The sequence below is a fragment of the Brassica napus genome, chromosome C9, assembly GCF_020379485.1.
Source record: "Brassica napus cultivar Da-Ae chromosome C9, Da-Ae, whole genome shotgun sequence".
Lineage (NCBI taxonomy): Eukaryota > Viridiplantae > Streptophyta > Magnoliopsida > Brassicales > Brassicaceae > Brassica > Brassica napus.
In genome coordinates, this window is record NC_063452.1 from 50,649,434 (window position 1) to 50,768,014 (window position 118,581).

The 118,581-nt window shown below is 38.8% G+C and overlaps 15 protein-coding genes, 1 long non-coding RNA gene, 2 other non-coding genes and 2 pseudogenes across 31 annotated transcripts; 15 read left to right on the forward strand and 5 right to left on the reverse strand.

Moving 5' to 3' along the window:
• The first annotated feature begins 4,045 nt into the window (after positions 1–4,045).
• Positions 4,046–6,640, forward strand: LOC106417394 (annotated as a pseudogene).
• Positions 6,641–6,735: 95 nt separating this feature from the next.
• LOC106416667 lies at positions 6,736–9,610 on the forward strand. Its single transcript, XM_022707764.2, has 5 exons — positions 6,736–6,884; positions 6,988–7,862; positions 7,946–8,586; positions 8,710–9,037; positions 9,111–9,610. The coding sequence occupies exons 2-5, from the start codon at positions 7,074–7,076 to the stop codon at positions 9,459–9,461; spliced, it is 2,109 nt and encodes a 702-aa protein (XP_022563485.1). The 5' UTR covers positions 6,736–6,884; positions 6,988–7,073; the 3' UTR covers positions 9,462–9,610.
• A 2,109-nt stretch (positions 9,611–11,719) lies between these two features.
• LOC106417393 (methyl-CpG-binding domain-containing protein 6-like) lies at positions 11,720–12,864 on the forward strand. The gene is made up of 3 exons (XM_022708581.2): positions 11,720–12,029; positions 12,163–12,285; positions 12,379–12,864. The coding sequence occupies exons 1-3, from the start codon at positions 11,904–11,906 to the stop codon at positions 12,646–12,648; spliced, it is 519 nt and encodes a 172-aa protein (XP_022564302.2). The 5' UTR covers positions 11,720–11,903; the 3' UTR covers positions 12,649–12,864.
• Positions 12,865–13,660: 796 nt separating this feature from the next.
• Positions 13,661–16,615, forward strand: LOC106418074 (protein INVOLVED IN DE NOVO 2). Of its 2 annotated transcripts, none has more exons than XM_013858751.3 (8): positions 13,661–13,851; positions 14,331–14,682; positions 14,785–15,075; positions 15,159–15,328; positions 15,413–15,481; positions 15,561–15,842; positions 15,907–16,131; positions 16,218–16,615. In XM_013858751.3, exons 2-8 carry the CDS (start codon positions 14,331–14,333, stop codon positions 16,461–16,463), a joined length of 1,635 nt encoding a protein of 544 aa, XP_013714205.2. In that variant the 5' UTR covers positions 13,661–13,851; the 3' UTR covers positions 16,464–16,615. The 2 variants fall into 2 exon arrangements, with proteins under 2 accessions (XP_013714205.2, XP_022563526.2); XM_022707805.2 differs by lacking the exon at positions 13,661–13,851 and adding an exon at positions 13,898–14,084.
• A 128-nt stretch (positions 16,616–16,743) lies between these two features.
• On the forward strand, positions 16,744–16,815 carry TRNAG-UCC. Its single transcript has one exon. It is a non-coding gene; the product is annotated as a tRNA-Gly (tRNA).
• Positions 16,816–16,990: 175 nt separating this feature from the next.
• On the forward strand, positions 16,991–18,898 carry LOC106416507 (PGR5-like protein 1B, chloroplastic). Its single transcript, XM_013857402.3, has 7 exons — positions 16,991–17,388; positions 17,463–17,525; positions 17,602–17,688; positions 17,951–18,188; positions 18,275–18,348; positions 18,448–18,546; positions 18,641–18,898. The coding sequence occupies exons 1-7, from the start codon at positions 17,134–17,136 to the stop codon at positions 18,731–18,733; spliced, it is 909 nt and encodes a 302-aa protein (XP_013712856.2). The 5' UTR covers positions 16,991–17,133; the 3' UTR covers positions 18,734–18,898.
• Positions 18,899–19,287: 389 nt separating this feature from the next.
• LOC106418381 (oxysterol-binding protein-related protein 3C) lies at positions 19,288–22,108 on the forward strand. The gene is made up of 10 exons (XM_048768962.1): positions 19,288–19,519; positions 19,845–19,938; positions 20,025–20,141; positions 20,227–20,299; positions 20,370–20,488; positions 20,602–20,723; positions 20,886–21,062; positions 21,149–21,293; positions 21,380–21,558; positions 21,644–22,108. Exons 1-10 carry the CDS (start codon positions 19,422–19,424, stop codon positions 21,894–21,896), a joined length of 1,377 nt encoding a protein of 458 aa, XP_048624919.1. The 5' UTR covers positions 19,288–19,421; the 3' UTR covers positions 21,897–22,108.
• A 7,515-nt stretch (positions 22,109–29,623) lies between these two features.
• On the forward strand, positions 29,624–31,099 carry LOC106417711. Its single transcript, XM_013858486.3, has 3 exons — positions 29,624–29,766; positions 30,054–30,425; positions 30,506–31,099. The coding sequence occupies exons 1-3, from the start codon at positions 29,724–29,726 to the stop codon at positions 30,880–30,882; spliced, it is 792 nt and encodes a 263-aa protein (XP_013713940.1). The 5' UTR covers positions 29,624–29,723; the 3' UTR covers positions 30,883–31,099.
• A 1,474-nt stretch (positions 31,100–32,573) lies between these two features.
• On the forward strand, positions 32,574–33,554 carry LOC106417389. Its single transcript, XM_013858201.1, has one exon. The coding sequence runs from the start codon at positions 32,574–32,576 to the stop codon at positions 33,552–33,554; it is 981 nt and encodes a 326-aa protein (XP_013713655.1).
• A 17,112-nt stretch (positions 33,555–50,666) lies between these two features.
• On the forward strand, positions 50,667–54,171 carry LOC106418468 (telomere repeat-binding protein 1). Of its 6 annotated transcripts, none has more exons than XM_013859186.3 (10): positions 50,667–50,896; positions 51,397–51,588; positions 51,682–52,306; positions 52,371–52,499; positions 52,586–52,648; positions 52,734–52,813; positions 52,907–53,097; positions 53,185–53,496; positions 53,586–53,649; positions 53,743–54,171. In XM_013859186.3, the coding sequence occupies exons 2-10, from the start codon at positions 51,514–51,516 to the stop codon at positions 53,911–53,913; spliced, it is 1,710 nt and encodes a 569-aa protein (XP_013714640.1). In that variant the 5' UTR covers positions 50,667–50,896; positions 51,397–51,513; the 3' UTR covers positions 53,914–54,171. The 6 variants fall into 6 exon arrangements, with proteins under 6 accessions (XP_013714640.1, XP_013714643.1, XP_048624920.1 ...); XM_013859189.3 differs by having other exon boundaries at positions 51,685–52,306; XM_048768963.1 differs by having other exon boundaries at positions 50,678–51,022.
• Positions 54,172–54,553: 382 nt separating this feature from the next.
• LOC106416590 lies at positions 54,554–55,987 on the forward strand (annotated as a pseudogene).
• A 5,926-nt stretch (positions 55,988–61,913) lies between these two features.
• Positions 61,914–64,150, forward strand: LOC106418387 (scarecrow-like protein 11). Its single transcript, XM_013859083.3, has one exon. It carries the CDS (start codon positions 62,258–62,260, stop codon positions 64,049–64,051), a length of 1,794 nt encoding a protein of 597 aa, XP_013714537.2. The 5' UTR covers positions 61,914–62,257; the 3' UTR covers positions 64,052–64,150.
• Positions 64,151–64,223: 73 nt separating this feature from the next.
• Positions 64,224–65,685, reverse strand: LOC106418388. Its single transcript, XM_048768968.1, has 5 exons — positions 65,538–65,685; positions 65,133–65,233; positions 64,975–65,056; positions 64,782–64,873; positions 64,224–64,566 (listed from the first exon to the last, which is right to left on the reverse strand). The coding sequence occupies exons 1-5, from the start codon at positions 65,577–65,579 to the stop codon at positions 64,443–64,445; spliced, it is 441 nt and encodes a 146-aa protein (XP_048624925.1). The 5' UTR covers positions 65,580–65,685; the 3' UTR covers positions 64,224–64,442.
• Positions 65,686–68,484: 2,799 nt separating this feature from the next.
• On the reverse strand, positions 68,485–70,894 carry LOC106416665. The gene is made up of 9 exons (XR_007328967.1): positions 70,758–70,894; positions 70,371–70,455; positions 70,183–70,248; positions 69,987–70,084; positions 69,845–69,882; positions 69,464–69,551; positions 69,079–69,360; positions 68,932–68,997; positions 68,485–68,831 (listed from the first exon to the last, which is right to left on the reverse strand). It is a non-coding gene; the product is annotated as an uncharacterized protein C24B11.05 (transcript).
• Positions 70,895–72,383: 1,489 nt separating this feature from the next.
• LOC106417842 (suppressor of disruption of TFIIS) lies at positions 72,384–74,620 on the reverse strand. Of its 2 annotated transcripts, XM_013858576.3 has the most exons (7): positions 74,369–74,613; positions 74,156–74,221; positions 73,957–74,054; positions 73,289–73,414; positions 72,968–73,192; positions 72,815–72,880; positions 72,384–72,685 (listed from the first exon to the last, which is right to left on the reverse strand). In XM_013858576.3, the coding sequence occupies exons 1-7, from the start codon at positions 74,415–74,417 to the stop codon at positions 72,524–72,526; spliced, it is 792 nt and encodes a 263-aa protein (XP_013714030.1). In that variant the 5' UTR covers positions 74,418–74,613; the 3' UTR covers positions 72,384–72,523. The 2 variants fall into 2 exon arrangements, with proteins under 2 accessions (XP_013714030.1, XP_022563499.1); XM_022707778.2 differs by lacking the exon at positions 73,289–73,414 and having other exon boundaries at positions 74,369–74,620.
• A 4,242-nt stretch (positions 74,621–78,862) lies between these two features.
• Positions 78,863–80,188, forward strand: LOC125593045. Its single transcript, XR_007328968.1, has 2 exons — positions 78,863–79,170; positions 79,259–80,188. It is a non-coding gene; the product is annotated as an uncharacterized LOC125593045 (long non-coding RNA).
• Positions 80,189–80,726: 538 nt separating this feature from the next.
• On the forward strand, positions 80,727–82,173 carry BNAC09G34810D. The gene has a single exon (XM_013859299.3). The coding sequence runs from the start codon at positions 80,837–80,839 to the stop codon at positions 82,010–82,012; it is 1,176 nt and encodes a 391-aa protein (XP_013714753.1). The 5' UTR covers positions 80,727–80,836; the 3' UTR covers positions 82,013–82,173.
• A 980-nt stretch (positions 82,174–83,153) lies between these two features.
• Positions 83,154–86,251, forward strand: BNAA10G12510D (small polypeptide DEVIL 18). Its single transcript, XM_013858643.3, has one exon. The coding sequence runs from the start codon at positions 85,582–85,584 to the stop codon at positions 86,011–86,013; it is 432 nt and encodes a 143-aa protein (XP_013714097.1). The 5' UTR covers positions 83,154–85,581; the 3' UTR covers positions 86,014–86,251.
• Positions 86,252–94,236: 7,985 nt separating this feature from the next.
• LOC106418507 (E3 ubiquitin-protein ligase RDUF2-like) lies at positions 94,237–96,194 on the reverse strand. Its single transcript, XM_013859228.3, has one exon. The coding sequence runs from the start codon at positions 95,584–95,586 to the stop codon at positions 94,393–94,395; it is 1,194 nt and encodes a 397-aa protein (XP_013714682.1). The 5' UTR covers positions 95,587–96,194; the 3' UTR covers positions 94,237–94,392.
• A 9,330-nt stretch (positions 96,195–105,524) lies between these two features.
• On the reverse strand, positions 105,525–113,474 carry LOC106366662 (protein SENSITIVITY TO RED LIGHT REDUCED 1). Of its 7 annotated transcripts, none has more exons than XM_048768969.1 (2): positions 113,267–113,474; positions 105,525–107,829 (listed from the first exon to the last, which is right to left on the reverse strand). In XM_048768969.1, exon 2 carries the CDS (start codon positions 107,527–107,529, stop codon positions 105,646–105,648), a length of 1,884 nt encoding a protein of 627 aa, XP_048624926.1. In that variant the 5' UTR covers positions 107,530–107,829; positions 113,267–113,474; the 3' UTR covers positions 105,525–105,645. The 7 variants fall into 7 exon arrangements, with proteins under 7 accessions (XP_048624926.1, XP_048624927.1, XP_013661774.1 ...); XM_048768970.1 differs by having other exon boundaries at positions 113,304–113,459; XM_013806320.3 differs by lacking the exon at positions 105,525–107,829 and adding an exon at positions 112,100–113,010 and having other exon boundaries at positions 113,304–113,464.
• Between the last annotated feature and the right edge of the window lie 5,107 nt (positions 113,475–118,581).

Genomic DNA, 118,581 nt, shown 5'->3' on the forward strand with positions numbered 1-118,581 from the left:
GGCATTTTGAGCCACTAATATCCTTTGGGATTCCTAAGTAAGAGCCCATTCCTCCTTCGTTTTGAATACCAAGTGTATCTTTAATCTGCTGTCGATCATTCGCTGGAATCCTTTTACCAAAGAGTAAAGAGGATTTATCAAAATTGATGCATTGACCTGATGTTTTCCCATATATCCTGACCACTTTCATAACTTCTTCACATTCACGGGGCTCCGCCTTACAGAAGAAAAGGCTATCATCAGCAAAGAGAAGGTGAGATACCGAGGGGCTAGCGCGTGCAACACGCATCCCTGTTATCTTCCCTTGATTCTCTGCGTGATTAAGAAGGCTAACGAGCGCTTCCGTGCATAGAATAAATATGAAAGGAGACAAAGGATCTCCTTGACGTAAACCCCTCCCAGGGATAATGTTTCCCCTAGGTTCACCATTCATGAGAACTTTATACTTGACCGAAGTGATACCGCATAATCCATTCAATCCATATCTCCGAAAATCCCATCTTTCTCATGACCGCTTCAATGAATGACCATTCCATCCTATCGTATGTCTTACTCATATCGGTTTTTATGGCCATTCTCTTAACTCTTCCCCCTGGTTTTGTTCGCAGAACATGAAACATCTCTTGCGCAATCATGATATTATCTGTGATCTGTCTACCAGCAACAAAAGCTGACTGAGTCTCAGATATCCTCTGTGGCAGAACCTTCTTCAATCTTTGGCATAAGACCTTAGATATTATCTTGTAGCTGACATTGCATAGGCTAATAGGTCTAAACTTTGTCATCTCATTCGGCTTTGATGTCTTAGGGATCAGACATATATTCGTGTCATTCAGACCCTGGGCCATATTCCCTTCGAAGAGAAATTGGTTAACCATACGAGTTAAATCCTCCTTGACAATATCCCAAAACTTTTGGTAGAAGAGGGCTGTCATCCCATCAGGTCCTGGAGCTTTCTCTGGATGCATAGCGAACAAAGCTAATTTGACCTCCCACTCAGTTACCTGGGCTGTAAGTTTGTCATTTACATCCCCAGTAATCGTCGTCGAAACCTCTGTTAACGCATCAGCTATGTCCTCTGGGTTAGAGGACTCAAATATTTGCCTAAAATAGCTAGTAGCAATGGCTACTAATCCTTCCTCATCCTCCACCACGTTTCCATTTTCATCGAGGAGCTGAGTTATCCTATTACGTGCTCTTCTTTGCTTTACTAGGGCATGAAAGAATTTTGAGTTCCTATCTCCTTCCCTTAGCCATAAGACCCTGCTTTTCTGTCTCCAGAACTGTTCCTCTGCCTTAAGAGCAGTGGATAATTCCTTTAGAGCCTCTGATATCTCCTCAGAAGTAGCATTATCGTCCTCGTAAAGACCTTCTACCTTCTCCTTAAGCTCTTCTACTAACTTTTCAGAGTTCACATTATTTTGCCTCCTCCAATGACTCAAAGCTTTCCGGCAGCTAGCAATATGTTCCATTATATTCGCATCAGGAGGGAGATCATTCGACTTCCATCCCTCTAGAATAACTTGCCTTAGCTCCTCGTTATCCAACCAACGCTTATCAAACTTAAATTTCTTTTTTCTCTTTGTTGGTTTTGTGAGTATATCTGCAAGGATCGGACGATGATCCGAGCCCCAGAGCCTCAGATACTTGACAGCTGAATGTGGGAATTTATCGTGCCAATCCTCATTACCCACTGCTCTGTCAAGTCTGCATCTAACAGTTGCTCCACTCGATCTTTTTCCAATCCAGGACAGCTTGTTCCCAGTAAATGGAAATTCTAACATTCCACAATCACTCAACATCTGCTTGAAAGGCAAGAAAGTGCTATCAGAGCGTTTTCTGCCTCCCTCTTTCTCGCTATGATCAGTAATCTCATTAAAGTCTCCAATCATGAACCAAGGTCCATTTCGTGTTGTTGAGAAACGCGTAAGACGTTCCCAAACCTGTTCTCTATGTTCTACAACAGGGTCCCCATAAACAAACGTCATAAAGACTTTTATTCCATCAATGACTGCCTCAATGTCAATCATTCTGTTATTTGAAAATAAAACATTAACTTGAAATTCATCCATAAACAAAAGAGCTAAACCTCCGTTGAGACCAAGTGGCTCAACGGTAAACAAATGATCAAATCCTAAGTCGGCCTGAATGTTTTGCAACAACCACCTCCTATTCTTCGTCTCAGAAAGAAACACAAGTCCTGAGTGATGCTTCTGACACATCTCCGTAAGGCGTCGAACTGTGAGGTCGTTTCCAATCCCTCGACAGTTCCAACTGAGTGTCTTCATTAATAACGGTGTGATGAGTTTTTTGAACTCATCAAACCATTACCTTTGTAACATTCAGCATCTTTCTTCTGTCCAGATCGATGTCGTCTCGACTTCACAGCTCTTTCCGGCGCAAGTGATCCTGAACGAGCACTACGCTTGCTTGGAGAACCTCGACGGAGGATCTCAAACTTTCGACTTGAGCTACCCAATGAGGCAACTCGTTTGACCCCTAGCTTCTTGTGTCTTACGGGTTTGTTCTCAACATTTACCCCCTTGTCCTTCATGGTTTCACCACTAAGCCGAGCATTGCCTTCCATCTCCATAAGATCCGGTCCCAATAGATCATCATCATGATCCTCCGCATCCAGTATACCTTTATCATGATGTTCAACTATATCCATGTCACTTAGGGCGCCAATAATCTGGTCATCGGAGATCTCCTTACCCTTATGGGGAGAGAACGTGAGAGCCTTTCCATCCCCGCTTCCCACAGACCTGCTCCGTACCGTCACGTTATCCTCCATTACACGATCCAGTCGCGATGGAGTGACAATGGCGCTTGCAAGCTTCCTAGAGGAACCAGCATCTGCATCCTTAGAATGAGTTAGCGAGTCAAGAGACCCTGCCCCAGAGATGTGTTCATAGGGAACAATCGCATTCTTCGAAACATTTGAACCATCACCCATCTGCTCGTTGCCATTTACCTCGGGGAGCCTTTGTTTTGGCCTCCATGAAACCTCCTTTCTGCGATCATATGGACCTGCACGAGCACGTCCTCCACCATATCTGTCACTCTGCTTATAGTCGTCTTTGCGTCTGATGATTCTATCAGCATGTGTCCCCATGCGGCGATCTGCCTGTGACCCCAAGCGGCGATTATCATCCCATGATCGAGACTGACGATCGTTCCCCTCTCGGAGATTGATACGCAAATCACGCCGTGGCATATACTCAGCATAGGTGCGTGAGTGGGGCTCTCTTATCTCCAGCGAAGGCTGGTGATGTCTGCAATCATTATTCTGATTGTCACGGCCGTTGTGTCGCACCGGTAACTGCATACGTGTGAACACATCAGCTCGTTCCAGAGTGGGCTGTCTAGCACCGATGGAGGGGCAGTATCCTTTCTCATGAGACAACATTCCACAGGTAGTACAATGCTTGAAGAGCAGATCATACTTTATCTCGATCGTAACCTCATCACCTTCGTATTCTACCTTCCGAGAGAACTTCAGAGGACGTCTTGAGTCCACATCTATAAGCATACGTCCCTCCGTGAGCTCCATAGTGTCAATGTGCCCGATTCGACCTCCTATGTTTCTTAGGTTTGCGTCAGTCCACAGATGGAGAGGAAAGCCGATCAAGTGTACCCAAAATGGTATGATCCACGGGTAATCATCATGCATAATGGGTTCTCAACGAACCAATACGAACATATGCAATTTAAAGTAGCTCAAATATACATGTTTAGATTAGTCGTTTCTTGGGAAATTTACATAATCGAAAAAAATAACAACTTGAGAGTTGTGAAGCAAGCAATAAAATGCATACATTCACCACTAGGATGAATTGTTGTGTTTATGTTTGATGTCTCGCGTTCTAATTCTTAAGAACATATAACATTTCAAATATGTAAAACCACACATAATAATGAAATACGTCACATGACATATGAATGTAGTTGAAAAGGTACTCACAATTATCATCTTTAAAATACTGCCATTACTCAATGATCCATATTTTGAAAAGCCCAATTTAATAACAAGTTTTCACTGACCCGATTCTTCCGGTGAACCAGGACCAAAAACCATAGTTTTCGTTCAGGTTGGGCTGTTCACCCAAAAATAGGTGGCCATGTGTCGTCACACTCTTAGATATAGGTTCCAGCGAAATACTAACGGCCAAGATCTGTTTGCATTCGAGCGATATAAAGGAAAGTTTCTTTGGCCTTTTCAGAAATTTTGAACCCATTCAGGGCTGGTGCATTTCAGGATCCAGTTTCTCTTTTTGTTCTTCGTTAAAAAAACTCACCAGGTGAGACTACCGTTTATTATTTGTATGTTTTAACCATTGATTTCGGTTTACTTCTATTGAAATTGCTAAGAAAAATTGAATGTATCGAAGAGTTTACCTAGAATGATCAGCTTATACGCGTAAGGTTAATTTTATGTAGTATGGCTCGTCAAATGAAGAATTATCATGCTGCATTGCGGCTGTCATGGTGTAAAATGATTAGTAAATATTAAAGATCATTGAATACTGTGGATTAGGAATAGTTTAATGAGATTTATAATAAAAATGTACTGGACGTGGCCACATGAACGTTCATTAGGAATTAACGTGACCATTGATTAGGCCGTTGATTCCATTATACAAAAAAATGTTTTGTTTCTAGTCTTGATTTATTATATACAGAGAGATTGGAGAATGGCCAACGGTGAAGACATCCAACCGCTTGTTTGTGATAATGGTACTCGAATGGTTAAGGTAAAGGTTCTCTAAATTCTATGTGTCACATGACTATATATACCATAAAATACTGAAGTAAAATCTGAGTTTAGGCTGGATTTGCGGGTGATGATGCTCCACGAGCGGTTTTTCCGAGCATTGTAGGCCGTCCTCGTCACACGGGAGTGATGGTTGGGATGGGACAAAAAGATGCCTATGTTGGTGACGAGGCTCAGTCAAAACGTGGTATCTTGACTCTCAAATACCCAATTGAGCATGGAATTGTTAACAATTGGGATGACATGGAGAAGATTTGGCATCACACTTTCTACAACGAGCTACGTGTTGCCCCTGAAGAACATCCGGTTCTCTTAACCGAAGCTCCACTCAATCCCAAGGCGAACCGTGAGAAGATGACTCAGATCATGTTTGAGACATTCAACACTCCGGCTATGTATGTTGCCATTCAAACTGTTCTATCACTCTATGCCAGTGGCCGTACAACTGGTTAGTATCAAACACTTCATTCTTTTTTTCGAACATTCATAATGGTTGATTAGTTTTGTGCTCGAGTGATTCACTTTTTTTATTGCTACTAGACCTAAGCATTCCGTTCTTAGGTTTGGTTTGTTTTTTTTTGGTTTTATGAAAACTTTTTTGCGCTAGAACCAAATTTGTTTTTGGATTTGGTTTAAATAAACATAATGTAAAATATAAATAATTATATATATATATATATATATATATATATATATATATATATATCTTCAAGATACCTAAATGTATCTTCGATATATACTTAACTACGTAGAAGTATAATGATTTACTTACCTGCCTTGAACAAAATTCTGTTCAGCTCGGGTAAAACATTGTGTTACTACTAGATTTTAACAAAATTTGGTGTGATCTTGATTTGAAAGTTTCATAATCTTTTTGCAATTGTTGGTTTAGGTATTGTTCTGGCCTCTGGAGATGGTGTGAGTCACACTGTACCAATCTATGAGGGTTATGCTCTTCCACACGCAATCTTCTTGACCTAGCGGGTAGTGACCTAACTGACTACCTCATGAAAATACTGACAGAGCGTGGCTACTCCTTCACCACAACTGCTGAGCGTGAGATTGTTAGAGACATGAAAGAAAAGCTTTCTTACATTGCTCTAGACTACGAACAAGAACTCGAGACTTCCAACACAAGCTCATCCGTTGAGAAAAGCTTCGAGCTTCCGGACGGACAAGTGATAACCATTGGAGCAGAGAGATTCCGGTGCCCAGAAGTTCTGTTTCAGCCATCAATGATCGGAATGGAAAATCCAGGAATCCATGAAACAACATATAACTCTATCATGAAATGTGATGTGGATATTAGAAAAGATTTGTACGGAAAAATCGTGCTAAGTGGTGGAACCACAATGTTTGGTGGGATTGGTGATCGAATGAGCAAAGAGATTACGGCTTTGGCACCTAGTAGCATGAAGATTAAGGTTGTAGCTCCACCTGAGAGGAAGTATAGTGTTTGGATCGGTGGCTCTATATTGGCTTCACTCGGCACTTTCCAACAGGTGAAAGCATAACATAACTAACATTTTCTTTTTTTTTTTGGATCTTAGTATACACACTTATCACATTTTGATTTATGTATTTGAAATATTACAGATGTGGATTGCGAAAGCAGAGTACGATGAATCTGGACCGTCAATAGTGCATAGAAAATGTTTCTAATTACAGTTCATGAAAAAGAAGATCATGGGAGTTAAATTTAAGGGAAAATTCCATGTAAATACACAAACTATTTATCTATTACCGTTTTAATACACCACATATTTGCGTTACCATAAATATACACCAATTATTTTAGATGCTCATTTCAATACTATAACCATTACCCGTGTGCCCACTCTACCATCCTTCTTTGACTTTGACTAACGACACATATTACGGTGTTAAAATATGGTTAAAAACTAATTATGGTTAATTATACTTAACTACACTTACTATTATCCTAGTAACCATTGAGTCTCGACAGTCTTGAGATAATTACAAAATCCCCAGTTCAAAAACCCTAAAAGATTTCCAATTCGTAAACCTAAATCAAAGAAGATTAATGAAGCAAATTTTGTCGTGTGAAGGAGGTTTGTAGTTTAATATCAAACAAATCAAACGAAATGAGGTAAGAATCTTAATCTCTTTTTCTTTCTCTTTTTTCAATGTTCTTGTTGTCGTCTCTCTTGTACGAAACGACTCCGACTTTCATTTTTTTCTCATGATTGCAGTCACAGTGAACCTTTCATGAAGATGCACATTACTTATGGAGGGTTGATGTCGCTTGAAGAGAATAAGTTCTCTTATTCTGTGGCTAATGCAGACGTTTAACAACGGAGACGAGTTCAAAGATCAATTGTTGAGGTATGTTCTGAAAACTCAGTATGATGTGAAGCTTAATAGGTGGGAGTCTACAAAACAAGCAGCAATATGCACTGAGCCAAAATGTGATTGGAGAATATATTGCTCTGTGGAGAAACCTATCAGAAAATGGATGGTTAAAGTCTATGAAGACAAGCACAATCACGTGCCTACGGGAAGAGCAAGGATGCTAAAACAAGGAACTATTGCCAAGTTGTTTAAAGAGGAAGCAAGAAGAAGACCTGACATAAGAAGTACAGACATTAAGGATGAGTTGATGCACATGTACAACGTATCGGTTTCAATTTATAAGTGCAGAAAAGCAAGAAGGATTGCATTAGATATGGTGTTGGAAACTCAGAAGCTACAATTTTCGAAGTTGTGGGACTATGAAGCCGAGTTATTGCGATCTAACAAGGACACTACTACAGAGATTGTGACTGTCGAGAAGGATGGTAAACAAGTATTTGATCGCTTCTATGTCTGTTTTGAACCTCTTAGAAGAACTTGGAAGAGATCTTGTCGTCCTTTGATAGGTTTAGATGGTGCTTTTTTAAAGTGGGAATTGAAGGGAGAGATATTATCAGCAGTTGGTAGGGATGCAGAAAATAGAATTTATCCTATAGCTTGGGCTGTTGTAAGGGGCGAAGACAAGGATTCATGGGAATGGTTCATTACAAAATTGAAAAACGACTTGGATTTAGGCTTAGGAGATGGATACTCTTTTCACTCAGACAAGCAAAAGGTATGGATATTAACTCCTAGTACATCTTGTAAAGTATGCTAGTAAACTGTTTTAAGCACCATGAAATGTATATTTGTTTGCAGGGTTTACAAATTGCTCTTGCTACTGTTCTCCCAAATGCTGAGCATAGGGTATGTGCAAGGCATGTGTATGGAAATTGGAAGAAAAAGTTTGGGGATCTTGACTATAAGCCTTTCTTCTGGAAAGTGGCATATAGTTACACTAAAGGAGAGTATAAACTGCACATGGACGAGCTGCTTTTATATGACAGAGAGGCATATGAAGCATTGTTGGCTGCAGAACCAGAACATTGGTGTCGAGCTTTCTTCTCAAAAACAGGAAGGTCGGCTAATGTTTGCAACAACCTTTCAGAAAGCTTCAACCGGACCATCAAAAAGGCTAGAGAATTGCCTTTGATTAATATGTTGGAAACCATCAGAAGACAAGCCATGATGCGTATTTCTCGTAGGTTTAAGAGGGCAGCCAAGTGTATAATGCAATTCCCGCAAAGAATAGCAGATGTGTTGGAGGTGAATAGAAAAAACAGCAAAGACTGCCAAATCATGGTAAGTAGTGATAACTTGTATGAGGTTTTAGTGCATGATTTAAGTCATGAGGTCAGCCTGAGAATGGGAACGTGTGCTTGTGGGCGTTGGGACCTGGTTGGTATACCTTGCAACCATGCAATTTGTGTCATCAATGACATTCGTCGAAAACCAGAAGAGTAAGTCAAATTTGCTTTCAAAACTCTGATAAATTAGCGTATGATGTTAAGTACTATAAAACTTTGATGTATGTTGTCAGTTACTAGAAAATCTGAATTGTGTTTGGTTTTCCATATTTGCAGGTATGTTGTTAACTACTATAAAACTCCAGTGTGGATAGACACATATAGGGACAACATCAAACCAGTCAATGGGGAGCTCTATTGGAATAAAACTGGTAAGGGATCCATTGGTGTTCCTGGATTTAGAAAGATGCCAGGACGTCCTAAGAAAAAGAGAATTGCACCAGCTCATGAGTCCCCATCAAAGCCCAATAGAACAACTCGTGGTAGGAGGACTATCACTTGTAGTAATTGCAAACAGGTTGGACATAACAAAGGGACTTGTAAGAATCAATCTTTTGTGGTTGAAGGTCCAAAACGAAAACGTGGAAGACCTCAGAAGATACCTGTGAGTGTAACTATTTCCCTTAACTACTTAGAATTGTTATGTTATCTTACGTTTTTTTTCTCAAACATTTAAGGTTGATGGTGAAAGCTACCCATCTCCTCCACCTAAAAGACAAAGAAAAACTAAGTCTCAAGCTTCCATTTCAGTGCCTCAATCCCAATCTGCATCATCTACTGCATCTGGTGCGACCTCTGGTGCGACCTCTACGTTTCCAACATCATCTAGTGCACCACCTGCTTCAGCTACGGGACCTCGACGTGGCCGACCACCAGGACGAGGTCAAGGTCGTCCACCAGTCCGAAGACAGCCATCGATCCCTAGGGGAGTTGGTATTTACACATGTCCTTTCACAAATCGAGTATTTGATGTGAGAGGAAGCAGGGCACGAGATCTTGGACAATCTCAGGGACCACACCAACTCTAGTTTATTATCGTGCTATCTTTTGGATCCTTCTAGTTTTTAGACTTTGACTATCTAAATTATGATTTTCTTTTTTTTGTTTGCGTTAAGATTTTTTTCGGTTCGTAGACTGAATTTACCATTTCTTTCATCTATGTATTTTGTTTATATAATATCAATAGCTAACACCACTTGTTAAATTTAAATTAAATATTCTCATAAGAATAATAAAGTTAATTTTGATTCGAGAAAGTTTTTTTCAGATTTATAAGTTTAACCATAGTTAGAAAGTTAACCACACTACTAACAGTGTGAATAGTGCTGTTAGTCAAAGTCAATGATAGGTTGTATACTGGATACACGATCAACATATAGAGTATTGAAATGGGTAAACAAATTAGTTGGTGTATATTTGTGGTAACTCTAAAAGTTGGTGTATTAAAGTGGAAATAGATAAATAGTTGGTGTATTTTTATGGAATTTTCCCTAAATTTAATGCCTTTCTTTGAGTTCGGTTGCTCTAAATCAAAATTATAAAGAAAAATTTTAATGGAAAATTGAGAAATCGGTTATTTCACACTTCAACACATTTCAACGGTCCCAATCAAATTACAACATGTGCATAAACAATCTTCAACATTTGTTAATTTAAAATTTCATGTTCTAACTCTCGCTTAAATTATTCATTGTATTTTTATGTTTTTTTATTTGGGAAATTCCCATAAAAAATACATCAATTAAGTTTCATTAAGTTATTTAATACCCAAATTTTTTTGCTATTCAATTTAATACTTCAAATAATTATTTTGTCCATTTTAATATATTAACTTTTAAAACTGTGTTTATTTTAATATACAAACTAAGCTTATTTTTATCAAAAATATTAAATAAGTTTCAAACGAAACTTATAAAATCTCTCAAATTTCAAAAGAAATCTTAAAACAATTTGGGGGAATTTTATGTTTACCACTTTCATGGTACCACTTTTCATCTTTATCACCACTAAAAGGACATTTTCAAAAATATTTTATTCATTAAGGGTGTAACTGGTGACAAATAAAAGGAATATATGGAATGATAGGAATCATTATTTATGGAATTTTGTGGAATGGAATCAGCATTCCATTTGTTCATGAACATTTTTGATTTGGAATGATTTTTCAAATGATAGTTAAAATTTTATTTGGAATAATATGGAATGTTGTGGAATTGAATGAAATACCCTTTCCATTTTTCTTTTGTAAATGGTGAACAATTTTTGGAATGCATAGGAATTAAGCATTCCGGAAGTTTTTATTCCAAAAACATTCATTCCAGTTGGAGCCTAAGTGGTAAAAGACTCTTATACTCTTGTTATCTATATATATAATAAATTATTATTTAAATAAATAATAATAAAAAACTAAAAAAATATATTTTTTTTTATGTTTTCGAATTATACTTTTTCAAATTTGAACTTTTTTATAAATTTTTTTTTTGAATTTTTCTTTTTTAGAATTTTTTTTAACTTTTTCATATTTTTTTTTTGAAAATCAAAAATTATGTTTGAAACTATTTTTTCAAAAAAAAATTATATTTTTTAAGTATTTATTTATATATTTATTATAATCTTAAATTTCACATTCCAAAAATCATACCCCACCCCTCATCTCTAAACCCTCAGTCTATATTAATTAATCATATGGGTATAAGTGTATTTTACTCTTCATTAAAAGTGATGGTAAAAGTGATTAGTGCAAACATGAAAAGTGGTACTATAAATGTGGTATTTGTGGCAATTTCCCAAACAATTTTTAAGTTAATTATACTTTTTTGAATAAAATAAAATAAAGTGTGGATAATCTTAAATTTTTAATTATATTTTTGATTTCAATATCAAATTTAATTTGTTTACTAGAATTTAAAACGAAGTTGTTCATTTTGATTCAAAGTAAAGGTTTTGAAAATTTTAAATTTTCATCTAAATTTTAGTTAATTTTATTCCTAAAATTTAAAATTAGCTTAAAATTTTAAAATATTTTTCTGAATTTGAGAGATTAAGTTTGAAACTTAATAATAATTTTGACTAAAATAAAAAATATTTTAGATATTAGAATAAATATAAAAATTAGTGTATTAAAATAGACAAATTAATCATTTGAAATATTATAAATTAAATAGAAAAAAAGTTAATATTAAACAGTTAAACGAAATTTAGTTTGAATTCTATGGATACAGATATGGTCGTGATAACCGGTCCTTAAATTCTCAAACTTGACGTTTAATTTAGGTTTACCTAAAACCGAATTGAAACCGGTGGGAAACAGAAAAAACCAAACAACAATTTTGAAGCATCACAAAGATCCTTCCTCGAAATCGCTGCCGACAAAATCTGCAAATCTCATTGGTGACGAGCAAGAATCCCTAATTCAGGGGAGGAAGCGGAGAAGCAACTGGTTGAGGGGGAGTGAGAGCGTACGAATCGGGATGTCGAACGGTACGGAACAGACGCGGAAGCGTGCGGCGCCGGGAGACAGCAATTGGTTGCCACCTGGCTGGAGAGTTGAAGATAAAGTTCGAACCTCCGGTGCTACTGCTGGTTCCGTCGATAAGGTCTGCATCTCTTTACTGCTTCGTTTTGTAGCTATAACATTCACTCACTGCTGCTACAGTGTGTTCGTAGATAAGAAAGATCTTGCCTTTACATATGTTTAGAAGGAAGATCAATTGATCCTGTGTTTTGCAGTACTATTACGAGCCAATCACAGGACGTAAGTTTCGATCCAGGACCGAAGTACTCTACTACTTGGAACATGGCACTTCTAAGAAAGGAAGCAAGAAACCAGACAACACTGATTCCACTTCTGACGTGAGTTAAAACAGTTTGAACCTTTCCACCGTCGTTTTTTTTTTTTTTTAATTCAAATTCGTTATTACAATATGGGAATCTTGTGTGTTGCAGCATGTCGAAGGGCAAGGAAGCAATAAATCCAGCAGGAAAGCTAAAGAGCCAACACCGCCGCCACGGCCACGATCCCCGCCTTTGAAGTTTGATTTTGAGAATCCGCCAGAGAAGGTAAGCTGGTCTTCGGCAAACGCGGGAGAGGAACAAGGTTGGACACCTTTTGTTGGGGACGACAAGGTTCAAGATTCATTGAGACGAGAATGGTGCACTGCGTTTACCGTCATCACGACCAAGAACCCTACTAAACTGTCGTCGTTGAGACGATGATAGACAAGGTGGCGATGATTTTTTGGGTTGTTGCGTCTGTTGTAACATAGACGGGGATATTAGTTATTTAACTGGGCGGTGTTTGCTTAGTTTTCACATAAGTTAAGTTAGTTTGCACTCTAATTTTCCTAGCTTGTTTTTTTTTGAGGAATGTGATAATGGGATACACATAACCTGCGTTTGCGTTTGACACACTATGGACATCGCTTTTTGACACACATTGATTGATATGAAAAATGTGTAAGCTTGAAGTAAGACTACGGTGAAGAAGTTTTACATGGAAGTGGTAAGACTAGATGATCACAGTTCAGGCTGTAGCTATGTTGTTAGAGAGCTAATGGAACGATGAGGTAAAGCAAAAGGCGAAGATGGAGGAAGCAAACGAGCTTGATGATGAAGCTACTGTTGAGTAAGCTGTTGAGATTCAACAGTTGCACTACACTTGATTGATATGCGAGGATGGTTTTGCTTGCTCTTTCGACTTCAAAAGTGTAAGATTCCTCCACATATGAGAGGATTTACTCCAAAAAGTTTGGGTGTGCACAAGGAAAATGAATATTACAAGCATCATTCCATCTCCAAGGCAAGCAAGATAGATAACAGAATGTTGACAATAAAAATGATAGACAAGAAGCGTCTGTAGTCCAACGGTTAGGATAATTGCCTTCCAAGCAATAGACCCGGGTTCTTATTTTTAACCAATTCTTTCAATTAGTTTTTCAAATTTGAAAATTGAAACTGTGCCACGGAGGATTTTTATACACCGTTTTGGTAGTGAAAAACAGTCAGAAATGCGTGTTTTTGTGGATGTAAGCAATAAAATCTGGTGGATGTTAAGCTTAAATTTGAATGGTGCTACTTATGCTTTTTTTGACCTTAACGCTGTATAATAAATTAGTACAGAGACATCTGAGTACCAATTTAGCAATTCTTGGACTCTAAACCTTCTCCATGCAGCAGAGGCTTCCGTTTTAGTCTTGTGCCCCAAGTTTTTTGAAAAAGTTAAAACAAAGGTTTCTGCTTCGTGTTGGTCTTGGCTAATCTTTTACCCTCTCTGTTTGTCCGAATTTACAGGATTGCCACTGAGGTTGCTTGCATTGTCTTTATCTACAACGTCCCAACAATTTACTGAGGGAAGAGGAAGAGACTTAGCAATACACACAGTTTCTGTGATTCACTAGCAATAGTACATCGGAGAAAAAGGTATTTGCTTTTTATGTAGTAATGCCTCCTTCTCTTTCACATCCTCAAGTTAGTTTTCTGATAAAATCTTGAAAATAAAAAGAGGGTTTTTTCTTCACAACAAGTCATTTCCTTTTGTTCTCTACTCAGCTTTCATGTTCGTTGATGTGATAAAACAAGACTGTGGATCATACATTTCTTCAGTTTTTTTTTGTCCTGATCTAGAGAATAAGAAAGGTCACAGCTTTAATTAGGTCTTTGTTGCCCTAAAGAACCTGACTTTTGTCTTTTGAGTAGTTAAAATCTTTGGATTATCTATTTCTGCAAAGCTTTTTCCTAATGAAACCCAAAAGATTTGTCATTTACTCATAGTTGATGCAAAAATCAAAACTTTGATGCTCTAAAAACATGATATTTCTTTAGGGAAAGTAACCAAGTCTTTTCATTTTTGGTTGTATCTTGCGTTCTCATATGGGTTCTGTCTTTGTTGAACCTCTAAGATGGAGAAGCAGCAATTTTCAGTGGGAGATTCGTCCGGAGAGACCTCGGAGACGAAGAAAAGTGAGTGTACTGAAGAGAAGTTTGTGTGGCCATGGGTTGGTCTTGTAGCTAACATACAAACGGAGGTTGATAAAACTGGTCGGAGAGTGGGCAGAAGCGGTTCAACGTTCCGTGATGAGCTCATCGAGAAGGGGTTCGATCCAACAAGAGTCCAACCCATCTGGAACTTCAAGGGACACTCTGGTTTCGCCTTGGTGGAGTTCACCCGAGACATTAAAGGGTTCGAGAACGCCATGAACTTCGAGAGGAGTTACAAATCAGACGGCCATGGCAAGAAAGATTGGGAGAAAGGTATAACAAACTGGGGCTTCTTCTTCTTCTTCTGATGTTTTCAAGTGTTTCTTTTGTTTGCTATATGACAATGAAAGTGTCTTTTTCTTTTTTTTGGAAAAGGTGTTCACTTGAGAGATGATAAGCCCTACGGATGGGTTTGTAGAGAGGAAGACTACAACCGAGGTGGGATTGTTGGCAAGAATGTTAAGAAGAAGAGAGACTTGAAAACTTTATCACAGCTTCAAGAAGAGGAGGAAAGGAAGATGGTTCAGCTTGTTGAAAACATGTCTCAGTCCATTGAGATGAAGATAATAAGCAAGCAAGAGCTCGAACACAAAGTGGATGAGACTTCTCGTGTTCTGGAGAGTGTGGAGTTGCATAACTATCAGCTAAACGAAACGTACAAACAAGGTATGAAAACACCTGAACTAGTCTTACAACATAATGTACTTGTTTGGTTGTTGACATAGTTATTTTGTATTCTTGATGAGAAGAGGTTGATAAGATGCACGCGAACTTGCAAGGGCTGTATCAGCAGATTCTGGTAGGACATGACAAGTCTATGTCTGACCTGGAGACAGAGAGGGAGAAGCTGGAGAATCGTGCGAGGCAGATCTACATTAACGAAGCTGAGATGGAAAAATCCAGACTCGAAATAGAAATGGTGAATGATTCTTTCCTTGTAACTTAAAACAAAAAAGAATCATATAACACAATGAAAATCTGTTACCTTTTTTTGTTCTTACAGAATCAAAAGGCTATGATGGAGCAGAATGAAGCGAACATGGAAGCCATGAAGCTTGCAGAGAAGCACCAGGCAAGTACTTCTTTAGTTTGACTGAACATACTCCATGTACAACCTTTGAGTGTCTCTAAAACATGAAAACTTTTTGCAGAAAGAGAAGGAGAAGCTTCACGAGAAGATAATGGAAATGGAAGCGAAACTAAACGAAACACAAGAGCTGGAGCTGGAGATAGAGAAGCTGAAAGGCAGCACCAATGTGATGAAGCATATGGCTGGGAGTGATGGAGATGCAGAGTTGATGGAGAAGATGGTTAAGACTCAGATGGAGCTTGAGGCTAGAGAAACAGCTCTGCATGATAAGATAATGGCTGTAACACAAAAAGAACGTATGGCCAACGACGAGTATCAAGAGGCTAGGAAAGAGATGATTCAGGTAACAAACACACACAAAAGCAGTCTAAATTTGTATGACCTAAACTAATTAATTCAATGAACAGTTGTGGAAGGAGAACGAAGATTTGGTGAGTGGGGAGAAGATAAGAGTGAAGACGATGGGGCACTTAGACACGAAGCCGTTTGTGCTAGCAGTGAAGAAGAAACTTAGATGTTCAGAAGCAAGAGCAGGGCTAAAAGCTATGGAGTTGTGTTCATTTTGGGAAGGACAAATTGGAAATGTGCATTGGCATCCGTTTAAAGTGGATGAATCTGATGGAATCGCAAAGGTATGGATGGACTTAAAACATATTAGAAGCTGGTTATTATTACAAAGTATTATTATCTCAAGATCTCTTACATGTGAAAATTGCAGCTAGTGGTTCATAAAAACGATTTGAAGCTGGTTATGCTGAAGAGTGACTACGGTGAGGAGCTTTACAATGAGGTGGTGAGAGCGAAAGTGGAGATAGTGGAATACAACCCGAGTGGTGGATATGTGGTTTCGGAGATGTGGAACCTTGAGAAGAACCGAAAGGCCACGATGGAGGAAGGAACGGATGTGATGCTGAAGATGAGGAAGAAGCTCGTGGCTATGAAGAACAAGCGAAAGAGGCGTTGAGAAAAGATGCGCAAGATCTATCTACTTAAGCAAAATAAGACTGAACTTAACGAACTACGTGAAGTGGTTTTGGCTTTTGGATATTGCTATGCTCCTTCTTTTCTTACAGACAAGTTTAAATTAATGTGCTAGTACTGTGATTGATTTTGCCAGTTTATCTCCCAATTATTCTCTCTGTTTATAACTTGAAGCACAAGGAATGTTTAGAAGCTGTGTGCTCGTTCTTCCGACTCTTTGTTTTTAGTAAACAATTACGTAAGTAGACAATTGTAAACAAGAAGCGTCTGTAGTCCAACGGTTAGGATAATTGCCTTCCAAGCAATAGACCCGGGTTCGACTCCCGGCAGACGCACTTTTTTAATATCAATAACTTGACGTCGAATAAAACGATGTCGTATAACTTTGGTAAGAGATATATTTAAAAACCCGACAAAATCGAATCACACCGCTCTAAGGGTATTATCGTCCAACTAGAAATGTTATCCATGGTTAAGACAATCATCATAGGCCGCACATAATAGTAAACGCATGTTGCGTGCACGCGCCGAATCGTATCGTGTGGCCACCATTTCTCGAACCGAACAGCCTCCCACCACACGCTTCTTCTTCTTCTTCTGTTTTGTCTTTTCGGTTTTCTTTCCCCGGCGAGGGATAGATATTTTTGTTTATCATGGCGGGCACTTGCAGCTCGATAAGGCCACCACGCCTCACTGGTTCTTGTTCGAGTGTTGAGCTTTCCAGGTTGATTGATCGAGCTGGAGTTCCTTTCTCCGTTCGGATCTCTACCAGAAGAAATTCCATAACAAGAAGCCAAGGAGGTGGTTTCACCGCACCTGTCTCCTCGCGTGAGGAAGGTCCTTCTTGTATCTTCGTCGGTCCGATTGATTCCGCTAGAAAAGAAACTCTAGAAGCTCTTTACCGCCAAGTACGCCTACTCAACTCTCTTCTTCTTGAAGTTTGTCTCTGTGATTGTTTAGTGAAGTGAGTTTTTTGAATTAGGCGAAGAATGCTTACTACAATGGCAAGCCTTTGATAGTTGATGACATGTTTGACAGAGTCGAGGTAAGACAACAGTTTGGTGTTATGTAGTTTCAAGCAAAGATATGGTTTATGTAAATGTTATTATGTTCTCTTGCAGCTGAAGCTTCGGTGGTATGGTTCGAAGTCTGTTGTCAAGTACCCTCGGTGCAGCCTCCTGCGACAGTCAACTTATGCTGATGCAGAGGTACACTTTTGGGAGTTCATGTTTCAATTTACTTCTCTTGAAACATATATTTTGTGAGATTTGGGATTCGTTTAATTATAATTAGCTTTTCGGTTTTAAGAAGGTCATCCATGAAACAAAATCATTTTAATAATATAGATGTGAAAGCATCAACTTCATTGTTTACCAGGATTAATATTATGATAAAAAAAAAAAATTTCTTTGTGGTGAAGAATGATTTTGTCAAGGGTTGATATTGAGTGGAATCCTTTTTGTAGGACAGGATGATGCATCACAAGTTCTCCTGTTAGCTACCATATGGATCTTGATTCTCTTGTTTGGTAGCTCAGCATGTGTTTTGCCCACCATTTATGGCCTCGGCTTAGTCTATGGAGGAGATCCTTTCAACTCAGGGCTTGTCTATAGCAGCTCGTCTTCTGTGCCTCTTCTGTCAAAGTTGAACGGCATCCTCCTCACCGTGCTTGGACCTGCTTTTGGATATCCTATTGCATCTTCTGCAGGTACCTTATAAAGTTTGCACTTTCTATTCAAAATATGGTAAGCTATCATCATCTACTTGTACTGAGAGAAAGAATGGTGTTGGCAGTAAGGGTTCTTAAAGGGCTATGGAGAAATGACTTAACCGCTCTAAAAGGAGACTGTCCAAATTGTGGGGAGGAGGTCAAACTCTTTACTTGTCAACAAAAATTACGACACCGTCTTCTTTTCTTTTTTTTTTCAGTTTTAGTCACGTTTTAGCTTTGATGGACCTTGGTGTAGGTTTTTGCATTTGTGAGATCCGACCAATCAAACAAGTCAGCTCACAAAGCCGAGTGTCATGTCTGTGAGTGCACACTGGAGTTCCGTACCAAAGTGGAGGTAAAAGAATGACATGAACCAATCACTGCCTTGGATAGTCCAATGTAGCTCTGTTTCTAATGGCTGTTTGGATTTTTTTGTGTTGCTGCTTCAGAAATCTGCGTCACTATTGGGTAGAAAATGGGTATACGGCAGGATATACCTTGTTTCACGTCCTAGGAGAGGTCGGCGTTCCAAGTATACATAGTTCTGATCAAAGACGAGAGAATTTTTGGGGATGGTCTCTCTACTCAATTGTCTATTTTATTTAAAAGAAGCTAGAAAGCTTTTGTAACATTCAAAAAGTTCAATATTATCTGTAACTATAAACGTTTCTACACACTTGAAAGTATAGTGTTTCTTGAAAATTTTATTGATCATCATCATAATTTTAGGAATGAGCTGTATCACATTTTAGATCTGATGCCCTCAAAATATTATTTTTATATTTTGCACCTTTTCGTAGAAAATTCAAAAAGTATTCCTTACTACTAAAAGAAAATGATAGAGTCCATTCTGGCGACTAGGATAATTCTAATTTAACTCAAATGATCCCAAATATTAGTGACCAACATAAGAAAAGGTTTATCAATTGGTAAGCTTAAGAAAATAAAATAATTACCATTCGCTCCCCCTAATTAATAAGACTTAAGTCTTAAGCCAGGAAGTTAATTTACTCCCAAGAATTTACAATATCTTTTTTTCTAAAAAGAATTTACAATATCAAGTCCCCAATATTTACGTAAATTACAGATCAAACCCGTTTCTCCTTCCCTTTTATTTTTTTTTATTTTTAAGTCTCCCCCTTCCTGTAAAGCTTGTCCAAGGCTTATTTTTTATTCATCGAATTCTCTGGAAATCAAACAAGTCAGAGATCGGATTTGAAAAAAAAAAAGATGGGGAGTCCAGAGAAGAACGAGAACAAGGGTTTCTTCGCCGCCATGACTTCCGGTTTCTCCATGTTCGGCAGCGCCATGTCCAGATCCGTCAACGGGTCTGTTTCCTCTGTGTCTTCATAGAAACCTTATCTGATGATTGATATGGGCTACACCTTATTTGTCTGCTATATAAACTATATTTGATCCTTCAGGTGTTTTATTTTGTTTTTAGTTGTATTTATTACAAAACATGGGGGTGGGGGGATATGATACTATAATTAATTCTTTCACAAGTCAACAAAACAGATCAAGTTGTCTGAAATTTTCTGCATGTTCCTTTCAGTCTCATAAGTGAATTATGTTTGTGTTATAGATCCTTGTGATTCAAGTTGTTTTTTTTTTGGCTAATGGGCTGTTGTTTCGATACAATTTATTTTTCAGGTTGCTTGCTTATGAAGGAGTTGAGGTTATCAATCCAGATGGTGGTAAGGAAGATGCAGAAGAGGAAGCTCAGAGAGGAAGGTGGAAAGACGAGGTTTACTACTACTTGTACTTTTCCTTAAGTTTCTCTGTCTTGCTTTTTGCGGAAACTTTTTTTTTTTTTTTTGTGCGCTTTAACAGGAACGTGATAGTTACTGGAAGATGATGCAGAAGTATATAGGCTCGGATATTACCTCAATGGTCACACTTCCTGTTATTATTTTTGAGCCAATGACTATGCTCCAGAAGATGGCTGAGGTTACTAGTCTTAATATCTTATTCTTGTAAGTTTTTGTTATTTCTAGTGGCAAGATTTAAGATTTCTATAAACATCTCTTTGCAGTTAATGGAATATTCCTACTTGCTGGATCAAGCTGATGAATGCGAGGATCCTTACTTGCGTTTAGTATATGCTTGTAAGTATATATATACTCTACATCATGTTTTCACTTCCGACTTTGTTAAGACTTCTTTTTCTGTGTTCAGCATCATGGGCTATATCTGTTTACTTTGCGTACCAACGAACGTGGAAGCCATTCAATCCTATTCTTGGAGAGACATATGAGATGGCCAACCATGGTGGCATTTCATTTCTTTCTGAGCAGGTGCAGCTGCTACACACTTCATAGTGTATAATACAGCTAGGTTGCAATTTAGTTGTCTATCTTGACTCAATTATAATGATGTAATTTTGTTTTTTGTTTTTTTTTAATTTCAGGTTAGCCATCATCCCCCAATGAGTGCAGGTCACGCCGAGAACGAGCACTTCACCTACGACGTCACCTCAAAGTTGAAAACTAAGCTTTTGGGTAACTCTGTTGATGTCTACCCTGTTGGCAGGTAATTTTGTTACTATTTATCATCCGCTTGGCCCTCTCTTCATCAAGAAGAAATTAAACTTCTTGCTGCATGTACTCTTCTGACTTAAAAACATCAGAACACTCAATATTCTGTTTATGTTTTCACCTAAGCTCATGATGCGGCCTATCTATGGTCTTGCAGAACGCGTGTAACCCTCAAAAAAGATGGCGTGGTTCTTGATCTGGTTCCGCCTCTCACTAAGGTTCACAACCTGATATTTGGACGAACTTGGGTTGACTCACCAGGAGAAATGGTCATGACAAATATAACCACTGGAGACAAAGTTGTTCTTTATTTCCAGCCATGTGGTTGGTTCGGGTAAATTGACAACCACATATACTCTTATTGTTCATGTGATCCCGACATGTTTTATTGATAAAAGTGTGTACGTCCTTTGTTCTCAGGTCTGGTCGCTATGAAGTGGATGGATATGTTTACAGCGCAGACGAAGAACCTAAAATCATGATGACAGGAAAATGGAATGAGAAAATCAGCTACCAACCTTGTGATGCTGAGGGTGAACCTCTTCCAGGGACAGAGCTTAAAGAGGTCGCCTGTTTGTTTCCCTCTTACCACATAGAACCTGATAGTATTTTCTTATGTTTTTTTTTTCTATTCTTTATTGCTTCCTTCAGGTGTGGCATGTGGCTGATGTTCCCAAGAATGACAAGTTTCAGTACACCCACTTTGCTCACAAGATAAACAGCTTCGACACAGCTCCTTCTAAGCTCTTGGCTTCAGACTCACGTCTCCGTCCTGATAGATATGCCCTTGAGCAGGGTGACCTTTCTAAAGCTGGTTCCGAGAAACACAGGTTCTTCTTCTTTACTCACTTCCTACTCGCTTGTTTGTCACAAAGTTCAAGTCCTTTATTCCGTGGTGTCTTCTTTTACTCTCAGCCTTGAGGAGAGACAAAGGGCCGAAAAGAGGACACGAGAAACAAAGGGACAGACGTTCACACCAAGATGGTTCGATCTAACGGATGAGATCACATCTACTCCGTGGGGAGATATTGAAATATACCAATACAACGGGAAGTACTCGGAACACCGAGATGCTGCAGCGAGCTCGAGCGGTGGTGCCTCCAGTGATGTGGACCTCAAATCGATCGAATTTTATCCTTGGCAATATGGTAATGTATCAACTGAATGAGGCAAACGTTTCGTGATTTTAATGTATGACATCGACATACTCAATGGTGTGGTTCATGGGACTCGTGAAGATGAGTTCAAAGTTGTTTTATACTTTTGTTCGAGGGTGAAAAAGTGTTGCTTACGTAGTTTGAGTGGTGAAACGTAAGATTGTGTTTATGTCTTATTGTATCTTTGTTTCCATCTCGATTCAAAAGTAATTGTGTTTTGTTATGCTTATACTTTTTAGAGATACTAGTGGTATTCCGGCGCAGCGCTGGGTTCATGCGACCGTAATGTATTACTTTGTTTTGATTAGTTCAAGGTGGAATATCATAAGTGGTTATGACTAATCGATTCGATAAATATAGAATAAAAAACTGATAGTCGTAACAAAGTTAATTTAATTAGAATTTAAACATAAAGTAAAGTTGATGTTTTATTTAGAGAACATAATTATACTCTTTAGTACCATATTGACAATATATGGAAGGAACGGCATTTGAAATTCTATTTTAGAGACTAATTTGAATTAAAACGTGTGTAATAAGCATATGTGTTACCTGCGGGAAGGAACTGTTGTCAAAATGTTGATGTTTATATTTTTGTACGCCGGTTTGATTTGAGCGGCCTTGACTAAAACTGTTGATGATTTCGTAATATTATAGATGTTGCCCCCTCGAATATTGGCTAGCACATGCGATGATATTTTTTTTGATTTTAAGAAGTTTTTTTAATGATTGATAGTTGATGATTTGAATTCATTTTTTGAATTTTAATGAAGATAGTGATATTGAATTGATATTACCAGTTAGGCCTGGGACGGATCGGGTATCCGGGCAATTTTAAGATATCCGGATCCGGATCCTTATCCGGCGGATCCATAATTTTACTATCCTTATCCGGATCCGGGGTTCGCGGATATCCGGGTGTCGGATATCCTTCTAAAAATTATAATATCCGGCGGATATCCGGATCCGGATTTGGATCCTTAAAATAAATAAAAAATAGTATTAATATATATAAAATATTAACAATAATTTAAAAATAAAAAAATATTTAATGTTTTTAATTATTTCTATGCATAATATTATAAAATTTACATAAAATTTATATATACTATTATAAAAATGAAAATATATTAAATAAAATTAGTTTTTATATATAGATATTACTATTTTTGAAATAGTTATTAATAAAATTTACGGATCCGGATATCCGGACTAAAAAATTAAGATATCCGGATCCGGATTTGACGGATCCAACATTTTACTATCCGGATCCGGATTCGGCCTCTCCGGATATCCGGATTTTCGGATCGGATCCGGATCGGATCACGGATCGAATCCGGATCTCGGATAAAAGTTCCAGGCCTATTACCAGTGACTAATTATGCTAAAAAATTATAAGTAAAGTCTGAATTTCTAAATTTTATTATTTGTTAAGGTGGACCCATTAAGTCTAAAAATGATATTTTTCCAACTCAACTCATTAGGGTAGAATGTGTAAAGTCTTAAACATTCTTAAAAATTTTCTTACAAAATTCATTTATACATTGAGACAAAAAGAAGATAAATAATGTTATTCTAAAAATTATTGTGTAACTCTTATGAAAATTGCATCATGCTGTAATTTTGCTTACTTGTAATTGATATAATTTTGCTAAGTCAGAAATTTATTTGATATATTAGTTAAGGAAATCTTTTATAATAATTCTGAAATGACAAAGACGAAAATTATCAATCAAATTATTAAATTATATTATTTTTATTCAGCTGATTAGACCATTATAATAACACAAAATTAATTTTTATTTCTAAGTACTATAGAAAAAAATTGATTACATATTCATATATAATCATTTGTTTTATAGTTTATCTCCAACTGTAATACATATAATAATGTTCATTTCCTTAATGCGTTGGAATTTTACACATAAGTCTTAAAATCAATATTTAAATTTTCTTAATAATTAAAATTAATATATACAATTTAATTTAACTGGGAGGAGACAGAGCCAACACCAATATACATCACATTTCCCCTTGATTGTATAATTCCTAATACTTCCTAGAACTTGTACTCAGACCGGGGTGACTTGGTAGGATGACTCCACCTTTCACGGCCATCGCCTTTGTATTTGCCACCTTTCAGGAGTAGTAGCGTCAATAATTTGGATGGACAAAGCCATCTCAGGCGATTAGTCATGTATGCTAAGTGCTAACCAGCTGATATACTATTTTATATTGAAAAATGTGAATAATATTGGAACAAATTACTTCTTTTTGTATGAGTGTGTCCTGTAACCAATAGCTTTCAGAATTTGGAGGTCGTATCATAAGAAATGAAGTGAAGATAATAGAAGATCCATGAGACCATCCCAGACATTTGGGATGAATTGATCACCAAGTTAAGTGTCTGACACTGTGTGTTAAACCAGCAAGTGATGGTTGCTCCACTGGTGTTGCATGATTATGGTTAAACTCTTATTCAAATGTATATTTCTTTTATTTTTGTTTCTTTAAACTTTGAAGCCTTTCCTGTAGTTCAGTATGTTTGGATTACCTAAATAGTTAGTAAACTAAACTAACATTTATGCACTTGGATTTTACATTTAATTCCCACATAACTTTTGGATCCATTTGTAAGGCTCATTAAGACTGTCCAATTGACAAGCAGCCACAAAGTTTTGTAACCACAAAATCGTGCGTTACATAAAATGCTCATGCAATCCCAAAAGCCTTAGAACATCAAAGTCGCACTAACACAAAAACTTAATCGGCATCTACGTCTATAGTATCTGAAGACTAATTTGAGTTTTTAAGCGTTTCTCCTGCTCTCTGTAAACGTAGAGGAACTCAGCGGGTGCTCATAAACTCACCAGGTTCAACACCAGAAAGAAAAAAAACAGGTCGAGAAGGTAGCCTTGATTTACATCATTATCATTCAACAGTACTGGAATCAGTTCTCATCTCTTTAGTTCACCTTATACTTTCCAGTTTGACATTAGGAAACTACAGACTCACAAATCCAAATGTACAGCTGAAACATTTAATCACACTGTCAACTCGCTAAAGAGATTGTCTACCAAAGATTCCCAAATACTCTTTATGCAAATGTTGTGGAGTACCCTGCTACATATGTAAGAGGTGAAGGTATGGTTTCAGTTTCTGTATCATAAATATAAAAAAAACTTGGTGAACTGTCGGCATCCATCTGTTGCAAATGAAAAGAATTTTGAGTCAAAAAGCTTTGTCTTCCAAGATAATTTGAAAACCATTTTCTCTTCTCTCTCATCAAACGCAGAGCCAGACCATTCCGCATCGACACACCTTTTGCCACAGAACTCAGTTTAGACAATAGAATCTTTAACAGACTCATACCAGGAGCTCTTACCACTGCAAAATGAAAGAATCAAGACAACAATTCAAGTCTCGTCTCGACAAAAGTTTATGTAATTACTAACATAATATATTTATACCCAAAAATTAGTCTTTTGGCTCCCAAATCCCAATCTTTCAAGATGGAGTGGTAAGAGAAAGAGGAATTAGGAAGATGGTTGAGTGTATGAGTTTAGTCCACGTAAATAATATTTGTAAAACACACAGAAACAAACCATTCTTTTTGTCTGACTGTGGTTGTATGATTAAGGAGGACGTCGATGGACTGGTGCCGGAAAATAAACCGTAAACGTAGATCCACCGTACTACTCTGTTTTCTGTCTCTTTTACATGACCTCGATAGATGTTGCTTCTGTTCCGGTCTTCTCCTCCGTTTTCCAATCTCTTCCTCCACCTTCAGTTTTTGTCGTCGCAAGAGCTTGTCTGAATCTAGCATGTCCAGTTTTAGATCTACCGAGAAGAGATATAACCTTGACGACGTCAGTGACCGCCGTTATCTAAGAGGCTGAGCTTTATATAGAAGACCTTCCACCGGTTAGATATGAAGAGGTTGAGCTGGAATTAATGCTACGGAGTGGGGCGAGTGAGATGAAGCATGTTAATGGTCGGATTAAAGAAGTAAATAAATGGAAACAGAAGGCGTTACAGAAAGTGAATCGGCGTCTGCTTCGTCGGAATGCAAAGAGCTCAGATCAAATAACCTACACTAAGTTTTGTGCTTAGAGACAATAAAAACAATTGGGCCTGGACAAAATAACCTAATATAAACCCAAATAGACATTAATTTTGGAATAAACTATACGAAGCTCATAATGGTTGCGGAAGGATTATTGAGAATGGAAAAAAAATTGGGTTGTTGCTTTTTTTGAAGTGCCAGGTGTCCAAAAACCCTCCTAGGTGATTGATGAGGTGGATGCCTAAGAAGGCATATAGTTTAACTTTATTATTAAAGATATGGTCTTCTCTTTGTATACTTGTGTTCTCGTAACATCTCCATAAGAACTAGATTATATACAAGTTGTCTTATAAAATCATAATTTGTATGTCCTCTTTGAAGCATTTGATGATCGCACTTAAAATAGTAGTAGACATTGTTGCATGTGGTTTGTGTTTATTTTTATCTTTTATGGTTAATAAGTGTGTTTTTTCAATTTCTTCTACGTAAATGTCACCAAAAACATATAAGGTTGTATCAAAACTGTTGAGCAAGCGTTTAAAAAAGATCCTACCTAGCATCATTACGGAAACGCAAGCGGCTTTTGTTGAGGAGAGACTAATATCCGACAATATACTGATTGCTCATGAACTCCTACACGCACTAAACTCCAACAACAGATGCTCCAGGGAGCACATTGCCATCAAGACGGGCCTCTCCAAAGCTTTTGATAGAGTAGAGTGGGTCTTCCTCGAGAAAGCTATGAAAACACTAGGTTTTTCTGAAGACTGGTGCAATCTTATAATGGAGTGCGTAACCTCAGTGGAGTACCAGGTGCTGATCAACGGCAATCCATACGGTGATATCCGCCCAACGAGAGGTATAAGGCAAGGGAATCCCCTCTCGCCTTACCTGTTCGTGATATGTACAGAAATGCTAGTGCAAAGGTTAATGCAGGCAGAGCGCAGAGGTGAAATCACAGGACTTGAGATAGCTAGAGGAGCACCTTCTGTTTCTCACCTCCTCTATGCCGATGATAGTATGTTCTACTGCAAAAACACTGATGAGGAACTCAACAGCATTAGATCAATACTCCACGAATATAGCCTTGCTTCAGGCCAGAGGATCAACTATCAGAAGTCGAGTATCTACTTCGGTAAAAACATTCCCGAAGAGAGCAGAGAAGACATCAAACGCAAGCTTGGCATAGAACACTCTGGAGGAGATGATATGTATTTGGGGCTGCCAGAGTCTTTTGGAGGATCCAAGGTATCAATCATGAGCTTCCTCAAAGAAAGGATCGAGCATAAGGTCGACGGATGGCAAAACAAGTTTCTCTCCGCAAGAGGGAAAGAGGTGTTGCTGAAAGCAGTCGCCCTTTCTCTATCCACTTACACTATGGCATGCTTCCTTCTACCAAAGACAATCTGTAGGCAAGTAGTGTCACTTCTGTCTAACTTCTGGTGGAAGAACAATAAGGACTCAAGGGGAATGCACTGGAAAAGTTGGAGTGAGCTCACCAAGTCCAAAAGCGAAGATGGACTAGGATTCAGAGATCTGGAAGACTTTAATGTGGCCCTCCTTGGAAAACAGCTATGGAGGATCATCACATGTCCCAACTCACTGTTGGGAATAATATATAAGAGCCGATACTTCAGATCCTCCACCCCGCTAGATGCTCCTCTCGGATCTCGCCCTTCATATGCATGGAGAAGCTTATTAGCAGCTCAAAAGTTGATCAGGCAGGGAGCTAGAAGATTGGTAATGGTGAGTCCACAAAAGTGTGGGAAGACCGTTGGATTGGAAGCAGCCCTGCAATCAAACCCACCTCAACCAGGATAGTCCCCATCAGATACAGGCAGTTAGTGAAGCCCGACATGTGTGTTAGTGAACTAATGACAATCCCAGGAAAGGAATGGAACAGAGAAGCAGTTGAAGCAATTTTTACTGCAGAAACCTCAGATAAAATACTTGCAATAAACCCTCAAGGGAGCGCAGGCAACGATATATACGCATGGGACTACACACACACATGTTTCTACACAGCGAAGTCAGGCTACTGGGTCCAAAGAAACTCCATCAATACAGATCAAGCAGCTAAAAAAGTGAACCATCCGAGTCTGGATGAACTCTATCAACAAATCTGGAAGCTGCAAACTAGCCCAAAATCAGACATTTCCTATGGAAATGCATCAGCGACTCTCTACCAGCTGCAGCAAATATGCATTACAGACACATTGCTAAAGATGGCAGTTGCGGGAGATGTTGAACGGGCAGCGAGACAGTGAACCACATCCTATTCACTTGTCCTTATGCTCGCTTGATCTGGGCGGTATCTCCTATCCAAGCCCCTTCAAGTGGTGAGATGTCAGACTCATTGTATGCTAATATCTACCGAGTCCTGAACTTAAAACATCACAGTCCTCATCTCAAGATCTATGATGATCTAGTGCCTTGGTTGGTTTGGAGAATCTGGAAAAACAGAAACGATTTCATCTTCAAAGGAATAGACTACTCAGCACCAAGCTCGATCGCAAAAGCAACTGAGGACATGGAGGAATGGAAAAGGAGACAAGAGGAGGAACACACGATGACCAGATCACCCCCCATTAGCAACACCCGAACCAAATGGAAAGCGCCCCCTCCCCAATGGATCAAATGTAATACAGATGGTGCCTGGAGAACGGACCATCATCGCAGTGGGGTTCGCTGGATCGCTCGCAACAACAGCGGACAAATGCTTTGGGCAGGGGCAAAAAATCTCCAGAGAATGAATTCACCTATAGAGACGGAAGCAGAAGGTATTAAATGGGCAATGCAATTTTGTGTAGCCTTAGATATAAACAGGTGATCTTTGAAACCGATTCACAAATTCTTGCAAGAATGGTCGTTGGAAAGGAGAGTACATGGCCAAAGCTGAAGCCGATCTTGCAAGAAATACAACACATTCTCTCTGGAAATCATGGTCTCAGAGTGACTTTCTACCCTAGAAAAGGTAATAAGGCAGCTGATAGAGTAGCGAAGGAAGCTTTTTCTTTAGAGAATCATGTTCTTAAGTTGTATTCTATCTTGCCAATTTGGTTAAAATCTGTTTGTGAGGCTGATATGCCTGTTGTAAACATGAACTCAGTTGGAAAATGAAAGTAGTAGTTGAGCCAAAAAAAAAAAAAAAATGTCACCAAAAACATGTCTTAAAACGATGAACTTTAAATTGTGGTCAGATGAAATTAATAAAACTTTATAATAATACCAAGAAACCATGCAAAACATCTTTTTTTTTTGTTTTGTGTGTTCAACTCATGCAAAAACATCTAAAAACGGTTGTTACAAGAGAGAAAGTTAGATTCAAAAACAAAGAAAGGACGTTGCATTGCATTGTTAACTTTTGTTTGTCGTGTGTGGAAAGTAGATAAGGAGGGAGTAAAAAAAAAGATTAACAGCTCTGTTTTAAGAATCATTGACGTCAGCGACTTCTTGCATGCAATAAAGAGTGAGAGACGAGGTTGCCTCATTTCTCTATTTTGTCGCATTCAAAAAGATATTGAAGGAGAGAGCTATAGGACCTGGACAGCTATCGTACTATTTGGGTTATTACCACGGTAACAATTCAAAGAAGGAAGGCAATTCTTTTAACAGTGGTTAAAATGTTTAAAAGATAGAAGTAACATTAAGCAAGTGGATGACCAGTCAAAGAGCCTCCTGTTTCGTCTTATATCAAACAACAAAATCATAATCCATTGATTCTAAGCAACCGAGAGAGAGAGAGAACACAGAGAAAGAAGACGAAAGAGAGATGGCTGCATACATTGACATGTCGAGGATTCCTTACATCCCTGGTACGTCTCTTTCTTTCTTTATTTCTCCTTGTCTCTTCCATTTAGTCTCCCTTAATAACATTTGTTCATGTTCATGTTTCAAAGTTATAAACAAATGAAACGTCTCTTAACATGAAAACTTGTTGCAAAGATTTAATCTTTTCATGGAAATAAAGTTTCATTCTTTATTGATCTGAGTCTTACTACTCTCTTCTTTGGCTCTATTTAACATGAAACTTGTTACATAGCTCATCCATGAAGAATAAAGTTTCCTACTTTCTTTGACTCTCTCTGTCTACGTTCTACAGGGAGGTTGCACGCGACCAACAACCCGTACCAGAGATACGGTCCGAAGGGTTTCATGGAAATCAAGGTCCTTAACAACGACAACCTCTACGTCCGCGTCGACTTGCCCGGTGTTCCAGACGACGCTATCCGCTACAGAGTCGACGCCGTGAGACAAAAGGTTGTCTTTTTCTCCGGCGAAGAAACCCACCGCGACGGCTACAAGGCTGAAGACGTGCGCGAGTACTCCGGGACAGCTGGTCTGGGCTGCGACTGCTGCGAGATCACCGGCGTGGATGCCAAGATGAAAGATGGAGTCTTGAGGATGATTCTCGCAAGGGTCAAAGTGAAGGACCACGACAACAAGTGTACTCACTTTCTGCCTCCTAACACAGGTTCGAATTCCTTCAAAATCACACCTTTTTGCGTATTATCCATTATTGTAATACTCTTCGTTGGTTGTCGTTTTTTATAGGCAAATCTGGGAGATACGATGTGAATTCATTTAACTGGGTTGAAGTGGAGGGTCATCCGTTTGTGGTGAAAGGTCGCAAGGACACGTTGGCTTCCCAACGAACATCTGATGGATGTTTTCACTTCTCGGTGGATATGCCTGGTGTTTGCGGCGATGACATGTTCGTGCTTCCCAACGAGAACGAGATCAAGTTCTATGGTGAGAACAAGGAGGTGCATGAGCACGATGAGAGTTGCCGTATTTTCCTTGGAGCCGTCAGCAATCGTCAATGCTGTTCCTATGGGATTCCGCTTTTGAACCACAACATCTCTTGGGATGCAGAGTTTGGTGTTCTCAAAGTGCGTGTTTCACCACCTCCTCGCAACAACAATGAGTAATCAATCATCACTCTTTAAGATATCTACTACGTACGTTTCGTTTTTCATATATGTCATGTCTGTTTTTATATTTTGGAGACCTTATGATTTTTGAACTACTAAGTGTTGTGTTTTTTAAGTTGAGACTATTGTTATGTTTGTGTCCTGCTTTTGTGTTTCTTACTGTGACCAGTCATGTTCATTGCGTTCACAATTTCTAATTTTTTTGTTCCCTTAAGCTGATGACTCAAATCGATTAGAACTTGAATTTTCTAAAGATAGGAAGATGAAACACAGACAAATCTTAGAAGGAAAGGTTATAGGAACCTTATGAAGCATTTCTCTTCGAAAACATGGGCAGTTCAATCCTCATTCTAGGCTCCTCGAATTTTTGTGAAAACTCAAACCACTATAAAATTCCACACGTCTAACCTCACAAGTCATTTGCTCAGTGTTCTATGGTGGTTGAACACCATTCCTCCCTAAAGGAAGAGCAAGTCCAGACCTAATAAATGTACAATAAAACAAAAAATGTCCCAAACAGACTTAGAATGAAAATATGTGGTATCAACGCAGCAGCCAATGAGAGCATGTGACATGAATATAGCCTTTCATATTCAAAATTGCTGAACAATGTGCGACAAAAGTAGCCACGGATTAATATTATATCATTTGATCCATAGTAAAAGTAGAACAGAGAAGTTCGAATATGCTAATGGCAAAGCTTATCATTGGGAAAACACACCAGCTTTAGACTAGGCCTAGGTGTTCGGGTCTTTGGCTCGGGATGAATGCGAGGATCCTTACTTGCGTTTAGTTTATGCTTGTAAGTATAACTCATCTCTACTGCTTATATCGACTTCCGACTTTGTTAGACTTTTATATACTTTTATATTCTTTTTGTTCAGCATCATGGGCTATATCTGTTTACTTTGCCTACCAACGAACTTGGAAGCCATTCAATCCTATTCTTGGAGAGACATGTGAGATGGCCAACCATGTTGGTATTTCATTTCTTTCTGAGCAGGTGCATCATCTATTCACTTCATTGCTATCAGTTAGTTTGCAACTAAAGGTGTCCATCTTGACTCAGTTATATTAATATAAGTTAATTCGAGAACGAGCACTTCACTTATGACGCACCTCCAAGTTGAAAACTAAGCTTTTGGGTAACTCTGTTGATGTCTACCCTGTTGGCAGGTAATTTCGTTACTATTTATGATCATCTTCTCTCTCTCTCACTTTGTTAGAGGCTCTCTTAATCAAGAAGGAAACTTCTTGCTGCATAGTATTCTGTTTATGTAATGTCTATTCTAGAGGTTTATAGGAGGATGTCATCTTTTGTCTCTTTTGAGGCGATTTCCGGCGAGAACCGAAGGGGTGTCTTATTGCCTTTTTTAAAAATCTTTACTTCCTTCATCTAGAGTGGACTTTAATTACCGGCTTCAGTTACGGTCTTTTCCCTTATTTCTTTTTTGGAAAGTTGCAAATCACTCATTATTCCATTGCCTTTTTCCTTAAAATTTCTGGAAAATTTCCTTTTCGAATCCCCAATTCCCCAAGTCTTTCCTTCTATTATGATTTCTCAAAAAATCATAACCGAGTTTTGTGGTTTTAGAGGCAAAATCACATCAATCACGCTTGATCTATTACCTACTTTCTCGCTACTCCAATTCTCCTCCGTCGCCGGAATTTCTAACTGTTGTGAAGAGATGGCTGATCTTCTGCAAAAAGCTATTCAGTCGATGTCACTAGAGGAGGAAGAACCCTTGACCTTGCCCGATAGTCCAAGATTCAGAGTCTTCGACGAGAATGAAACAAGCTTGTTGGGGAGACTATTGAATCCTGACTGTCAATCGATGGCTAGAATGATAGAATATATGCCTACAGCTTGGAGGGTGTATGGGAGAGTCCATGGTATTGCTCTGTCGCGTGACAGATTTCAGTTTGTCTTTCAACGAGAAGAAGATCTTGTTACGGTAGTGAATGATAGGCCTTGGTCCTACAACCATTGGGCTATGGTGTTGGAGCGCTGGACAGCCAATCCTCCGGAGAACTTTTTACAAACCATGTTTGTCTGGATCCGTATCAGGAATATACCGGTCAATTTCTTTACGGTAGAGACCATGTACAAGCTTGCTTCTGAGGTTGGCAAAGTTGAAGAAGTGGCTTATGATCCTAAGGTATCACATACAAAGGAGTACATCAGAGCTCTGATCCTGTTTGATACAAACAACCCGGCCAAAGCTGCTCGCAAACTCACGGTTAAAGGAGGGACAGTTACCATTGAGTTTGAATACGAGAAGATTCACAAGTGTTGTTTCAATTGTCTTCGACATACTCATGAGAAAGTTAAGTGTCCTTTTATCAAAAGGGGACCTAACAGAGTTCATAGAGCGACTGAGATTCCAAGAATTAAACAGAGGGCACCAGTCCTCTCAGAACCGGTGGGTGGCCCTCCAGGTTTTCCAGTGCTGTTCCCGGAGCTATCAGGAGAAGATCGCAAGATGGCAATGCTCTACATAGCTCATGCGGATCCGACTAAACGTCTAGCCAGAATTGAGCTTGTTAAACAAGGGATTGTAGAGAACCTGGCTTCATCATCTGTCCATCTGACGCGCATTACAAAGGAGCTTGATAAAGGCAAAGGACATGTATTCTCCTACACTGAGCTCATGGAATCACAGCACTGAAACAAGCACCTTCAAATTGTGGCTCCGTTACCTTTCAGAGCTGCTATCAATGAGGAGGCTTCAGAATCTTCTGGTTCGATGTCCTCAGCTAGCTATGCACCTATCAACCCGTCGGGTTTTCAGCTTGGCCCTTCTACGGAAGGGCGTGTCACCGGAAGTGTTGGTGTAACCAAAACACAGAGGAGACGTCCTCATGCTTGGAAGAGAAGAAATGCAGGCAAGGATCTGAAGGTGCCTGCGCCTCTAGCTCTTTCAAACGAGACAGGGCCATGCCCGAGCTCGAAACGGAAAGCTGTCTCTCCGGATTTTTCTTCAGAAAACAAAAACAAAAAACTTTCAGAACCTACAGTGGCTTCCAGTTTGAAGTCGCTGCCATCCCAATGAGCCTTTGGAGCTGGAACTGTCAAGGGGCTAGTAGTCCGGAGACAGTTCAACGGTTAAGGAATATTCGGAGAAAATATTTCCCTGACCTCTTGTTCTTGATGGAAACGAAACAAAAAGATAAGTTTATGAATGATATGCGGTTAGAGTTGGGGTATGATGAGATGGTAACTGTAGAGCCGGTGGGGCGTAGTGGTGGATTAGCATTGCTATGGAAGAAGTGTTATGATGTGGAGATCCTATCAAGCAGTAACAGGATCACTGATGCTAGAGTGAAGATGGGAACGTTGGTATTTTACATCTCTTGCGTGTATGGAGACCCAATAAGAGAGAAACGCAAACTGGTATGAGATAACCTGATGAATATTGGAATCACGAGAAATGATCCTTGGCTGCTTCTCGGTGATTTTAATGAATTGATGAGCAATGCTGAGAAGGAAGGAGGTGCAACTAGACATGAGTCCACCTTCTGGGATTTTTGTAACCTTGCTCTTTCCTGTAAAATCAAAGAAGTTAGGAGCTCAGGTAACTATCTTTCCTGGGCTGGCTGGAGAGAGATAACAAATGGTTTAGGGGAGAAAGATAAAGTTTGGGTCCAGTGTCGGCTTGATAGATGTTTTGGTAATGACGGTTGGTTCAAATTATTTCCTCGAGCTAACACAGAGTATAAGCGCATGTATGCTTCGGATCATAGGCCTATCAAGGTTAGCTTTGCTCTGGAGCCAGAGGAGAGAGGGCGTGGAAGGTTCTATTTTGATCAGCGCATGATTGGAAAAGAATGGTTTGAGGAAGCGGTCATCAAGGGATGGAATATGGCTAACCTCAATGGTGTGACTCATATTATGGATCGCATTGCTAGCTGTAGAAAAGAACTAGCTAGATGGAAGAGAGGGTCTAATATCAATGCTCGTAGCAATATCGAGCGTCTGTCTAGCAAACTCGAAGTGGAGATATCTAAGCGCTTTCCTGATCATTTAACTATGAAGAACCTCAAGATTGAACTTGCAGAAGCTCATCGACAGGAAGAGCTGTTTTGGCGGCAAAAAAGTAGAGAACAATGGCTAAAGGAAGGCGACAAGAACACAACTTTCTTCCACAACAGTGTTAAAGGGCGCCGGTTCCAGAATAAGGTCCTGATGCTACAGGATGACAATGGAACTGAATTCTTTTCTGAAGGGGCAAAAGGAAACCTGGTTGCAGAGTATTTTACAAATCTTTTCATGAGCTCCAATCCCCATGATTTGGAATCCCTTCTGGATCGTTTCGAAGGCAGAGTGTCTCTAGAGATGAATGAGATGCTGACCAAACCAGTCTCCCAAGAGGAGATCAGAGTGGCGGCTTTCAATGTCAGAGGATCTAGTGCTCCAGGTGAAGATGGGTTAACTGGAACATTTTATAAAAAATTCTGGCATGTGGTGGGTCCTGCTGTTATTGCTGAAGTTCAAAGTTTCTTCAACTCTGCGGTGCTACCGGCTGGTTGGAACCACACCCATCTATGTTTGCTGCCAAAAATTCAGAAACCAATCAAGATGTCTGATATGCGACCTATTAGCTTATGCTCTGTGCAGTATAAAATAGTGTCAAAGATACTTTGCCAAAGGTTGAAATCTGTTATGCCTGATATTATCTCTGAGACACAAGGTGCTTTCGTCTCTGGTCAGCTCATCTCTGACAACATTCTTGTGGCCCATGAGATGGTCCATGGACTTAGAACGAATGAAGCAATTGGGAAGCAGTATATGGCGATCAAAACGGATATGTCCAAGACCTATGATAGGGTCGAATGGCAATTTTTGGAAGCGCTTCTTGAGAAAATCGGGTTTAATAGAAGATGGGTTAATTGGGTGATGTCTTGTGTTAGCACAGTATCTTATACGGTATTGCTGAATGGTCAAACTCATGGCTTCATCAAACCGGAGAGAGGGATTCGCCAGGGAGATCCTATGTCTCCATTTCTCTTTATACTGTGCACAGAAGCATTAGTGCATGCTCTGAATATGGCTGAGAAGAAAGGTGATCTATATGGCATCAGACTTGGACGGCAAGGCCCTGCAGTACATCACCTACTGTTTGCTGATGACTCGCTGCTGATGTGTAAGGCTTCCAAGGAGGAGAGCTTAGTCATTATTGATTGTCTCAGATGCTATGGTGAAGCATCAGGACAGGTGATAAACAAGCTGAAATCTTCAGTAATCTTTGGTGCCAAGGTATCAGAGCAAGACCGAGCCGAGATCAAAAGGATTTTGGAGATAGATAAAGAAGGAGGTGATGGTACTTATTTAGGATTACCTGAATGTTTCCAAGGTTCAAAGGTTGAGCTTTTAAACTTTATCCGTGAAAAGCTTCCTGGGAGGTTGAATGGATGGTATGCAAAGGCCCTCTCGCAAGGAGGAAAAGAAATTTTACTTAAGTCTATTGCTCTTGCGCTCCCTGTTTATGCTATGTCAGTTTTCAAGTTGCCCAAAGATCTTTGTGACCGGCTCACTAGCGCGATGATAGAGTATTGGTGGAGTAGTGGGTCTAACAGGAAGAAAATTCCTTGGGTGGCGTGGCAGAAGCTCTGTAAAAGCAAAGATGAAGGTGGTTTGGGTTTCCATGATATCAGCAGATTCAATCAGTCTTTACTAGCTAAACAAGTCTGGCGCATCTTAATAGACCCAGAGTCTCTTGTCGCTAAAGTTCTCAAAAGCAAGTATTGGAAGAATGGAGAATTTATGGAGTGTGGTCTCGGCTTAAGACCTTCTTTCGCTTGGCGAAGTATCCTACATGGCAGAGAGCTGTTGGAAAAAGGCCTACTGAGAAGAGTGGGAGATGGCTCTATGACTTATGCTTGGACTGAGAACTGGATTATGGGGCCACTTCCTAGACCTCCAATGTACCGAATGGATGCACAAGTAGATCTGACTCTTATGGTTCCAGACCTTCTGATTCCAAACTCCAACTTGTGGGAAGCGTCAAAGATCAGAAGTTTATTTGTAGAAGAAGATGCCAACACCATTTTGAATATGACAGTGGAAAGGCACAAGCCTGTTGCGCTCATGTGGGGTCTCACTAGTCATGGAGCCTACTCCTCTCAATCTGGCTACAAACTAACGGAAACTCTTACCAGCTTAAACTCCTCGCACCACCACGGCCTTCCGTCTGTGGAGAAAATGCTATGGAAAAGTATATGGAAATTGCAAACGTCTCCAAAGATTCGACACTTTGTGTGGAGGGCATTAGCTGGAGCATTAGCAGTCTCAGATCAACTGAGATCACGTGGTTTACAGGTTGATACTACATGTAAGTCGTGTGGGATGGGTCGTGAAACGATATGTCATACCTTATTCTCTTGCTCAACAGCTCGAGATGTTTGGAGTGCTGCGAACCTCCCATTACCTCCTCGTGGCCTGTCTACAACCTCTGTGTTTCTGAACCTTCACCACTTGGTCGCTTGCACAAAAAGTAGAGACATCACTGTTAAGCTCAAACGGAGTATTCCATGGTTGTTATGGCACATCTGGAAAGCTAGGAATGGTTTGATGTTTGAAAAAATCCGGTTATCTCCATCTTCTATTGTTAACAAGGCCGAGGAAGAGGCTGAATCCTGGTTTAATGCTAACTTTCCAGAGGAGAACATGATCCAGAACCAGACCCTGTATAACCATCAACGCATCGTCTGGCAAGCTCCTTCGCCAGGAATGCTTAAATGTAACATTGGTGTTTCCTGGGTGAGTGGGTCAGTTAACTGTGGAGTCTCCTGGATCACTCGTGACACAAGAGGGAAAGTCCTAATGCATAGTCGTCGATCTTATTCTATGGTGCAATCGCGTGAAGAGGCTGAACTATATGCTATCTTATGGGCAGTAGAAAGTATGCAGACCTTAAGACTTGATAACATCATTTTCGAGACTTCCTTTACTCATGCACGACGCTGTTTATATCGTTGGGATGGTCAGGTATGTGCTCCTGAATCCTACCGAATTTTAAACATCATCAACTCAAAGTTACAGATAATATTGGCATGGAGCCTAGACTATGTTCTTCCAGCAAGCAACTCCATTGCTTCGAGAATCGCAGTAAGTGTGACTTCGAATCATCTATACCAATCTTATATCGCAAGGAATGGACCTTCTTAGCTTCATCAGGCAATAGCAGAAGAAACTTGAACATTGTCTTCAGCCTACTCGTTTCAGCCACGTGACCTGGGATACTCAAGCTCTAGTGGTTATTTTATTTCCTGCCGGCCTGCGTGCCTAATTTCTTTCAGCCCTATTGGGTTTGTATTGAACCTCTCTGCTTTATTTGTTTGCATGGTGTATGATCACCACTCCTGGATGTTGTTTCTTTGGCTCTTCTTTGGCCTTTGCCTTGAAATGGAATTACTCAGTGTTGTTAAAAAAAAAAGGTATTCTGTTTATGTTTTCATATAAGCTCATGCAGCTTATATATCCTCAAAAAAATGCTGTGGACTTGGTACCGCCTATCACTAAGGTTCACAACCTGATATTTGGACGAACTTGGGTTGACTCACCCGGAGAAATGGTCATGACAAATTTAACCACTTTGATCACAAGATAAACAGCTTCGACACAGCTCCCGCTACGCTCTTGGCTTCAGACTCACGTCTCCGCCCTGATAGATATGCCCTTGAGCAGGGTGACCTTTCTAAAGCTGGTTCCGAGAAGCACAGGTTCTTCTTCTTTTCTTCCTTCCTAATCAGCTTGTCTGTCAAGTCTTTTAAGTTTTTTTTTTATAGGAAAGATACTTTGAGAATTGGTTTTCGTATAAATATCATCAATGAATCCTTGTTAGAGCATGAACACACAGTTATGATCTGCATACGAGGTTCTTCGCGGTGTCTTTTTTTTTTTAATCTCAGCCTTGAGGAGAGGCAAAGGGCCGAAAATAGGACACGAGAGACTAAGAACCAGAAGTTCACTCCAAGGTGGTTCGATCTAACGGATGAGATCACATCTACGCCGTGGGGGAGATATTGAAATATACCAATACAACGGGAAGTACACTGAACACCGAGATGCAGCAGCGAGCTCTAGCGGTGCCTCCGATGAAGTGGACCTCAAATCGATCGAGTTTAATCCCTGGCAATATGGTAATGTATCAACCGAATGAGGCAACGTTTCATAATTTAAATATATGACATCGACATACTCAATGGTGTTGGTCCATGGACTCGTGAAAATGAGTTCAAAGTTGTTTTTCAATACTTGTTCCTGGGGGAAAATGGTTTGATTACGTAGTTTGAGTGATGAAACATTAGATTGTGTTTATCTCTTGTTGTATCTTTGTTTCCGTCTCGATTCAAAAGTAATCATGTTTGTATGCTTCTACGTTTTAGAGATATGTAAGTCCTCTGTTCCATTTAAGGTTCCATTTCGAACAGATTGCTATACTTATCTCGTAAAAAGGCGTCATACTAATTAGATTTTATACAAAACTCTCTTACAAAAACATAATTTGGAGGTGTCTTTGAAACATTTGATGATCGAATTTAAATTAATATAAATGTTCCAAAACATTATCATCACAGTAAAAAGATAGAGATGGCTTTAGTCTCCTCCTGTAGATCAAGTTTAGTGGAAGCTTCATAATATTAGACTTTAAATGCGATTTTGTAACGAATTCAACGTATTGAATTGACTATTGATTAGTGGAATGCTTTCACTAAGTACATATAAATTGACATCATGTGATGATGTAGTTAATATATTATAGACGAATAAATAGCTTTAATAGAAAAAAACATCAACTATGAAGCCTTGGACGTTTTAGAAAGAGATTCGTTCTCTCGTTTCTCTTATCAATGAACATACAAAGAATACACAACTAACTAATATGGACTACATCATGTGCTGTGTTTGTTATAAGAAAAATAAAGTTTTTTCCGAGTTTTCATTTATGACACTGGTCATGTGTCTATTTAATTGCGGGAAAAAGTATTACTACGAGCCGTCTTGTGAGCATGCCGTCATATTTGATAGTCAAGTTACATAAAACATAGATAGAAGTGTTGTGAATCATCTCTTCTACGTCGACCATGTCTCCTAAAGTTTCCTCTAACCTTCATGTACTTTTTCCCCTTTGTCTTCATACGTCAAATGTAATTATCCTCTTTTGTGGTCTTAATTTCTCTAAGCAAATTCACAACACAAATTGCAAACGGCGATTTTTTTTATAGTATTCACAATTTTTTCGTTGAGTTTCACTGTATTTTAATTATACACGTAAAAAAATACCATCTATAAACATAAATATATGTATAAAACAGTTTAAATACGATCTTTTCTACGTATATGCTGCTAGTTACGAACTTTGAATCGTTTATATTATAAAATTATTGCTATGCGTCGATTCCACTTTTTCAATATTCAACTGCCATATATCAGCTATTTTGTAATATTCACATAATTTTATTTTAGTCATCAGTCACCATCGATAAAAGCTTAGGTTTAGAAGAGTATCACCAGGATCCAGGTACACAATTAGTTAAGAAGATATAAAATTAACAATGATACAAACTTATTTATATACAGAAAAGAGGCTAATAATAATATACGAGAGTTAATAATAATAATAAATACGAGAGTAGGAGCAATGAAAAGATTCTTATTAGGCTCAATAATAGTCTCATCTCATGTATTTTTCAATAAGTGTTCAAGTTTCAGCACGTCATGCAAACTCTACAGACATTTTTGTAACCCAGACGAGTTTGGTTTCTAAGAGCTTGGCGCAGTTTTACTATAACTCGTATTCTTTCATAATTTGGCCAAGATGTTATCATGTTAGATAGATTCCAATATCAAAAATATCAAGAAAATTAGGATAAGTACATGACATCCAAAAAATAATCCTAGTATTGGATTTCCGATCGATGCATAGGATCACGGTTTTAGCTCATAGCCAATCAAAATATTGGTGTATTTATCCTTACAGTCGCGAAATAATTATTTAAATAGATGGGCCATCGAACATGATAAAGCGCTTAATTATTTTAAACTTTATTTTAGTAAAAAACAATTAAATAATCATTTATTTCATCTTATCCTTTTGAAGGATAAAGCGTGAGTGGTTTCGAAATCTTATCATACAAAGTTACAGACATCACAATCCAGCAAAATAATATATATAATGTATAGAAATGTGATAAAACAAAAACAGATTCAAAAAGTTCAGTAAAAAAAGATTCAAAAATAACCAAAAAATGCAGCTTATGTGAGCTTAGAACATCTCCAAAAAAAATATATATTTTGAAGTTTCATAAACTCTATGTTTGAAATTTAAAAGTAAAAAAAAAGCTTCAAACTCAAATTTAAAATTATTTGTATTTTATAATATGGTTTTTATATTTGTCATAATCAATTTGAATTCATAATTTTTTTGTAAATAACTATCACATATATAAACATATTACAACAATATTAATAAATAAAATGTTATATTAAAATATAAAATTTTAAACGGAATAACTTAATTAATATTAAACTTCAAGCAAAATACCATATTATTCCATAAAGTGATTTTCGTAATACATATATGATCTACTAGTGCGTTTCGAAGTAAAAATGGCTCTTCTCATTTTTAATTTGTAGATTAAAGATAAAAATTGTTGAAATAAAGTGATATTAATACTTATAAATACATTAGATCATAATAAGAAAGTAAAAGATAACATAAAATATTTCTAAAAGACTAACTTTTGCCGATGATAATAATACTCGTGAGTATATTCAATATGAACAAGAAAGAATTGTACGAAAAGACATCATCAACAACAACAACAACAACCATCTTCAGTTACAGAAAACAAATTGGACAATATTTAGAAATTTTGAAGGTTCACTACAAGAAAACATATTTTTTACTAGGGCAGTATTCGTTGTAAATTCGTCGTAAACGGGGTGTTACGACGAATTAACGTCGAAAGACGTTTCGTTGTTAAACGTCCGTCGTAACGGAGGTTTCGTCGTAAACGACTCGTTACGTTTACGACGAAATATATTCCTCGTAAAGCGCAGGGAAAGGATTCGTCGTAAACGACACGTAATTATTCGTCGTAAAGCCCACGTAATTATTTCGATGTAAAGCACACGTAAATACTTTCGTTGTAAATCACTCGTAAACATTTCGATGTAAAACCCTCGTAAATATTTCGATGTTAATCACTCGTAAACATTCGATGTAAACTCTATGTAATGTTTACGAGGAGTTTACATCGTTTGTTATTATATTATTATTAATTAGTATATAATAAATTTTAATTTATATTTAATATTCAGAATTTAAAATAATTTAAATTTTAAAACGAAATATGAAATTGGAAAACATATTTTAAAAAGTCATACAATAATATTTAAATTCATAATACAAACAGAAAAAAAAAACTACATATTCTCGAAGTAGTTGGTGGGGTTGCTCGGCCGTTGACGGGTTGGATCGGACTCTTGGGGATCTCGTGGTGGCATTCCAAGAGCGGCTCGTCTCTCACTCAACATTCTCTGCATAACCGGGTTTCCCACGGCCATCACGTCTAGCAAATCCTCAAGAGAGTCTAAACGAACCTGCTGGCTATCCATTCGAGCCTTCATCTGAGCAGTCTCTTCATCCCGTCTCGAAGTGTATGACGAAGTTGCCCTTGCAACTTCGTTAACAGAGCCTATACCGACTATCCGTCCCTTCTTTTTAGGAGCCACCTATAAAATCAAAACATATATTAATATAGTTAATTATGTTAAAATATTTAAAATAATGTAAACAAAAATTTTAAGTTGTACCTCTTCGAAGATTCTGTCGACCTCTTCGGTGGACAATGTGACTGGTAATCCATCGGGAGACTCCTGGGTTAGTTGCGTCTCCCGTTCTTCAATCCGACCAGCCACTGTTTGGAAGAGTTTCTCAGATGCAGGATCCACAAAAACTCCGTCGGATGTGGCGTGAGTCATCTTGAATAGGTCAGACAGAGAAGGTAAGACTCCCGTCTTCTCGAACTACAAAAAAAAATTAAATTAAATATTATAAATTATATTAATTGAATATTTTAAAATATATATTTAAAACAAAACTTACAGCTTCTAGACGGACTCCTGCATGAGGTTTTTGTCCGGTTCTGTGAAGCATGGGCAAATGACCATCTTTATCCTTCGTCCTTCGAGAAGCCGAGCACGAATTGGCCTTTTTGATCGAAGAAGGGTGCTCCCAATAGGCGACGAGGCCATCCCACACATCCGTCGTGAGCTCAGTGGGCTTTCCCTCATACCCGTAGATCTCCCACTTGTCCTTCCAATCAGAGACTGTGTTGCAGAGGCGTATCTTTGCCTTTGCAACGAATTCCGCCTTCACCCTCTCGGTGATTCCCAAAGACCAATGCCACTTTTGCTGAAACATAAAATTTTTAAAAAAATTACAATTAATAATAAATATTAAATATATATATATATATATATATTTAAAAATGAAAATTTAATTAAATTTAAAAATCTTACCGCAAAACATTTAAACCACGTGATCTTAACGTGATTTGGTGTCTTTCTCCAGTTCGGGTATGCCCTGTCGTAGTAACCCTTAATCGTCGCCGAAACGCTCCGGCTAACACGGTTGTTAGCCCCAAACCTGAAAAATACAATTTAACCGATAGAAAATAAAAATTAATTTAATTTTAATGTAATAAAAATTAATAACTTACCAATAAGTTCCTCGGGGTCTATCGGAGTCTAGAACATCCAAACCCTCCCGTCCAGGCTGGGCAAGCAAATCCTCCACCGTATATCTCGCGAAGGGGGCATATGAAGGCACACGCAAATCCGGATGAACTGCAACTTCTGGGACAGGCTCAGGTGCAGCTGCTGGAGGAGGAGGTGGAGGCATCTGCGGTGGAAGAGGAGGACTCAAAAAACTCTCTGAGAAGTCTGAGAGTCTGGAACTGCATCGGAAGACGATGGACCGGAAGAAGATGTACCGGAACCATCGCCAAACAACTGGGCATAAGTAGGTGCTGCTGGTTTCCTTCTAGGAGCCATCTAAAAAAATTTAAATAAATTTAATCAATTATGACGACATAATTAAAAAATTATTCCGTTACCTAACTAATCACCTAAACTATAGTATTCCGTCATCTAACTAATCACCTAAACTAATTATCTAACTAATCACCTAAACTAATTACCTAACTAATTAATAACCTAAACTAACTTTAAAAAAAAAGAGGAAAGAGAATGTACCTTAGAGGGAGAGGAGAGGAGTTTGGGAGGAATGAACGAGGCAGCCTCGTATCGGCGTCTCAATATATAGAAAAGGATTCGTCGTAAACGCGACGTAATATTACGACGAAGTTACCAGGTCCGCGTTTTTCATTTACGACGAAGTTACCAGGCCCGTGTTTTTCGATTTACGACGAAATTACGTCGAAACGTCGGTTTACGACGAATTTACCAGGCCCACGTTTACGACGAATTTACCAGGCCCGCGTTTTTCCATTTACGACGAAATTACGTGGAATAGATAACCATTTACGACGATTTTACAACGTTTAACCCAAAACACCGAGAATGAAATCCCTAAACCCCAAAGTCACATATCATCTAACATCATATCTCTTCTCTACTACTTTGTGCTCTTTCTCCAACTTAAACTCTAAAACCCTAAAACTCCAAATAATTTTTTAAAAACTAAAGAAATACATATTATATAAAACAACATTTGTTACACATACATTAGGATGGTAAAAAAACAATATTTCTTTAAACATACGTTACAATAGAGAAATACAACATTTGTTACATATATTACATCACTCTAAATCGTTTTCGTTCTCATCAATATTACATCACTCTAAATCGTTTTCGTTCTCATCACTATCATTACAATCATCATCGTCGCTTCTCTCGAACTCGTCTTCACGTGCTTCATCTGTCGCATCTTCGGGAATATCTTCATATTGAAAGTTTTGCGGGTCGATCAAAAGGATTTCATCAGTTGGTTGTTCTGGTACCTCAACTTCATTGATAGCGTCTTCTTCTTGCAAGGGCGGTTCTTCTCCAGCGACAATGCGTCCACGAGGTGTAATTTTGATAGCAGCTAACCAGTTTATCCCGGAAGTTCGAAGCCGAGGATAAGGAAGGAAGCTAACTTGCTCGGCTTGTGAAGCTAAAATGAAAGGCTCAAATTTGTTGTATCTTCTCCCAAAATTGACATCCACAACACCAAATTTGTTATACCGAATCCCTCGGTTCACAACAGGATCGAACCATTCACATTTGAAGAGGACGCATTTTAGCTTCAATAACCCCGAAAATTCCACTTCAATAATCTCCTGCAAGATCCCGTAAAAGTCTGTTTCACCTTTCACACATATTCCGTAGTTACTCGTTGCCCGATGTCTCCCATACTCGTATGTGTGAAAGGTAAATCCTCGTGTGAAATACATAGGTGATGTGGTGACCTTTGCAACTGGACCTTGAACCAATTCGTGAAACCATACGGGATAATAAGGATCGTCATAATCAACCTGCAAAAAGCAGTTATTCTTAATTAATATTGAAGTATCAAAACACTTACTTAATTAATCAATGTATGAGATATATTACGTACCTGTGATTTTAACCACTTGACAAAGTGCTTATCTTTACGTGTGTCCACATCAGTTGCAGATATTCCTGGTATTGCTTCTTCAACTTGAGATACAAACATGCTGCAAATTAAACAAATAATCAAGTCATACATAATTAACTTCAATTCATATAATTAACATTCACAAAAATATTTACCTTTCAAAGTAACGGGTCACTGCATCCTCGCAGTTGAGCAGAATATAAGTGTGGGCACTATGTTTATCCTCTTCACATGACCACCATACTTCTTTCGTTTTACCACCAAACCGTGCAATTTCGCAGAAAATGTCAGGAACACCATCAATTGGATATGATGTCGGTACTCCACCATCATCATATCTTCTAGGAACTCTTTTCCTCGTACGAACAGTTGGAGCAAAGTAGTATGATGTGAAGTTAGATGTTTCGGCTGTCAAACTCCCCGCAACTATTGAACCTTCCACCTTTGCAAGATTTCTTGCTTTCCCCTTCAAATGTTTCATCTGTCGCTCATACGGATACATCCATCCGTTGTGAACAGGTCCACGAAGCAATGCTTCATACGGTAGGTGGACAACTAGATGCTCCATGACGTCAAAAAATGAAGGAGGAAATATCTTCTCCAGGTTGCACAATATGATCGGAATGTTATGATGAAGTTGTTCGATGACTTCTTCCTTGAACGTACGTGTGCTAAGATCTCTGAAAAAAGCGCCGATGGCTGTATATTGCAAAAGTAATCAAATTAATAACATTTCATAACATATGTATATATATTATAAAATTATAATTACCTGCAAGTGCTTCATGGACATTTGCTGGAAGGAGCTCGGCAAAAGCAAATGGAAGTAGTCGTTGCATAAACACATGACAATCATGACTCTTCATTCCGGAGAACTTTTGACCTCGTTCAACACATCTTGACAGATTTGAAACATAACCATCAGGAAACTTAACTTCTGATGCAACCCAGTCAAACAAGGTTGTTTTGGCTTCTGATGACAACCGGAAGATGGGAACAGGAACGTTTCCATTGCTCTTGATATGTAACTCACTTCTTGAGCAAATATCAGGTAAGTCCATCCTTGACTTTTTGTTATCTTTTGTCTTCCCAGGGACGTTAAGTAATGTATTCATGATGTTCTCAAAAAAGTTCTTCTCAATATGCATGACATCCAGATTGTGGCGTAAGAGAAGATCCTTCCAATAGGGTAGCTCCCAAAATATACTCTTCTTATGCCAATTGTGAGACACACCATACCCATCAGGCATATTTCCAGGAACATGCCAATTTCCTCCAACTTTAACTGTTTCCTGAGCTCCGTAATAATCAATGTCTGCTTCGATCTGCTGGCCGGTGAGATATGGAGGAGGACCGTCTCTGACAATTTTTTTGTGCCGAAACAATGTCTTATTTCTTCTGTACGGATGGGCAAGTGGAAGAAAGCGACGATGACAATCAAACCAACAACTCTTCCTACCATTCTTCAGTTGAAAAGCATCCGTCGATCCAAGACAATATGGACAAGATAATCTTCCATGTGTTGTCCAGCCAGACAACATCCCATAAGCAGGGAAATCACTTATCGTCCACAGCAGAACTGCTCGCATCGTAAAATTGTTTTTCAAGGAACAATCGTACGTCCTCACCCCTTCTGACCACAATTGCTTTAGCTCTTCTATCAACGGTTGAAGAAAAACATCAAGAGACCGTTTTGGATGCTTCGGCCCAGGGATTAATATGGTCAAAAATAGAAATTCTTGTTCCATGCACATATCCGGCGGTAAATTGTACGGCGTAAGAATGACTGGCCACAAAGAATATTGTCTACCAGACATTCCAAATGGACTAAATCCATCGGTGCATAACCCAAGATAGACATTCCGAATATTTGTAGCAAAATCTGCGTGTACCTTGTTGAAATGTTTCCACGCTCTTGCGTCTGATGGATGTGCAACCTCACCATCTCTCTGGACATGTTCCGCATGCCACCTCATCGACGCAGCAGTCCTCTCAGATTGATATAATCTTTTCAATCTGTCTGTAATTGGTAGGTACCACATCCTTTGGTACGGTACCCTATTCCTCCCACGGCCTTGCGGTTTGAATCGTGGTTTTTTGCAGAATCGACACTCTTCTAACTTGTCATCTTCTTTCCAGTAGATCATGCAGTTGTCGATGCAAACATCAATCATCTCCGAAGGCAACCCAAGACTATAAACCAATTTCTGAATCTCATAATAAGATTCAGCAGACACGTTGTCTTCTGGCAAATACTCTTTAAACAACTCCGCCCATGCATCCATGCAATTCTCAGGTAAATTATGATCCGTTTTAATATTCATCATCCTAGCTGCTAGAGACAATTTAGAGAGACCTTCTCTACAACCAGTGTAGATTGGTTGATTTGCAGCATCTAGCATTTCATAAAACCTTTTTGCATCCAAATTAGGTTCTTCTACATTTCCAGTTCCATCAGCTATTGTTGTAGTTGTTTCTAAAAATGCATCACTAATCATATCTTGAACCCTATCATGATCTACCATCTGCTCATGATCTTGATGATAATTATATTCATTATGCAAATGATTCGGTTCTTCACTATGATGACCATCCTCAAAATTATTATTACTACTACTAGCTTCATTTCCCCCATAACCCTCTCCATGTTGATACCAAATGTAGTACTGTGGTGTAAATCCTCTGTTTACTAAATGCTTCCATACAGTTTCACTACGTGCAAATTTTGAATTCTTGCATTTTCGACAGGGGCAGAACATCTTACCGCTTTCCTGTGTGATCGGTGTACAGCCCGCCTGGTGCATGAATGTCTCTAGCCCGCTCAGAAATGCGTTCGTCACCCTCCCGTCGGAATCTTTGTGCAAATACATCCAACTCCGTAACTCGTAAATACTACCGCCACCGGCCATTTTTTTCTTAGATTTTTTTTTGAAATCTTTTTTTTTCTGATTTTTTTTTCGAATTTTTTTTTCTCCCGTTTGTGTGTTGTGAGGAAGAGAGTTGTGGGAAATGACATATATATAGAGAAATTTTCGAGTTGGGTAGTTGAAATATAACAACGATTTTACAAAGAATATTTTACATGGATTTTACATGGTTTTAACATAATATTTACAACGACTTTACGACGAAATTAGGTAAGCTAAAGCACATTGAATATACGTTTTCACCTAAATATAACGGTAACATGTTTCGTTGTAATGTCGATGTAATGATTACAACGTATTTCTCATTCCACATACATTCGTCGTAAACTTACATGGATTTTACGACGAAAACTATTCGTCGTAAATTTACATGGCGTTTACGACGAAAGTTGGATTCCTCGTAACTGCGTTGTAAACACCATGTAAATTTACGACGAAATATTTTCGTCGTAAATGTTCGTTGTTATGGGCACATTTTCTTGTAGTGGTTCCGGATCAAACTTACATGACTATTAGTATTATTGTAATATTTAAATATGTGTAATAGTTATGTCTTCATATAATCTTTTAAAAGTTTTTTTGTTAAGTTTTTTTTGTATATTTTTGTTATTTAAATCTAGTTTTAAATATTTTAAATCCTCTTATAAAGTTTTATTTAATTTTATGTGTAAACTTAAATTTTGTAAACAAAACTTAAAATATTTATGAGATTTAATTTTTATAAGGATTAAAACAATAAATAAGAAAATATTTATGAATCATAAATGTGATGTGTAATTGTAGGGACTAAAATGCAAATAAAAATATGAAACTTCAAATTTGAAATTTTGAGTAGGTGAAACTTCAAATATCTTCAAAACTTGAAGTTCCTTTTTTTTGGAGAGCGAAAAACTTCATATTTGAAGTTATAGAATGTCTTTTCGAGATGTTCTTAGTTAGTGCATCTCCAACCCCAGTGCAAAATTTTCTTAATGCATTTTTTATTTGTTCGAAACTGTTTAATCCACTTTATTTTACGGTAAATTTTGTAGCGGGGCCGAAGATATTCTATTTTGCAGTAAATTCTGCGGGGAGTCCGGAGATGCTCTTAAACATCTAGCATTCTTCCTCCTGAAATAAAAATTAAAGTAAACACGAAGCAGAAACCGAAGCAATTCATTCACCAAAAAGTTGCTCAAATTTTAGTTTTTCGAAGGGAACATTGACCAATTAACGTTTAAAAGCTGGTTAAATGGCATATTGAAATTTGAACGTATCGTTAAGATTAAAATATTATCATATATGTTTGCCACTATGGATAATAATCACTGTCATATAATGTGGTCCCACCAGTTAGGTCTGTGGAGCCGACTAGCAACCGAAGCTTTCTCCTTTCTTATCGCCTCACCGAACCTTTCAATGCCGTGAATTCGACGGTGGTTATCTATCTATCCTTCCCTACGAGTTTAATTCCGACGGTTCTTGTTATTTATCAGCTCGAGAAAAGTTTCTTTTCGTATTCTACAAACAGACTAAAAAGTGCAACAGAGACTCCTTACATTATGAGAGATTGATTCTCTGCCGTTCGATTGAAGAACAAAAATCTGTAGTGCAAAAAAAAAAAATTAATAAGAAATTGGCCAAGAAAAAATATATGCAGTTTAGAGGTAATTATTATTTTAAATATGAATATAAGTTGTTTAGTGGTAGATCCACCTGCCACGTGACAGAATGTCGTATAGTTACAGCTAACAGGCTATTTCCACTAACCTAAATATTATATACTTTATATTGTTAAAAAATTTAGTCTAAACTATGAGCTAAACTCTACTCCTAAAGAAATTCTTTAAGTTATTTTCTAAACTTGTAAAAAATCTATTATAAAAAGTTAGTATAAAAATGGAATTCAACTAATTTTAATAAATTGTTTAAGAAAGTGCAAGTTAATAATTGCATATTATTTTTTATCAAAAATTAACTGTTCTAATACATCTGAGTTAATGGTTTGACATGTATACATCTCATTGGCGGAGACCAGGACTCATGTGACTGTACACCCATCGCCACGTGGTGAGATCTGGAGGGGGGATTACAAGCATGTCGAGCGTGGCGGGGGAACCTTGGTCTTCGAGTGAATGAGCCAGCCGGTTTAAAAACAACGCGTAATACCGGTTAGGCCGGTGAAAAAGTCAGAGTATATAGGGGTCTTAAAAAAAGGGTTTAAGGCAAAAAAACGTGGTCGTCTTTTGTTTTCTTAAGGGTTTTTGGTTTTAGGCGTTTCATAGAGAGAGAGAGAGAGAGATTGAGTTTGCTTGTGGTGTGAGAAGATCGCCATCGTGTGGGTAGCGTTTCAGACAAGTAAAAAAAAAGATTAAAAAAAAAAAAAAAGAGGAGTTTCCGTCACTTTCTCGGGAAAACGCATGTGTTAAGAAGACAAAGGGGGGTTTTGGTGTGAGTCCCTCCTTCCTTTTCGTTTCTCTCTTTTTCCTTTTCCGATCTCGCAATTGCCGAGTTTATTCGCCGGAATATTCACCGTATTTTCTTTTCTCCTAAAAATTCAAGATTAGGGTTCTAAAGGTGAGATTTTTTGAGTGTTCCGTTTTTTTCTCTCCCTTGAATCTGTCGTTTTCTTGGGAAATTTCATGAAATTCTTTTCTTTTTGTTTTCAAGGAAATTTTCAGGGTTAATTTTCCTGGAAAATTCGTGGATCTGTGAACCCGATCTGAGATTTAGAACACGTGATCTGTTAACCCTTTTGATCCTGAGATCCAAGTTCTTTATCGAACATTTTGTTAGGGTTTTCCTGACGGTTTCGGATCTTACGAGTCGATTAGGGTTTTAGAGTGGTTTAAGCTATTTTCACGGTTTTGACCCAAAACTTTCAGACAAAAGCCCCTTCTGTTTTGTATTTTTATAACCTCTAAGACCCCATGGCTCTTTTTTATCTACAGGTCGTGAATCACTAATCTACAGGATATTCGTTGGTTGGTGTGTTAAGTCATTAAAGCACCAGCTTCTTTCGTTCGTGTGGTAGCAGTTACATAACTCTGTGTTATGCATTCAGAGAAATGGTGTCGCATAAGTGTGTAGAAGAATTCTCTTTACAGTTCCCTGCCAATGCTCGAGCCCCCAGATCAGCTAGGGTACTAATAATAGCCTTTTACCATTCGCTTCTTTTGCTTTGTTTTTGTTTTTGATTTGCAAGGTGTTTGACTTCCTTTTCATTTTGTGGCCAGAAGAGGCGCAGCTTCACGAAGGAGGAGATAAGTGAAAATGACAAAACGTGTGCTATTGATCTATTGGCCACCGTAGCTGAAAACTTGCTGTCTGAGAGCGCAAGCTCTCACATGTCTATTGACAAACCGGTTGAAGACCATTGTCTCGTTAAAGAGGAGTTCCCTGTGGAAGATAAACCCTTAAAGCCTGCAACTTTACCCGAGTTTAATCCTTATCAGGGATCTTCAATGAGCCCTTGCGGTTTCAGTTCTGTGATCAATGGCAAAGTGGAGATCGAGGCTGAGGGTTTTAGCCTCTCTGGTGGTATTGATTCTTGTCAAGCCGGTCAGGATTTAAAACCGGGTATAGACGGCGGTGCGGTAGTTCTGGATGCGAGACCTAATGGTGTGGGTAGTTTAGGTGGTAGTAGTAGTAGGACCAAAGTGCCTTCAATGGGGGCTGGTGCTTCTCTTGGCGCTTTGGATGATGTACATATGTTTAGTAGAGATGATGATGAAAACTTTTCTGGGTATATATGCCCTCGTGTTACCAAAAAGTCACCTAGGTCTGTGCCGCGCGTTGGAGACAGAAGAATCAGGAAGATATTGGCCTCTAGGCACTGGAAGGGAGGTTCTAGACATTCAGGTACTAACCTACCTAAGGTTTCTTGTCAGTTTTCAAATCTTAATTACATTTGGTGGTGTTGCAGAAGCAAAATCATGGAGGAACTATTACTTGCACCATCAGAGGAGCTATCCTATCAAGAAAAGGAAGTACTTTGACCACATCTCTGACTCAGTGTCTGATGATTATCGTCTGCGCTCTAAGATGCAAAGAGGTAAAAGATACTTTTCTTTTGTTCTAATCCCTCATCTTGTAGCTTTTATTTTGGTTGTAGTGAGATTCTGTAATTTACTTTTGCAGGCAGCAGAGCTGTTTCTACTATGAAAGGTCCAGGTGCATCCTTTGTGTCAAGCGACTCTCATGGTAACAAAAGAATCTCTACTTGCTTATGAAAATGAAGAAGCTTATGTTAGAATGTATTTTGCTTCTTTTTTTTTTTTTATTGCAGTGAGACTGCGGATCAAGTCATTCAGGGTGCCAGAGCTTTTCGTAGAGATTCCAGAAACCGCTACTGTTGGCTCCTTGAAGGTAACATCATTACCAAGCTCTTTGGTCTCTCCTTCTTTTCATTTCTGTTGTAACTTACTTCTAATGTTCTGATGCTCCTTTTGTTTTATCTAGAGAATGGTGATGGAAGCAGTGAGCACTCTGTTGAGTGATGGACACCGAGTTGGTCTGATGGTTCAAGGGAAGAAAGTCAGAGACGATAACAAAACGCTTCATCAGACTGGGATCTCTCAGGATAACACCCACTTGGACTCTCTTGATTTCAGCCTTGAACCTAGCTCAGAAGCTCCTCATCTCTTATCTAGGTTCACACTTCTCTATTCACAACTTACATCTTTCAAAAACTCAAAACAAAGTTTTGCGACTTAAAGTTCTTGTTTTGTTTTTTTCAGTAACCCGTCGGGACATGTCTGCGAGGAACTACCCATGTGCCATGCTTCTGACATGGACACGTTGTTCAAAACTGAGCCTGATTTAGCACTGTTCCCATCTGGCTCGTTTGACAAGGAAACCGCAGCAGATGATTCAAAAGCTCTGGTTCTTGCTGCGCTCACCGAACTGTCTCCTCCTCAACCGCCTCGTCATAAATCTAATAAGCAGCAGCAGCAGCAGCATCAGACTGCACAGCGAAGAATGCGTCGACCTTTCTCTGTTACTGAAGTAGAAGCACTTGTTCAAGCAGTTGAGAAGCTCGGTACTGGCAGGTAAAAAAAACAGATCATGCATATATATCATTGTTATATTTGTGGCTGTGAAGTAGAGAAATGATATTAGTTTGGGTTAAACTATGCAGGTGGAGAGATGTCAAGCATAGTGCTTTCGAAGATGCAGACCACCGCACTTACGTTGATCTCAAGGTTTGTCACTTTGTTTTAATTCTAAACCGTACCATACATTGCTGAACCTCAAATCCGAATCTGAGTCGAAGAGTGTTTGGTTTTAATGTGCAGGACAAGTGGAAAACGCTGGTCCATACGGCTAAGATATCGCCACAGCAGAGGAGAGGAGAGCCAGTGCCGCAGGAACTTCTAAACAGGGTCTTGAACGCTCACGGCTACTGGTCACAGCAACACATGGAGACACTGGCTCTGCCTAAACCAGAGTCTGTGTTGCTTCTCTAATCAAATATCCGCTCTCTCCACCCCATTGTGTATTGTTGTAAGATTCTGACGACATAGATGCACAAATTTAGTCTTTGACTTGTTCCTTTGCTTTCTCTTTTTCTTTTTAACTTTTCTCAATGTAAAGTTTTAATTGGAATAAGGTTGATGTTCCTTGACCAATTTAGGGCTTTAGAGGATATTTTTTTTTCTTTTGTACATGGTTTGTTGACATTCTCAGTCTTTTATTTCTCTCTTTAAGACTATTTTTCACTCTCATATTATTCTCTGTTCAAACGAGTGGTCATCATAGGTTTGCACAAGAATGTAACAATACTTTTAAGTAAATCTTTCAATAATTAGGGAATTAAGATACTAATAAACGTGTTTCAAGAAAAAAAAAAAAAAGATACTACTAAGCATTGTTGGTCATGTAAATGCTACCAAGCATTGTTGGTCATGTAAATGCTACCACATGCATAAATATCGCAAAAATAACTCTTGAAACTTGCGATAAAAATATCTCAATTATCAAGTATCTTAATCAAAGGGTCTGCTTGAGTTCTTCAGGCCAGACTGGATTAAGAAATGTAAATAATCGGTGGTTCGGTGAGCGAGTTGAGAATCCGGTTCAGGTTTAAGCAGAAAACCAATGTCCTATATGAACCGGAAATCATATTACAACGGCCGGTTATTGAGTCAGACTAAAACCCTCTGAGCCGGTTGAAGGGTTCTCTCTTGAACTCTGCGAAAAACCTAAGCTTCTCTCACTCTCCGACTCTTTTTTTTTTTATCGATCTTCTTCTCCAGCAGCTATAATCCGGCGACGTTTCACACCACCTGGACAAACCTCCTGTTGATGTTTCGGACAAGTATTGGTTCCAGGTGAGTCCATTCCCACGAAAAGGCATTTTCTTTCTTAATTGTTATCATATGAATAATGTCTGTATTTCGATTCCAATTTCTGATGAAGTTTTAGGGTTTAGGGTATCTTACTAGGGTTATAATAGACTGTGAAGGGGCATGAAACGGATCTGCTCGTTTCCAAAGTGTTCCAACTTTATATGTTTTTTTAATAGTTTCAGAGCCTTAGCATTGCCACCAAGATCCTTCAACTACCTCTCGCGTTCATCAATTCGAATGGAGAATCTTACCTTTTCTTCCGAAGCCGGTGCGAAGCCAAGAGGTGCATTGATAGTCGTGGAAGGACTTGACCGCAGCGGAAAGTCAACGCAGTGCGTTAAGTTACGCTCTTTCTTGGAGAGTTCAGGGCATCCGACCGAGCTCTGGAGGTTTCCCGACAGAGAGACAAGCGTCGGTCAGATGATATCCGCGTACCTATCTAATAAGTCGCAGTTAGATGATCGCACCATTCATCTCCTCTTCAGCGCCAATCGTTGGGAGAAAAGGTTCTTTATCTTCTTCTTCCTCTAAGTGTTTCCCTTATTAATGTCCTGAACGTTTTGCAGGTCGTTGATGGAGGAGAAGCTGAAGACAGGAACTACGCTTATCGTTGATCGTTATTCCTACTCTGGCGTGGCTTTCTCATCAGCTAAAGGTCTTGGGATCGAGTGGTGCAAGGCGCCGGAAGTTGGATTGCTGGCTCCGGATTCTGTGCTTTACCTTGACATCTCACCTGAGAGAGCTGCTGAGAGAGGTGGATATGGAGATGAGAGGTACGAGCGTGTTGATTTTCAGAGGAAAGTTTCTGAGTTTTATCAAACTCTGCGTGATTCTTCATGGAAGGTGAATGGATTAATAAGACACCCTTTTTTTTTTTCGTTGTTAACTTACTCCTTGGGGTTAGATTCTAAACCTTGAAAATGGTAATGCAGATTATCGATGCAGGTGAAACTATGGAGGAAGTAGAGAAGAAGATTCAACAAGTGGTGTTGGATAAAGTTAAAGAGTGTGCTCAAGGAAAGTCTCTTTCTCTCCTCTGGTCATCTTAGATGATTTTTAACCAATCCACTCTTGTAGAATGTTTGTGTCATGGCGATTATACCAAATTTGTGATTTTGAAAACTTACACGTATTTTGCATAATTTGTTTACCTTGAGAAGATGCTGATTGGTGAATACTCTTTTAAGTCTAACTATGGTGTCCACTTACAGGAAGAACATACCAATTAATGTTCACTAGAGAGAATGACAACTTAATGATAGTGAATCAGTGATTATTAAGTTATGTTCCATCTCAAAACTATACTGTCTTATTGAAAATATCCAATCTTATTTACCACACTTTTATTCGTAAGAAATATTATGATTGATCCCAAGTGATAACAATGGTGTTAACTGTTGAGCTTATGATCCCTATCAAAAAGTATTAGAAATTTAGAACTATACAAGAACTCTCAAGAGGACACGAGTTTTCTGGGTAGTCATCACTACCTCTGCATTGGTTCATTTGATCCTAGCAACAACAAGAAGCTCAAGTACCTACGCCTTTGAAACCAGCCCACGATCACAGATTCAAGTTTGGATGAATGTGTCCTGAGCATGCAAGCACTTGGAGTTAAAGAGTATCATGATGTACTTACTATTTGGGCCGTGCAAGCCCATAAACATGCTCATATATATGACATCTTTTTAATCAATTATTTTCTTGTGAAATTATTTTGCGACGTTAAAGAAAGGACAATCATTAAAAAACGATACTGCATCAGCACCGTTTAACTAAACCCAAGTTGAAGAATAATCCAGTAGTTAACAATAGTATCATTAGATTATATCATTAATGATGATGTCTGCAAATAAAAGCAACAATACAATGTGAGACGAAGTCAATCACGCGCTCTCGGTCGTGACTTCCCTAATAAGCTTAGTCTCAAAGTTGTGATTGGTTGTGTCAATCACACGCGTGTGGGTTTTTCGCTTGAGAGGTAATGTCTGTGAGATCAGCATTTTGATTACTACAAGGCTATTCTTTCTTCATGGTCAACTCAATCGAATGTTTTACATCAAACAGAAAATATGTGTTCATACTTCATGGCAAATAGAAGATCGAGAAGGTCAAAAACTTCTTTTCTTTTCAAAATGCTAAAAGCATTTCCGAAAAAAAAATCTCTATTATAGACTTTGCAAAATTTCATATTTGAAGTTTCAAGGTATTTTTTTTTCAAAAACAAAATTTCAAATATAACTTTAAAATTATTTGTAATTTACACTATAGTCTTTATATTTGTCATAATAAATATACATCCATAATACTTTTATAAATAACTAGCACATATATAAAAATATTATAGTTACATTAATTAATAAAATTTTACACTTAAATATAAAATTATAAATAGAAATACATAATTAACTATTAAACTACAAGCAAAATACCACATTATTACATAAATTTATTTTTTTAATTCTCCATTTTCGGTTACACAAAATTTGTTTTGACAATGTTTTAGAAGTTTTCGAAAACATTTACTAGACTATTAGTATTATTGTAATATTTAAATTTTTGTAATAATTATGTCTTCATGCATCTTGCAAAAAAATATATTAAGTTTCTTTTATATTAATATTCTTGTTGTCTAATTCTATTTTTAAAATATTATAATTGTTTTTTAACTTTGTGTGTAAAATTTAAATTTATAAAATAAATTTGAAATATTTAAAATGTACAAGAATTTTAAAGATTAAAACGATGAATGAGAAAATATTTAAAAATCATAAATGCGATGTTAATTAATTATAAAACCAAGACGCAAATAAAAAGATGACACTTCAAATTTAGAGTTTTGAGTAGTGAAACTTCATCACTTCTTAAAATTCTAAACTTGAAGTTTTGAAATTCCTTTTTGGAGAGTAAAAAACTCTATATTCGAAGTTATAGAGTTTTTTTTTTGGAAATGCGATCTAAGTGTTAACTTTTATTTTGCGTAAGAATTTTTAGATAGTTGCCAAAAAAAAGTTAATGATTTTTACACAACTAATTTATGTTTTACTTCTTTATCGAATTAAATTTAAGATGATGGATATTTTTTTTTTTGTAACACAAGATGATGGAAATTACAGCTTGAAACTTAAAACAAACTAGATCTCGACCCACGCAACCGCGCAGGTTTTTGTTTTCATTTATTTTATATATAAATATTTTGTTTTCAATTCTAAATTGGTATATATTATAATATATATGTGTCTATCAATTTTTAAAACATAATAAGTTTACCATATATGTTTTTCATTGAATAGATTGTTTCAAACTTTCACATGTATTTGTATCTTCTTCTATATATATATATTTTCATATTATTATTTCATTATTAAAATTGTAACTATATATATAAAGATTAGTAAAATATTATTTTATTGTCATATTCAAAAATATTGTAACATTTCACAAATTTAGAAACTTTTTCAAAAATTAAACTTTTCGTTTCATAGATTTATATTATCGAATAAATAATTAAACATTTAGTTTATGTTTAATTTTTAAAATAAACTATATAGTTTAAAATTTGTTTTCATTGGTTTAAGGTAGTAAAGATTAATCATTGTTAGATAATATGATTTTTGTTATTTAAAAAAAATCTTCATAATTTTAAAATTTAACGTCAAAAAATATTTAAATAATTAACATATGGAGACATAGTATTATAACATTAAATTATATAAATTTAATTTATACTATCTATAAATCCAATAGATCATCTATTGTTTAAATCTAATTATTGATAGTCCAATGAAAATTTCTGGTAGACCCAAAATTTAAATGATAAGATTAGAGATTAAATGTAACATGATTTTATAGGAATAGGTCTATTATGTCTATTTAAAAAAAAAAATCTCACACGAATCAAGGTTGGGATTTCTGTTTTAATATATAGTTTTTACAGCTTGAATGGCAACATACATAGCCGGGGTGTTGAATGTCTCAAACATGATTTGAGTCATCTTCTCACGGTTCGCCTTGAGATTGAGTGGAGCTTCGGTTAAGAGAACCGGATGTTCTTCAGAGGCAACACATAGCTCGTTATAGAAAGTGTGATGCCAAATCTTCTCCATGTCATCCTAGTTGTTAACAATTCCATGTTCAGTTGGGTATTTGAGAGTCAAAATACCACGTTTTGACTGAGCCTCGTCACCAACATAGGCATCTTTTTGTCCCATCACAGCTTAAAACTACAGTTTGAATCGAATCATAACTTCATATGACCTTCAGATGTGCCAATGTCACCATATCATAATTAGGAAGGGGGTTTAATCAGATAAAACCAAATCAGTTAAAACTTAAAATGAAAATAATCGGAATAGAGAAATAGAAAAAGTGATTTTAGATTATTTTAGATTTAGTAATATTACATCATTTAAACAAATATTACTTTTAAGAGACCGTAGAATCCGAATATACAGAATATAAACCGGTTAATTCAGTATATAAACCGGTCAATTTGAATAAACTGATGATTTAAAATATAGTTATATAGGTTATATGTAAACTATATAATATAATCTATAATATTTGCCGACAAAAAAAAAAGCCAACAAAAAAAATCAATAATATTTATTTCCTCGGTTCCATTTTACTTAATGTTTAAGATCTTTTGGTTGCAAAATAAATGATATTCTTATTATTCTAGATAAAGTCAGTGTTACTTGAGATTATAATCAATTATATAATATTATATTTTTATTGATTGAATTATGATGTTAAAATCAAAATAAATGGTATTCTCTCTATTTCAAAATATAAATAGTTTAGCTAAAAGCACCAATGCTAAAAAAAATGTTATTTACTTATTTCAAAGTACCATTTAATATATAAACTTAACCAATTATGAAAAGCTTACATAATTTTGTTGGTAAGACAATATTTAACGAATACAAAAATTGCATTAAAATGTTAAAGCACTTATATATTTGAAACAAAAATTACTTCTAAATATATTTACAATTATGAAATAGAGAGAATGGAAATTTTATCTTCTTAATCTTTGTGCATTCTTAAACATCAAATAAAATTGAACAAAGGGAATATATTATTTGAGAATTCGGCAAAAAAAAACCTAAACTTTGCATGAATTGCCAAAAGAAACATAAACTTTTGGGCTGACCAAACAAACACCAAACTTTCATTGACTTTAGAATTAATTAACAATGTTTTAGCTGACTTGCCAATTTAGCACGCCTTCAACAAATTTAACAGAAATATTTAACGTCGTTTATTGTTGGCGTTAAGTGAAACGACGTCGTTTTCAAATGATGTAAAACGATGTAAAACGACGTCGTTTTACAAAATTTTATTTTTTCTTTTCAAAAAACACGAACTTTTCACGAATTGAAAAGAAAAAATAAAATTTTATTTTCTATTTTAATTTCAAAATTAATTTTATAAAAAATTTCTTTATTTTTTCAATTTTTTGGAATTTTAAAGATCTTTTTAAGTTTTTAGAAAATTTTGGAAGAGTTTTTATTTTTTAAAAAGAAAATTAAAATTTTATTTTAAATTTTAATTTCTAAATTAATTTTATAAAAAACTTCTTTATTTTTTTTGGAATTTTAAAGATCTTATTAAGTTTTTAGAGAATTTTTTATATTTAATATGTACCAAATAAAACTAAACATGTTAGGAAGTACATTGAAAGTGCAAGTAGCCAAGTGGTAAAATACCTTGCCATTTGACCAACTAACTGTCAAATATTTCTGTGTGCTAAATTGGCAAGTCAGCGAAAACATTGTTAATTAATTCTAAAGTCAATGAAAATTTGGTGTTTTTTTGGTGAGTCCAAAAGTTTATGTTTCTTTTGGCAATTCAGGCAAAGTTGAGGTTTCTTTTGGCCGAATTCTCTGTATTATTTATATTATTAATATAATTTTATATTTAAAATATAATGTTAATTTATTGTTTTATTTTAAGTTAAAAGTTGGGAGATAAGTTGAATCTGGACAAAGACGTCACAATCATCTTTAATACTTTCTCTTTCCCTCTACCTTTTCTTTCCCATGAATAACTGTATACAGAAAACTATGTGCCAGTTGATCCAAAAAACAAAAGAAACTATGTGCCAATTAGATTATTAATCATTTTCTATAGTTTAAAACAAATTAAGTCTATATATATGTCAGGGTTCAGGACCGTATTAAGGAACCTAATCGCATCGTCTTTTGAATTTTGACTGTTCAAAGAATACAGACAGGGTCAAAGATATGAATGGATTTTGTAAATGATTAAGTAATAATGTCAGGGTTGGTATCCACGATCGCTTCACCAAAAATATTTGTCCAATTCCTTGGACATCAAGATTTATCGTTATGGTTTCTATATAATACTTCATCCGTTATTAAAAAATTTATGTTTTAGAATTTTCACACTTTTTAATAAAACATATTAAAACTTAGCTATCAATACATAGTTTTTTGTAGTTTTATATTTCGTATATTTTTAAACCATAAAATTTTAAAAAATGTAATTAATGTTTTTGAACTTCACATTTTTTTATTATTAGTTGACAAAAATGACATTGAAAATATAAAATATGTATCTTTTTGAAACAACGGTTTTTTCTATAACATAAATTTTTTAGGAATGGAGGGAGCAGGATGCCAAGAGTATACTATTAGTATATTATTATAAAAAGAATTATCGAAGGCACCAAAGTTCAGTTAATTGCCAAGCACTAACCGATGTACTTTGTTCTAACACCATCTAGCGTTTACCGCTTATACGATTTGCCTAGGATTCGAAGTGCCAATTAGTTTTAAACTTTTCCCATTCTATCTTTGCTATATATACACATATTTAAACTTAAAGTAAATATACACTTTAAACAAAACAAAATAAGAGCGTCTAAGCTAGCTAGACATATGCTAAAGTACCCAAAAATGGCTGAGTTTTTGATTGCCAACTTTTTATTTTATTTTATGCATTTGGTTAAAGTTAAGGATTTAAAACACCATAGGAAACAAGAATCTATAGAGAAGAATTTGTAGTTCTTAGAAACTACGTGAAATTTGATGAGTTTGTTTATGAGTATTTAATGTATTAAAAGGTTTGAACAAAAAATTAATTATTAAAAGGTAATTTGACTTTGATTTGTTAAGTAGTAAACTACAAAAGATACCAAACAAAAAACTACAAAATCTCTAGTTAAGTAGTTGCAGATAGATCCGACACAAATTAAACTAACCATTTGTGTTTTGGTAATAACTTGATCCACCTTTTGTGGCGGCTGGTGTTTCCTCGAAAGTTCCAATTTTTCCCCCTGTAAAATGTGTTAAAACGAAAAAAAAAAACTTAACCCCTCAAATATAAAGACAAAGCTCTCTCAAGTCAAGCTCTCAACTGTGTTCACAAGAACTTTCGCACCGCTTTCTTCTCTTCGCTGAAAAGTCCTTTCAAAGTCTCTTTATCCTCCGTGTCCATGGACGCTCTCCTTCAAGTTTCTGTAGATGGTTTCAGATTCGACGGATCTGGATCCGGATCCTGCTGCAAACCTAGGAACAACCTCGAGACTCAGAACCAGTCTTCCCCACCGACAGATTCTCCTCCGTCGATATGTCAGGACAACGCTCCCGTTCTCAAGTACATTAACGACATGCTGATGGACGAAGAAGACTTCGTGGAAGACAATTTAGCCTTAGAAGCCGCCGAGAGATCCTTCCACGAGCTACTCCACCAACCACCATCTTCCGAGTCTTGTGACCAGAACTCAACTTCCTTCGGCGACCAAGACTGCAGCTTCCCCAGCACAACAACAACAACAGATTCAGCAGGATCGCTTGTTTCCAACGGAGAGTCTCAGAGAAAGTACCGCCACCGAAACGACGAAGAAGACGATCTCGAAAACGGGAGGAGAAACAAACAGCCAGCGATCTTTGTATCAGAGATGGAAGAGCTAGCAGCGAAGTTCGAGCACGTGTTGTTGGTATGCAAATCAAATCAAGAAGACGACTCTTCAACAACAACAACGAAACAGAATCCTCCTCCACCGAACAAAGCAACAGGACGAGCAAAAGGTTCCAAGGCCATTAAATCCAACGTCGTTGATCTCCGTAGTCTCTTGACTCAATGCGCGCAAGCCGTAGCGAGCTTTGACCATCGCCGCGCTACGGAGAAGCTCAAGGAGATAAGATCAAACTCCTCTAACAGCGGAGACGGGATACAAAGACTAGCCTTCTACTTCGCGGAAGCCTTAGAAGCGCGCATCACAGGCATCATCTCGCCGCCGCTTTGCACCGCGTTTCCTTCGAGCACGACGTCTATGGTCGACATCTTGAAGGCTTACAAGCTCTTCGTCCACGTTTGTCCCATCTACGTAGCCGACTACTTCGCTGCAAACAAGTCGATCTACGAGCTCGCCTTGAACTCGACCAAGCTTCACGTCATCGACTTTGGAGTTCTCTACGGCTTCCAATGGCCTTGTCTGTTACTAGCGCTGTCCAAAAGACCTGGTGGACCTCCAAAGCTACGCGTGACAGGAATCGAGCTGCCCCAGTCCGGTTTCCGACCTTCGGACAGGGTCGAGGAGACTGGTCGGAGGTTGAAAAGGTTCTGCGATATGTTTAATGTCCCGTTCGAGTTCAACTTCATAGCCAAGAAATGGGAAAGCATCACTCTCGACGAGATAACCATCATCCCAGGAGAGACAACCGTCGTCAACTGCATCCACCGGTTACAGTACACTCCCGACGAGACGGTTTCACTGGATTCACCGAGAGACACTGTCCTGAAGCTCTTCAGAGACATCAGCCCCGACCTCTTCGTGTTCGCGGAGATCAACGGGACGTACAACTCTCCCTTCTTCATGACGAGGTTCAAAGAAGCGCTCTTCCACTTCTCCTCCCTCTTCGACATGTTCGACACCACCATACAGGCCGAGGACGAGTACAAGAACAGGGCTCTCCTGGAGAGGGAGCTGCTTGTGAGGGACGCCATGAGCGTGATCTCCAGCGAAGGAGCTGAGAGGTTCGCGAGGCCTGAGACGTACAAGCAGTGGCGCGTTAGGCTACTGAGAGCGGGGTTTAGGCCTGCGATGGTAAGCAGAGAGATCTTGAAGGGAGCTAAGGAGATTGTGAGGAAACGTTACCATAAAGACTTTTTGATTGATGGTGATGGTAACTGGATGCTTCAGGGGTGGAAAGGGAGAGTCATCTATGCTTTTTCTTGCTGGAAACCTGCGGAGAAGTTAACAAGAGACGATCATATAATCATTTGAAAAGTTTTTACTTCTTCTTGATTGCTTCATTTTTTTTTGTTTGACAATGGTATTGTAGAATGAATCTGTTTGTTTCTCATGAATGGAATGCTTCTCATCTTTCCTGCGAAGTTCATGTATATATAACTGAAACACACCCTGATGGAGCTAACACAAGCATACAACATCCAAATAGAAAATTCAAAACTTTTGTGGTATAAATATATCAAATGGGTTGCTACACCACGTGAATGATGATACAGAAAATGCAATGAATGATCTACTATATCACATTTGAGCTGGTGTGAAGTAAATTTGAACTAGGATGATTGAAGTTAAGCTAGTGTTTGGTTTGAGGTTTTGGTTGCCAGCTCTTGGGTTTCTTGAAACCGTTGCCTTTTTTGTTGCTCGGTTATGGTTTGTCACTGCTCCTAGGGGACTTGCTTGGATGTTTTTGTTCCTCAGAGACTCCCTCCTGAGACTGTTTCCTTTTCAAGTCACCATTTGTTTCCTGGCTTGTCTCAACCTTGGGTTCACTGAAAGAGGATGAACACTGGCTACTTTGAATTTAAAATTGTAAGAAGACAAACAAAAATCAGAAATAAAAAAAAACAACTATAGGTGACATAATCCATAGCTATCAATAATAATTTCATTTGTATCAGAACAACATTATATTATCGAATGCAAGCTCTCTAGGGAAATTAATTGTTGAGAATCAAAAAGGAATATAAAAGCAAAGGGTACAGACCTAAAAGACATCCTTCCTCCATTACCGCTAGAGCCTACTGTGGGAGAAGCATCTGTTTTTCCACCGGTTATCGACTCTTCTTCATTCAGTTTCTAAGGAAAGAAGAGTTTAAATATTACAGAAAACCAAAAAGAGTAGAACATGAACCGCAAACTAATAACTATCCTAGGCTCTAAGCGCAGCAGAGACAAACCTCGATAGAGGGGTTGAAAGACTGAAACGACAAGCGTCCTAACAACGCTCTTGGCTGAGGATCCCAGTCTGTTATGACCACACTGCATCGAAAATCAAATCACATTAGATGAAGACAAAACATTAACATCAAGCAAGAAGAGAATAAATAAACGGTACCACTTCTTTGAAACAGAACCGGGGGAAGGAGTAAAATTCGCATTATCATCATCAATCTTCTTCTTCTTCTTCTCCTCTTTTAAAGCAGACCTTTGCATAAACTATAAGTCAAAGAGAATCATTCATTTATTCGTTCATAAACTAACTTAATGTAATAATGGGTATGAAGAAAAATTCATTTATCCATGATTTTGATAATGCAACTTCTCGAGTAAAAATTGAAACTTTAGTCCCAAATCAAACCTACCACTGGTTGCTAAGTTCTAATCTTTAAGATTTCAGATGCAAAACAAAACAGGTGATTCGTCCGACAATCAAACTAAAAGCTAATTCAAGCTCGAATTCACCTAAATAATAACCAATCCCATTCTAATCATATATAATTATTTCACTTCAAACACATACCTTCAGATTTCTCAGAGTGCTACTGATCTCTCGCTTCGCCATTGTAGCTTCTCTCAGATGACAGGTTCTTTCACCCAACACGAGATTTCCGGTATCGGAGAGGTATGAAACACGAGATTTAGGTTTGGTTTCCGAAATAAATTGACTACGCTTCCCGGTTTGCGATTCAAACCGTACCTAATTGGAAAATGATTATCAAACCGAACTTTTATTGGTTTAGCTTTGGGTCATTGAAACTAAACCCGAATCTAATCTGAATGACCGCTTAGACTAGGCTAGCTTAGACCAAGATTATGGCTTCTTAAGTAGGTTTTTAAAGTAAATAACCCATTTAATTAAATCAAAACAAAATAAAAAGAGGATTACCGATCCTTAACTTAGGATTTTGGAGACCGTTTTTTAAGTGGGTTTTTCAACCACGTGTCAGCATACAAAGTTTTTTAGTTTTTTTTTTCTTTCTTTTTTTTTTTGTCTCGGTTTCTCGTCTTCTCCGTCCAAAAGGCGATCGAAACGACGAAAGACGACAACTCTCGGCGTCTCCTCACGGCGTCTTCTCCATCAGAAGACTGATCGAAACCAGCACGGGGCGTCTCCTTCGGCTTCTCTCGTCTTCTCCGTCAGAAGACCGATCGAAACCCACTACGGACAACGACTCTCTCGGTCCTCACGGCGTCTCCTCCGGATTGGAGATTCTCTCAAATGTGTGGTGAACGCAGCGCTGGTGAAGAAGTTCATGAAATCACGAGATCTTACTGAAGTCACAACATTTTGTATATGTCACGAAGTCACACGATTTTGTATATGTCAGAAGTCAAGAGAAGTCACTTATGTTTGTATGTATGTGTCACGAGTTTTGTAGAAAAAAGTTTGTATGTGTCACAAGTTTTGTATATACAAGTCACATGATTTTTATGCAAGTCACAAGATGGTTTTGGTTCTTCTCTCTTGCTCAAGTTTTGGTTCACCAAGCATTGTATTCACAAAGTCTTCTTCTCTCTTGCTCAAGTTTTGGTTCACCAAGCATTGTATTCACAAAGTCTTCTTCTCTCCTCCTCATCAACAAGTTCTATTCTCTCCTTCCATTCTTCTCATCATCACATACTTATCATCACATACAAACAAGTTCCCTTATCATATGATCAAAACACTTTCTTACAAATTATTTGATCAAAAATATCCGCAAAACACTTTCTACTTTGTGATCAAATTATATGGAATTTCTTTTCATAACACATTTGAGGGAGTAGATGATGAAAATTTTGATCAATATTTTGATTAACATTTTGATCAAACATTCGAGAATTTTTCCATTGATTATGGTGATCAAGAAGAAGAAATGAAAAGAAGGAAAAAACGAGTTCATATCGAAAGAAATCGTGAAGAAGGCAATGTACGTTTATGAAATGATTATTTCAGTGAAACTCCAACATATCCTGAAAATCTATTATGACGACGATTTAGAATGAACAAGCCACTGTTCATGCATATTGTTGATCGACTCTCCAATGAAGTTGAATTCTTTCGACAAAAGAAAGATGCTCTCAGAAGGCTTAGTCTCTCTCCACTTCAGAAGTGTACATCAGCCATTTGTGTCTTGGCATATGGTACTGCGGCTGATGCTGTTGACGAACACCTCCGACTCGGTTCAACTACTACTCGGTCATGTGTGGAACATTTTGTGGAAGAAATAATATATTTATTCGGCGATGAGTACCTAAGAAGACCAACACCGGCTGATCTTCAACGTCTACTTGATATTGGTGAGTATCGTGGATTTCCCGGGATGATAGGAAGCATCAATTGTATGCATTGAGAGTGGAAGAATTGCCCCACCGCTTGGAAAGGTCAATATTCACGTGGTTCGGCAAAACCCACAATCGTTTTAGAGGCGGTTGCTTCGTATGGTCTATGGATATGACATGCGTTTTTTGGACCTCCAGGTACCTTAAATGATATCAATGTTCTTGGTCGCTCACCTGTTTTTGATGACATAATAAAAGGTCAAGCTCCGCAAGTCACTTTTTCTGTCAATGGAAGAGAGTATCATTTGGCTTACTATCTCACCGACGGTATTATCCGAAATGGACAACTTTTATCCAATCTATTCCAATACCACAAGGGCCGAAAGCGGTTTTATTTACTCAACATCAAGAAGCTGTCCGAAAAGATGTCGAGCATGCTTTTGGAGTCTTGCAAGCTCGCTTATCTATTGTTAAAAATCCATCACTTTTTTGGGATAAAGTCAAAATTGGGAAGATTATGAGAGCATGTATCATACTCCATAATATGATAGTAGAAGACGAACGAGATGGATATACTCACTTTGATGTTTCAGAGTTCCAAGAAAGAGAAGACAACGGAAATTCACATGTGGATCTCATGTATTCTATAGATATCCCTACAAATATCGCCAATATGATGGGTGTTTGAACTAGAATTCATGATAAACAAAAGCATCAACAAATGAAAACTGATTTGGTTGAACATATATGGCGTAAATTTGGACGTGATGAAGACAACAACTGAGATAAGATGTTTCTTTCAAATTATTCTTGTTTATTTTATTAATCTTTGTTTTATATTTTTATTTTAAAATCTATGTTTAAAATGTTATCTTTTAATATGTTTTATTTAATAAATAAATTTTATCTTTAAAAAAAAAACTAGTTTTTTTTTAAGAAACCCCTAATTAAGAAATTTCCATTGGAGCAAGAAAATTAGGTGAATCTTAACTAAAGTCTTTAACTAAAATTAAATACTAAAATAGTTATTAAGAAACTTAATGGGTTTCTAGGATTAATCATTCTCTCAGTCGCTTAGTATGATTTTGGGTATTGTTGTTCTTGCAGCCTCTACGCATGGTCAAAATGAGAAAAAAAAAATGCAAGTGAATGATAAAAAATCATGAAAATTATGTACTTATTAGCTTTTGTAAAAGAGATTAAAAGATGTATGCACTTATTTTTAATATATTATTAGTTAAATAAACTCAACTTGTTTCATTACCTTCCCTGTTTCTCTCAATAAAAAAAGCTTTAGATTACACTTATTATTTTCTCCTCCAAGAGCGAGTAGTGATAAAGTAGTATTCGTGCTATGTCTTTTGTGTTACTTATGATATGAGCTTTGAAATTGTTTGGTTTAAGCAATGGTTTCAATGGCGACCTTTTGCCTGGATCTAATCTCCTCGGCTTTGTCGTCAACTGCTTCCCATAGTTCAGGAAGAGCTTCACGTATGTTGTGAATATGCTCCAATGCTATATCTACTCCTTCATCTTTCTGTGAAGTCCCAACCTAATTAATACATAAAAAGATAAAGCAATCAAAGATGAGGTTTGAGATTGATAAGTTGTGTGAAACACATTTTTCAAGTCTCTCTGCCTCTTTTACTTACCCATACGGTGTGGAGACCCACACGTTTCCCGGTTTGTATGTTACGGATGCTGTCATCGAAGAACAACTGAATGTACCACCAAGGAAGCTTTAGTGATTAGGTTAAAAGAACAAGAGAGAGATAGAGATGTGATTGTGTTTTTCTTACTGTCTTATGAGGATTGATGTTGGTCATCTTGAAAACATGTTCAAATGCTACTTCAAATGGTTTGCCTATAACCGGAGTCTTTGGGAGTTGGATGGCCGGGTCAGGGTTTGCAATGTAACTGCAAATGTCGAAGATTGCTCTGGTTCCAGTAGCAGCAACAAGAGATTCAGTTTTGGTGTTTGGGTTCAGAGTCTCGAAAGATATGATCTTCTCAAAGCAGCCTTCTAGACCTAGCCTGGCTATAATCATGGCTGCGTGGGCCTTGTCTGCATTCGTGAAAACCTGTGGGCAGAAATAATTAAGAAAAAAAAAAAAGGAAGAGCAGAGAATATGGTGACTGAAAAGAAAACTAAAGAGCTTAGTATCAAGGAAGTTAAATACATACAACTTTCCGAAAAGGCAAGCTAAGAATAATGTTCCTTAAAATAGGGTCAGGCTTCAGTGTTGTGTATGGCAATCTCCCATGAACAAAACTGCAAAAAAAAAAAAAAAGAAGAAAAAGAAAAGAAGGAATCTCGAGTTCTAAACAACTTTTTTTTTGTGATTAACCAGGAAGTGATCTGGGCTTTAGGGCCGAATTAATTCCCCTAGATCGGGTGCGGCTTTTAGCGAAACCCAATGACACGGGCCTTAAACCTACCCTTCCAGCGGCAATCGAACTAGCAGCGCAATGGAACCTAATCTGGCTAAACAACTTACGCTTTATAAGAAACAATAAGCAAAAAAAAAGAAAGAATGATGGTTAAGTTGCTAAGTTTTAGAGTACCGATGGAAATCGTCGTAATCAAAGTCATAACCCACAGCCTGCAAAAAGAAAACGAAAAGAAACACACACAATAGGCATGTGCATTGACAACAAAACAAAATACAAAAAAACAAATATTAAACAACGGGGGTAAAAAAGAAACCTTGAGACCAGCCATAGTTGTTCCATAGATTTTGTAAAGCTCAAGGCACAGTTCTTGAACTTTATCTTCTTCAATACCAAGTTTCTGAATCATATACTCTACAATGGCAACAATAAAGACAGGTTCATTTATAACATGAACAACCAGAACTGGAAGGGTAAAGAGTATCATCATCTATGTGATGGGACATCTATACCTTGAATGTTGTTTGTAACTAGCGCAGAGAGACCAGAACTGAAAGGTTAAAGAGTATCATCTATGTCTGTTTCATCAAAATCCAAAATGAGTATAATTAGATTTTTTTTTTTGAACGTGAAATTACTCCTCAAATCATCAAATCAAAATGTGAACTTTGTACATGGAAGTATTCACAATTATCCTTACCAAACAAAAGACAATCATATTTCGGTTCAAACATTTGCTGAAAGTTTTCCTCGTACGCCATTTTCTATTACAAGTTGACAGACACCTGAAAAAATTTAAACAAACTGAATCTCAATCTCTCTAGCACAAATTCCACACAAAAAAAGAATCGAAACTATGAAATCCCCATTAAGTAATCACCGACAGCATACGCATCTCTAGTGATCAACTCAAACCATAACTCGAAATACACGAATCGAAAAATCAAAATCATGACTACAAAATGCTATAAAATGTAACCAGTGACTAAAGGAATCAGTCCATCCAGATAGAAACAGATTAGATTGTCCGACTATAAACAGTAGAGACAATGAAAACAAATGAAGCCAAACAAATGGAGAAGGTTACCTTTTTTCTGATCAATGAAACAATTCCAAGAGGAGGAGAAAAAGATATAGAAGAAATGAAGGAGGAAAAGACTTTTATTAGTTAAAAATAGAAAGATGAAATGTTAGCCAAACGTCTTAATTTCTCATGACCACATCCATAGGTTTTCGTTAAATCTGGAGGGAGAGCTTTCACTCACGTCCACATCTACGATTTTTTTTTTTTTTTTTTTTTTCAACACGTGGTACTTGGCTCTTTCGTTAACTTTGCAAAGCGAATCACCGGCCGCTACGCTGTTATTTTTAAGAGCCGACAAACAACACTTTTTCAAATTATAACGTGCGCCTTAAGCTAATGATTCCTCCGTAAATTCAGTTCGGGTTTACAGAATTTTTACCTTTTTCGACGTGATGTACAAGTACTGTCTTAGTGGACCGGATACTATAATCAGAAATCGGCCACATGACCAAGCTTGTTTCCCTTCTCTATCAATTAGGTTCATATTAGAGTAGAATAGTCAGTTTCCTTCAACCACCATGTGATCAATATTGGTTTTATTTTGATAAGCCGGGAACCTCTATAACGATTTAATTCGATTTAAAACTTGGGATCCTCGCTAATTTCTACATCGCATTGGTAAAACAACGTTATCTTCTGTTTAAGCTTTTTGGGCTATTTCCCACGAGAAGTATCATATCGCATCAGTTCTCTACCTAACTATGACCCAGTGCTAAATCTCTCCAAATTAAAAGATGTAAACTTATTTTTCCAAGAATGGAAAGTTTCAGACTTATTTCTCCTTAAACTGATGTTTTGAGACTTAATTATCCATATATATCCAATAGTTTTGACCGGTTTATTTTTACCAAACCATTTTAAATCGACTAAACCAAATAAAATACAGTTTTATTTAAAAGTGAAAATGATTGTATCGAGAATGTATGTTTATTTTTTACAAACATACCGAAAAATGTAAAAAGAAAGAAAAACCAGATCAAGAATCAAATCTAAAACTTTATCCCATCAAAATCAAAAACTCACAAAAGAACAAAGAAAATTTAAGAGAATTGTGGAAAAATGAAAACTTTCGAAACGATACAGTAAATTTGTATGTAACCAAGAATGCTACGGCCACCGCCATTGACTTTCTCACTCCGACACCAACGCCGATAATAGCCACAGCGATAGCCATTGAAATCTTCTTAAGATCCTCAGCGCTCGCATAGCTCTTACACACCATTCCCATCAACCACTTGCTTTTTTTTCCCATGCATTCGCCATTTCTGCTCTTTGAAAATTGGATTTTGTTGGTTTAGTCGATTTAAAATGGTTTGGTTAAAAATGAACCGGTCAAAACCATTAGGTATGTATAATTAAGTTTCGAAATATCGGTAAATAAGTCTGAAACTTTCAGCGCTTAGAGAAACAAATTTATATCTTTTAATTCGGAAAAATTTGCATTAGGCCATAATTCGGTGTAGATCTGATGCTATATGATACTTCTCGTACGTAAATAGACGTCGATCGAAGCTTCTTCACTAAAATATCCAATATCACCAACAAAATCTCCAAATAGTTTAAGTTCTCCAATTTATTTAACTATTTGTTATCCTGAACTTGCTATAATATTCTAGGTACTCGATGAACCGTATATGCAAAACATATGTTTTTTGGTAATTAACCAAAGTTACAATGAACGGCGTATATGTTAGATCTTTATTTCATCATACACTAATTAATCATAATTAGATGTAAACTTCTTGAGAAACTAAATAAAACATGTAAAACTAAGCATGAACAGAAGTTTCAATCGAGATTTGTGTGGCGTAACTAATTCTTTCAGATTCTTTGTTGTTGGATTCCGACCATAGTTCCGGAAATGCTTCTTTCATGTTGTGAATGCTTTTTAATGCGTGATCACTTCCTTCCACTTTTTCCGATTTACCAACCTAACATATATATTGAAATTTAACATTTTCGATTAGGATTTTCTTTTAGTAAAGTCTGGTTTTACATGCAACATTTTCAACCCATGTTGGTTTTAGTTGGTTTGGTTCAAGATTTTAACCCGTTCTTACCAGGACTGTATGGAGACCCATGGCTTTTCCGGTTTGGATGTTACGGATACTGTCGTCGAAGAACAACTGTACAAGAAACATAATTAACGTTAATTTTTTATATGAAAATCTAACATAAATGTACGTCTTTAGCGATTAGTTGTAGAAGCTTACGGTTGTGTAAGGATTGAGCTGTGCAATGTCGAAGGCTTTCTCGAAAGCAATCTCTGCTGGTTTACAGATAACCGGAATCTCAGGCAGGTAATCTTCTAGAGAAACCTCAGTCTCGTTGACCTTAGGATTCAAGGACTCGAAGCTTATGATTCTCTCAAAACAATCTTCGATGCCGAGTCTCTTTAGAGCCTTCATCACATGAACTTCATCTCCGTTCGAGAAAACCTTCACAAAAGAAAAAATGGAATCAATATTTTTAAATTTTTACTAATATATAAACATACAAACTGAAATTAAGAAAATAAATAAAGCTACATATACCATTTTACGCAAAGGAAGAGTAAGGAGGAGATTTCTCAGAACCGGGTCTGGTCTAAGGTTTTCATAAGGTAATCTTCCATGAACAAATCTGTGGTACTCATCATTGTCGAATTCATTTCCTATGGCCTGAATTAATTATCAATTTAATTAGCTATAAACAATGCATTGTTATGTGATTAAGAATAGAGAAAAAGACAAATATAGCACTAAATCAAGTTTTTGTTCCCAAACTAGCATTTAAGGTCAAAAGTCACAAAAATAGCACTTAATGTTTTATCAAAAGTCACAAACTTAGAGTTTAGAGTTAAAGGGTGGGGTTTAAGATTTAGGGTTTAGGGTTTAGGGTTTAGAGTTTAGGATTTAGGGTTTAAAGTTTAGGGTTTAGGGTTTAGAGTTTAGGGTTTAGAGTTTAGGGTTTAGAGTTGAGAAATGAGGTTTTGGAGATAAGATTTCAAATTTTGAAAAATAAAAAAATTAAAATTTTCAAAAGATAAACTTAGAAAGGTGCTATTTTGTCATTTTAGTTTCTGAGTGCTATTTTCGTGATATAAACTTAGAAATGTGCTATTTTTGAGATATGCCCTTAAGAATAAGATGGTTCAAATATGATTCTAGTAATTAATAACCAATTTTCGATTTGGTCAACATATTTTATGATGGTAAAGTACCTTTAGACCAGCCATCGAAGTTCCATATTTCTTGTAGAGAATTTGGTTTAGCTCAACGACTCCATCTTCATCTATTCCAAGCTTCTCAACCATGAATTCTGCACACGGGTATTTCAATATTTTCAGGTAACTTTTATATAAAATATCAAACATATAAACTGCTAAAAGAATTGTTTAACAGAGAAAAACTATATCATACCTATGATGTTGTTAGCGCATGCTTCTGATAAACCAGAGCTTAATGGATAAAGAGTATCATCCAAATCTATTGGAAAGAAATATAAATACAGAAATAAGAAAAAAATTGTCATAATTGCTTCTAATTTTTTTTTTTTTTTTTTTTTTTTTTGAACACAATTGCTTCTAATTTTTCTATATGTTATAGAATCATACATTACACAACACTTCTTACCAAAGAGGAGGCATTCATATCTTGGTGTAGAGCTGTTCACAAATTCCATATTTCTTTTCCAAAAACTGCTAAGATCTGGTGATTGAGAAGAGGAAGAAGAGATACCTCAGATACAAGAAGGAAGAAAATAGTACACTTGAGAAAAATTATATACGAAGAGAAAATATTTGATGTAGAAAAGAAGAGAATGCGGATATGTTTATATAAGAATCAGCTAAAACGCGTGTGAAAATAAAGTCACCAATGAAGACCAGCTTTTCTATTAATTAATAATAATAGACGATAGGTACTTTACCTTATAGCTGCAAAATGGGCGGGCTCACCACTGGGTGTTCATGTCCAAATATAAATAGGTCTATTTTGGTGACGTCCATTTGTCCATGCGGATTATAAATTGACAAGAATCACAGGACCAATGGGTAATGAGCGTTAGTAGATTTGGACTATGTGGACGCGGTCGGTCCAATGGTCACAAAAAGCTAGGGTTTCTAAAATCTGAATTTTTTTGCCAAAATCGCAAAATTATTTTTTTCCGCTAAAATCTTAATATCAAGCTTTTCTGTCAAAACCGCAAAATCGAGTTTTCCCGCCAAAACCGAAAATCGAGTTTTCCCGCCAAAACTGAAAATTGAGTTTTCCCGCCAAAACCGCAAAATTGAGTTTTTCCGCTAAAACCACAAAATCGGAAAATCGACTTTTCATGCCAAAACCGAAAAATCAATTTTACCCACCGCAACCGCAAAATTGAGTTTTTCCGCAAAAACCGCAAAATCAAGTTTTCACGCAAAAACCGCAAATATATTTTTTTTCACCAAAACCGCAAAATCGAGTTTTCCCCCAAAACCACAAAATCAAGTTTTTTTTGCCAAAACCGCAAAGTTGATTTTTTTTACAAAAATCGCAAAATCGAGTTTTTTCTCCAAAACTGCAAAATCGAGTTTTTCCGCCAAAACCGCAAAATCAAGTTTTTCCGTCAAAACCGCAAAATCGAGTTTTCCGCCAAAATCGCAAAATTGAGTTTTTCCGCCAAAACCGCAAAATCGAGTTTTTGTTAAAACCGGAATTGTTGTATTGTTGTAGTTATAAATTTATGGGTGAATTTAGTCTTATGAACTTGTATTTGTATCTTATAAATTAAAATTAACTTTTCTTATATGGTCCATTATGGACTTTATGGCAGTCCATGTAAATGTGGGTGTTTGTGGGTTTGGTTCTTGATGGACATGGTCTTTAATGGACATGGTCACTCTCTGTCCATAAACTATAAATGGACAAACGGATATAGACTAATGGAAATGGGCTCTTGCATCTCTACTTTACCTTATTGTTTATCGAGTGCTTCATTGTAACTATAAAGTAGTATAAACTAACAAAAATTAAGATTATAAAATATGGTATCGTGATTCCCGTTGATATGTAATTCAAAAACTAATAATTAAATATAAACCATTCCATATGCATGTTATAAAGTCTACGCGTCAATAATTACACATCCTTTTCTTCTTGATCGTGTCACGTTTTTCATTTAAGACAACATAAAATAAGAAAGACTAGTGAGATATTCTTGACCACGATTTGTTCTTCGGTTTAATAAGACTGACGGACCGTGGACGAACTGTTTGACACTTTAAAAAGACCCAAACTTTTACTTATGTATAATGCATATATAATGGAACAAACAAAATTTTAATGATAGATCTAATGTTTTTTAATAATTTAAACCTCCAACTATTTTTAGATTGGATAGAAAACCTCCAACTACATTTTTATGATTTTAAACCTTTAACTATTAAACCGTTAATGTCGTTAACCTTCCATTAACAAAATCGTTTTTCCTTAACAGAGATCCGTTAAAATGAAACGCGACGTTTCATATAATCAGAAAACGACAACAGATGCTTATAATTAACTTATATTTTAGTGATTTAAACCTCCAACTATTTTTAAATCGGATGGAAAACCCCCAACTATAATTTTATGTTTTTAAACCATCAACTATTAAATCTTTAATGGCTTTAACCCTCCGTAAAAAATATTTTTTTTTTCTGAACAGTGATCCGTTAAATCGAAACGCAGTATTTCATTTAATCACAGATGTCACAAAATGCTTTATACCCCTTTTATCAATGGGCATGAACAATCACAATTCATTAAAAAAAAGTTTTTCTTCATTTTCAAGAACCATCGAAAATGAAATAAGTAAAAAATTCAGTTATTTTTAATCTTAGTTTTTGCTTTTCTATTCATTTATTTATCAAAAAGATGAATTTTGGATTGTTAATTAACTTAGGTTATTCATCTCTTTACACTCAAAATTTTACCTAGAATTCACTTTTTTGATAAATTCTAGATAAAATTTCAAATGTAAAGAGATGTATAGGCTAGGAATCATTACAAAATTCATATTTTTGATAAATAAATAAATAAACATGAGAAAAAATAAGGTTAAAAACAAATAATTTTTTTTGATTTATCTCAACTTTTAAAAATAAGGTTAGAAAAAGGAAGAAGAATACTATTTAAAAGTTGAAATAAATAAAAAAAAACTGTATTTGTTTCTAACCTTATTTTTTCTCATGTTTATTTATTTATTTATCAAAAATGTGAATTTTGTAATGTTTAACCTAGCCTATACTTTTCTTCACACTCGAAATTTTATCTAGAATTTATCAAAAAGGTAAATTCTAGGTAAAATTTTGAGTGTGAAGAAATGGATAACCTAAGTTAATTAACAATCAAAAATACATCTTTTTGATAAATAAATGAACAGAAAAGCAAAAAATAAAATTAGAAATAACTGAGGTTTTTACTTAGTTCATTTTTTATGGTTCTTGAAAATGAAGAATAACCTTATTATTTTATTTGGGAATGAATTGTGATTGTTCATGCCCATTTATTAAAGGGGTTTAAAACATTTTGTGACATTTTCTGTGATTAAATGAAACACTACGTTTCAATTTAACGGATCATAATTAAGAAAAAAAATATTATTTACGGAGGGTTAAAGCCATTAAAGATTTTATAGTTGAGGGTTAAAAAAAAAAAATTATAGTTGGGGGTTTTCTATCCGATTTAAAAATAGTTGGAGGTTTAAATCACTAAAATATAAGTTAATTATAAGCATCTCTTGTCATTTTTCTGATTATATGAAACGCCGCGTTTCATTTTAACGGATCTCTGCTAAGGAAAAACGATTTTGTTAAAGGAAGATTAACGACATTAATGGTTTAATAGTTGAAGGTTTAAAAACATAAAAATGTAGTTAGAAGTTTTCTATCCGATCTAAAAATAGTTGGAGGTTTAAATTATTAAAAACCCTAGATCTAATGATAAAAAATATTGTGTCAGCCGAGAAAGCAGAAAAATAAAATTAAGTGATCCCCCTTTTTTTCGATCTTTGAAAGGTTAATAATAAATACTATATGTTCGTAACCTACTAATCTAATTAAGTTCATTTTTCAAAAACACGATAAAAATTGTTGTGATTATTAGCAGTTCAACGTGACCCCCTCGAATCAGACAAAGAAGGAAGAGTTGGGCCCGTTGAATTCTTATGTTTTCACGTCTATAACTCAGTTCATCCAATTTCTACAGGGATGAACCTAATCCTGAATATGAACCATAAAATAGACTTCCTCTTATTTTCACTCTCCAATTCAAGTTTTTTACTCAACTATACTAATCTTCAGTTCTCCACTCCAGTAATCTATATTATAATAGATCAGTTTTTGCTCACTCCTCAGCGCGCCACGTCATCGTTTTGTGGACCCCACTTTTAAAAAGTATAAAAAAGTGTCAAGCCTATGGCTCGAACCCGAGTTATTGAGATATAAACACCAACATTTATACCACTAAGCTAACTGATACCCTTGTACATTGATGGCCGAACCTAATATATATTTATGAAGGTCGGAAGCCATTGCTTCTTCGGCTTCCTCTGAGGGTCGGACCTACAAGTGTGTTATGGGTTTCATTTTTAAATAGGATTCATCACGTTATATGATAAAAGCTTAAGTTTGCAACAATTATGGTTTTCCTATATTGTAAACTGTTGTAGTTTAATATGGGTTCTTTTCATCATTGTCTCAAACAAGTCTGAGTTACAGAGTTGCGCCGTGTGTATGTTCGTAATCTATTTTTTCACCGGTGAACTCTTCATGTCTCCATCTTAAATCGCTTGATCATAAATTTTCCTGATTTGTAGCCCCTCTGTAAACCATATATATATGATTCTCATCTTTGATGAACTCAATCTGCATCTCCACAAAACTCACTGATTCCTCTTAGCTTTAACCATCTTTTAGAAAATGTTTCTCTCTGCCTCTCTAGTTCGTCAAACCGGCGTCCCGGTGTCCGTCACTCAACCTTCGAGTCTCTCCGTCTTGGTCTTAGTAGTCAGAGCATAGCCTCTGGCTTCCTCCGCTTCTGGGATTCCCGAAACTTCAAGAAAGACAGGGAGTTTGTGGGAATCACGGTTCTTTTCCTCGATGAAAAGGTAAGTTATCTTCGATTTATCACACATTTAACATAATTGTTTTAATTTATTTCCTGATTCTTTGTTGGATAATACTATTTGCAGATTCCGTGATTCATGGGTTTACTCCCGTCGGACATGCTAATCATTACATGCCATCTTTGAAAGCAGATTCCATTGTGAAAGTCGATCGTTTTGAGGTTGCTAGGTGCTCCAAGTGATTGCGAACACAAACCTAGAAATTGGTAAACATAGCATATTTGGCAGCTCCAAGCAAGATTACAATCAGGCAAATTCAAGTGGAATGACATACCAACAACTGAAACTGGTAATTAGTCAACAACTTATCCCATATTTTCCTTATCTGAAAAAATCTACTGTGTTTCTGATCTATTTTTTCATCTACGCAACTTTAGCCTCTGTCATGGATAGCTCTCTCCCAAGAATTGCATTGACTATGGTTTCTGGGAAGAAAAAGATCTTGCTCCTGAAAAAAAACCGTGACAACCCTGTTGTAAGATTTTAGTTTGTGCAGAACAAAAAACCTTGATTTATTTTCTATTTAGTATAGTGATAGTTGTTGACAATCATTAGTTATTTGCCAATATGTTTTTTATGCGGCATTTCAGAACTCTCCATTCCAAGCGGAATAGCAGATGAAAGCTAATTTTTCTGGAAGCTCATCGACTTCAAGACAGAATCCGAAGATAGATGTTGGTGGGAGGTTAATCAAGGGAATACTTCAGAGAAGTGAGACGGCCTAGCCAGACTTCATCTTTTGTACAGCCTGAGCAAAGAGTGGAACCCATAAAACACGAGAGAATAAAAAACAAAACACGAAATTAACATATTCAGATCTTCTCTCTTGCATGTCTAACATCTGGCGCCGACGAAACTCAACACCCACGGCAGACGAAGCTGATGCAAGTAAACCTCTCATCAATCATGCTTAAAATCAATCTACGCTTTTCAATCTCACAAACTAAGAAACAATTTTACCTACATGAATCGAGAAATTAGTGCCCACATTCCCGACATAGAGAAAAAAAGGAGTTGAAATCCTAACAGTTTTTTCAGTATTAGACTAAACCACAGATTCAAGGCCCAGTTATTTTGAAACCCTAACATTTTAAATCTAAATTTATTATCTTTTTCCATGCACTATTTGATTTATATACAAACAACTACCTAAGTAAACACTAACAAGTTCCATCACCCTCAACTTTGAACATATAAGATATAAAAATATCAACATATGACTTCATCGTTCATTCTTATATCAAACTCATCAACTTATGTAATATCCAAAGTCCCATCAATCACATTATAGACAAAAAACAATAAAATCCCGTAAACAAAACTATACAATACACCTATAATGTAGCCGATTCCGCGCTTGCGCGGAGACTATGCACCTAGTAAATCTAAGTTTCTGGAATGTTTTGCATTTTTAAAATTTCCACTTTCTAATTTTTATTGCTACGTTTCCTCATTTTCTGAAATGACAATTGCTTACCATAACTTTGAATCTTTTAATACCTTTTTATTTTCAATAACAGAGATGTAAAAAGTCGCATATTTTTCCTCGTAGGGAAACAAGATCTCCGTAGAAGCGACTTCTTCTCTTCCAGCGGCTCCATGTGCGACCGGTCGGTTTCCACATAAAAGACCCCGCCGGCGTCAAGTCAACCCAATTAGATGAGCCAATTAAATAAATAGAACCTTCCTCAATTTAACAATGATTGCCCCCACATCACATGACTTGTCGGAGCCCATTATAGCTTTTTCTCTCTTGAAAAAAGCCTTACAGAGTAGCCCAATAGACCATATTAGGCCCATTTTTAATTACCCAGCACAGAAGAGGCTCACTTCTCTTCTGTCAATGTCATGTTTATCTGTTTAATCCCGTTTTCGATTCAAAGCAAACACAGTATGAAGCTGAAAGCTTTCTCCTGAATCTTGTCTTTGTATCCGTCTTTTTGACTTATTTCTCCATGGAATCTGTGCTTCTCTGCTCAAAGGTTGTCCCTCGAGGGACGCCGTTGGAAAGGAACAGAAAGTTTTCGTTCAGGCATTTAAACAAACACCTTAAGTGCAATTCTCTTCCTGCTGCTTCCAGAAACACTCCGTCACTCCGAAGCTTTGAAGCTATCAAGGGTCCGTCTAGCTTGAGATTTGCTCCGTCCCCAGTGAGAAAAGGTTTGTCTTTTTTGCCCAAATGCTCGATTTCCACCTCGACTGTTTCCGATTCCGACAACCCTTTCGTTACCAAGTTCCGACAACTGGTCAATAAAGTCTCTCAGCTGAAAGTGAAGCCCTTGGATGCTGTGAAGTTAACTCTTTTGCTATCGGTTCTGACTCTGGCTGCGAAAAAGATTGCGACTTTGGTCTTCAACCCGTTCTTCTGGATGTATTTCAGCTGGACGTGGCTCTTCTGGCCTTGGTTCATCGCTCTGGGTCTCGCGGGCTACGGTGTTTACTGCTTCCGTAAGCATTGGCTAGGCGAAGCCAACGCCTTTGAGCAGCTTGGTATTGTAACTTCAGTCTTCACATGGCTTACACTAGTCCCTCCTGCTTACTTCAATGGCTATCTCGAAGGCTGGCCTTTCGTCTTCTTCTTGGCGTACCATTACTTCTTCTTCTTCAACGTCAGCGTGAGGAAACGCCTCTATGGAGATTACTACGCACGCAACCATGATCCCAAATGGGATGTGGATACGCCTCTATGGTCCCGAGTTTTGTTTGGTGTTGGCGTCGTTGTTGGACACTGGCTCGCGGCTTTCGAAGGCCCTGAGCTTCACCGTTTACCAGGCGGTTGGGCTAATGTAGGGATATGGGGTTTGATTGTGGTTACAATGCTTATGCATTATGATTCGACGCTCTATCTTGCTAGATATTCTGAAAAAGTGGTTGTTCCAACGGATGTTGTGCAGTTCGGTCCTTATAGATGGGTCAGGCATCCGATATATGCTTCTGCCATGCTTCTTTTCGCGACCTACTGCACCGCGCTGCGTGCGCCTTTGAGCCTGTTGTTTCTTGTGGCTGTGTGTTTGGTTTACTACAGCAAGAAGGCAAAGATGGAGGAAGAGTTGATGGTGGAGAGTTTCGGGCAAAGGTATTTGGATTATGCTGATAAGGTTAGGCACAAGTTCATTCCTTTTGTTTACTAAGTGCGTTAGAGGAACATGTGTTGTTGTCTAAATATCTGGTATCTATCAGTCAAAGATGTATGAATGAAGATGTGTTGGATTGTTCCATTTTTATGGGAAATGTTAGGCTTGTGAAAAAGATATGCTTTTTATGCTATTCAAATTCAAGATATTTCTCATCATTATTTTAGTTTGGTTTAGCACGAATCTGAAACTTGATTGGCTTTTATGAATACCGAACGACCGTTCTTGATTGCTTGTTACGAGTGATAAGTTATATCCTAACGCATATATTTGATTGAGTGTTTGCTTTATACTATTGTTGCATAATCCAACCGTGATTTGCTCCATTTTTTTTTAATCCATTCAAATGGGGTACATGTGACGCTAAGATCTAAATCTCCTGATCTTACCTGATTCACTAACTTAAAAAGTATATAGAGTACCTCCAGTTAAAACCTAAAGCTGTTTGCTTTGTGAGTGTTTTTTGCCTTTACACGTAAGGAAACCGCACAGGGAACAATCTTAATCATGATTAGTTTGATAAAGTGACCATTGTTAATCTAAGAACCATCTCCAAACCACTTCTATATTTGCCTCTATAATAGTAATATTTAGAAGTAAAATCACTATAACCTTACTCTATTTCTTCCTCTAAAACAGAGATTGCTATTTTCACCTCTATATTTTGAGGAATAAATATTATTCCTCTATAATACATACATACTTTTTATTCACAAAATGATACAATAACTTTTTACTTTAATAATTATAACCAAAATAAATATTTTTAGTGAAAATGTACTGTTTATATAAACATATAATCATACTTTTTATTTACATAATAGTTTCTATAAAAATATTCAGTGAAAAAAAAATCATAATTTTATGAATGTTAAACTAAATTAGGTTGATTTTCAACTTTCACAAATAAAATGTACTATTTGTAAAATTAGAAAATAATATATCAAAAATATTCCGTTTTAGAAGAAGAAATAGAAGAATACATTGGAGACAAATCCATCTCTATTATAGAAGAAAAAATAGGGAAATACATTGGTGTCTAATAATATTCATAATCCCACTTGTTCCATGCTAATCTAATCATGATTAGTATAATACAAATGCTTCCATCCTGATAAAACTTTATTTTAGTCTATTGCATTAGCAACCCATCGACCATCTCCACCTGGAATTTTTTCTTTAATGACTTCTTCAGGGCACTTTGGAGAAAAAAAAGGTTTTGAGGTTTGTGTATAAAAATACTTGAGATTTTCAGTTATTTCCATATGAAAAAAAACTCTTTAGCTTTGGTTTCTTTTCATGTCACTTGTGTTTGTGTAGTGAAGTGGGTTTGTGTTATATTGATGTGATCTCTCTCTAATCAAAAGTTAATTATCAGATAGGTTTCCTCATGATGCTAGTTCTGTCCCTTTCTAAGTGATTTTACATCGGCCAACTAGCTTGCTTCATTGTAGTGTATATATTCTGAATCATCTTGCTAGAAACGTGTTATTATGGCTATGTCCTCTCTTTCTTATTTGCGTATCCCAAAAATCATCTTGCTGATTGATTTGCTTTCTGAATCCTCTTGCTTTCCTCTTTGCGTGTTCATTTGGGGAATGGTCATAAAAGTTCCAAACTCTAGAGCTCAAACTAATAAGGTTCTTTTGTCTGTGGTTGCTTTATTTGGTTTCTTGATAAAAAGGCCAAAAAAAAGAGCATCTGGTAGTTGCTAACAGCCGGTAGTTGCAGATGCAGCATCATTAAGATTCACAAGAGATGTGCTTTCCTTTGTTTGGGCTCGTTTCGAATGGGAATCTTGATGATGCTGCATCAGCAAATACATGGCTACTCTTGCCAACTTTGATTTCCTTCTCTAATGAAGAAAATAAAGATGCATTTGCGGTAATACAAAGGACTCGAAAACAGAAGGTAAAGTCTCTTTCTTGTTTCTGACTCTTGACAATACATGTTGTGAAGTATCCTCAAGTTTGTGATGCTTTTTTCTTGCTCCTGTTATTAGCTAAACCATTCACATGTATAGCTTTCAAAAGGATCCCACATATACTATAAAAGACCAAACAAAATAGTGACAATTATATTAGTACACATTTATTTAAATATAAGTAGACCTTGATACATTTCTAAGATAAATATGAACAGTGATAACTAGGCTTGGCATTTTGAACCGAGCCAAAATTTTGGTTAGTTCGGTGAGAAGTTTGGTTCGGTAATTGGTTATTTCAGTTTTTCAAAAAAGAATATGTTAACCAAATTTTGAACTGAACTAATTAAATTAACTAAAATTTCAAACTGAACTAACCAAAATTATCCAAAATTACTTGAATTTAATCTATTTTTAACCGAATATAATGAAAACCAAAAAACTTTGGTAAGTTTCAATAAAAGATTTAAAAACGAACCTCATTTTTTCGGTTCAATTCGGCGAAATTTTGTTCAAACGGAACTACCCAAACCCGCATGCCTAGTGAGAACTCAGAAGTAAGAAGTCTCTTGTGGTTATTGTTGTGGGAACTCACATGGTCACATGTGTAAGTGGTCCATTAAGTGTTCTTTGGTCAATTCGTTGCCTATGGTCCCAAGTTATATCGTGTATTTATAGTTTCTTTGACCCGATTAAGGAAAAAAAAAACATTTTTCCACATGGATCATATGAATCTCGAGGCATAGTTTCCCTGCTAAAACAAATTAGAAAATGAAATAATAAATAATAAAATACTTTTCAAAGTTTTCTTGAAAATGTATTGATGAATTTTAAGAGTCTACATAAATTAGTGGGTTTAATCGTGAAAATTCAAATTTAACTTGATGTTTGTTTTGCATATCTATAAGATATTTCTTGATGATTTTTTCCTTAGCTGAATCGAAAACCTAACTCTTAACAATGATTTAATTAATCGGACATTTGTAAGCTTTTGAATAAGTGATTAACAACGAAAAAGTATATAATGACGTCGATAACAAATAGTACTAAAATAAGTCTCTGTGCTTGGTAATTTTATATGAAGATCTAGCACGATAAACCATAATCTCGACTAGTGCCATGTTTAGGAACAGTGGAGAAAAACGTAATCTTTTTAATGCCCAAGAACAAAAATAGTCTAACAAATATGATATGTCATATGTGGAGTTTCGATATCAATTCAAACATATAATGCTCAACCACTATCTCATTATCATCTAGCCCACATGTGATGACTTGTAAAATTGTCCGTTTTCTTTGTAACTCTCTTCAATTAACGTAATATGAAGATGTACATCTAAAACTCTGCGTGCCTGAACGTACTTCAATGTGGTTTGTCTACAAACATGTCTCAAGATTATTAACTTAAATACAATATTCAATTTAAGAAAATCATATTATTAAATATATGTGTATATACACATATCTTTATACTATTATAAGAAGTGTCTTAAAAGCTTTGACCTATTTCATTCCAAGCTCTCTATCATTTCTTAGCTCTATCTATAAATATCACACACACGCACACACATTCTATATTGATGAACACCTATATATAGAGTTAGATCAAAAGAACCGAGAACATCATATCCACTCTTGATCCATGGATGATAAGAAGTTGTGGAGAGTTTCCAAGAAAGATTCCATCTTCGAAACGACTCATTTCTCTTCAAAACCCGACGTTTTTAGACGAAGCTTCTCAACAAAAACTTCTTCTTCATCTTCATCTTCAAAACCCATTTTGACAAGAAGTTTCACAACAAAACCTTCTTCCTATCCTTCCTCGGAACCCATCTTTAGACGAAGTTTCTCTGCAAAACCCGCTCCTTCAAAATCTCCATTTTTGTCAAGAAGCGGTTCAATGAAATGCCAAGCTGACACATCTTCCACGAAGTGTTCCATCTCTCGGAGCTTGTCTCATAAAGGCGCTTCAGTGACCCGAAAATGTCGTGATGTGGCCAAGGAGCACAAGTCCCGGTTCTACATCATAAAACGCTGCGTTTTGATGCTCGTTTGTTGGCACAAACACGCTTAGATTCACTATAGACGTGAAGAAAGAAGATTAGGTTAATTATTTGCAGTGAATTTACTCGTTTTTTTCTTTTCACCTATCCATTATTATTATTTTATATATTTTGTTTTAATGATACATTCCATCTGTTTCAAGTTAAATGTAATTTGTTTTCTACTTCTAAACAATGTTGTTATATTTTCAGTAAATTTAAAGAAAGTCCAAGTTTTACTATGGTACTACACAAATAGGTAAAATTAGACAATGTCGTACTTCACAAGTGAAAAGTGGTATAATAGCTATCTTTAGCTTTTGTTTTCAGTATGTACAAAAAAATCTGAGACTGGTACACTATAATGTGAAATACAATGAGTATTTTATTGAAATTGTATCAACTCATGATGTAATGAAATACAAAGATTTTGCTCAAACTATATTTTCACAGTCTAGTATTTTTCTAACCATTTTCTTTTAATTACTGTTGTGATTGTATTGAAGTGAGAGAGATTCCTTCTGAAACATTGGGAATGGAAAATTACTTTTTTTTTTTTTTTTTTTTTTTTTTTTTTTTTTTTTCAAAAAAAAACATTGGGAATGGAAAAGACATATATATTTTTTTTGTCAACCTGGAAAAGACATATATATAAACAAAACTGTACCAGTGTTCCAGCTCCACTGTTCGCATTTATACATGTCGGTCCATATTACAAATAAAATAAATAAAAGTACTATCCCCTAGATCATATAACTGTTGTCATATTAAACCGCAATGTGTTTTGCTTTTGGTTGAATCGCATTGTTGGGCTCAAGTTACTTGACCATATGCCCAATATCGTATGGAGTACATTTTTTGTTGTTGTGAATGTAAATAAGGATTTACACTGAATTGTTAAATTCCTGGAAGATGAATTTGAAAGAGAATTAAAAATAGAACTAACTAATGAAACTAAAAGTGTCAACAAAAATCAATCCCAAATCATAACAATAGAGAGCAAAGTAACGCCAAGGAAGACAGCAAGAAACTTGTAGATTGCCTTGTCACGAGGCTACCCTTTTGAGATAAGGTGGTGAATCGCAACATATATACACAAGACTCCAGACTCCACACGCCATGCTCATTGCTATCGCGTATGTCGTCCAATCACCTGAAGCTCCTTGGCTTGTAGCATTGATGCTGATGCCAATCCCAAAGGCGAAGGAGTAAATGACTGCAAGGAAGAATGGTCGTTTAGGGATTAGCATGATGCCATGATGTGAGAACTTTTCCCATTGCTACGGCAGCAAAGATCTTGTGCAAGTCCATAGGTTTCTCCATGCGTCGCTTTTAGTGTCTGTCTAATTTGTATTCGTTAGAGAATATTATAAATTAAAATGATTTAGGTATCGCACTTTTATACCTATATATCGAACCGAAACAAATGGAATTGAGTATGGACACTTATGAAACATAACCTTCTTCGCTGATCTAATTGATGATTTGTGAATTTTGACATCCAATATATGTATGCAAGAAAAAGACCTCCAATATATTCAGTTAGGAAAATAAAAAATGAAATGAAGTTAAAACTGTTTCCGTCACCTGCAGGTCACTGAGTGTTCCTTGGGAGTTGGAGGATATAGAGCTACGTAACGAGCAAAACACTCTGTATATCGAAATTTGTTGTAAACTTAAAGATTGTAAGTTCTTATTATTATTCATAACATAAGTTGACCCTTATATATGAGAATTACAAAGAGATAAATGGAAATATACAAATATGAAAAGTATACAAATACAAGTGAAAGGAAACTAGGGTTTGCTGTCTCTCCTAGCCGCCTCTCTCTCTCTCCTCTTGCTGCGGCCGCCTCTCTCTCTCTCTAGGTATTGGGCCGGCTTATGGACCGGGCCGGTTATGGACATCCATCATATGGTTTATATAACACTCCCCCTTGGATGTCATAACCATTCAGAGTTTGTAATACGCTTTGGATGTTGCCTCATTAAAACTTTATCAGGAAAATTCAGTGGGACAAAACCATGATGAAGGAAAAAGAGTACAACACGTATTACTCCCCCTGATGTGTACCTCTGTATATGTCTTTCAAGTTGGCGCATCCCAACCTGATGGTTGAGCTTCATGGACGCCAATGACTAATGGTCTCAATACCAAGGTAAAGTAGTGCTACCGCGTTGCAAAGACATAACTTGCATGGGATCTATCATTGTGGATCCGAGAGATAACATGTATCAATCAAAACATATTAACCCTTCTTTGGGTTTTGGTTAGTATAATGTAATCTCAAATTCTTAGTTCCTTGTAGGTAACATATGATGTATTTTATCCTGTCCCAGTCCCTTATGTTCGGACATGACCTAAACCTAGACAATAGGTTTACATCAATACTCATGTCCGGATGTGTATGACATGACAAATACATCAAGGCAAGGCGCCAATAGTACTTAAGGTAAGGGACGTGTATGTCTTTATTTCCAGTGCCTCATGGTCGAACATGAGCTAAACATATATAAGAGATTCACGGCAAGAACACATATCCGGCCTAGTATGGCTTGCCTATTACATCAAGGCGCCAATGGCACTTGGGTAAGGGACTTTACCGGACCAAGGACATATTTCTTATCCTTCTTGGGACCAAAGGATCCGTGTCCAAGTCAGGGGTACTCACGACCATGTCCTTCTTGGGACTTACACTGGGTTTGTGTCCGGACCAAAGGACCTTATGGGACAACTCAATGGGCGAGCTTTGGTCCATGTTAAAACCGTTTGAATACCTTTCTATAAGTCCTTTGATGCACAAGGATTCCATCTTTTAAGATGTTCAATTTGTAATCCTAAACAAAACTTTATTTGTCCCAAATTTTCATTTCAATCTCTTTCTTTAGATAATCGTTTGAAAATCTCTCCAGAGGTTCCTAGGACATTTTAGATCATTAACATATACTTGTCTACTTTAGTTCTCGATAACCTGTTGCATTTGACAACTCAATACCCTCTGGGACTTTAATATATATCTCATTATCCAGTGGACCATACAAGTAGGCGGTTTCTACATCCTTTAACCGCAAGTCTATTTTTCTTCTTTTATGGCCAGACTTGTTAGGAATCTAAATGTTTGTTGCATCCACCACAGGGGAGTATGTCTCCTCATAATTGATTCCTGGTCTTTGTGGAATCCTAGTGCATATGGCCGTGCCTTATATCTTGATATCTCGCCATGTATCATTTCTTTCACAAAGACTCATTTTTGTCCAACTGGTTTCACATCTAGAGGTTTCCGAACTATGGGACCAAAACCTCTCTTTTCTTAATGAACTTAACTCCACGTCCCATTTCCATTTGATCTAATCTGATTTGTTGAGTGCACTCATGTATGGACGTGGGTTCATGATCCTCATTCATTTCATAATCTCAAGTGCTACACTGCATGCAAATATGTCAACTTTCTTTCTCTTGTTCCATTTGTGTCCCGGACATGACATAACTTATTGAGGTTTCATTATGACCTTCAGTACCCTGAAGCTTGGCGTCCCAAGCCTCATTGTTAGGCACCTTAGGTACAACCATGTTTATGGTTTCCTCATCCACGGCCGTGGCTTTTAAGTTTGTCCATCTTAGGATCGACCATGTCAAGGATTCCCTCGTCCACGGATTCATTAGCACCTTTCTTTAATATCCGAGGAATCTTATCTTTGGAACTTATTGGTCTACCACGTTTCAAACGTGCCTTAGACTCAGTAGCAACTTGATTGTGTCCTTCTTGAACATCAACTCGAATTTGGTGCATTTACAGCTGGTATATATGACTTAGTCATTCTATTCGGGTCAGTAACAGAATTTGGCAATTGTTTAAGCTAGCTTTTGTATAATCTTTTGGACTTCTAAATCTCATTCTTGAGTCCGAGGATCTTGCCAATATAAGGATGTATGATTCCATCTAATTTCTTTTACTCTTTTACCAGCTTATTACTTTCTCCCCCTAATCCGTGTACCTGACCTCAAACTGATCACCCATATTTGGCTCAAGGTACTTAATAATTGTGGAAGAATCATATCCAACATATATCCTCGTCCTCCTTTGAGGTCCCATCTTAGTTCTCTGTGGTGGAGTAATATGTATATAGACTGCACATCCAAATGTCTTACGATGGGATATGCCTGGCTCTTGATCTGTTATCTAATCGATGGGGAATATCTATGCTCACTAAATGGCCTGATGCGTATTAACTTAGATGCATGTAAATTTTGTGTGGCCCAAGCTGTGACTGGGAGTGGGCATGTATCACAGAATTGTCCACACTTACTCCCATGGACATACCATAATCATTTAAATGCTTGAGACATGTATTCACCAGTTTATTATTTACTTAGTCTCTTTGACTGGTGATGGCCTATCAATGAGTTTTCATTGTGTACATGCTACACACGTGAGATTCTTTGGGATAACTCTTTCTTTCTTTCAATGTGTGCCCATTTGTATATCAATTTCGCATCATGTTTGAACCAGGATGGCCAATCCGGTTATGCCATAAAGTGAATATTTTTCGCAGTCATTTAGCCTCTATCATCCTGATCTTGGCATAGTAAAGACCAGTAGAGAATGGAGGTATAGTTTCGACCATTTTTCTATGGTCTTGGGCGAATTTTATATATCTAAAATGAATTTTTTTTCCTTTGCCCATTGTTTCAATATGGAAACCACTCTTATATCTTTTAAACTCAATGGGCTTCTATGAGTGAATATAAACCATTAAGTTTCTTTAGTCTGGCCGTAGCTTATCATGAGAATGGCTTTACCCGCAACTATATTTCTTATAAACTTATATATTTGAAAAAATCATTCATTCCTTTTATTAAGTTCGGAGCAAACAAAACAATAAAATAAATTCAAAGTGATAAAACAAAGCAAATATAAAAGCAAAACAAACACAAAAGTCAAAATCAACATTATTCTTTTAGGCAACCAAAAATTTCATATTCCGTAGGATCATCTCTTTCATGATCAAAATCATCTTTACCATCTTTATATACCAAGTGGGCTTCATGATTCTTCCCTTTCAGACTCTCTTGATAGAGGTCACAAAAATGTTTGGGAGTCCTACATATCTTAGCCCAATGGTTTCCCATTCCACATCTATGGCACACTGATTTGGTCGAGCTTTGTGGTTTAAAGGATATACCACGGTCTCTGCCTCGACCATGGTATCAAATTAGGTTGATACCCACGGCCTTTGCCATAGTGGTTCCCACGGCCAAATGTATAATAGCGGCCATGGCCACGTCCTTTCTACCCTCCACGGCCATGGCCGTGTGGTCTATCATCCTGGACGTGGTTAGATTATTTGGATTCTTTCTTTTCCTTTGCGGCCTTATTGGCTTCAGGTAATGGGGTTGATCCATGAGGTCTCAATTCATTGTTTCTCATCAGTATTGGAGGCTTAGCTAGCAATAGACTCATCCACGGACTTGTAGTCCTGGATTCTGAGATTCCTCCATAGCTTTTGGTAATAACACCTTTCTTTGGTGATCATATCTCGATTTGAATTCTGTCCAAAGGTCTAGAGAATTCTCAATTGTCAAATACTGATCTTTGAGACTCTCAATAAGATGATGGCGAATAATTAATATTGCCTTGTATCAATCTTTCTCATTTGCATTATTGTCTTCTATGATACATTCACCAAGTCTTTTTGACTTTAGGATAATCTTTGTATCCAATGCCCACTGTAAATAATTATCTCCAGAGAAATTTAGGGCAGCAAAATCCAGGTTGATTTTCGACATCTCAAATCATATATCACTCAATATTTAGGTATAATTTTTTCATGCGGCCTTATTCTTAAAAACAATCAATTCGGATTTCAATCTTGTGAGGACAATGAAACTATCAATCTTAAAAGCAATTAATCAATCAGTCAATTTCTAGCAAGTCTCAGCAATACTATTTCTATGTGCTCATAATATTATGGTTTATCAAGACTAGCAAAAACAGATTCAATTAATCACTCAATTAGTTTCAAGGCTGATTTTAGCAATACTAGAATATAGATTTCAAGCATGAATTTCAATGAATCAGTTTCAAGGCTGATTGATATTTAGCATAAACCGTGTGTAAATAATCTATCTAGTATCTGAATTTATTAAACCTCAAAAACATATAATCAGATCAATCAATTTAATAGAACTCATAAGCATAATGAATTTAGGGTTTCAAGTTTCAGATATGAGGATTAAGGTTAGGACTAGAATTAGGGTTTCATGATTTCTAATCAGATCAATCAATAAAATCGAACCTAGCATACAATCTTAAACCTCAAGACATTAGATTTTATCATGAATCTATCAACCTATCGGATTATATAAGAAAAGCAAGCTAGCAACCTATCGGATTCAATCAATACTTTAACATGCTGGTCGGTTTAATCAATTTTAAATCAGATGAACAATTAACCAAGCAGGATGAGAAAATAAATCTATCAATCCTAACTGTGATCAAAGCATTAATAAAAACAAGCAGGTTGGATTTAATCAAGACTTAAACAGATCATAATTATTAAACTAGCAGGATGAGAATAATAAATCTAGCAACTTAACTATCAAACAATTCTAGCAACATAGCATCAGATTCAATCAGATTTAAAACATCAATGATCAAAACCGAAAACAGTTTTGATTTCAAAAATATTCGATTAGGGTTTTAATATGTGATTTGATAATTATAGTATAATTAATTTTGATACTTATATTATTTAGGGTTTATAGATATAGGGTTAGGGTTTATCGGATTTTAACTTGTAAAATCTGATTTGGGGTTTTAATCATGTAGGAACATGATTTAGGGTTTAGTGTATCAAACTTTAGAGCTTCGATTTACTCATTAGGGTTTGATCTATTATCATATGGCTTTTATCATAAAGATTAGGTTTTATGGTTTCATTCTTTATCAAACAATCCAAATTCGATTCATATGTTCTTAGATTTCGAATTACCTTTTAGCTTAGTTGATTGTTGAAACTGGACCACCAAAGAATGAACCTCGAGCTGGACTGGACGCAAGCTGGCCTGGACGCGAGCTGACTGCGAATGGATTGAGGCTGAGGTCGTGAGCGGCTGATCGGGGACGCGAGCTGTTTGCTGTCGGATTGCGAACGGGACGCTTGCTGTCCGGGAACGCGAGCTGCCCTGGATGGTAGCTGAGGCTGAGTTCTTCTAAGATTAGGAACGCCTTGGGCTGGAGATGATCGGGGACGTGAGCTGGAACCATAGATGCGATCGGATGATTACGGTTCGTCGGGTCGCGGCTAGGTTTAGGGTTTTGCGATTTTGGTTTTTGGCTCAGGGTGTTTAGAGTTTCGTGCTGATAACGTGTTGTAAACTTAAGGATTTAGAATCTGTAAGTTCTTATTATTATTGATAATACAAGTAAAAGGAAACTAGGGTTTGCTGTCTCTCCTAGCCACCTCTCTCTCTTCTCTTGCTGCGGCCGCCTCTCTCTCTCTAGATATTGGGCCGGCTTATGGACCAGGCCGGTTATGAACATCGTATAGTTTATAACAAAATTACTATTATAGTCTATTAGTCTTATAGACAGATTTTTTTGGTTGGCGTTATCACATGAGAAATATCGTTTCTTGACCTCATAATTTTCACCTACGAACTCCATCTTTTGTCTAATGAATATATTGCTAAACCTTAGTAACAGAATTTCTAGTGCTGCCCTGGTTCAAACCACCTTTTGAGATGGATGATTATTCCTTAAATCTGAATATCAAAAAGCTGATCCTAAAACTAGGAGAAATTACAAACCTAAGGTCTATAATTTCGAATGTTAGCAAACAAAAAAAATCTAGTGCTATAGAATTGAGGAAAGAGTTTTTTGTCTACATCTAGCAAAAAATGTATTTTATCATTTATGTAAAAAGAGTATTTATGTTAACTCATCGTTCAATAATTTTTTTGACCGGGTCAAACCGTTTCGAACCAAAATCTAAATACGCCGTCGAGTCGAGGTATGCATTAAAAGGGGACTTGCAGTTGAAACTGAAATTCAAATTAGGCAACTTAACCATCAAGACTTTTGTCTTCTTTTCTCATTCCTATGCATCTCTTTCGTAGCTAGGCCCACTCTTAGCATCCGAGGAAAAAAAGGCTTAAAGAGCAAGCATTCTTTACTTTCTCGGAAACCAAAACAGCCAAAATCTCGAGGATCCGAGCCCAAGACAACAGCCAAAGAAAAAAAAAAGATGAAGGCTTGAATGAAAACATTAGACATTTTGATGTAATGTAACATACAACGAACCAAATAGAATTTAAAAATAAAAAATGGATCGTTCCAATCTTAACTTCTTCTGAATCCTTATATTTACATTTTGTAGAATGAACAAACATATATATATATATATCATCGTCAATGCAGAACTGAAGAATCTCTGTTACTTCTGTTTCTCCCGAAGTATCTTCTCATCACAGAACTCGACCGTTCCAAACCCCTAGGTTCTACTTGGATGTCCAAATCAACACGATTCGATGAAGAGGAATTAGAGCCACGGTTCGGTCTCACTCTCCTCATCAACGACACCATTCCCCGAACCATCCGTCTCAATCTACCTCCCGAGCCGGAGCCACCACCGTTGCTACTATCTGACTCGACTGTCCCCTGTGCTCTAACCCACGAGATCCGTCTAGGACCCTCGCTGTTCCCACCAATCCCACCACCATCCATCTCCGTCAACACCACAGGCAACACTCTCTCCCCCTCTCCCATCGCCGCATTAAACCTCCCGACGGCGAATCCCCCTCCGGGAAGTCTCCATATCGTCATCCCCACGGCGTTATCACCCTCATCGTTGTTGCTGCTGCTCCGTCTGTTAGGCTCCGAAGGTAGCTCGAACCGGCAGACCGGGCACGAGTTCCTGATCGATAACCACGGCGTGATACAGTCGTCGTGAAAAATGTGTTTACACGGCATCTCACGCGCCTCCGTCTCCGCCTCGAAAACCTCAGTGCACACGGCGCAATTCGCCTCCGCGCTGATATGGCAATCGGAGATTTCGACTCTAGGCAAAGACTCAATCGCCGATTTCGACGCCGGAGGGTTACCAGATCTGCCGATTCCGGCTCCCGACGCCTCGATCTGACTTAGCTGCTCGAGCAACCGCTCGAACCCCGATCCCATCAAGATCTCGGATACTGAATCCGGAAGGGGACGAAGACCCGATCCGGATCCGTCATCGTAGTAAAACTCGAAAGCGCGTCGATCTCCTTCTTCGGAATCGACTCTCTCGCCGGCGCCTCCTTGGAGAACGATGACCGGATTGAACGAAGGACGACGACTGGATCTACGGCGTCTAATCACGGATCTACGGGTGCTATCGATCGATCTAACTTCAGTGGAAGCTGGGGTCGGTAATTCGACGGCGGCGGACGAGGCATCGGTTACCTCTTCGATGAAACCACCGTCGCAGTGGGGGCAAGCGACGCTGACGGTGGTGCCTTGTTCAGATTCAGACCAGACGCTGACGAATCGCGTGCAGCTGTAGCACCAATAAGACGCGGTGGCCGGCGGTGTTGTAATTGTCGTTGACGGCGACGATGACGGCATCTTCTAACCTTCTGACTCCGTGAGAGGAATCTCTGACCAGAGTTAAAAATGAGAGAGAGGTTGAGATGAGAAAATGTAAACGTAGCTTTTAAGGCGTTCGTAGGAGCGGAATTAACGGCGTCGGATTAGACGGTAGATAGACACGTGGTAAGTGTTTGACTGGGTGGGAGATCGCGGAGTTATTAACGGACGTTATGTATAGAGGAAGGAGCGTTCAGACGTGTTTGACCCAAACGCGGAAAGTGGAAACGCAGAGAAAATTCAAAAGAAGCGCCGTGTCTGACTTATGTGGGAACCCATTTGATCTCCGTTTCTTCTGGGAAAAAGCCACCCAACGACATCGTTTCCGCTTGTTAATTATGCCAGAAGCAAAGCGTGCTGACTGATTAATAATTAATTCCTTTTTATTAATTTAATGTTCTATCCTACATTTGTTGTTGTTAGTTACATAATTGGTGACATATGCTGTTATGTTTGGCAATGATGTGGAGGGTAGAATCTTTAGACAATTAGATTTTCTTACACGTTGATGGCCCAAACAATTATTGGTGCCGAGTTGATAAAATACATACAAGGACCAACTTGTATCTATAAGTATCAGTTTTCATATATCTTTTTTTTATTATTAAAATGAAAAGACTATAAAAGTTGCTCAACTAACAATTGTCTCTGTGTTTGTCTCATTTGTTTGCAAGTAATGAAAATAGACAAATCGCAATTATATCAAACCGATTACCAACATTTATAGTTGTAGAGGATGGATTTGACCATCCCACAAGGCCCGAAGAATAGAAAGGCCTGGTCCGTATTAGGAAGAGCGACGGCTCGATCGGTCGGCTTAAGAGTCAGGTCCTTCGGCTTGACTCTTGAGTACTTTTAGTCGATCATCATCGACTGAAGTATGCCCGGCCCAGCGGCTGCTCGGGCGTCTACGGGCTTCTCGGCCCAGCAAAGGAGGCCCACCGAGATGGCGTAAATTAGGTCAAGGACGAAACATCAGGACATCTATATAAGGGAAAGGAGAAACAACGAGAGGAGGATCCGAAATCAGCAACTAACACTTGGCGGCTAGATTAGGGTTTTCACCTTTCTTCATCTCGCCACTAGTTGTACCTTTCCGGTAGCTCATCGAGCCACCGGCTTCCTTTCTATCGCATTCTCTCCGTTTCTCTTGTAACCGACTGAACGTTCGCCCGACCATAAATAAGACGTCTTTGTTAAACCCATATCTTCTTTATTACCGTTTTCCGATCAAACAGTTGGCGCCCACCGTGGGGCCACTAGCAAAGTAACATCAGCACTATGGTCGTTAGCAACGACAGTTCTTCGTCAGGCGAGGAGCGCGAAGCTCCAGAGGTGACACCTACGCCTACACCAGTAGCGCCTGCGTCTATGGAAACTATCCTGGCACGCCTCGCCCTACAAGAAGCGGCGCAGAAGGCGGCAGTTGACCAAATCACGGCGATAGCAAAGATCCTTGCTCCTATCGCTGCAAACGCCGAAGCTTCAACAGCGCAGTATCGTCGACACCGGTTCGCCACAGAACGAACCACCGACGTAGCACCTGCGCGGGATAACAATAACCAAAGCGCCGGTAACGACATCAACGCGCACACCGCAAGCGAACTAGCCGCATTAAAACAGTCGGTCCTCGACATCAATTCGAAGATCCACCAGGTGACGACGTCCGCGTCCCAAATCGAGCATGTACTCGCTGAATCTCTTCGTACACCCTTCACGCAAAAGGTTACCGGCGTGCGACTCCAGAAGATGGAAAAACTCCGTCTTCCAACCTTCAAAGGTCTCTCTGACCCGTCTACTCACGTCACGTCTTTTAACATAGCGATGCGACGCGCAAACCTGACCGATGAAGACAAAGACGCCGGCTTTTGCCAACTCTTCGTCGAAACCCTAGAAGGACCGGCCCTTACTTGGTTCACCGGCCTCAGAGAAAACTCTGTCGACTGTTTCCACGACCTCTCGACGGCTTTCCTTAAGAATTATATCATGTTCACCAACCAGGAAGCGACCGTGTCAGATTTGTGGAACCTCACTCACGCCAGCGACCAAAGTCTACGCGACTTCATGGAGAAATTCAAAGCTATTGTCTCGAAGATCGATATTCCAGACCATATCGCCGTCGAATCTTTGATGAACACCTTGCACGTCGACTCCACATTCCGTCAGGATCTCTACCGATACCCGACAAAATCTGTCTCCGACGCCATCGCTCGCTCGCATAACTTTATCCGCATGGAAGAAGACACCAGAGCAAAGTTCACAAAAGAAGCAGCAGCGAAACAGCGACCCTCCCGAACAAACGACACCCGCCCCGAGCCCCGCCAGCACTCCACCGGTGGAAATACCACTCAGAAGCGAGGCTACGTTAGCTCGGTCGGTGATGAGGAATCTCCAAAATCAGCAGCCATCACGCGAGAGAAAGGCTGGAACCACTGGGATCGAGAGCCCGCTCCGAAGCAGTCAAGCTCATCCGAACCAGCGAGTTCAAACTCCGAGGAGACAAAAAAATGGTGCCTCTACCACAAAAGGGATTCCCATGACACGAAGGAATGCAAGGTCCTCATCGGGCAGTTTTTCGAAGGGATCACTAACGGGACAATCCAAATGCCCACCTCTCCTACGACACCGAAAAACACCAAAAGCTGGAGTAAGAACAAGGAGAAGAAGGAACAGAAGTTTCAAAAGAACACGGCCCCGAGCGAGGAAAGAGCAAGCCCTGAGCGCACTCCCGTCAACAACGTCGGCCCCGCCAACGATTCGTCAGAAGACGAACACCCGCGTCGCCGGCGACGTGTGGAAGTCATACTCTCTCGCCCTTGTGACTCATCTGACGATGACGTCCCGACAGTGCAACCAGATCCGCGCGATAAAATGAACAGCAAGGATAAGCAGTCTCTCGCTCCCTCGACAACAGATAAAGACCTGCGCATTCTATTGACGCGAAAGAGCGCTACGAGCAAAAAAACAGGAACCACCGACCTCCGTGCGACCATCCCAAAATGCAACGCCCAGAGAGTCGGTCAAACTGGCGACCTTCGTGACCAGCTCAATTCAAAGGCCGACGGCCTGCGAATCCAACTCAACCGTTCGAAAGGGCCCGATCTGCGATGACGTCTCGAATCAAAAACTCCTAAAATCGAGAACACAACTGACGATTTGAGGAAGCAACTCGAATCAATGCAAGCCACCCGAGCCCCGCACATTAGCATCATAATGGGCGGATCACCACCTTGCGGTGACTCGGTTCGAGCCGTCAAGGATTACAAACGTCAAGCAACCACCTCTAAGAAGTGGCCTTCTCCAGTCGAAAATGATCACCAGATCACTTTTTCGGCACTAGAGACCAAGAGCGTCCACATGCCGCATAACGATCCTCTCCTCGTCGACCTTGACATCGGTGAATGCCTAGTCGCAAAAGTCCTTATTGATATCGGCAGCTCAGTCGATCTCATCTCTCGCGACACACTCGACAAAATGGGAGTTGATTTAAGGGATATGAAGCCTTCCTCTCGCACGCTCACCGGCTTCAACAGAGCCTCGGAGCAAATGATCGGGACAATTCGTCTTCCAGTACACGCAGGTGGTATAACCCGCACCGTCAAGTTTTCCGTCATCCGCGCCAAAGCACCCTATAGTGCCATACTCGGAACACCATGGCTGCATTACATGAAAGCCATTCCTTCAACTTATCATCAATGCATCAAGTTTCCCGGAAAAGACGGCAAAACACAGACGATTCGGGGAGATCAACAAGCCGCGAGAGAACTGCTGATCGCAACTGTAAAGATGCAGCAACAAGCTTCCCTTGTCAACTCCGTCAGTAAACCACTCCACAAGATATACCCCCAGAAGGAGGAAGTTCGCGAAATCGCAATTGATGAGTCCGACCCGATGAAAATCATCCGAGTTGGCGTCTACCTTTCCGACGACATATGTTCAAGGATCATCTCTTTCATCAAAGACAACGCCTCGACGTTCGCCTTGAAGACTTCCGACATGACGGGGATCGACCCCGCAGTTACCTCCCATGAACTGCACGTTGACCCGACGTTCAAACCCATCCGACAGAAGCGACGAAAACTCGGTCCAGAACGATCTAAAGCCGTAAACGAAGAAGTCGACAGGCTCCTCTACGCGGGTTTCATTACCGAAGTTCGATACCCCGAATGGTTGGCTAACCAGGTTGTCGTCAAAAAGAAAAACGGCAAATGGCGCATATGCGTTGACTTCACGGACCTAAACAAGGCATGCCCAAAGGACAGTTACCCACTCCCTCATATCGATCGTCTCGTCGAATCAACTGCTGGTAACGAACTCCTAACCTTCATGTACGCTTTCTCGGGATACAACCAGATCTTGATGCATCCCGACGATCGCGAGAAGACAGCATTCATCACCGACAGAGGGACCTACTGCTACAAGGTGATGCCCTTTGGACTAAAGAACGCCGGCGCGACTTATCAGCGACTCGTCAACCGAATGTTCGCCGATCAGCTTGGCAACACCATGGAAGTATACATCGACGATATGTTAGTCAAATCGCTCAAGGCTGACGATCACCTAAACAACTTACGCGACTGCTTCAAGATCTTGAACGACTATGGGATGAAGCTCAACCCGGCCAAATGTACATTCGGTGTCACTTCGGGAGAATTCCTCGGCTACATTGTCACTCAACGAGGAATCGAAGCTAACCCCAAGCAGATCTCGGCGATCCTCGACCTTCCAAGCCCAAAGAACAGCCGCGAAGTCCAGCGACTAACCGGACGCATAGCAGCTCTCAACAGGTTCATCTCGCGATCAACCGATAAGTGTCTTCCCTTCTACGAGATACTAAGGGGCAATAAGAGGTTCGTCTGGGATGAAAAGTGCGAGGAGGCGTTCAATCAACTCAAGCATTACCTCACAACCCCCCCCCCCAGTACTATCGAAGCCAGAAGCCGGCGACACATTGTCCCTCTACATAGCCGTCACATCCTCCGCTGTCAGCAGCGTGCTCATTCGAGAAGATCGGGGAGAACAGAAACCAATCTTTTACACAAGTAAAAGGATGACCGAGCCGGAGACGAGATACCCAACACTCGAAAAGATGGCCTTAGCTGTCGTCACCTCGGCCAGGAAATTGCGACCCTACTTTCAGTCGCACACTATTGAAGTACTGTCCAATCAACCACTCCGAACGGTCATGCAGAATACTAACCACTCAGGACGGTTGACTAAATGGGCGATGGAACTAAGCGAACATGACATCGTGTACAAGAATCGCACATCAGCAAAGTCGCAGGTCCTTGCCGACTTCTTGATCGAGTTAACACCAGAGCTGGAGCAAGACCTTATCCTACCAAGTGTAAACTGGATCCTACACGTCGACGGTTCATCCACGAGTAAAGGGTCGGGAGCAGGAGTGCAACTGCAATCACCAACAGGAGAACTCATCCGGCAGTCATTCAGTTTTGGTTTTCCGGCGTCAAACAACGAAGCTGAGTACGAATCCCTCATCGCGGGGCTCCGTCTCGCCAAGGCAGTGAAAGCCAAAAGAATCAGCGCTTACTGCGACTCTCAACTTGTCGTAAGCCAGTACCTCGGCGATTACGACGTCCGCAACGACAGGATGGACGCCTACCTCAAACTCGTCCAAGACCTCACGCGAGACCTCGAGTTCTTCGAACTCACGAAGGTTCCTCGCGGAGAAAATGTCTGTGCCGACGCCCTCGCTGCTCTAGGAAGCAAGCTACACGATCAAGTCAAGAGGACAATCCCAATCCATAAAATCGAGAAACCGAGCATCGACACGAAGGCAGCGCAGACTGCGATTGCGATTGCAGCAGCGATTAGCGAAGCGATGGACATCGACGAAGCAGAACCTCCTTCGCAAGATGATCAGCCAACAGATTGGCGCAAGGAACTCATCGATTACCTCGCTGAAGGTTTATTGCCCGCCGAGAAATGGGATGCGCGGCGACTGAAGCGACGTAGCGCACACTACGTTGTCATGGACGGGGAACTACACCGATGGACCGCGACGAAGGTGCTACTCAAATGCATCTCCGGCGACGAAACGAGACTAGTCATGGCCGAAACACACGAAGGAGCAGCAGGCAATCACTCGGGCGGACGAGCTCTCGCATTAAAAGTAAAGAATCTCGGATTCTACTGGCCAACCATGAACGCCGACTGCGAGACATACGTGCGCAAGTGCGACAAATGCCAGCGTCACGCTTCCACCATACACAGCCCAACGGAGTTCCTTCATACCCTAACTGCTCCATACCCATTCATGCGATGGGGAATGGACATCATCGGTCCAATGCCGGCATCTCGCCAAAAGAAGTTCATCCTGGTCCTCACAGATTACTTCACCAAGTGGGTCGAAGCCGAAGCCTATGCCAGCATCACCGACAAGGAGGTGCAAAACATCGTCTGGAAGAACATAATCTGCCGACAAGGGCTCCCATACGGGATAATCACAGACAACGGTTCACAATTCATCTTGCATCATTTCAAGGGATTCTGCGACAGATGGCGAATACGACTAAACATGTCGACCCCGAGAAACCCGCAGAGTAATGGCCAAGCCGAGTCGACGAACAAGACCATCATCGACGGTCTGAAGAAACGACTCGACTTAAAGAAAGGTTGTTGGGCAGATGAACTAGACGGTGTCCTGTGGTCCCACAGAACAACTCCTCGTGGAGCGACGAAAATTACACCCTTCTCGATGGCCTACGGCATCGAGGCAATGGCTCCCGCAGAGGTAAATGTGACGAGTCTGCGCCGATCGCGACTGCCACAAAACACCGAACTCAACCGCGACATGCTGCTCGACGCACTCGACGACATCGAGGAAAAGCGCGACCAAGCATTACTCCGTATCCAGAACTACCAGCATCAAATCGAGAGCTACTACAACAAAAAGGTCAAATCGCGTCCTCTCGAAATAGACAACCTTGTCTTAAGAAAGGGCTTCGAAAACACCAAGGAGTGGAAAGCCGGCAAGCTCGGAGCCAACTGGGAAGGACCATACAAGATAGTCGAAGTCATCAAACCAGGAGTATACCGCCTCGAGACTTCAACAGGCGAAGCAATACCGAGAGCTTGGAACTCCAAACACCTCCGCCTCTTCCACCCTTAGTCGAGACGAACGCCGTACCGAGTAAATGCGCCACTAAGGCCACTTTTACTCGCTCTCTGCAAACGGCGAAAGAACGACCAACGGTCACGTTCTCCCTAAAAAAAAAAAAAAACCGAGTAAATGCGCCTCAAAGGCCACTTTTACTCGCAACCCAAGAACTACGAATGGCTTGATTCCCGCAAAGGGATACGTAGGCAGCCCAAACGAAAAGGGTCCAGCCGAAATAAAAAAAAAACGACAAACCCCCCCTCCCCGAGGAATCGATCTCCGAAGCAGACGATCACTTGAGCGATGCCTACACGAGCACGCCCCGGCTTCTCGAACAAGCGTATTGGTACTCGCATCCCACGTTGGATATGTCCTGATCAGACACGTATCCACGGGAGTCGACCGTGTCGCGATTCAAACCAACACGGCCGAGACAATGACTCTAATTCACCCTATAATTTACTAAGTAAGGTCTGGCCCGCCGAACGCTAGGAAATTACATTAGGATCGATTTGGAACCATCAACGTCGAAAAATCGCAATTAACAACGAAACTCAAATGACGAACGATCGCGAGTCAAAGAGAACGACCGAGACAAAGTCATGACGAGCTTAACACCACAACAATTCGATGTCTCGAATAATGTTTACACTAAACAAACAAAGTCACTTCGAATCTTGAGAAATCATGCATTTGATAGACAATTACGATAAACGATAAACAGTTTGATACGATTCGAAGAGTTGGAAATAAAAGAAGAAAAACAACAAAGTAGAAGCCTCAAAAGGCAAAAGTCTAAAAGCAACAACACAAGTCCTCCGGAACTGAAAAGAAACAACATATAAGAGAAGCTAGTCCTCCCGGCCGCTTTCACGATTGTTTAGGACGGAGAGCTCCGAAGCCCTGGCACTCGACTCACGAGCAGCCGGAGAAATACGCGCTTCGTCTGATCTCGGGATGATCTCTGGATCGGCCAAAGGGCCTTCAAGAAGAGGCGTCGGGTCTTCGCGCCGCGCTTCAGTCGGAGGAGTAGGCGGAACGTGAAGACTCGCTGCATTCTCCGCATCGATCAAGCCGGCGTTGGACCCATACGGATCGAGACTCGCCAAGATTCGAGCATCCATAAACTGAGAGTCCAATACGAGAGGAGAAAGTGTGAGATCTTCCTCGGGTATCTCACCCACCCTAAGCTTCTCGGCTTCCTGCTCGTATTTCTTTTCTTGCTCGGCAAATATCTCGATAGTAGCTTGCGAGATATCGCTCCCAGCCCTCTTCAAAGCCTCAAGCCATTTCCTGGTTCCGAAGGCTTGGCTATGAAGCAACAGGGCCTCCTCGTAGGGACCTCATCGCTCTTCTCGGGAGCGAATCCTAGCGAAGCGACGATTAACTTTCGCGGCCATCTCGGCCTCAACTCTTCCTCTTTCCCTCGTCACTTCCAGGATTCTGGAATCTCTAAGGCGCCTCATCTCTCCTTCATGAGATGCAGCGAGAGAAACCTTCTCGCTCTCAAGTCCGGCGTTCTTCCGCTCGAGCTCACGGATGACTCCTCGGGATGTCTCCAACTCGGCTTTGAGCTCGTCCCTTCGAACAATGATGCGAGCAACCATCCCGTTAAGCCTCTCGACGTCAACCCTCGATGCATTCAGCTGGCGAGCAGAAGCTTCCTCTCTATCCGCTTGCTCCTTCTTAGCCAGCTCGAGTTCGCCCAAAGCTCCCTTCAGGGCAGTGTCGTATTTATCAATCACGACGTTCATCGCGCTGTCCCCCTAAACAAACGAGGAGATGAAAATTGTAAAAAAAAAATTAATTAAGGAACGAAGCAAAAAAAAAGCGAGCCATTAACGAGCAGCTTGGCCCTCGCAGCTTCCTCGTATTCGCTCCCAAAGATGAGGTCCTTCACGGCGGGCAAAGGTTTCGCCCTCCCCCTTAGTTGGCGAAGGAACTCTCCGCACTTCTCAGGAACGTACACTAGAGGGGCCGGTCTCTCGTAGTGAAACGAAACCTTGTCCGGAAAGTTGACTCCGGGCACCCTCCTCAAGATAGCGGAGCCGCGAGAAGAAGTGCCGATCTGAGCGGCCCCTTCTCCAATGAGAGCCGGAGTTCCCTCGCGAGAAGACGCCAGAATAGGAGATCGCGCCTCGTCGCCAACATCGTCGTTAGGCCTCCTGATCAAAAGCGGCTACTCTCCGCTGTCCCCTTCAGAACCGTCCGGACGGGCGGCACTAAGAGGAGTTTCAGATTCCTCCCCTCCACCAACTTCCTCTGCATCGTTCCGTTCTCCCGAGATTTCAGCCTCAGAAGCCTCCTCTTCGGGTTGAAGTTCTTCTTCTTGGACATCGCCCTCCTCAATCTCAGCCGGTTCTTCGGGATTCTCCGACCGCTCGTCAACGGGCTTCTTTGTCCTCTTCTTCTTCTTCTTCTTCTTCTTCTTCTTCTGGGGTTCGCCAGAAGGAGGAACGTCGCTCGCCTCCTCGGCGCTCACCTCGACTTCCGAGCCGCCCCTCTTCCTTTTTTTACCCTTCCCTGCGTTTCTAGCATCGGAAGGGGGAATGATACGCCCAAAACGGGATCACTCTTTCGGTAAGGTTGATATGAACTCAGATCCGAGAGGATTGAGAACTGATGGATCGAGGGGTGACACTAAGGGTTGCAGAATAGCCCAAAGATACTACCAGACTTCGATCGTTGCCGGATCTGACGCACCGGTCCAACAAAAGAAGGATCGAAACTTGGAGATAACCTCACCAAGAAACTAAGAAGTGTTCTAAACAAAGAACAATGAGAGAAACTCATAAAAAAGGAAAAACAATCTGTTTTATTTCGTGGCTCTAAGGCCTTATTTATAGGATTACAAGTTGTAGAGATCCAAAGAAAAATGTGCTAAAAACAAGACATTGGAAATAGAAACAAAGACTTGACTAAATAAAGTCTTTGACTGAAACTTGGAATATCTCTTCATATAGCCACGACCAAGACTTTGAAAAGTGAAGAATATGCTCATGATATGGTCCAAGACATGTCCCATTGAGGCCTGGTCGAAATCCATCTTTTCCCTTAGCCAATATTTTATCGGTTTCTCCATTTGGTCCAAACAAGCTCGTTTTTGAATCTTTTTGAAAACCATCAAGCCCAATGCTTTCTTGAACATTTAGAACATGAATAATAACCTTTTTCATGATTGAATTGACCGTTGGTTCATCAGAAAGAAGGTTAGCCATTTCGAGCTTCTCGGGTGGTCTGAATTCGCGAGAACTGAAGATCACCTGATTTGTAAATAGCATAACTATCACATATGAACTCCGTTTGATCTGATTCTTCTTCAAGGAGCTCCGTAATTGAGTTGAGAACATTCTCCAAGTGATTTTATGCGTAGAAGCCTCGTGGTTTGGAAGATATGAGTCAAACAATGAACATATATCTTTACTGCTTTCCATGATCAAGTCATGCATGTCTGTTTTGCCCGGTGCGCTACCCCACGGCACATCATTTCCTCCCTCTTGAAAAGGATTTGACCTCAAATCCATTTCACCTCTATCAAAAGGAAATGAATAAGAGAAAACGAATTTTAAAATCATATAAAATTCAATGAAGGAAAAGTATGGACAGAAACTTCCTTGGAGTTTTGGACTTGTTTTCCTCAAGTACTTCCAGTTCCATGTCCCTGATACATAAGAACTTTGGCGTTCACCAGTGTTTTCTCTCCTTGGGAACTGATCATATTTATCCTGTACTTTCAAAACAACTAGGAAAACCACATCAAATCTGCGAGAGAAATAATCAAAGAGTTTCTCTATCCTTAGGACATCAAGAACATGATCCAAGCTCTTAGGATAATCATCAAAGAATGTGTTGTAAACCAAGATGACATCAAAGCTCAAGACAACACAATTTTCAAACATTGGTTTCAAATTATGCCAAGGTTTATCAGTTTCAACACACAAGTTATCAAGCTTCAAAACAGAATCAAAAATAAAATCGGTTTCAGCTCTATGTGATTTTTGTTTCAGCAACTTCTTAACCAAAAATTCGTCCAAGGCACAAGTGGATGCAAATAAATTACCAGTGATCAGTTCATGTCTATAAGGGCTCAGATTAAAGTCATTTTCTTTGAAGACAAATGAATCAAACGATTTTCTAGCACAAAAATCAGACTGTTGCAAATCAAGCTCAAATGACTTTTCAAGATGATCAAAACTTTTGCTATGTTTCAAAAACTGATCAAGACTCAAAACAAATCCAAAATGGATGTCATTGCCATTTTGAAAACGTTTTTGATCAAGAATTCCGTCAAGTTCAAATTTCTCAGAAGAATGAATCATGTTATCAAAAATAGAATTTGAAACACAAAATTCTTTAACTTTGTCAAAACCAAAACGATTTACAATAGGAGAACTGATCTTAACAAAAATTTCAGGCAGAGAATTAAGTAAATAAAGTTTCTCACAGTGCTCTTTAGGCAAAGGCGTAGAAGTTGTGCCTGGATCAAAGCAAAGATGTTTCTCTATGATGATGGATGATGTGCTTGGTGCTTCCTCATCAAAGATTGGATCAAGCTCGTCTTCTTCATCAAAGATGGGACTAAGATCATTGTCCAAGGGTCTCCTAGTCTCAAGACGTGGTCCTTGATGTTGGTAGTTCAATGGTTCTTCCTCAAAAACCTGTGAAACTAGAACAAGACTACTCGGATGCTCCGGTTCAAAACAGGTTAGTCCATTAGTCTCTTCATTATCAATATCAAACATAAGATCAGGTTTTGGAGAAGGAAGATCACATTCATCCTCACAAGTGATCCAACTTTCCATTAGCTCTTCATCATACTTATCAAAAATTGGTAAAGAATCTGAAAAATCTTTTAGATCTTCAAGGTTGTTTTCAGATTTATCTTTGGGTTTTTCACTGATGAAAATTGATGGCTCAGCTACTGAGGCACGTGTGGATGTGCTCTTCTTTTGGCTCTTGCTGACGTCCTTGAGGGCTTTGTCCACACCCTTCACAAAGTTATCACAAAATTGTTGGACATCAAACTGAAAATGTTTCCGTTTTGGATCAGCCACATCTTTGGAGGTATTGACATGCTCTTTGCTCCACCGGTTTGGTTTTTCCTGCACATCAACAAACTCATCAAAAGTATTCAAAGCATATTTAAAGGCGGTTTGAGAGACAGAAAGTCGTGGGTGCTTCTCCTTATTACTTTTCCTTTGGAGACCAAACATCATAACCTGAAAATTCTCAACAAAAAAGTTAGATAAAAATTCTCACGCTCTCTCAAGTGTTTAATCTCACCCACTCAAATGTTTCTCTCAGATTTTATGGTAATCACTCAAGTTTCTTCTCAAGGTTCTAAGAGAACAAATCAAGAATCCCAATGGGTAGATCCAAAGCAAACAAAGGGTTTTTCTCAAGATAGATAGATAAGAGATTTTTGATTTTTTGAAATCCGTTTTAACCACCTCAAAGGCTGGATTTCTCCTCAGTCAGCAGGCTTTCTCTTCCACCACCAATCCACAAAACAAACTTTGAACTTTTTCTATTTTTTTTTTTTTTTTTTTTTGAATCAAATCGTAAATTTTTTATTTTATTTTATAAGTGGATGGTAATGAGGGGCCCGGATTCAAGAAGGGTAGAAGAAGAAATGTTTGAAGAAGATGGAGAGATGAGAAGATGGAATGATAATAGAGTTACCTGAAGAGTGGCTCTGATACCACTTGATACGCCCAAAACGGGATCACTCTTTCGGTAAGGTTGATATGAACTCAGATCCGAGAGGATTGAGAACTGATGGATCGAGGGGTGACACTAAGGGTTGCGGAATAGCCCAAAGATACTACCAGACTTCGATCGTTGCCGGATGTGACGCACCGGTCCAACAAAAGAAGGATCGAAACTTGGAGATAACCTCACCAAGAAACTAAGAAGTGTTCTAAACAAAGAACAATGAGAGAAACTCATAAAAAAGGAAAAACAATCTGTTTTATTTCGTGGCTCTAAGGCCTTATTTATAGGATTACAAGTTGTAGAGATCCAAAGAAAAATGTGCTAAAAACAAGACATTGGAAATAGAAACAAAGACTTGACTAAATAAAATCTTTGACTGAAACTTGGAATACCTCTTCATATAGCCACGACCAAGACTTTGAAAAGTGAAGAATATGCTCCTGATATGGTCCAAGACATGTCCCAATGAGGCCTGGTCGAAATCCATCTTTTCCTTTAGCCAATATTTTATCGGTTTCTCCATTTGGTCCAAACAAGCTCGTTTTTGAATCTTTTTGAAAACCATCAAGCCCAATGCTTTCTTGAACATTTATAACATGAATAATAACCTTTTTCATGATTGAATTGACCGTTGGTTCATCAGAAAGAAGGTTAGCCATTTCGAGCTTCTCGGGTGGTCTGAATTCGCGAGAACTGAAGATCACCTGATTTGTAAATAGCATAACTATCACATATGAACTCCGTTTGATCTGATTCTTCTTCAAGGAGCTCCGTAATTGAGTTGAGAACATTCTCCAAGTGATTTTATGCGTAGAAGCCTCGTGGTTTGGAAGATATGAGTCAAACAATGAACATATATCTTTACTGCTTTCCATGATCAAGTCATGCATGTCTGTTTTGCCCGGTGCACTACCCCACGGCACATCAGGGAACCCCACCAGCGCGAGGAACCGCCGTCGAGGGTCCTTCCCCGCTGGCCAGCCCCAGCTGGGCGGCTAATATCGCGCTCAAATCAGGAAGAGTTCCCATCCTCTTTGCTTCAGAAACTTGCTTGTGGATGTCCTTCGGGAAGATGTCTAGTCTCTTGGTGCGAATAGGAAGAACGGTCGGAAGATCAGATCTCCACTTTCCTGAAAACATAAGGCAGAAAGGTCAGGACGCGACAAGTAAACTTTGCGATCGAAAGAATAACCAGAAACGGCGAGAGAACGCACTTCGAGAGATCCGGTCCTTAAGCTCGCAAATCCTCTCAACGGAAATTTCGGACCAACGGTAAATTCGAAGCAAAGCGACGGCTCGAACGCTCTTCAGGAAATCCTCCGGATAAACTGGAGACGTAGGATGGCCAACTGCGAGCACAGCAAAAAAAAAGGGAAGTTTCGTTAAGATCGACAAACTCAGACGTAGCTCGCGACAAGATATTCTACCACAAGAACGGTTCCATAGAACCCGATAGCCCTCTCGAGGGGGCTCCTCGAAAGCCGAGTCGTCGGACTTGAGGAAGAAATAAGAGCGCTGCCAATTCTGCGTCTTGTTTGGATGACCGGCGCACACATTGCAGTTTGGTCGCATCTTCACCGAATAGGTTCCGTCCTTCATGTCGGTTATCGAGGTCATCTCCTCGAACGATCTGACGCTCATCGGCATGTCGATCTGCTCCGCAAGAACTGATAAAGTGACGGCCAGTCGCAGCGAGCCGTTCAATAACTGACTGATCGCGAGATCTCGCTGCCTAGCGTACGCGGTGATCAGTCGCGGGATGGGGAACCAACAGCGAGTGTCATCCTGGAAATAGGACTCGTAAACCGTCTGGTATCCGATCGGAGAAGACCAAGGCCTTTGCTCTTTCGTAGGAATGAGGAAGGTCACGCCTGTAGCGTTCGCGGCCCGAAGAACCCTCTTCACGCTCCTCGGGGTCGACTTAGTCTCGTCCACGCCGTCCCAATCTTGACCAGCCACGAAAGCAGGACGCAATAAGTCAGGGTGCAGTCGTGAAGCTCCCCGAAAATCCCTTCGGGATAGAAGGTCGTCGGAAACAACTCGGCTTCAGAACCGTCATCTTCCGAAGGAACGTCTTCCACTGCACGAGCTCTCAAGGTAATCGAGTCAACGGGCACCGCCCCGCTCTGTCCATCTCTCGCACACTCCGTCGTGTCCCTCACAGCGACGTTCTCACTTCCTTCTCTCGCAAGCCTCGTCGCATCTGCGACTAAAAGCCTCTGGGAGCGAGACAAATTGACTGTATCCATCATCGCCGTACGATGAGCCGATTCGAGTTCCCCGGTGCAACCGCCGTCAGGATTCCTAGCCGGAGCCGACGTCGCCGCAACTGATTTCCCCTTCTGCTGCCTCGATAGTCTCTGAACTGACGACATGGTGGGGCAAGATGGCGAAGAATGCGTCAAAAGAAGGCTATAACACTTAGAGAGATAAGGAAAGAAGAGAGAAAGTACCTTTGATCGCGGAGGAGAACTTGAAGAAATGAGAGGGGGTCTGTGTATTTATAAGGAAAAGAGAGGGTGGGGGAAACTCCAGGCGCTATCATTAGGTCTATTCAGGCCTAAACGGGCCTCGAAATCCACCCTAAAAACCCAGCGGACCCTCGCGACGATTCCGCTTCCCGACATATTATGGAAGGAAGAGAAGGGGGGAAAACTCGAGGCGTCATTAAATTCAAATGGGCCCGTTTGGGCCTCGAAACTCTCCCAAATGTCCAGCAGACCCTCGCGACGTTTCAGCTTCTCGTCTAAATCAGATGTCGGTCATCTTAAAATCAGAATAAACCAACGGTTAATCTAGACACGTCAGTCGGGACCCGAATATCCGTGACTAATCGATCTCAAGCGGAAATATCCCAGAACCTTCCCTGCGACACAACGACCAAAGGGAGCGATGAAGCTTCTCCTGCTCGCCTCCGAGAGAACGACGCCGTGCGACTCATCGACCAATCGCTCCAACCTTCCGACAGGCCTTCTATTCCCTCAAGCCTTCAAACCTTAGAATCCATCACGAGCCAGAAAGTACTTCGCTCGCTAATGGACTGGGGGGGACTTACTGTAGAGGATGGATTTGACCACCCCACAAGGCCCGAAGAATAGAAAGGCCTGGCCCGTACTAGGAAGAGCGACGGCTCGATCGGTCGGCTTAAGAGTCAGGTCCTTCGGCTTGACTCTTGAGTACTTTTAGTCGATCATCATCAACTGAAGTATGCCCGGCCCAGCGGCTGCTCGGGCGTCTACGGGCTTCTCGGCCCAGCAAAGGAGGCCCACCGAGATGGCGTAAATTAGGTCAAGGACGAAACATCAGGACATCTATATAAGGGAAAGGAGAAACAACGAGAGGAGGATCCGAAATCAGCAACTAACACTTGGCGGCTAGATTAGGGTTTTCACATTTCTTCATCTCGCCGCTAGTTGTACCTTTCCGATAGCTCATCGAGCCACCGGCTTCCTTTCTATCGCATTCTCTCCGATTCTCTTGTAACCGACTGAACGTTCGCCCGACCGTAAATAAGACGTCTTTGTTAAACCCACATCTTCTTTATTACCGTTTTCCGATCAAACAATAGTCACCAGAAACAAAAATTCAAGACCCAGGATATCAACTTGCTGTGAAAACTTGCCGTTTGCTCACAACAATAGAGTGAAACAAATAAACAACTTCAAATGGTTTGTCCCTTTCCTTATGGCTAAAATTATGCAGAACAATAAAAAATGTGAAAACAATGATCTATGATCCCACTGAAACCAACAATGGCAGATCGGAATCTAAACCAGAACTGAAAAAATGCCAGCTTGAATCATGAAACGCTGGAAAATAATCATCTGAAACCGTCTCAATAGCAAACTCACTAGTGATTTTTCGTGCAGCTATGATCCGTTTAGTGGCACGGATGACTTCCGGATCAACAGTCACTTGCTCCTCGTACATCTGAAAGCTATTCCCAAACAACGCGATTCTGCACAATCGATCCATTCTCCAGTTTGCTTGCAATAGATTGTTGTACAGATTGGCCTCACAGTGCGGCATGAAGAAAAGAGTAGGCTTCAAAGCTTCCCTGCGAGCTTGCTCGTTCACAGACAGAACCATGCATCCCATAGATTCTAGGACACTAGATTCAGTCGCCGAGAGGACAGGATCGAATACTTCTATGTTACCAACCCAATCAAACTCTCTCTTCATCAAAATCGCAATGCTCAGCTGAAACCTCGGAGATTCATAAGCTTCGATGCTTCCTATACCATACACCACCATCTGAAGCTGTGTTTCAGTGCCTAACACGAGGCGAAACTGGTCTGAAACCTCTGGAGACTTGAGCTGTTCTATTAAAGCAGTGTAGAACTTTGAGCTCTCGATTTTGTTGATGGAGATTTCCATCTTCTTCTTTAATCTCGCTTGCCTCTGCGGATCAACTTCAAGATCATCAGACTTCCATGGTTTCTCTTCTTCTTCTTCATGAACCTTAGGTTTTGGTTTTCTTCTCCCTTGTCTTCTTTTACTAGGTAAGACCACTGTCCACTCACCATCACTACTTACGTTTTTAACGGGTGCCCCCATAAGAAAATGACCTAATGACACAGGCCTTTAAAATTAGGGTTTATACTCGATGCAATGATTCTATAACTGGGTTTCGTCGCTACCTAAACATCACAACATAATTTCGATTCAAAACATAAGATCTACTATTATATAATGAAGAGTCTAAGTGAAGCTCCTACCATAGAGCTGGATCAAATACATATATCAATCGCTTTGCACAGATCCGGTTTATCTACTTTGAGATCGATAAAATAGAGCCTTGGAAGGAACATCACTGAAACTTACAATCAGAAACGAAACCAGAAGAGGATGATCGAGTAACCTTTCTTGCGGTACAGGAGAAGACGAAGATTAACGCTTGGAATGTGAAGCAACCGAGTGGACTCAGTGAGACATCGGGGTTGTGTTTCGTCCGACCGAGACCTCAAACCTGCATCGATATGAAACCAGCGTAGCGTGATTGGTACAGGAAAATAAGGAAACAGACCATGGGCTGGAGGGAAAGTTATTGTTGCCTATGTACCGGCCCATTAAGTAAAAGACTAGACGACATTTGGCGAAAGTCGAATTATGCCGGTATTTATTACATGAATAACATATTTAAGTTGATCAAAAAAAAAAAAAAACATTGTCAGAAATAAGCCTATGCATTTTACCCGAAAATTATAAAATACATATTCAGTTTGGATCATGGTTTAAGTTTTGTAGAGCTGGACAAAATATCTGTAAATTTTTATTTGATTTGTTATTTATATCGATTCGAACCAAAAAAATTGGATATTTATAAACTTCCGATTTATTTTTATATTTTGGATTTCTTATTTATTTTTATTTTATTTATTAAAAAAAATTGGATATCCGGTTAAAACTAAAAAAAATTGGATATCCGAGACACTGAATATCCAAATCACTATAGATCAAATCAAATCAGATAATTGATAATTCACACAAAACGTATCATATCACGAATTTCTCAAAAATTTGAATATTTGCCCACCATTAATGTTAGGTACTTATTGGATCCGCAAATCTTAGTTCAGGTCTGGGTCTTACCCAAAATCCGACTGGAAATCCAAATTTTCTGAAATATTTTGTATATATTTTCGGTATTACGGATATTATTTAAAAAAATTGATTTGAATTTTAATATATAGTTTAAAGTTTCGGCTAAAATTTCAAATTTGCTAGGGGTGTCTTATAGCGACTTTGGATCCAGACCAGAAGTTTTCCGATGAGTCGGTGTCTGGTCCGTTCATGTAACTAAGGCAACATCACATCCTGGAAGTTTTCATGTTGTTTTCTATTTTTAAGAAAATACCTTTCGTCAGGTAGCTTGAACAGGTAAGTATTAGTCAACTTTTTTTGGGGTAAAATCCCTGATCGAAACTACGCTAGACGTAAAGCATGCGGTTGGGTGACGTCTAGCACCGAATCAATAAATCGGAGAATATACGGGGATTAATTGGAATTTATTTTAGGGCATTTTTATATTATTTTGTATATATTTAATATATTGATACTGATTACAAGAGATTCATGGTGGTGTGGTGGTTTAGTGATGTTTATTAACACCACCCAACTCAGGTTGGAGGCATTTTTGGTGCGAATTAAATGTATTTTCGAGTTTTCATTTAAGGAAGGGCAAATTAGTCATTTATCAGCCATCTTCTTCTATAGGGTTTATTTCTCTGCAATTTCAATAACGACGGCTGCTGATTTTTTTTTTCCGATTTTCCATCATTTCCTTGTTTTTTCTTATTGTTTAGCACCTGTCATAAATCTTATGTAGAACATTTGGTTTCTGGGTTAAAAAGAACAAAAACTTGAGATTTCTCCTACCATCCGTTTTTTTTTTCCCGGATAGATTGAAATCGCCATGGTCCACAACCGTTTAACGTTTATCCGCCGCGTTCTCGGACCAAGCCACCGCGTTTTAGAACAAGGGGTAAAATAGGTATTAGTCAACTTTTATTTGCATGTTCTTTATCCTGACCGATTCTTGACACAGGCTCTTGGGTTCTAGTTTTTTTTTTTTTTTAATTATTTCTTTATTTTTATTATTCTTCCTCATTACATCTTTAACAAAAAACTCTCTTCTAATGGATGTTAAATACAAGACGCCAAGTAGATAAAAAAGTAACAGTGGAGGGGAGATTTCTCTGTTCTTTAGATAATATGTCCATTTTTGCCCTAAGAAGCTGTTGAATTTCCGTGAAGAGAGAAGCTGCCGGGAGAGAAGACTGAAAATGCAATCTAGAATTACGCTCTTTCCAAATCATGTAGAAAGAGGCTTGGAAAGTGAGCTTTAGGATCAGGTTGACGTTGCTGTCCCGAGTAAGCGCCTTAAGCCAGTTCAGGACATCCATGAACAAAGGTGGAGGGGAGAGCTGGAAAGCTGAGAAGAAGAATGCCCAAACCTCTTTGCTATACCCACAGTCAAAAAAGAGATGCTGTCTAGATTCATCAGCAGAACTGCATAAAAGGCATAAAGGAGAGACCGAAATGCCCCAACGTCTCATCCTGTCCCTAGTTGACAATCTGTCAAGAGCCACCAACCAAGTAATGAACGCATGCTTTGGAATCCTTCCTCTGAACCATACGGATTTGTGCCACGACACTTCCGGAAGATGATCATATAAGTGATTCCACATGAGAGAGGTCGAGAAATCCGTTCCAGGGGAATTTTCACCCACTCGCCATAAAAAGCAGTCCTCTGCCTCTGAGGCAACTATCTCTCGATGGTCAGGGAGACTGTTCTTAAATAGACTAATAGTCGGGTTTCTTGATCTAGAGGAGTGCAACCACCAATTGTCATTAACAAGAGCATCTCGAACCACTGCATTCTCTGGAAGGCCACTCAGCCTCTGACCCCTCCCATTAGTCAACTGATATAATGATCCTAAGGAGGTCCAATTGTCGTGCCAGAAGCTAGCGGAGGTACTAGAGCCAACCTCACAGACCACAAAGGGTCGAGCTAGTTGTCTAAGCTGGCAAAGAGATTTCCAACTCCAACTTCCCGACCTAGAAGCATCAAGGGCCCATAAATTCTCAGCTCCAATAAGGTTTAAGCGAGTCCATGACACCCAAAGCGAGCCAAGTGAGGCAAACAACAGCCATATAAGCTTCAACCCCATAACCTTATTCCACGGGAGCAATCTATTAAGACCAAGGCCTCCAGATTTCGTGGAGGAGCAGACTATCTCCCAGGAAACTTTAGCTCCTCTAGCTCCCAAAGAAACCGCCTTCCAGAGAAAGCTGTTACACATTTTCTCCAGAGCTTTGAGGCAACCATTAGGGAGAAGGAAGATAGAGGCCCATAAGGAAATAGCAGAGTAAATCACCAACTTCAGCAACTGTAACTGCCCCGCAAACGATAGGTGCTTGATAGTCCAAGAAGTGAACCTCGAATGAATCTTGTCAAGAAGAGTTTGATAGTCCTGCCTCCTTAGTTTCTTTGTGGTGAGTGGAACGCCTAAGTATCAAACGGGGAACGATCCTTGTGCCAGACCATGCGAGGCTGCAGATGACCTGTTGCGCTCCATGTTTCCCCCATCAAAAAACACTGCTGTCTTGCTTCTATTAATCCCCAGACCAGAGCACTTGTTAAAATCGTCCAAAATAGCAAGTAATCCTTGAAGAGATTGATCTGTTCCATCAAAGAACAAAAGCACATTGTCCGCAAAGCTGATATGGGTAATGAGGGGGGGGGGGGGGGGGGGGGGGGTAATGCCACGTGGGTGAAGACTAAAGGCGTGATTCATATCTCCTTTGTCTAGGAGCTTGGAGAGGATGTCCACTGCCACCAATATGAACAATAGGGAAGAGATGGGGTCTCCCTGCCGTAAGCCCTTTCTCCCTGGAAAACATTTCAGCAGCTCTCCATTGAAGGAAATACTAAAAGAGGTGGTGGTGATACATTCCTTTATCCAACCGATAAACACTTCCGGGAGATCAAAAGCGTGGAGGATGTTGAACAAGAAGTCCCAATTGAGATTATTATATGCCTTCATTAGATCGATTTGAAGGCATCCCCTAGTCGTAGGTCCTCTCTTATGGAAGCCAGTTACCAACTCAGAAGCGAGAAGAACGTTTTCGCAGAGGAGCCGACCCTTAATGCATCCCACCTGATTATGTTGAACCGCGTCTGGCATAAACAGTTTGAGATGCCTCTTCAGTAGTCTCGCTACCACCTTGTATACGGTTGAGCAACAAGACACTGGCCTGAACTGAGACAGCTCGTCTGCGCCGGTGATCTTTGGAATCAGTGCAATCGTGGTGGCATTAAATTTTTTGAGCATCCTTCCAGAAGTAAAGAACTCCTTGACTGCCTGGATTGCCTCGTCACCAACGATCTCCCAAGCATCAATAAAGAACTCAGCCGGAAAACCATCGGGGCCCGGGGCCTTGCACTTAGGCATTTTAAAGAACACTGCCTTGATTCCTCATCTGAAGGAATCTGAGTGAGCTCATTAGCCAGTGTAGAGGAGAATCTGAACGGGTGAATGTCTCTGATCTCTCCAACTGTCATTGGCACAATGCCCCTACTCTCTGAACCCAACAAATTTTTGAAATAAGCCCATGCCATTCCTTTGATTTGTTGCTGATTGTAGATCCTCAACCCTGTATGATCCCTCAAGTAACGGATAGCATTCCACGATTGATTAGCCAGTACCACACGGTGAAAGAACTTGGTACTAGAATCTCCTTCACGCAACCATCGGATTCTTGGCTTCTGGTTTCTTTTCCCCTTCACCATGTCTTAGTGAATTTTCATTTCCTAAGTTTTCCACATGAATTCTCAATGCATTTTCTAGAGAATGATTCCTTAAAAGCTTAAAGTGTCGCCAAGTATTATCGGAGAATGAAGCCATCTCTCAGAACGAACTAGTTTCATTCTGATTCCATTCTCTTAAGGTAAAACTTAGGGAAAATTGTTTTTTTAGAGCAAAAAATGATAACTCTGTTCCTTTAGACTAATCTCTATTTTGTGCCATTTTTTCCTATAACACCCTTTAATATATTTGAAAATAAATTTAATAAATAGTTTTACAGACAAACAGAAATTGGAAAAATAGTAACTTTTGATAAAATACATATATGAACTTAGTGGTATTTTTTCCAGTTATAAAAAAGTTGAAATCATAAATTTCAGATTATGTTCTAAATAAAGTAGAAATGGCATTCTGCAAAGTAGAAAACGAAATCCACTTTTTTCATTGAATCTACAATATTTAGAATACGTGATCTACGTAAATAGGAGTATTCTAAAAATATTTAGAATACACATTCTGCGCTTAACCTACCGTTCTAAAATCTTTAGAAATCAAAATCTACACATTAATATAAATCTAAAACACGTAGAAACCGACTTCCACAGATTTACTATAAATCTAAAACATGTAGAAATCAAAATCTACACATTACTATAATTTTAAAAAACTGTAGAAACTGAAACCGATTTCTACAGATTAGCTGTATTCTACGGATAAGAAATCAGTTCCTAAAAATATGGAAACAAAATATTTGGGAATATTCACTTTTATATTTTGTAAAAAAAATTGATTTAAAAAAAAAAACAAAAAACGGAACAAAAAAAACGA

Excerpts from the sequence above, each read along its gene's own strand:
- LOC106417389 (XM_013858201.1), top strand. The coding sequence starts at position 32,574 with ATGGCTGATCTTCTGCAAAAAGCTATTCAGTCGATGTCACTAGAGGAG.
- LOC106417842 (XM_013858576.3), bottom strand. The coding sequence starts at position 74,417 with ATGGAATTTGTGAACAGCTCTACACCAAGATATGAATGCCTCCTCTTT. Across the intron at positions 74,222-74,368 it reads ATATGAATGCCTCCTCTTTG|ATTTGGATGATACTCTTTAT; the intron begins GTAAGAAGTGTT and ends TCTTTCCAATAG. Across the intron at positions 72,881-72,967 it reads AGCTCAATCCTTACACAACC|TTGTTCTTCGACGACAGTAT; the intron begins GTAAGCTTCTAC and ends TTTCTTGTACAG.
- LOC106416667 (XM_022707764.2), top strand. The coding sequence starts at position 7,074 with ATGCAGACGTTTAACAACGGAGACGAGTTCAAAGATCAATTGTTGAGG. Across the intron at positions 7,863-7,945 it reads TTCACTCAGACAAGCAAAAG|GGTTTACAAATTGCTCTTGC; the intron begins GTATGGATATTA and ends ATTTGTTTGCAG. Across the intron at positions 9,038-9,110 it reads GAAGACCTCAGAAGATACCT|GTTGATGGTGAAAGCTACCC; the intron begins GTGAGTGTAACT and ends CAAACATTTAAG.
- LOC106418381 (XM_048768962.1), top strand. The coding sequence starts at position 19,422 with ATGGGGAGTCCAGAGAAGAACGAGAACAAGGGTTTCTTCGCCGCCATG. Across the intron at positions 20,489-20,601 it reads TTTCATTTCTTTCTGAGCAG|GTTAGCCATCATCCCCCAAT; the intron begins GTGCAGCTGCTA and ends TTTTAATTTCAG. Across the intron at positions 21,294-21,379 it reads CAGGGACAGAGCTTAAAGAG|GTGTGGCATGTGGCTGATGT; the intron begins GTCGCCTGTTTG and ends TGCTTCCTTCAG.
- LOC106417393 (XM_022708581.2), top strand. The coding sequence starts at position 11,904 with ATGTCGAACGGTACGGAACAGACGCGGAAGCGTGCGGCGCCGGGAGAC. Across the intron at positions 12,030-12,162 it reads CTGCTGGTTCCGTCGATAAG|TACTATTACGAGCCAATCAC; the intron begins GTCTGCATCTCT and ends TGTGTTTTGCAG. Across the intron at positions 12,286-12,378 it reads ACACTGATTCCACTTCTGAC|CATGTCGAAGGGCAAGGAAG; the intron begins GTGAGTTAAAAC and ends TGTGTGTTGCAG.
- LOC106418387 (XM_013859083.3), top strand. The coding sequence starts at position 62,258 with ATGGACGCTCTCCTTCAAGTTTCTGTAGATGGTTTCAGATTCGACGGA.
- LOC106366662 (XM_048768969.1), bottom strand. The coding sequence starts at position 107,529 with ATGGAAAGTTGGATCACTTGTGAGGATGAATGTGATCTTCCTTCTCCA.
- BNAA10G12510D (XM_013858643.3), top strand. The coding sequence starts at position 85,582 with ATGGATGATAAGAAGTTGTGGAGAGTTTCCAAGAAAGATTCCATCTTC.
- LOC106418388 (XM_048768968.1), bottom strand. The coding sequence starts at position 65,579 with ATGGCGAAGCGAGAGATCAGTAGCACTCTGAGAAATCTGAAG. Across the intron at positions 65,234-65,537 it reads GCACTCTGAGAAATCTGAAG|TTTATGCAAAGGTCTGCTTT; the intron begins GTATGTGTTTGA and ends TTTGACTTATAG. Across the intron at positions 64,567-64,781 it reads GGAGGAAGGATGTCTTTTAG|TGAACCCAAGGTTGAGACAA; the intron begins GTCTGTACCCTT and ends ATCCTCTTTCAG.
- LOC106417711 (XM_013858486.3), top strand. The coding sequence starts at position 29,724 with ATGGCTGCATACATTGACATGTCGAGGATTCCTTACATCCCTG. Across the intron at positions 29,767-30,053 it reads GAGGATTCCTTACATCCCTG|GGAGGTTGCACGCGACCAAC; the intron begins GTACGTCTCTTT and ends TACGTTCTACAG. Across the intron at positions 30,426-30,505 it reads CTTTCTGCCTCCTAACACAG|GCAAATCTGGGAGATACGAT; the intron begins GTTCGAATTCCT and ends CGTTTTTTATAG.
- LOC106418507 (XM_013859228.3), bottom strand. The coding sequence starts at position 95,586 with ATGCCGTCATCGTCGCCGTCAACGACAATTACAACACCGCCGGCCACC.
- LOC106418468 (XM_013859186.3), top strand. The coding sequence starts at position 51,514 with ATGGTGTCGCATAAGTGTGTAGAAGAATTCTCTTTACAGTTCCCTGCC. Across the intron at positions 52,500-52,585 it reads GCGCTCTAAGATGCAAAGAG|GCAGCAGAGCTGTTTCTACT; the intron begins GTAAAAGATACT and ends TTACTTTTGCAG. Across the intron at positions 52,814-52,906 it reads CTACTGTTGGCTCCTTGAAG|AGAATGGTGATGGAAGCAGT; the intron begins GTAACATCATTA and ends TGTTTTATCTAG.
- LOC106418074 (XM_013858751.3), top strand. The coding sequence starts at position 14,331 with ATGGAGAAGCAGCAATTTTCAGTGGGAGATTCGTCCGGAGAGACCTCG. Across the intron at positions 15,076-15,158 it reads AAACGAAACGTACAAACAAG|AGGTTGATAAGATGCACGCG; the intron begins GTATGAAAACAC and ends CTTGATGAGAAG. Across the intron at positions 16,132-16,217 it reads AATCTGATGGAATCGCAAAG|CTAGTGGTTCATAAAAACGA; the intron begins GTATGGATGGAC and ends TGAAAATTGCAG.
- BNAC09G34810D (XM_013859299.3), top strand. The coding sequence starts at position 80,837 with ATGGAATCTGTGCTTCTCTGCTCAAAGGTTGTCCCTCGAGGGACGCCG.
- LOC106416507 (XM_013857402.3), top strand. The coding sequence starts at position 17,134 with ATGGCGGGCACTTGCAGCTCGATAAGGCCACCACGCCTCACTGGTTCT. Across the intron at positions 17,689-17,950 it reads CAACTTATGCTGATGCAGAG|GATGATGCATCACAAGTTCT; the intron begins GTACACTTTTGG and ends TTTGTAGGACAG. Across the intron at positions 18,547-18,640 it reads AGTTCCGTACCAAAGTGGAG|AAATCTGCGTCACTATTGGG; the intron begins GTAAAAGAATGA and ends TTGCTGCTTCAG.